This window comes from Trematomus bernacchii, unplaced genomic scaffold, assembly GCF_902827165.1.
Source record: "Trematomus bernacchii unplaced genomic scaffold, fTreBer1.1, whole genome shotgun sequence".
NCBI classification, from domain to species: domain Eukaryota; kingdom Metazoa; phylum Chordata; class Actinopteri; order Perciformes; family Nototheniidae; genus Trematomus; species Trematomus bernacchii.
In genome coordinates this window covers 12310458-12454636 of record NW_022987648.1, presented here as the reverse complement: position 1 = coordinate 12454636, position 144179 = coordinate 12310458, and the positions used below count along the sequence as shown (strand labels likewise).

Here is a 144179-nt window from a genome sequence, read left to right as displayed (position 1 = left end):
CAGAAGACTCTGTGATTCCTTCAAGCTGCCGGCCCCAGAGGCACACAGCTAGCTGATCAGTATGCAAGGTAGGAATAAGCATCTTCCAAAGCCAGGTTATTATCCTTAGCTAGCCAGTCATTACTAAAAAACCATAAGAAGAACAGAGCACATTCATTATTCGTGTCATTGCACAGTTCCGTCTCGGAGTGACATATCACATGCAGGATATACCCTCCAGCTTGCATTGAACTCTCTGGCAGACCGGGCAGACATTCAGTGTGTGAAGTCGTCTATCATTCTGAATCAGACAGTTCAGGTTATTGATTTTACGAGGGAGGCTTGGTGGGAGATATCTACGGGTGTCATCGGAGACCAGAGAAGCTCCCACTGCTTAGCATTTAAAGGTTCACTAACTCCCCGAAACTTCCTGTGTTTTTTTTGGTCTATAGTGTACTGTATGAAAAAAATCAATGAAAGACTTCGGGGAGGATTATAAATCCTCCATCGTCACTCTACAGTTTTGAACTTGTGAACTTAATGAGCAGCTTTATAATTATTTCAGTTCTACTCAAGGTGCTCGTTACATAATAGGGACTGTTTTCAAAGTAAAAAATCCTATATTGTTCTACATCCATCAGCAGCAATGGACAGAGGATGTCATTCCAAGGCAATCATTCCAAGGTTCTGACATATTTCTGACATATTTCAAATAAATTATTCATACCACTGTTCAAGCTTGACTTTCTATTATTTAGTTCATTTTCTGAAAAAGATTGGCGTCATTATCATTGTCATTGATTGCACAGTTAACCTGACATTCATTGTAAATGCGGTGTGTGAGAATCTTACCTCAGGCTGCTTCAGTCCATCTAAATTAAGACCATAAATAAATGTAGGACTATGGCTATGCTTTTATGCTCCATAACGCTAAAGTTATTTTCATTCCAACTTCAAGGATGAATTTGCAGGTGAGATCCTCATTCATGCCTTAGAGCTGTATCTGCACGCATACCGTACACAACTCTTTTTTATATTTTTCATTCTCATATTTTTAAATCTTGTTCTCTACACAGTGCTTTACACTTGAACATTACTTGACTTTTTTAAAGCCCTCCTGTGAAAGAGTAACCTGGTATTTTTAAATCCTGGTCTCTACTTCCCATGTTTTTGTGTCTGAGTGACTAATGAGGACAACGTTTTATGAAATTGGCCCAGTATTGAACGAGAGTGCAGCAGATGGCAGCAACGAAATGGACCGCATTCTAAATCGCATTGAGTAATTCCTTACCATCAATGTACGTGTACTAAAATTGCTTGTTTTTGAGTTAAATTGTTGAAAGGCCCTACAAAGAAAAGAAAAACATTTCTTACTTTTTGTCCCAGTCTGTTTTTCAATGTTCTAGGAACGACGGTGGAAATTTGAGTGAGAGTGAAATAGAATGTCATCTATAAAGATTTTCAACGTAATGGCAATTTAAAATGTTATAGCTTATTTATCTGATTTTGACTACGTCAACACTATTTCAACATATGTCTTTCTTCCAGACATATTTTTTTGTCATGATCCAATTTGGTACCTGTTTTATTTTTAAAGGTCATCTATCATGCTATTTTTAGGCAATAGCATAGGTCTCAGATATTTAAAAATATATATAAATATGTCTATGAAGTGTTTTGCTCAAAATACCAAACAGATCACCCATTCTAGCCATGCCTCATATCACTCCATTTCAACCCTGTTATTAAAGTGCTGATTCGGGGTATGAAGCTTTAAAAAACAAAAAATTGAAACAAATTGAAAAAAATAGGGGGCGGAGCTTATGCCTGCTCATGAGGGACACATTTATGTATAAAATACATTAAAAAGTGCATTGTGCATGATAGGTCCCCTTTACATTTTCTTAATCTCTTTCATGTCTGTTTTCACTTTGTGGGTTTGTGTGCTTTCCCGCCTATTTTAATTGTCTGTCCTGGCCTAATTAGTTTCACCTGTAACCCATCCTGGGCAAAAAGTGTTCAAAAATGCTGAAGCAACCTCCCATAAATAATATTTTTTTCTTAGGAACCATTTTGAAAAAATACTTTGCTTATTTAGTTTCAGAGTCTAAGAAAAAAAGGTCAAACCTAAATAATATGTGCGCCTTAAGTATGGAGCTGGTTAACTGTTGATTAGCTTAGCTTAGCATTACGAATAGTAGCAGCTAGCCAGGCTTTGTCCTTTGAAAAAAACTCCTACACCTCTAAACCTGATTTATTCACTCATTCTCACAGGGAGTTAGGGGTTTATTTATTTTGTGACAGTATATTAGCTAGACACAGCTTCTCAGAATCTTGTAGTCACAATGACATGTTCAAGTGCTGCCTGTAAACATTGTGACATGCACCAAGAGACATAACCATCAAAAAGATCCTAATTTTACAGGAAATAACTGTACATTTTTATACTAATTATCATGTTTTTTTAAATAACTTGCAAAATCCTGTAAAATTACAGATATTAACTATAAATGAACAACTCAAATTATTATTATTATTATTAAATAACAGTGTGTGTGTTTTAAACCTTGGTCCTCCACCAAGGTTTAAAACACACACACTGTTATTTATTAATAATAATAATAATAATAATAATACATTTATTTTGTTAGCGCTTTTACAGGTGCTCAAAGACGCTTTACAGATATAGTGAAAAGAAATATTTACTCAACAATAAGTCACAGTTATCCTTGTTTTATTTATGTTTTATGTTATCTTGAATAACTTTACTATTATACAGTATATTTCTACCAAACACACTACACACATCAATAGTCTTCTGTTGGTCATACTACAACAAGGAGTTTTGAAGAATATGCTTTTGAATAATATTGGGGAATATTTATAATGTAAAATCTTCAATAAATATGGCATCATCTTCAATAACTTTACTATTATACAGTATATTTCTACCAAACTCACTATTTGCATTGTTGTTGTTAGCATCTGGTTAGCTTGCTGCGCTAATGGATATCAGAAGCTGTTTCTAAAACAAGGAGAGGGAGAGCTCTGTCCTGTCAGACTGAGAGAGATAACTACAGCTCAGTGAGGTAAGGGACTCTGAGTGTTTAGATAGTTAACTTTAGTCTAGTTATCTCAGTGGGTCTCAAACGTTTTGGTCACCATTTATGAGAATAAAGGAAAAACAGTTATGAAATACTATATGACAGTAAAACAAGAATACAGTTTAAAAGGGGAGTGATTTGTAAAATATCCATAAAGAAAAAGAAAATCTGTGTACAGTTCTGTGTCATATGGGTGTTGAGAGATGTATCCATAGATCTCTTAATTTTGCTCTCAATGTGCACCAGATTGATGAATTTAACTTCAATATTTTAATAAAAATCTTCCCGGGGGAACATGCCCCCGGACCCCCCTAGAGGAGGTGAGGTCCCCCCCCCCCCCATAAAATATAACTTTACCTCTGCTTGCACCTATATGCCATTTTATATGCTGTGAGCTGATTATCGAGCCTTCATTGTAAGAGTCGCGGGTACACTGTCTGTGTATGTGCGTATTCCACTGTAGCGCCCGGTACATTAATGGGAAACCCTAATTTGTACATGTTCAATACATTTGTAACACTGTACTCATGAACGTTTCTTTTTTCGGTTCACGAAAAAAAATCTCACTCCAAGCTGAACTCAAAGGTTGGCAGCCCTGCCCCACCCTCTCGTCTCCAACACACATGCAGCGGGGTGTCACAATGTTGTCGCCAAGTTTATTGTAAAGTTTCACAGCTTTCTTACAGCGGAATCCAGTTTGTTAATGTTCAGTAGCCAACAGCTAGCATAGCATAAACGGCTAACCGCTAACGTTTGGCTAACTTGCTAATTAGCTCAGCTCTATATATTACAAGCTAACATGACTAGCTAATGTCCCAGTGTATGAACTAAAATAGTTTTTGTATTACTACATCATACATGCTTGGTCCAAATCACTGCTAAAATAATTATTTTTAACAAAATTATTATTATAGTATGTTTTTTTTTTGCATTTTTATCACACTTGGCATAAACTATTTTAGTTAATCAATTAAGAACGGGAGAATGAAAATAATGATTTGTGGTAATCAAAAACAAGGTATTTAATCAATACTTTGAATATTAATGACTTAAAGGAGAGGTGTCATGCTTTTCCGGTTATTACCCGTCCCCTTGTGTGTTATGAAGGTTTTTATGCATGTAAACGGTGTGCAGAGTCAAAACCCTCAAAGTACACCCTGTAGCGAGTAAAACTCTAACACATAAAATACCTCCCCAAAACGCCTCGTTGGAGATACGCCACTGTCCATTTGATTCTTCCGGGTACGGCATGATGTCATGCAGTACCCGGAACAAAATGGACCAATCCGGAAGAGCTATGGCCACACCCTCTGCCAGCCTAACATTTACTGTTGGAAGCTCTGGTTCAGTTCACAATCGATCCAGTCATGCCAATGCCAAGGACCTGTTTCCTGAAATTTGAGGAGAAATCTGAGCTGTTTGTCCTACCGACGGAAGAACCACGACGAAGTCAGTGGTTGAAATGTCTGTTTAACACTGTTCCTTCAGAGGTTCGAAGAACGTTACTGTGTGCGTGGCATTTCACAGACGAAAGCTTCCAAAACATTGCCCAGTTTGAGGCCGGATATGCACAGCATTTGAAACTGAAGGACGATGCTATTCCTAGTTTGTTTGGACCGTTTGGAGCAGGGGAAGATTCGGGTACACAACCTGTAAGTTTGCATTGTTATTTGTGTATTTATCAAACAAGGTATCTACCACGACTGTTTAAATGTGTAAACGTGTGTCGGACTGCTAAGCCATTGACACAATGCTAACTGTGCTAACTAAGTTGCTAGCGTTTCCATATATCAACTCTAATATCAGCAGATGGCCTTACATACATGTATCACATAGCAGGAGAATGTCTGCATTCACACACGAAATACTCATACACAGTATACTCCGGGTGATTTACCGTACGGTCAGTCGGGAAACGTAATTACATTATAGCTGGCGTTCCTAGCGTGTATGCTCCCGAGCTAAACAATGGAGCTAGACATGAGTTTGCTCGGGAAAACATTGTTGTTATGCCAGCTACAATGAATGTAGCAGACTACCCGTATAAGATTGCAATTGTAAACATGTTCTTGATAGCCTAATATGAACCACTATCTGTTGTTCATAGTATAGTATAGTATAGTAGCCTATAGCATAGCATATAGCATAATCCAGCTGGCAAGCTGACGAACATAAAACGACTAAGTTTCAATAATATTTTGTGATTGGCACTTCATTTCGTTAGGAATGTCTCCCAAACAAGGTATCTACCACGACTGTTTAAATGTGTAAACGTGTGTCGGACTGCTAAGCCATTGACACAGTGCTAACTGTGCTAACTAAGTTGCTAGCGTTTCCATATATCAACTCTAATATCAGCAGATGGCCTTACATACATGTATCTCATAGCAGGAGAATGTCTGCATTCACACACGAAATACTCATAGACAGTATACTCCGGGTGATTTACTCTACGGCCAGTCGCGAAACGTAATTACATTATAGCTGGCGTTCCTAGCGTGTATGCTACCGAGCTAAAAAACGGAGCTAGACATTAGTTTGCTCGGGAAAACATTGCCAACTACAATGAATGTAGCAGACTACCCGTATAAGATTGCAATTGTAAACATGTTCTTGATAGCCTAATATGAACCACTATCTGTTGTTCATAGTATAGTAGCCTATAGCATATTACACTGAACAACTAGCAAACTAGGTTAGCATATTAGCTGGCAAGCTAACTGTGTTGATTAGATAGATAGATTAGATAGATACACACTCCTACCACAACTACTACTAACGAATCTAAAACAACTAAGTTTCTCTAATATTTTGTGATTTGCATTTGATTTCGTCCAGCCAGATCAGGAAACTCCTGGCGTATCTGGCGGACAACACACACACGGGATGACCCACTCTGATGCCTCGTCCTAAAAAGCCCCGGCAGCCGCTTACAAAGCTGAGATAGGCAAGATGCCGAAAACGCCTATAAGGGGAGGAATGGATGATATACAGTGTATATATGTATATTTACGCATGTTCATTTTGTACATTTCTAAAAATAAAGTTTGATGGAAATACTTAGTAGGCCTATCCTTTCTTCCCTGAATGATTTGCTCCTATAACATATCATTCATATATAGCAAACCATGATTTGATTTCTCATCAAACAGTAGTAGTTTATTACAGGTAAAAATAACTTACTCTTCTATAACAACAGTTGTAGGTACAGTTCGGTTAGTTAGCGTATAAAATATACGGCTGCACCGAGGCCATTATAAGACTGTTGTTCCGCTGAGAGCGAGCCGAAAAAAGCACTGTTAGACATGGACGGAGCCTCTCTGGTGGTTGACTAATCAGAACAGAGTGGCCGAGCTGACCAATCGGAGCACACTAGGCTCACAGGGAGGGGGGGGGCAAGAGCTCCAACGAGCCGTTTAGTGGAGAGAGTGAATACTGCTGAATACACATACTTTACAGAGATGCTGTATACGAAACCAATGTGAGTTTGGAAAATTGCACAGTATAAATCTATTTTAGTATACCTCAACAATGCAATTATGATCAGTGGAAATGGCCATGACACCTGTCCTTTAAGAAATAGATTTGAAAATGTATAGTAAAAATACCATGCATGAAATAACATAGGAAAGGAATACGGGTAATTTTTGACCCATGTTGTGCCTTAGAAGTGTAGTGATACAAACATGATTTTTATTCAAAAAGTAAGAAAGGAAAAATAAAAATTAGAATTGGTGTTGATCAAAAACAGGTTAATTGAGGAATACCTGGAATCCTGAATGATTAAAGTAATTTATTGCAAATATATTTACAATTAAAACTAATTCGGGTCACTTTTGACGCATGTTGGTTGTATGTTGTGTAACAAAGGGTTAACATGACAGCTGTGATGTTCACTCTTTTGACAGAGCACCGGTGGACAGTGAAGACTATGGAAGAGAAGATGTGATGGCTTTGTGTGGAAAGCTGCTGAAGCCAGACAGTGACTCCTCTCATCAGTCTCTCCAGGCAGCACCCAGCTATTCTTCTTCCATCTTGCAGATGAAAATACTTTGATATGTGAGTAATAACTAACTTGTGTCTAACATAATATTGAATGTGGTTTAGTAAAGTATTTAAAAATACTCCACATTGTACAAGTACAGGACAATCAGACCTTGTTCAACAAAGATCATCAGACAATTGTTTTGTCTTTTAAGGTACAGCCGCAGTAGAGAGTCTGAGTTTGAAGAAAACACTAACATTTTATTTAGTGTTGTTTAATCAATCAATATTTACTGGTCTTGAATTTCATCACTGGATTACAAAATGCTCGAATCTTATTGTAGTAACATTTGATTGTCAAATACATTTACAATTGACAGGGACATAATGCAGATTTCATCAAATGAAGATGAAAATATAGATTCAGCAATATGTACCATTTTAAGGAAATAGACTATTAGCGGTATTGGCCAAAGCTCCGCAGCTGTAACTTGCTGCTAATGAAAACTCAAGTGGTCAATTTGTTACTTTTGCTTTTTTATTAAGAATTTACCAAGCATATCTTCCTCTTCGAAATCCCAGTTGTACTTCGCTAACACGCAGTGCCTGGGAGGGTGCGTTTGATTGTTCCCACCCTTACCACATTTACGGCTAGGTCATGTTAGACAAGCAAAGTTTTAAGGTAAGCTCCATTGTTTTTTTTTTATGTATTCACTTTAAGAGAAAGGGATTTCAGAAACAAGTCTCACAAGTTTGACTCGAGGTAACATTAACAAAAGCTAACTGTTGTTAGACTATGTTCCCCCCAATATCAATTCTCCTACAAACTTGGGATAGGAGGGTGAGTGAACCATTGGTTGGAACCTACATCCCCATTGTTAGACGTACTAAATCCTGCACACTGCTCCTTCAAATTGACAATGTGAATATGTTGCCATTTTGTAATTTCTGTTATTTTTAGTTGAGAATGTTTCAAAGTAATCTTAAAAAATTAAACTTATTTTTAGTTTCTACTGTTTATAAGTAGATGTTTAAATATTAAATGCTGTATTCATTAATGGTTGTATAATTCTACAAATATTTGTATATTTTAAGTTTTCAGAGTAATTGTTTCCACATTACAGTGTTTTCCTGTAAAATCTTTAAGGACAATTCCTGTATATTAATTGCTTTTGCACTTTATTTCAGTTAAAGTATTTTACTTTAATTTTATGGTTTTTGTTTGGCAGTCGCTGCTGCCAGTCTTTTGACGTTTTTTTTAACGTTGTTTTTGCCCATAGAAGTATTAGTGCTGTACTTTTATTAAAGGTTATTGATTTTTTAAAAGAGAGGATAAATCTGTAAAATTACAGTATTTGCCCGTAGAAGTTTTACTGCTGTAATTTTATTAAAGGTTATTGATTTTAAAAAGAGAGGAAAAATCTGTAAAATTACAGTGTTTGCACGTTAAAGTATTAGTGCTGTACTTTTATTAAAGGTTATTGACTGTAAAAAGAGCAGATAGATCTGTAAAATTACAGTGTTTTCCTGTAAATTCTTTAAGGACAATTCCCGTAAATGAATTGCTTTTGCATTTTATTTCAGTTAATGGTTTTTGTTTGGCAGCCCCGCTGCTGCCAGTACTTTGACTGTTTTTTTACGATTTTCTTTTTTTACAGTGGGGTTCAGTGAACGCTCTTTTGCTTTGCTTTAATATTGGGCAAAAACTGTTCACTTTCACAAAATAACATGGGAAAATAAGGTCCAAACATCAGTCCCTAACAACAAACTAACCCTTTAAATAATTGACTTTTAAGATATAAATCTACACTATGCTGTTTCTCCTTTGGTAAACCAGTACAGGCTTCAGCAATTCAGTCAGTTATTCAGAAATGTTTTTAATTCTGAAGGGAACTAGCCTTAAAACTGAGAGCACTGGACTGCAGACCAAAATGCAGTCAGACATATCAATAATTCATGCATTTCAGAGTGCTATTAAAATGATGACAAGTGAAACCTGACAAACCAAAGGGCTACCTCGAAATGTCTAATGAGCCTGATCCAGAGCTGTTGTTGACATGGATATGCATAAATACACACACACAGAGCAATGCTGTTATAGGTAATTATTTGACAAGGCAGGCATTTCTCATCTGTTGTCTTATAAACAATGAGCTGTAGCATTGTGGGTCTCACACGCTGCTGCTATCAATCAAAACAGAGGGATTACAGTGGATTAAGGTTGAGCTTTGATTTACATACAGCAGTGGAGGATGTACTCTGTGGTTCTATTTCCCTATTTCTTTAGTGCATATTAAAAAGGGATGGACTCCCAGTGGTTGGGTATATAAAGTAGTGGCTTGCATTAGCTAGCTTTGAATTATCCTTTTATTAGTTGTAGTGTTTTTGCCGTTTTACCATCTTGACCCATACCAAATACTTAGAATGAGATGCTAATAAAGTCCCCCAGACTTTTAAAATTAAACCGGTCACAGCACTCGTTAAAGTGTAAAGGTGCCGAGTGCAGATTTAACACTGGACTTATAAAAGTGTGGTCAGCTATTAAAATTCCAAATGCATTTCCTTGCGTTTCATCTACAATGCAGTGGCATTTTCATCACATCTGTTTTTATATTTTCTTTTTGCCATTTTACTGCCACCGTCGTAGAAAAACATTGGCTAACATGATGGCGGTCAGCTTGTTGGGTTTGATGTCAATGGCTGCTGTTATAAACAATCAAATGTTTGGCTGCACACCATGCCTTCTTGGCTGGAGTGCCAGAATGTTTTCTGAAAATAGTGGCATTGGGAAAATATAAACAGGGCATGTGACAGTTCGCTGAATTTATAAGCCAGAGCGTTAAGCAGCATGGTGCCTGGAGATGCCACGCTGCTCACAGCATTTTGCACTAAGAGGTTTAAAAAATCTAATAAAATTAAACCGTAATGCTGTCAGCTGCAGGGGTGTGGACAAATAATATAAATACTTAATGAAAAAATTAATATTGTTAGTGTCCAGGACACTTTGTAACTGAAATTATTTGTCTTATACGCATGCATATTTTCTACATTAATAATACAGTTAAGTCCAATAATAACCCTCGTTTTGTAAACGGACAGATGCTAAAAAAAGTGCTCTAACTCACCTTACTAGCATCACCTCTTTACACTAATCATCTGCTCTGATTGGTTAGCTAGCCTACTCTGTTGTGATTAGTTGTTAAGTCCCAGCTAAAAAACGCTTAGAGATGTCTTTCCCTTAGCCTATCACATGCTGTTGTGTTAGAGCGATAGCCAATAGAAGCGCATGTGTTACATAGTGATGTCACTATGTTATGGAAGTAAACAAAGTAGTCCAATCAAGGCGTTTCAGGTAGGGGGGGAATGTGTAGGGAAACTCACTCTGGAGGGAACTTGGAGATTTTAGCCTTTGAGGAACCTGGACATCCACAAAAAAACCTATATAACACACTACAGGAAAGGGAACCCCCAAAAGCATAGTAGGGCCCCTTTAACAAACTCCCATTGTTCCCATAATGTTCTTATGGTGACATTTAACATCGTAGAAAACTAGCTTGCTTACTTAGTTTCAGAGAGTAAGAAAAGATGGTCAATCTTATTTAATGTCTCTGCCATTAGTATAGAGTTGGTTCAGTATGTGATTAGAGTAGCTTAGCATAAAAACAACACAAAGCTAGCTTGGCTCTTTCCAAACAGAAAATGGCCACTTACACCTTCAAAGACGATTCACATGTTTTTATGTGGAGTTAGAGGGTTTATTTATTTTTCTGGCAGGAAATCAGCTAGACACAGCTTCCCAGAGTCTTGTAGTCACTATGAGTTTGCAATATGTTGTTGAATACTGCATAACCATTTTGACCGGCATCAAGGGACATATCCCGGGCTCAATGAACGCATCTGGCAGAAAAATAGTATGCTAGAGACAGAGTGCATTAAGTACAGCAGGGTGGAAGAAAAAAGTGTTATTTCTTCTAAAACCAGAAAGACTTGTTTTCACATTTCTGTATTTTGATTTACAGATTTAATAAAACATGCTTTCAGTCTTCATACTTAGCTAAGGTTACCTCATCCTGACCCGTCTTAACCAGCCAAGATAATATTGAGATGAATCTTTTCGTCTCACTTTCTGAAAGAGAGTCTCAGTAAGCTACTATAAGAAAAATAATGTATTGAGGATTCTTTATTTTGATTTATAAGTATTACTATACGTCCCTGACATGAGACCTGTCTGTATTGTAATAATTACTCAATTTAAAATCAAGTATTTATTCCATAAGTCTCCCCAAACAACCTGAAGCAATGATACAAACAGAAGCTAAAGGTCAAGTGCTGAATATTTTCATTTGAACTGAGGATTCCTCCCTCTGCATAAATGAATGTTTACCAAGATCTGCACAACAAAGTCAGCTATTCACTCATATGTGCACCTTCTCTCCTTTCGATTTAGTAATTGAATCACAGAAAATGCATTTTTCTCTCTCACGTCTGATGGAGATCACAATCCCACCGTGGAGTGCAGGATGTATACATTTTAAAGACTTTCAGACAACCCTGATACATTCACTGAATGTGGTCCAAGCACACACTTTGAAAGGGGGAATATTTTATTCAAAGAGAAGAGAGTCTCACCTTTATAGTCACGGACTGGCTGATGAGGCCATGCACTACATCTTTTATATCTCCATCTCATTCTCTATCTTAGGTGTGATATTTTCTCTCCTATTCATATCCTCCATCAGCCAGGCTCTCAAGAAAGAGACTACCTTTCTTTGGATCCGGCGATGACATCATTACCGAGACATCCATATTGTGTGCTTTTATAACGGTCTCACAGTTTACTTGCTCCGATAGCCCTGAACACTACCTTGGACCGAAAGCATAGTTCACTTTTATATTGTATGACACCTTCAAACTTGCCAATGTCAACGGAGGGACACATACAATAGTCTGACAAAGTATTTTCATTTTAGCAGCCAACAATACTCTCCAAAAAAAACACCTTGGATGCCTAGTGTTCATAATTGTAAAGCAAAGATCTTAGACTTCGAAAAAGTTGGAGTGGAATGTCTAAATTCTTTAGCGGTATAGATTTCACAGAGCACAGCTCAACTGAACACAGTCACTCACAAAACTCCTTTGTCATTTATTTTCAAAGAGCATAAATCTGACAAGTGTTTGCACTTGGCACACATTTCATGATAAAATCCCTTCTGTTGTGATGTAAATTAATAACTCTGCTGTTGAGTGTGTTCAGCAGAAATTAATTCCTGTGTGTTTGTGTTCCACTGATGCTTTCTGTGTGTTTAACGGAGTTGCAATGCAGCTGTTTTAAATACACACCGTTTGCAAGAGTGATTCCCACTGTCTCCAATCAGCCAGCAGAAATAAATCAGGGCTTGTTGGGTGCTTGCTGAGGCACTCACTGTGCCAGTTATTCTGATTCTCAATACACCCGGCTTACAAGCTGCAACAGATATTCTAATTGAAATGCATTATCCTATGGATAAAGAGACTTTAGATTGTTCTGACATCTTTGTTTGGCTGGACAGGCCCTCTGTGTTGAGATTTTGAGAAATCCTCACACTCTCATGGTTTATGAATAGAGAAAAATAAAATTCACAGCAGTCAGACTTAAAATTAATAGCTATACAGTTTTTTTTTAAAAGGGGGCCAAATGTGCCTTTTTGGCTAAAATCCCAAAATTCCCTCCAGAGGGAGTTTCTCTCCCACATACTTCCCCCCCTGCCTGAAAAGCTTCCATTGTACTTCTTTGTTTACTTTCGTAACATAGTGACATCACTATGAAACACATCCCTAAGCAGTTGACCAATCGACCAGCTAACCAGTCAGAGCAGACTGGGCTCTGGTTTCAGACAGAGGGTGAAAAGAGGTGCTGCAGCACAGGCAGTATGAGGAAAATAAAGAGCTTTTTGAACATTAAAGCATGGAGACATAGTTGAGGCGCAAAATAAAATTATTAAAGGAAAATTAGCATAATAGGGCCCCTTTAAATGTTCATATTGTACGTCCTCCTTTCAATATCAGTCTTTTCACACTATCAAAGCACCTTGTGTGCTTTTAGATACGAGATACGATCAGTCACTAGTTATTGCTTTATTTCACACAAAGGCAATAACACATCAGCATGGTGTTTCAGGTGTTATTAGCCATGCCAGTCTCCGTTCCCTCATAGGATATTTTCTTTATCCTTTGTTTGTCCTTAAGCCAAAGCCCAAAATATGTCAGTTTGTAAAGTGAAGCCGATGCAGAAAATGCCTTAAACATGCTTTTTTCAAATATCCAGAGTGTTTGCGTCAACACTGGTCACAAAAAGAAGGGTGGTTGGTTGTATAGAAGTCAAGAAGAACATGTTCTTACCTTATTAAAGTCTAATTGACAATAAGAAAGAGATCTGACATAAATGTGTATTCAATATAAATATATAATAAATGATGGTCCTGTTTAATAATAAATAAACAATTGAGCTTTAGTTGTGCCAGGGTGTGCATCATTGTGTTTCACAGGTTACTTACATGGTGGTGTCCAGTCTACAGTACGTGTTGTCCGTGTTTTCTTCTTACAACGTTAACCCTTTAACATTGGTTTCAGTTCAAGAAAGTTCATTTTGGTCAGGGATACTTCTTAATATTATTTTACAGCAGACTGGCCAGAGTTTGGACAGTCTCCAGGAGTCCACAGTGTTCACAATTGCCATATTTGTGTTTTCTCAAAATCATGAGCCCGATTGCTAGCCCACAATGTCGCAGCTTTGTCAATTTGACGTCATCCTTTCAAGGCAGGTTCACTCTGCTGCCTGGTTTAACTGACAGTTTCGGTGAGGGAGGTCCAGTGGTTCCTAAGCTAAAGGAGGTTATAAAGGAAGTTTGAAACCTCCTTTCCTATCACCTAGACTAGAGAATTCGAACGGCACTTATCATGGCTGCCACTGAGGGACTTCCAGGTAATTTCACTCCGTTAGGAAGGTTCCTAAGCTAAATGGACTATTCGACTTCAGCCGCTGTTTGAGGGCTTGATAACCCACTCCCAGCGCCGTATAGATAGAAGAGTTGCGACAGCGGAAATCCAAAATGCTTGATCGTCACGTGGTTCAGAGAGACTCAGAAAGTTCCCGGAAGTTCGTGGCGGGCCATTTGAATGCATTAATAACAGGAGATAGAACTGCGATTTTTGGTAATTAGTGGTCAATAAAGGTTTTGATTTGCAATATTTATACAACATATCGATATGTGTATGTAGTTAAATCAATGTTTAAAAAAGAAAAGTAAAATTCGCTAATATTTGAGGATTAAGATAAGATAAGAAGTACTTTATTGATACCAATTGGGGAAATGTTTGCATTTCAGCAGCAAAAGACAAGGCATTGTACATTAGACAGTTAAAAGACTAGAATTAAACAATCGAAAATGTAAACATCGTTTATAGTGTGAACAGCTATCTTACCTGCCTTGTTAATATATGTTAGGCTAACGTCGCCTTGGTTAAAGAGCCTGTTGCTGTTGTTTATTGCTTTGAATTCTTTAAAACAAATATTATCTTCTTAAACTTGTATGGTAGTCAGAAGCATCACATCCTAATGTTTATTGATATATTTAGAGGGAGGGGATGGGAAGGAAGGTTTCAAAATTCTAATTAGATTAATTTCTACCATTTCTTTAATTCATGGTGGTTTCAGTAATCCCATGGTAATGGAGGACATATATAATCTAAATGACTAATGTAATCTTTATGACTTTCAGAAAGGACAGGAGACCGACAGGTGCCTATCAAAGTGTCAGGTTTGGGGAAATAGGACCCAAGTGCAGTTCAAAAATACAAAAAGGTTGTTAACAAAAAGTGGCTTTATTAACAAAAGCTGAAGGCATAAAAAACAAGAAACTAATAAACAGAAACAAAACGGGGAACACGACAGACAGGAACAAACTTACAGACGGGAACAGGCAGGAGACATGGACAAGCATAGACGACAGGTAGCAGGGACATGAAATGACGACGAACAGACCTGGAGCACAGGGGAAGACAAGACTAAATACACAGAAGGGTAATCACAGGACAAGACACAGCTGGACAGGGTAGGCAGAAACACAAGGGCAACAGGTGAACACAATGAGGCACAATCAGACACACCAGGGAAACTAACGACGGGAACAAAACACACGGAGTAGGATCAGACAAGACACAAAGAGGAAAACATTTCAAAACAAAACAGGAAACCAGAGACAGAAAAAGACAAGACAAAACACAACACAGACAGATCGTGACACAAAGGACTAGCAGCAGCAGCATGATGATGTTAAATGTGTTGTTTTAGGAACATCCAGTGGCGTTTTTATATGTACAAAAGTGGTGGGGCACAAAAAACTTAGATGTCTATATATAAGCTTCTGCAGTGACGTGCAGTGAGGTTCATGGCTGGTGAGGCACTGGCACTGACTCTTCAGGTTTACAAATATTATATTTTGACCTAAACCAAAATATAATATTATTTTCAAAAGCTTTTTTTTTTCTGATGCTTCGATTAATTTTAAACAGACAGTTCAACAAAAGGATACCCAAAAAATGTAATTTTATCATTTAAATATTGAATTGTTCTCTCTTAGTAAGATCCCATTTTCAATAAAATTGCAGTCTTACCTTGACTTGAAGATGAAGTCCATTTGCCTATCCTTCTGGACAAAAATTTCTATAACTTTTTTGTAAAAGTCCTCCTTATCTTCTAGTAGTTTCAAAAGTCTATCAGAAATCTAATCGATAGATTTATGATAAAAAAATTATAAAAGTAGGGTAGACATGTGGATATTATCCGGCTGAACAAAACGTGCATTTATCTAACAGGTACGTTTCCCACAGATCTTATTTCGAGCTATTTTCTAAAATCCTATGGAGAAACCTCATTGCTTTTTTGTCGAGGGAAGCCACGTGCAGCTTACTTCCTGGTTTTAGGACGCGTCACTGCAGCTCTCTCGTCTCCTCTTCACACACCACACTTTTCGCGGCACACGTACTTACAGCCAATCAGCTCTGAATGATGTGAGATGACGTATGGTGGGGATGGCAGCTCCGTGCCCCTCTGGTCATTATTTTGTTGCCACACACATTAAATAGGAAAATACTCTGAGCATGCGCAGTGTAGTTTTTACAGTCACCGTTCACTTCACAGCGAGAGGGAGGGGCATGATCAGGTTTTGTCCCACATGGCTCTAAACAGCTCAATAGGCACACACTGTGACTGTAGACACACTAATTAGAAGAACACAGACTAAAACAGCAATGTACAGACGAATCAGATGATTAAACATGATCTTAAAATATATTTTATATATTTTTTTTTTTTTTTTTTGCATTTTTTGTAATCATTATTTGTAATACTTTCTGCTGACACTAGGTGGGGCTGTGCCCCACCTGCCCCTAATGACCAGTCGCCACTGGGAACATCCATTGTAAATAAATGGAATTCAATAAACATTGAATAGCATGTCATGCAGTTTATCTGTGCCTTTTCCTCCGTGATGTCCTGGCATATAGTCTCCCCCATGGTTTGCTGTGCTGCCGGGGAATGCTCCAATCGCTCAGAGAAAGGAGTACAAATGTAAAGTTTCCCCACTGACACAGAGAGGAGGAAAGAATGGCTGGCTCAAGTCAGCAGGAGCAATTTAACTATCACAAAAGACAACAACAGCAACAAAATATGTGAGGTAATCATATTTTTCACAAAACGAAGACCACACCATTGGGAAGCTTAATAATAAGGAACAGGGAGAGGCTTGCAAAACTCTGGGTGTTGAGACTCAGGCTCAGGGTGAGGGTCTCATTCCAGGTATTCAGGCTCCATTGAATCCCCCTGGGGTTCTTGTGCTGAAAGAGGGAGACAAAGACAGGAGAAAGGGTTAGATATCTATATAGCAACCTATAGGATGGGAAATTGCTGACCTATTTTAAACTTACCTTGTGTTTTCACTCTCACTTAAGTCCCTGTCCCTTTGCCATCAATCCAAAATCAGCTGAGCTGCAACATAATACAGACAGGTAATAATCAACATAATCACAAGGACATTATATGGCTCTGCTAAAAACACTCACTCATAAATTACGTTTTTGTTTACTGTTTAGAAGTCTCAAATATGCACTCTAAATCCATATCAATGGCGATGTATCACAAAAATAGCTCTCTTCCTTATTATTATGTAACGTTAACTATAATATACTAGCTTGAACTCCAAAATGGATATCCTCATTTCACCACCTCCACCCACTACAATCACACGCCCCAATGTTAACTCATATTTAACTCCCTCCACCCCGCATAAAATCACGTTTAGAAGCCCCTTTTCTCTAATTCCACAACGTTGGACGAAATGACATTAAGAGAACGGAATTTACAATTAAAAGGCTGATCATGGTTAACCAGGGTTGCCAACTTTGGGTACCTGGCTGGAGTGAGATTTTGATATCATGGGTTTAATTCGGTTTAATTACACATATGCGCACGAAATGACTGCTATCGTGTCAGCAGCGGGACCTTAGCATATAGGATATATATACAATATATACAAATACACAATAATGGACACAGACTATAAAGGGCACACAGTTTCATTCACTAATGAAAGTCAAACATGTTTGTTTCCACTGTTTTATTGTGTGCCTGTCGCGATAAGAAATTATTTGACTTATCGTACGATAAATAAAAATGAACTCGATAACTTTTCTGACCTTGATAAATTGCCATTTACATGAGGATGTGACTAGCAGTTTGAAAGGATGTACTTGAATTATTATTATATATTATCATTATGTCAGTGGTCTAAAATGGTCATACAACGGTGCCGACAATATTATCGTTTATCGCAATAATTTCCGGGAAAATGTATCCAACAAAATTCATTATCGTGAGAGGCCTATACATGAAACACACACACACAAACAAATCTACAGACTTACTCCAAACTGCCAAATATATTAATTAACACACTCTCACTCTCATATACTCTTTGACTCTATTTTGGCCTAGTAGAACAATAAGCAGCAGACTTTTACTTTTTTATCATTTCTACTGGATCTTAGATCTGCGCATGCGCAATACGGGTCGGCAGTGGCGGCTCCAGAGTATTTTTGTTGGGTAATCTATGGTAGGGCTAACCCATACAGTGGTGGGGCTCAAGTCAGTATTTGCAATGTAATTACATACACGCTCCCCCCAACAGTGAAACGCCACGCGTGAGGTTTAGATTATTTCCCTGTCTCAATCCAAATTGAACTGTATGAAATAAAAAGGCACATTTGTCTTGTAGTAAATAAAAAGGGCGACCTGGAGCCAATCCTGCAATTTCCCCACAGGTGAAAGAGTTGACATGCTGAAAACCCAACCCCTGCAGGGGGGTCTGGGGGGATTCTCCCCCAGGAGATTTTTTTAAATACTAACATAAAATACACATTCTGGTACTCTCTTGAGAAGAAAAATAAATAAATCTATTACTACACGACATATTTAAAAAAATGAATGCCATTTTAGTTTTGTGTGACTTTGTTCTGAAAGCTGAACCTGCTGCTCCTCACAGAGAGAAGAGGGAAGAGGCTGTGTGAATTACTTTACATTGTGGATAAGGGTGGATAGCCCCCATTGTTCTGTGTGTCAAAATGAAAGACAGCCCACACACCTATCAATCATCAAACCGTGGGGTCTTATTTCATTACGTGTTGATTTCTATCAACACGTAATGTTGTATCGATGTATATAGAGATGTACTACCGCAAAAGTATTCTCCGTCGGGACTTCCTGCAACAACACCACGCCGTTATCGTGATTCTGATTGGCCAGAAGACATTATCAAAGATGTTCTATTGAGAAGACGATCACTACGTGACAAAAGTTTTCAAAACCGTTTCTAGTCTTCGTATTCTTGTTTTTGGCGGGAGAATAGTTTTGGCAGCGTGAGAGCGTGAGATTGAGAGTGAAAGCGTGTGTCACACGCCAGATGCGTGAGAGTTGGCAACCCTGTAGTTAACGTGTGTTGCTAACTTTATCCGGTATCCTAGCCTAATCTGTTATCTGTAAACGGATAATCCACTAACATCCTTTAATACACATTTTAATTTGATTCAGATGTGCTGATAATATCCGCAATATAAATCTTTAAACGTCCTTCTTACCTTTAAAAGTCCATCACGAACGGTCTATTATGCTGCAACTCTACTGTGCTGCTAGCCTTGCCGCTAACTTCCGGGAACTATTGAGAGGCTCCACGATCCGCCATTGCTGTAAAAAAAATGGTCCATTGGAGTGAACGGAGATAACTCTTCTATTATAGGGCTCTGCCCATTCCCCCTCCACACTCGTTGGTTTGGAACAGCACTTAATGTGGCGGACCCTCCGTGCGAACGTGCAAACGGAGGGGTAGTGTGTAGTGGTAGGGTGTAGGGGTAGGGTGTAGGGGTAGGGTGTAGGGGTAGGGGTGTAGGGGGTGGTTTGGAATTGGGCCTCAGGCCCCCAGGAAGTGCGCCGGACTCAGAGGAAAACATTTGTTGTGTCCAAACCATAGACTGTATATATAAATGGACGTAGTGTCCGTGACGTCACCCATAGGATTCTGCAGAGTTGCCGAGAAGCCCTTAGTAGGCGGAGTCGGCCACTAACGTCACAACAGTGACGTCAGAATAAGGGCAAAGAGGCGGAGCCGAGGCGGGACCTGCTGCCACCGAGCTGGAAGTTCCAGAGCTAGCTCAGGCTAAGAAGCTAAACTAAAGGAAACCTTTATACAAAAATACATGAAAAGTTATATGTTAGGTGTGTAGGGTTACAAACTTAACAAGCAAAACATAGAACTTCAATTAGTGATGCAATGCTGACATGTAAAAAGCATAGGTGTTTTAATGCCATATTCACTTAATAACGCATGAACAACTTTTACAAATATTTCTATATAGTCTGTGTTGGTAAATGTCATCTACGTTGCACATTTCCTGCTGAAATACATACCAAGTTACTGCGTGGCACTTTGGTTTTGATAAAACAGTGTAGTTCCACTTCCACTATATACACGTTACATTCATAATCAAACGAGACAATCTGCAGGAGAATTAGCTATTTTTTGTTATTCTTAATGCTTGTCATTCACACGTTAATAAAATAAAATAAGTAGGCTACCGATACATGGCAGAACAATTGTGGCGATGTTCAGCTTAATAAGCCTTGTTCAACATAATTTCTTTAGCTAATAATACAGCGGGCTGCAGGCGAACCAAGTCTGCGTTTCGCTGCATTCCTAGATCTCCAGTTATAACGCAGCTGGGACGCCGCCGCCGGGACGCCGCCGCCGGGACGCCGGCCGGAGCTAACGGAGCCGCAGGGGGCTAGCTCCGGTCGGTGTCCCGGTGGCCGGAGCTCGCCCCTTGCGGCTCCGTTAGCTCCGGCGGCGGACTCCGGCGGCCACCACTGGGATAATTGGGTCCCCTTTTAACATTTGCTCCCGTTTAGCATTATGGGCGTCATAGCCATAGACTATAAAAGTCTTACCCAAGGCTGAATCATAAACTAAACGGTATATATATATATATGTCAAGTACAGTAACTACAACTAGCTAACGTTGTAGCCAAGCAGAGTGGACAAGTTGCTGTTAGCTGACAGTGAAAACATCAAAGTGACCACGCCCCAATTAATGCAAAAACGTTAAGACCTAATATAAATAAAAGGGCCACGTTATAAAACAATTCACTCACCAATTCATAATCATGAAGGTGGAATCTAACTATATCCCGAATAATTTGTATTGCATCCAGGGGCAGAAACATGTTTATTTCTGCTGTAAAGTTGGGCATTTTAACATGGGGGTCTATGGAAATGTATCTGTTCTGCAGTCATCTATGCAGTCATTATATATATAATAGATGAACTGCAGTTTGTGGCAATTCCTTATTGGCCTCCCGGCTCTGCCCCAGAGTTTGCCGCTTGGTCCAAACCAAGCCCCCAGGAAGTGCGCCAGACTCTGAAGAAAATATTCGTTGTGGCCAAACGACGGTACTACACTTCCGTATCAGTCGCTGGGCCCGGAAATACTTTTTCCCATTGACTAACATTGGGAAAGAGACGTCTGTAAATCGTTTGATAATTTTTTTTAAACTAAATAAACTACCCAGTATGAACATTTGTATAGCCCTTATTAAAAACATTCGGTCCTCAAGTTGTAAAATGTGCTAATAACGTTATTCTGAGAGTTATTTTCCTCGGCATTATGAATGCGGATCCAACCCACGGGACCGCGCCGCCCGGCACGTTCATGTGACGTGTTCAGTACATGAGTTTTACCTTTACCCATGGATGCACAATAAGAACGGATTATATGATTATATGAATACTTTCGTGACGTTTCGCTCTCTCAAAAGTTGGGCCATTTTGTCTTCATGCGCCAATGAGCAACTCTCATAGGAATGAACGAGGCCCCGCCTCCCACGCTGTATCCAGTTCTTATTATACATCCATGGTCCAAACGGCGGTACTACAATTTCCGTATCAGTCCGCGACGTCACCCGGCCAAGAAATACTTTTTCCCATTGACTAACATGGGGAAAGAGACGTCTCTAAATCAGCGGATAATTGTTTTTTAACTAAATAAACTACCCAGTATTAACTATTTTATAGCCCTTATTAGAATCATTAGTTTTGTTTGTTGGTCTATTAATGAACTGACTCGTGCTACGTGCTAAACTCTCAGCCATCTTTATTAATAATCTTGTTCAGGTATTTTACCTTACGTCTGGATTTAACCATAGATCACAACTCTGTAGTGACACCTTGTGGTAGGAGTGTGTATCTATCTAATCATCACATCCCCCTTTCTTTGAGGTAATATAAACAAATAATGCAACATACATTTTAACCAAACATTTAGATTTCATTACCATGCCCTAACAAACAAACAAACATCTGGTCTAAATTTACTCATGATGCAAACTAGCAGAAACTTGGAATTTGTCTAAACATTTAAACCATTTTAGCATCCTGATAGACTGAATCACAGATTCACAGATTCAGTCTATCAGGTTGTCTGTCTGTGGTGAAGCTGTGGACTCAGACTCAATGATGGATTCACTGAGCTGTTGACCAGCCTCTTGTGTTTTCATAAGACTGCGACGATTGCGTCTGAAGATTTGTCCTTCCTCTGTCCTCACAGTGAAGGATCGCGGTGCTACTTCCTGAAGAACAGTTGTTTTTATTCTCCATCCATCAGGACCCTCAATCCTGACTGTGTCATTACTTGATAGTAATGGAAGCTGCTTAGCCGTTTTGTCATAGTATGTTTTCTGCTTCGGCTTTTGTTTTTGTAGCTGGTGTTGCAGCTTTGGGTGTCTCTTTTGCTTTGAATAGCTTGGCAGTGTGGTGCGTAACTTACGATTCATCAGAAGTTCAGCAGGTGACAGTCCACACTCCAGAGGTGAGGCTCTGTAGCTGAGTAAAGCGAGGTATGGATCTGAGCCACTCTCATCAGCTTTTTTGAGAAGTTGCTTGAGAATGTGAACTCCCTTTTCAGCTTTCCCATTTGACTGTGGATAATGAGGACTTGAGGTCACATGCTTGAAGTCGTACTGTTCTGCAAATTCTTGCCACTCTCTGCTGTTGAAACATGGTCCATGCAACAAGGGTAGGAAAGCTGGGAACACTCACCTTAAACTGTGGCAGGAAAACATATTTATGGTAAAAAAGCTTGGCAATAAAGATTTCTTCTATCTTATGCAACACTATGTCACACAAGCGAGAGAAAACACTGTTGTCAGCACAGCATAAGTAACCACATGTAAACTGCATATGTTTACTGATTATAATTATCTAAATTGGGGCTGAGAAAAAAAATTAAAAATAGCATTCACTTTGTAGAGCGTCTACAGAGACATGGCCTGTCTTCAGTCAGTGATCCGGCAGATATTTGATGTTACTGAAGAGCTCTACACTAAGAATAACAAAACATAACTCCAGCTGTTGAGGCAGCTGGCAAATCCGGTCTTTATTGTAGAAAAAAAACATTTTAGTTATGAGCCAATGGGCTGGTTGGTTATAGTGGAGCTTGGAGCAGTTTTTCTATGAACATGGAAAATATTGTGTCATTGCTACCTTTGTTGTCCAAGGTCCTTTTGATTTTCATACTGGTTAATATTTTACATGTAACAATTGTAATCTGGTAACCACTCTTTTCTACTGTTGACGGTTTAATATTTTGCTGGTAACTGATGCTTTCATGTTTAAATGTATACCTTATTTTAATCATAAACTCTAAACATCCAACTGTACATTAGCAATCATTTACCACATTTGTTTAAATGAATAAAAAAAAGAAAATAGGGGACGTTTAATCATTACATTGCATTTAACTGATGCTTTTATGCAAAGCGGTGTTCAAAAACTGCCATAAACCATAAAGATTCAAACTAAGGACAACAAGATCAGTGCTGACAAAGTCACTTGAAATTAGCAAGTTCATTGTCACTGTACGGTACTGCCTTCTCAGTGACCTCTGCAAGATTAAAAAAATACAGTATAGGGGTCAGAAGAAACATTTTACAGTTACATGAGTGCTGGCTGTGACTACGAGTGCTTTGCATTATTGGTGCAAATCTACTTTGAATAACCTTGGGATAAACAAATTGTAAAACTGGAATGTGTTAGGTCAAGATCTAACGTTTCAAACATGCTTCTTCTTCTTTGGTAGAATGAAAAGCTACAAAAAAAGCATGCTGACTGTTCCATGTTACAGTATATTTTACTGCATGATTAATTACTTCTCGGTCATAAAAACTTGTCTCAGACAGAAGATGTCAGCGTGAAGCTGCTTTAATTGGGATGCTTTTGAACTGCTTGCCCAGTGCTGTGCAATGATGCATGGTAAGGGCATACACTGTATATTTCATATGTACTGCAGAGAGAAGCCTATGCAAACATGTTTTTTTTTTATTGAGTAATGAAGCAAACACCTCACACAATTCAGTTTGATTCCATAGGCTGTTATACAGGTTATGCGGCCATGACTTTGAAAATAAAATTAGGAAAAGTGTGTAATGTTATCTAATAAAACTATAGAAGGTCTCATTGGATCCAGCTGAGGAAGCACACACTGAATTTAATGTGCTGCACAAAACCGCCTGTGATAAAATACGCCGTATGTACAATTATGGCCGTGCTCCCGCTGTAGAGCTGCAGCCGCACAATCTCGCTCCATCTCTTAAAAGTCTTACTCCGCTTTATTCCTCTTCATCTCCTTCTTTGAAAGGCTAAATCAATAAGGCATGATGGCTTTCACATCTCTTTCATCTCATCAGTAACAAAGACAACATTTCCTCATTGTGTACATGCTGTAAAAATATCACAATTCTAAAGCATCACATGAAAGCAGATAATGGCAGAGGGATGGAAATGGACTTTTATTCACACATTATGTGTGAAACATATAGTTCATCAATCAATTTCATACACGACCCCACCTCTTGACTATTTATTTTTCACCAGGTCTTTTATTAAGGAGAAAAATTTAAAATAGATTTTAGAATAACCCAGGACAGGAAGACATGATAAAGTAAACGGGAAAAGGCAATATCAGTAATAAACATGAGAATCAACTCCGCCTGCATGTGTTATAATGCAAGCTTAACTCAAAAGGAGAAATGCAGAGTACAGTGGCAACTATGCTTCCATCGTGTCGGACAATCCTCAATTACTTTCCTCCAAAACATCTGCAGTCGACTGGTTACAGGATCTTAGATTTCAAAACTCAGATGATCCTTTTGGATTTCAGATGTTGCGACCCGAATGGACACAATTACGTTTGTCACTACAATGTACAGTAATTGGGGAAATAATTTAGCACTTTTTATTTTATTTTATATACCCCTTAATATTCCCACAGAGGGGGAACATAATGAACATAATTAAGATAAAACTGCAATCACGTGATACGCAATTTGCTTTTTTTTTAATAAAATGCAATAACGTGCTTTAACCAGTAGGTGTCCCTTTCTATCAGCTGTGCACCGTTATGGCGTAAATACAGCCTATCTACCAATTGGATCAAATATAAAAGTCAGCCGAATTAGTGTTGATACTGCAAGGAGACGTATTGTGTGAAAAGAAATGTAAGATGTTGTTTAATTGCTTATATTTTTAAGATCCACGTCAAGTTTTCAGTTTTGGCGGCAGTTCCTGTTTGTCTAGAAGTGTTCTCATCAGGGCTCTATAAATAGAGTTAACTACGGCAGATATGTAATATTTAATGCAGCCGAAACGTGTATTACAATGCCGTTATGTGATGACTTTCAAAGAGAAAAGCAAGCACACTCGGAATAATGTATTATTTAATTTATTTATACAGTCTATGGTTGCTACAGAGGATTGTGGGTAATGTAATGTCTTCGGCCATCCAAAACTCATAGAAAACTACTTGTTTCTCAGAATTGAAGGGGAAAACATGACAAAAGCATTGTACACACACTAAAACCTATCAATGTCGTTTAATTAACAAGGATAATCTGGTGTTTTTGAGTTGATGAGTAGTGGAGATATCACTGTCAAATCAATCGACAGTAAGGGGAATACTTACTTCCGGGTGTACAATTCTCCGTTATCCAATGGGAATGGACGGTCACATTGCCTTTAACAGCCTCCGACACAAACGAATGCCGTGCTTCCATGAGCGTCAAATCCCGCCGCAGATGGGAATACATTGCAATCAGTTGAAAGCTATTTGCGTCTGTTTATGAAGCTGAAGGAGCCTAGGAGCGTCCCAACTGCACGCCTCGGGACCCTGACCAAGCGTCGCTCCTGGACGTTTATGGAGTGAGAGTGTGTTGACCAATCACATGAATCTCCTGCCCCTGACACACAAGCAGCGGTTTGATTGGCTAGAGCTTGTACTGGCATATGATTTGATTGGCTGACGCTTCCACCGAAAGCTTCAGAAGCTTCAAAATTTGAACATTGCTCAACTTTTGCAGCCTGAAACGCCAGGAAAGCTCCGCTCTGCTTCCCACAATGCAGTTCGGCGAAAAGTGACGTCACCCCATTCAAAGTGAATGGGCAGAAGCGTTGGAAGAATCTTCCAAAGCCGCTGTGTGGACGGGCCGTTAGGGGCGTTATCCACTCTGGGCCAACCTCTCCAGGCTTGGCTCCAGAGAGGGACTGGCTGAGAAGGGGTGGACTGTCTGACAAAGTTATCGAGACTATCCAGGCAGCAAGGGCGGGATCCACCACAGCCTGTTACAGGACGAAGTGGTTGGGATTCCTACAGTCACTGGAACTTTTTTTAATTAGTTTTATTTAACTTTTATTTAACCAGATAAAAAAGCATTGAGATAAAATCTCATTTACAATGCTGACCTGGCCAAGAAGGCAGCAACGTTACACATAACACATAACACAAACATATAAAATACAGAGAACATAACTAAGAAAACAAAAGACGAAAAAGCAGTCACTACATTGTGCACATTAGGACAGTAAGAAAGGTACACTACTTATTACTGCAAGAGCAGCTGGTGGTAAGGACTTCAGACAACTTCAATTTAAAACATGCTATTGAGACAAGTGCCCTTAGTTTTAGGCTTAATTGAAGGTCATTCCAAGACCAAGGACCATAATAAACTCCTTTTTCCAGCCTCAGTCCGCACAGCAGGTACCTGGAACCGTATCCAGGAACTGGATCTGAGGTTGTAAGAGTCACAAACTGGAGCAAATCTGGCATATATGTACAGTGGAAGTTTACCTAAAATGGCTTTATACATTAATAAAAACCAATGCTGCATCCTACGCATCGTAAGTGAGGACCATCCAGTTAGGCTATACAGTTTGCAATGATGAGTCCTATAGGGTACATTTGATATATAACGCAGTGCAGCATGGTAGAGTGGGTCAAGTTTGGCCAAAACAGTGGGACAGGCAAATCTATAAATGGTATCACCATAGTCCAGCTGGGAAAGGAATAAGCCAGAGACCAACCTTTTACGGGATGAAGTTGAAATACAACATTTAAGTCTGAAAAGGTGAATTTCAATTTCTTTGTTAGAAGTTCAATATGGTGTTTGAAGATCAGATTACTGTCCAACCAAAAGCCCAAATATTTGTAGGTATCGACAAACTCAACAGAGACACCATCAAAGGTGTAAATGGAGAGGCAAGAGGACGCTGACTTGGGATCAAAAAGCATTGCTTTGGTTTTCTTACTGTTCAATAGCAGTTTGGAATCAAGAAGTGCATGCTGCAGCGTGATAAAATCAGATTTTAAATTGGAAACGGCCATATCCAGAGAAGGAGCACATGAATATACAATAGCGTCATCAGCATACATATGATAGGTAGAAAATTGCATCTGATTACAAATATTGTTTACATATAATAAAAAGAGCATGGGCCCCAAAATAGAGCCCTGTGGAACTCCCTTCTCCAAGGTGACAGGGTCAGAGACAGTACTACCCAACCTGACGCATTGAGTACGGTCGGTTAGATAACTCTGAAACCAGCAAATGGCATTATGACCGAAACGAGACACCAACATAACATTAGACATAATGTGGTGATCTACAGTGTCAAATGCTTTGGCTAGGTCAATAAACAATGCAACTGGTACAGCCGGGCGATTGGTTCACAAACCATCAACCTGAGGGACGCTTTCTTTCATGTTGAAATTGCTAGAAAGCCAAAACACAGGAAGTATTTGCGCTTTGCCTTCCAGGGGATAGCCTACGAGTACAACAGACTACCCATAGATTCCGGTAGAGGGCAGAGCCTATGTGAGATAGAACGGGGGGTTACGTCTTGTAACCCTAGTTCTATAAGCACAGTCAGAGCCCTCTACCTAGGGGCCCTGTCTTTCCTATGCCGCTCGCTGAAGAGGGTGTAGGATGACAGTCAGGAGGTGTAGCTGCCTTATATGCACGCGCATTCAGGTAGGCTCGCCCTGATTGGCCGGCTACGTTTATACAACTTCAGTGTGTGAACGCTTGTGTATCATTGATGAGAGTAGTACCCATAGAGTCCAGTAGAGGGCTCCGCCTGTCCTTATAGAACTAGGGTTACAATACGTAACCCCCCGTTTGTTTCTACGGTTACCTCCTCTGCTAGCTTGTGTCGACATACAGCTCTTATCTGATTGGTTGCGCTTCGAATAGTCAGTGCTAAGCGAAGTCCATGTTGAGATAAATCATTATTTATCTTATTGTATTTTATTTGTATTATCATACCTTTTACCTCCTTGTGTCTCTTAACCTGTTAAAATGTTATATATTGCTGCATGTATCTGTAAAGGTCATAACATCTGATCTGAGGGGAATTTCTTGTTGTTTATTTTTAACTTGTGATGTGTGTCATTTTGTAAAGCACTTTGAGCTGCACGTGTTGCATGAAAAGTGCTATATAAATAAAGCTTTATTATTATTATTATTATTATTATTATTATTATTATTATTATTATTATTCACAAGGAGGTCAGGGGTAAAGGCCCTGACACACCAAACTGACACCAAAGAACACGTCCCGACGGACACGATTGTTGTGTCGCCTCACGTCTCCTGCGTCTTGGCCAAAAAGTCGCACTGGAACACACCGCAAAGACTTCAGCCGACGGCCAAGTAGCACGTACGCACTGCACATGCGTGAGTGGCAATAACTCTCCTTACCAGCAAGTGGCTGTAGTGTGTATTCTTAGTTCAAAAGAGGCAACCGGAAGACAGACTGCGTGATATATACAAACAACAAATAGCGTGTGCGTTCCATTTTCACTCTTGTTCATCACAGACTGTTTCACATAACGACTTATAATTGAAAACATGTTTAGTGCGGTACTGGAAAATGAAAAATAATAGCCGTCTGTGTGTGCCTTCTTCACTTCCGTTTCGCTTCTCATGTACTGATTCGCTAAGCTGAACAGCCAATCAGAGTGATTTATTTTGCCGACAGCCTTTTGCCGACGGCCTCCCGATTCAACATGTTGAATCGGGAGCGGAAGGTGTCGGCACGGCCGAAAAGACACGACGGTGCTGGACACACCAATCTGAGTAGGGTGACAGGACGCTCATTGACGGCCAGACTTCTATCGACGGCCGAAATCGGCCCGGTGTGTCCGGAACTTAAGAGGTCAGAGGTCAGCATCAGGTAAAAGCAGAGAATCTGTATTTTACCAGTGATCATTTTACAAATTTAAATTCATCATGTCCATGTGGGTTTTCATTAAATAGGAAGAAAGACATTTTGTGAAAAGGCCTTAATTGCTTTCTTGGTGAGAGTTAGATGAAAGAAAGTCTTTTCATCTCAAATAAGCCTATTTCCTACACCTCTTTAAAGGTTAAAGGAAAATAAAGTGTACCTGGTATCTTTCCATGAATGGTTATCCAGATTTAAAGATTAAAAAAAAAAAAAAAAAAATTCTTTAGCAGCGAGAGGTAATTAAAATGATGTTCAAACTACAACAAAGAACACAGTGTTGTTTTTAAGGCTTTTATGGAAGTCTGCTGTTTATTCGAATCAGGTATTCCAAAGCAGGGAAAGATACCCTGGTGAAGTATAATAATAAAATGTAGATTTTTTTAGTTTAGTTTCACAAGTAGAGTAGTGCTCTTTAAAAACAGGACGATGCGTGTAGCTTTTCAGTGAAATGTCCTGAGTCCTGCATAATACACCCTCCATGACAAAATTGCACTTCCTAGAAAAGAGTATTCATGTTATTTGTTTTCAAAACGTATCCAAATATCAACAGAGAGGGAGCTGTAATCTGCATGCCGTTTGACGGGTTCCTTCTTAATACACTGTTTTTACAGAATGCAATACGAAAAAAAAAACATCCCGTAAATTTCAAAAACTTTCATTTGACCCTAAACTTTCTCGAGACCTCAGCAAAACACCTGCCAAATTGAAGACAGAGGGCAGAAAGACAGACTCCTTTCATTTTAGTTAGATGCATAAAAATTACATTAAACATTAATAGAGATGTAACATTTTAATTTCCAGTAAGCTGACTCAGCTTTGAACAGACTCTGTTTTGCAGGGTAAAGACTTTAATGGCCTTTGCAGCTAACAGAAAAGCAGGTAGGTCCTTTTGTGATTAGGCTTGGTAAAGGTAATCATTGCCTTTACGATATAATCAGAAATAAGCCAGCCTGGAACTTCTCCAGCAATACCATTCCTATATTTTATTTACATTTATTCTGTCTTTGATCTAGAAAAAAAGGCTATCTTGCAATGCTATTTTCTCTCTTTCCTATGTGACGTCTGGTGTAGGAAATGCATTTACATGATGGGTATCAAAAGAAGAAAAAAAGGTATCAAATGGGTTATACCAATTTTGCTTATTTCCTTATTTAATTTTATGGAAAAATACTTTCCCATCCTTGTTTAAAGAATTGCCTTTTTCTACCAGCCGAGTAGAATAAGAAAAGTGTCGTTTTTTTCCTAGCAGAATATAAAGAGAATGTTTGCCCTATAATTTAACAGCAATTCATACACTTACTCAAAGCTGAACACAGAGGTTGAAATGCACAATAATCCCTCCTTTCAGTGGAACTGATCAAGGTTCTCAAATTAAATCAGAGTTTTTACAAGCACACCTTTGGAGACATAACTCTATGTGCTTTTAGTTAACAGTTTTCTGGAAAGTCTAAGCAGACTAGAATACCAATGAGAAGTCTGATCGAGCTGTGTCCTAAGCCCCCTTTACCTTGTTGATGTTGACAAGCTAAATGAATACACACAATTTACTCTCTGTTGTGGCCTACTAATATTATATAGCAGTGCATACTAGAGTGAAACAAATACATACTTAATTCTTATTAACTCTGGGCAGTTAAATACCAAAATAATAAAGAAAGCCAATATACCACATTTGTAGATTTAAGCATTTTTAGACTAGATTAAGCAAAGTATATCCACTATTGGGTATTATTCAAGTTTAATAGCAAGGTTTTTCCTGTTTTGTTGAATTAACAGCCTCAAAATGCATAAAGCAGAGGTATTATAACCTTTTTATTACATGGCTTAGTTGAATAGGGGAGAGTGGGGTAAGTTGAGCCATTTTTTAGTTATGCTGTCCTCTAAGCAAGGAGAAATGACACATAGTAAAAATGAAAGCACACACCTATAATTCAGGATGTCTCCTATCAATGGCAATGATAATAATTAATATTTGATCAAGGGCAGTGAAAATATTACTTCTAAAAAAAAAGTGGTCTTGTGGCTCAACTTGCCCCGGGTTAGGGGTAAGTTGATCCAGGTCAGGGGGTAAATTTAACCACTGTTCAAACTTGAGCATACCTGTTCAAACCTGGGCATACCTACAACAAATCTTAAAGGTAACTTTAAACAATAAATAACAAACCAAATACAAGTTTAGTTTTTCAAATATTTTTTATATAAATTTCGATTGAATTGATTGATTTATCATACAAATGGTGATACAATTTCATACATCTTACCAATCAAACACAGGGTAAATTAAACTTTAAATGTAGCCTACAATGAGCTCTTATTATCAACTTGGCCTACTTTCATTAATTTCTCCATTGAAAAACTGGTTCAACTTACCCCAAGGCCCATGGTTCACTTTACCCCGTAGCCACCATTTTAGAAAAAATAGCCTAGCATTAAAATTCAGAGTCATCTTTAGCTTAATGACTCACATGGTTTAATACGCTGCCAACACATCAACATATCCAATATATTTGTTTAAACCTGGATAATTCTTTTTTGACATGACAGCCGATATAGCTGACATCTAGAAAATGTACTTTGACAAGCAAAAAACGTTTTTTTGTAAAAATGTTTACTTACCAGACCACAATGAACATCTCTCTTTCACAGGCAATGAGAAATGGGAGGAGCTTGCATAATTTCTGGTCACGTGATTACAACTATAAGGCGTTGCCTGGTTACAGGGGGTGGTTCAATTTACCCACTGGCTCAATTTACCCCCTTCTCCCCTACTCGATTCTGATTGGTCAATTCAGAACATGTGACGCGTAATCCAGTAGTACAGACCGCTGTCATGGATTTATTGACTGTTGTTAAGGACGCTTACATCTGCAGAAAGAAGTTCGGTCGATTTAACTGTATACAGTTTGGCTGAAACTGCATGCAGTTTGCTTTTCCAACTGACAAGACAAGACAAGAGCGACAAGAAAACAGCGGAGAAGTAACGGGCAGAAACCCTCCTTTTTACGCAGCGGTCCAGACATAGACATCAGACAGCAACACATATTCAGTTGCCAGTTACTTTGGCATTAGGGCAGGGATATCTAGATACTTTCCAAGGTTTGACATAATGAATTGTGCTACTTTTAAAGCAAGCAACGATGTTTTCAAATCTGTAATCAAAAAGCTCCGCCTTCCTGCCGTTGCTACGTATTTCAAACGGTAACAACGGACTATTTTTCTTAGCGGATGCATGTCAATTTAATTCAATACATGATAGGCCTACAGCTATTTTTTAAATCAATAAAAACATTTTCTAAATCGATAAAAGCATTTCAATTAATATTGGGAGTCATGTCGTTACTTTGTTGAGAATGTGGCCTTGTAATAATGCTGATCAAGATCCCTCCGCTACGCGTCGGGCTCCTGATCTAACTGAGGCCTGTACTACGAAGCCGGATTTTCCTAACCTGGATATGTTTGAGTTAGCCGGTTGGCCCAATCCAAAACATACGCGCTCTGGCTAAGCTGTACTACGACGCTGGTTATCAAGTGGATCGCTTAAGCCAGCCGTGTCCTATCTAGTTAGGTGCGCGTTCACATGAAAGGGGTGGTATTTGGAGCATTCGACCAATCTCAAACATGGACAAGCGTACTGACAGCGCAGCGTCATACTTCCTGAATGAAAAGTGAACTTTAATATTAGTCAAATATGAAGAAGTTAAACTTTAAACATCCATGACTTAAACACTTTATCCAGGATAAAAGCCACATAGCTGCACCTGCAAGGTGAATACAGCTGGTAAAAGAAAAAGTGTTTGAATGCGTACATTAACAGGTTTATGAAATCACTGCCCCGTCCAAGACACGAGTGGATCTGACTTTAATTACATTTGACTCGAGTGTTTCGTCAACTTAATGTGTTGCTTAAAATAATACTTCTGCATACAGTATGTGACACTGTGAGTGTTGCACGGCTAGATACGGCTCAAGAAGCTGACTCAAATTAGGAAATATATGATACATTATGATGTGATATGATATGAATGATAATGGGACACATCGACGTCTGCACTCACAGTGCCGCGGACTGAACTTAATGTTACTTTGATCCTGTTACTTATGTTGTGGCAGATATTTAAGTAAGCTTTCTTAACGCTAATATTATAATAGTCAGATTGCTCTGAAGATGGGAGGGGATATTCTATTAATTTTCACGTTCACACAGTCAGTTGATTTTTGCCGGCCGTCTTTCCTGCAATGGCAGTTTTTCTGTATTTCCTTTATCCTGTAATATGACTTGATAGCTTTAAACTCCGCACACGGAGCTCTGATTGGTCAGCAGGCGGTGCTTTCACTGAGTTGATCTCTTAGCCTGCAACCTAACCTCCTCCCGAGGAGGTTAGCCGCTCAGCATAAGTTACCATGGAGATCTAGCCCGCTAAAAAGAGAACCAGCGTCGTAGGACCGGAAAGCCCAAGTTTTCCCTGAAGTCAGCCGGCTAAGCGAAAATCCGGCTTCGTAGTACAGGCCTCAGGCCTCTGATCTAGCTAGCCAACTCTGTGTGTGTGTGTGTGTGTGTGTGTGTGTGTGTGTGTGTGTGTGTGTGTGTGTGTGTGTGTGTGTGTGTGTGTGTGTGTGTGTGTGTGTGTGTGTGTGTGTGTGTGTGTGTGTGTGTGTGTGTGCGTGCATGTGTGTGTGTGTGTGTGTGTGTGTGTGTGTTGCATTTAAGCAGAGCTTTTAGTAAACGCTGTCATGTGTCATCAAGTTGGTGAATGTTTAGAACATATTAAATATTATGACCATTATCAGATTATCAAGCAAATTAAAGCTACATGATCCAAAAAAACAAGTTGGTTGTGTTTTAAAGAAATACGTAAGGGATAATGTGCAGCGAGGCGGTCATTATGGGGGAAAGAACACCCGACAGGCAGATCAGAGCAGATCTGCAATAATATCGGAAGGGATCGTGTGATCACATTGTTAAAATTAGCAAATCAAACTTAGGTTTTAGGATAGTTTCCAGTGACAGATGGTCATAATGACAAAAACATGAAGTCCGCTGCTCTTCCAGACCACGTTTTAAATGTATGATTTGTAATATATCCTTAAAAACTCAAATGATATCCATACTAAAATTAAGCAGGATCAAACAAACCACATCTTAATCTGTTTTATTTTAATTTTTCTTTTGAACAATCATTGATTTTTCCCTGCCTTAATGGGTGATAAAGAATAAAGAAGTACCTTTAGCGTAGTAAAATGAAAAAAGAGAAATTACCTTGTGATGACATGTGAGCGATTCTCCTTTGGAGAGTCATTGCCATCAAATTTGTATTGAGAAGAAATATTTTTTCATAAATATGAAATGCCAAAGAAATTAAAATATTTGTAATGTACAGTGAACAAAACTCGGAACCTTCAAAGGAAAGTAAGTGGAGAGCTTTCCCTGATACCTTATCTCTCCCTCGAGGGGCTTTGCTAATTACAGTTTCGAAAAAGTCAATATTCTTCATGTTTGGATTGGTTTTCTTGAATATTTTCTACATTTCTGATAAACAAAAAAGTAGTTTCTGTATTTAATATTAAGTGGATTCCCCCTCCCATGCCTACTCTGCCATTCCTTGCAAAAACAAACAGTTTTGTAGAGGCTTTTTCATGTCTTTCCACAGCCTGCCTGCCTGCCTGCCTGTCCACACACACACACACACACACACACACACACACACACACACACACACACACACACACACACACACCACACACACACACACACACACACACACACACACACACACACACACACACACACACACACACACACACACACACACACACACACACACACACACACACACACACACACACACACACACACACACACACACACACACACACTTTCTCTCTCCGTTGCAGAGTTCCACAGTCATTATGCCATACTCCAGGGAGACTCGTTAAAAACATTCTGGAGATGCAAACTTTCATTCCATTTGCAAGTTATCAGAGCAGTTTGTCACAGCCAAAGTGTTGTGATGTAACTATGGTGTTCCCATGAGGGTTCCGTCAAAGTGCCCACTCCTTCCCATTCCCTCCATGCGCATCTCAATCTGCACTTACTGTACCTCCAACAGTGGCCTTGTAGCCTTGATGACAATGATGAGATGTATGAATCATCAGTAAGCTCTTGAGTAATCGATGACAGATGCCGAAGGTGAGACAGAAATGCTCCTCAAGATGCCCTTAAGAGCTTTTTCCAGTGGATACGGATTCCGGAGACGAGCACGTTCACAGTAAACAGCAGCCCTCAACTCAATCATTCTTTATCAAAGCAGGCCATCCATTCCTTTTGCTCCCAATCTTTTGTACACAGCTCTCAAACCTGTGCCACCGAAGAGGGAAGATGACAAGCCAGGAGAAAGTAATGATGTTTGTGATGAGCCTCAGTGTTGACTCAAGTCTAGCTGCTAAATCCCTTGGCTCCCACCAGCAGGCCATTACACACACTCGGTGTGGTCCACATAAGCCGGGAGAGCGGCTTTAAGGGGGCCAAGATGCTCTTATTTGAGGCTGTGGGGGTGGCCACCAGATCAATGAACCCTGTCTGCACAACTTGCACGTTTTCACCCTTTCAATTATATCTTCTTTCAACCAATTTTGCCGTGCTCACCTTTTATTATTCCACTGTTGGTTAAGCTGTCTTGTTTGATTTTTTTAAAGAATAGAAAAGCAATTTTCCTGCTTCATCTCTATCAGTTTGAATAGCATTGGGACAACCTATTAGAGGAGCACAAAAGCCAAAGTTGGGTCATGAAATTATCTTTCACTGACTGTTCGGATTCCTGTTGATTTCCTTTTAAGAGAAATATAGATTTGGCATTACCAGGACCAGAGAGGTTTTTTTGGACAGAAAATTGACAGGCAAAAAGCATAGCAGTGATACAATCATTTTGGGTGGTTTTGCATTTATGAAAAAGGTCAATATTCTTCATGTTTGGTAGGATTTTATTGAATGTTTTCTATATTTCTGATAAAATCAAATCTATCTCAGGTGAGGTATTTGAAATAAATAGTAGCTTTTGCAATGTATTACAACACACAGCTGCATGCACCTATATGTCTCCTATATCTCCTTTAAGCTCAATATATGTGTTGTTTTCACATTGCTTTTTTGCCTGGTTGCATCCAGATTGGAACACAGCAGGTTATTCCAAACATTTGATTAGAATCTATCATGCCAGCATTACCTGAAAATTCAACAGATGAAAAAACATACATGGGTATATCAACTAAAAAACACAAACCTGGGCCCTATCTACTACACTAGATTACATTAGATAGTTACATTAGATAGTTAGCTAAGCATGTTTTACTATAACCTCAACCTTTAAAGGTATACAGAGATGAAACACAAACACTGGGGCCGTTTCTCAATGTCGAGGAGGCTTGCTTGGTAGCACATGTATGCTGGGCATTTAAACAGTGATTCTGCGCCACTCGATGACGTAGTATGCTTGAAATAGTGACTCTGGAGCAGCTTTACTCGACATTGAGAAACGGCCAGTATAGTGCTTCGAGTCATGGAGCAGCCATTGTTTGTGGAGTGTTGAAGAAATTATTCCCAAAACCCGGAAATAAGTTAGCATGTAAGCACTTCCTGTTCCCTAGTCTCATAGTTAAAGGTTTTTTTAATAGATTTTTGGTTAGATTAAATACATTCTGTGGTTAATAGACGCTTAAGAGATTCTCACATTTTGTTCTACGACATAAAAACATCAGCTGGTGAATGTCTGAAGCTTTTACGCGTTTAAAAAAAAGGCAGTTGCTAGCAATAGTCCGCCTTTAGCATAGTGGGGGTCATGTGACCTGGATGCAGTCGTTCATTACATGAGCTTTTTTGTTCTGGTGATTGTTTTCAGGCTTTAAAAGTGTTAAGATGTTGAGATTACCTAAAAAAAGATTCATTTCTAGAAGTGATTCAGTTCACTTTGGTAACCCAAAAGATCATTATTTTCAAAGAAACGTTCACTAATACACAAAACTAATGTTCTAAAAGGTTCATAATCTTAGTTTTGGAACTGCCTCTGATGAATGATAACCATGAGAATAACGTTTCAAGGCCACAACAACACAAAAGGCAGCTACCTGCCTCCAGGAGACAAGCTGGTGAGGGTGGCAGTTTTACCTTCAGGGACTGCCAACAGACAGAGGCCGTCAGCCTAGAGCCCAAAAAAAACTCATCAGGCCTCTTGGTTTTAAGAGCTTAGCGGTTATTTCCTGTCAGAGAGGTGCTCAGTTGACCGTAATATGACTACATTGAGGTTGACTGAGGCTGTGCTGCGCTCAGATGTTTGGCAGGAGTTGATCCGGGGACATATTTGCAGCATTTAGTGAGTCAACATGTTGATCCTCATTTCCATATTTCACCTGGATGCTAAGCCAAGCATTAGAGTGGTCTCCCATGAACACAAAAGAAAAACAAAAAAAACTGGCCTGCGACAAAATGCTGCTTGAAATGCAAAGCAAACGGATATCTCTTTCAATTAGCTATAAACGAAAAACAGTGCATCTTTTGTGCTCAGCCGCTCGGTTTGCATTTTTTTGTCATGAAGCGAGTAATCATCGCAAGTCTCTCTTTGTCCAAAGCACTGTTGCCCCGTCTCCCTCTGTTTTCTGACAGCATTATTCAGATGAGTTGTGCATTGCAGTCTGAGTCATGTTTACTGACCAAAGCCGCAGTGTGAAATCCAGAATAATTGCTCCCCAAAACTCCCCTGGCACAGTGTTCTGGTCTACTAAAGTCAAGCAGGAAGTCAAAGTGAGGCAGACATTTCCAAAAATAAAAATGTTCTTTTTATTTTTCCTCTGACAATTTTGATGTCATTGGAAATAAATGAATACGAAAATACTCTGGAGGAACGTCTGTGAAAAAGCTAAGCCTAGGGACACCTGCTTTATATCCAGCTGCTTTCTTAGAAACGGGGGCAAAACAAACAAATATGTCAGGGGCACAGTGTCTATTTTCAACACGGTGCCTGTACAAAAAATGAAGAGCAAAGGGTGGAGATCACTGTGTGGAGGCACTGGTGACAGGCAGATAATCCCACCAAGATGGCATTGCCAGCGCTTTTCACAGCAACGGGATGGGGAGCATCATTGCCATTCAGAGCTACACACACACGACTACACACAGCGTAATCTTAAAAGCAGCCATGTTCCCTCCCTTCCCGCATGTCACTCTCAAATTGTTTCATGTTCTTTAGAGTGACTAAATAAAAACCAAAAGGCAAACAAATCCTCCAGAGACAGAGAAAACACTGGTGTCGGATACTTTGTAGTTGTGCCTGCGTGTAATACTTTCTAGTCTGGTTTCTTCAAAATGGCTTTCTATTTGAGCTTGACTCTTTTAAACTGTGGGAGGCTAAATGGAAGGAGGACGCAGCTCTAAAGGGTTTACTGCCATCTGTTGGTACTGAGGGAAACTGGTAATCAGTCAATATTGTTTATGTACTGTACGGTTTATTCATTGGTGATATGCATGCTGACTTGAACTGTATTACGCATTCTATGGAGCAAGGCCATTGTAGAGACACTTGTGGCAATGTAACAAAGGTCTTTCAGCTTCCCCTTTACCTACCCATTATACTTCTTACCACAACCACTCTTTTCACACATTCAAGGCCCGAGTAAATGCATGCATGACTGCTGCGGAACTGAATATTTTTTCTTAAGAAAATGCACACAAATGCTCATGAATTATATAATGGCTCCATTAGGGGAAAAAAGTTAAATGTGGATTTTTTTCTGTCATTGGTTGGAGAAATAAAAGTTTCCCAACAACTTGACCTGCCCGTCACGCACAATATACATTTCACTCAGAATTAGTTTAGCAGCAAGTCGGTAAAAAAGGCGGGCTGTTTCTAGGACTATGTAAAATGACTCGTCATAATGAATGTGCACGGACCTGCGTTTTCATAACATCTTGAATCACCATCTCACTCCGGTTTTTGCATGCTTGACTGCACCATAATTACCATTTAAAGTGGGATAGAAGTGGGGTGAATGAGATGGTTGTTTGCACCTCAGGTCACGCATGCTAGGTTGCCTTTCTTGATTACTTGATTAGGTGAGGCTAGAGGAGATCGGAAAATCAAACGGATGGATTTTTCTAAATTTCTACAATAACCTTTTCGTACCATTAGCCGTGTGTATACGACTTAATATTATTCAAATTTCTTCTAATTGCTGATAATATTTCTGTCATGCTCTAATTTGGTGTGAATGTGAGAATAAATCCAGCAGTAATGAAAACCATTAATTCCCCTTTATTTAAAAAGTCAAACTGTATGGTAAAGGTAAACAAAAAAATACAATGCTTGCATGGTTGTTACACAAGATGTATAAAACAAAATTGAAGTTCATATTATGGGGCATTGCAACCGTGACCATTGCTTTTAAAACATGGCACACCTCCATTTACGGGGAGACAGAATCTAAAAACTGCCAGGGAAAAGTCACATAATTGGCAGTATAATGTAGAGTGAGGTTACAAAAACGGTTTGCCTCAGAGGACTCAAATATCAGGGCTACACAGATGGACCTCTGGCTAGCAAGAGTTCCATGACCAAAGACAATAGCTGTGAAATATGCCTCCAAACTGGCTCATTTTACAGGGAACCGTCTGTGTCCAAAAAAACAAGTCCCCTTTTGTCACAGGAAAGGGGTTTTGATTAATTTAGCGAAATGCGGCACGGCTCCTGAAGGAATTCAAAGAGTATTGATTGAGACAGGAAACATTAAAAAAAAAAATGAAAACAATAATAAAGCCCTTACATTACAGTTGAACTAGATATTAGGAGGTAGGGATTTAATAAAGAAGGAAAAAACTAAATACAGACAAGACTCCTGCAATAAGTCCCTCTACTGCATCTGGTGCTATGATAATGTAAAAATACAAATCAAGATGGTAGTTTTAGCCAGAGGTCATCAGTCGGTCTCCTCTTCCTCAGACTCGGACTCTGAAGAATAAAGAAAAAAAATCAGTTAGCACGAGATTAAAACAATGACGCACAATAACCATCAACACTGATTAAAACAATGACGCACAATAACCATCAACACTGATTAAAACAATGACGCACAATAACCATCAACACTGATGTTAACCCTTAGATATGGATCAGAAAGAAGGTGCAAATAGAGTGGTGCAGGAATGAGTCCTAAATTGGAAATGGGTTGCCCGTCTTAAACCCAGAAATGAGTTAGCATTTTAGCACTACCAGCCTCCATTGTCTCAAAGACAATGTTTTTTTAAATAGGTTTTATGTTACATTCCAGAAATAAGGTCCATCTTTAATACAAGCTTACGAGATTTTCATGTTATTGGACGACAAAATTCGCCAGTAAACGCCCCACTCGTAGCTGAAGCTGGCATACAAATGGCTAAATGAGACTACTTCACGCCCTCACGCCGACCATTAGCCGCCTTTAGCTTAGTTATGTGACCGTGATGTAGTTTGTTTATAGCCAAACGCTAGTTTTTTTTCTTCTTCGAGTGATGGCATTTACGCTTCAACTTTTGTAAAGTGTTGTTACTATGTGGAGATCATGCCGTATGTCTGATCAAAATGTATGTTTGTTTGCCAAACATTTTATTATCATTTTCCAAAATCCAATGAAAATCCCATTGCTACTAGTAGATGGAACCATTGTTATGCCAACTTCCAGGTTGGATACCAGTAAAAACATTCATCGCTGCACCACTCTAACAGGGGATCGATCAGTTACATCAACCAATCTATGCAGCCCATACCCATGAATAAGGTAGCTCTAAAATTACCAATAGACAAAAAAGGTAGGAAAAATAAGACTTTGAGGTGCTTACCTTCCTCTGCGTTCTTGAGCCATTCGACAAACTTTTTCATCTGCTCAAGGAAAACGCTTTTTCCTTTAGCAGTGTGGGCATCGTTGTACCACTTCAGAATTGCCTCCTCACTCAAGACATCCGCTGTTTGAAGAAACCAAGAAGAAAAATTATAATCCATGATGCCAACAGCACAAATATTTGCCCAGGTGGTCTCCAGGCAGGATGACAACATCCATCAAGACAAACTTTTGGATCTAATCCGTAGCCATCTGGCTTCACACTATCAAACTTAACTTTTCCTACAAAAGGCGAAGATGGAAAAAAGGAGCTTACCTTTGTAGAGCAGAACCACAATTTTCTGGAAAGAGTTCATGAAGTGGATGTTGTCGTAGCAGTACTCCTGGATCTTCAGCAGGAGGGTGAGCTCGGAGAGGCCCTGGGAGGTAAACGCCTTCAACAGTGGGCTGTATTGCTGAGTAAGTAAAATGGGGAGAATACAAATTAGAAAACAAAATCTGATTTGACGAGTTCTTTCTCTTTGAGCGGGGGAAAAATGTGGTTAAGTTAGACAATTATCTTCTCTGCTAAATTGAAATCTTACAGCAGCCTAGATTGTATTAATCATTTATTTTTTGTATCAAAGTTGTCACCTTTAAGAGTTTGATGGCTTGTTCCGTGACCAGCTCCTCCTTCTTGTTCCACTCCACAGAGCTCATTACACTTGCCCAAATCAGCCCAATCATCGTCTGCTCGGAGATGTTGTTCTTCTTGATTTCCTCTCGGACGTAGAGGATGATCTGCAAGAAACGAGTCCAGAGATGGAACGCATGTTATTGGAGAAAATGTGGAAACTGCGGACAGCTTATGCTGCAAAAGACTGAAGAACGCTTGGAGGACACTTTTCATTGATCAACTGCACCCTCAGGGGTCGGTAAACAAAGTGGGACTGTTAGTGGAAAATGTAATGAGGCTTACATCTTTGAGGGGGTCGCCGCGTGACATCTGCTCCTCAAGCTCCTTCTGAAGCTCCTTGCGAGCACCAATGGACTGCTGGTTTCTGGCATGGTCCGCAAGCTCCTTCAGGCCGACGTCGGAGAAGTACTTTGAGAAGTACTCGCAACTGCGCTTGTTGGCAGGGAAAAGCTCCTGAAAAAGAAAAAGGCACATTGTCAAACATTAAGGCAAAACCTGTTTGCGGTGCAATCCTCTTTTTTGCTTAGGAAGGTTCCTACTGAAGTGGAAGGATCTAGAAGTATTTGTGCTAGCCATGATAAGTGCAGTTTGAGTTCTCTAGATGATATGAAAGGAGCATCAAGGTTCCTTTAACTTAGGATACACTGGACCATCGTTTTAAATAAGTAGTTACACAAGTTCTTGAGGCTGCAACAGACATTCACGGAAACCACTTTTTTATTCAATTCAAACCGTGGTAAAGAATTATATATTTCCAATTGTTGTCCACATTTTTAAAGCCCGGATGAAACACTTTAAGAATGCACCAGGTAATGTTTTGAGAATTTTTTTTGTTTCCTCACAGCAGACCGATCAAATATATACAATATATTTTTACAATTCGACCAATTCTGCTACTCTAATTAAAGATGCTTTGTTTATTAGAGGGCTGGATGCTACAATAGCTTGGGACATTGTCAGTCATGTGGGTTACTAATCTTATTTTCATAAAACAACTTAAGAGTGCACAGGCAGGCTGCTGATGCTAAATGCTTCTGGGAAGCTCCACCTGAGCCGTGTTAAAGAATTTGTACTAGACGTAATTCTCACCATGAGCCTGCTGTCCATGCCAACCTTTCGGAGACTGGCAGAAACGGAGTTGATGTCCTTCTCAGTAAGCCAGGATCTGAAGAGTTTCACAGCGAAGCACGCAGAAACACCTGAACAAATGCATAAAAATGGTTGTCAGCTGTTGCCGACAGACCTGCCAGGATAAAGTTAGGCCTGGGTAATGCGTCGGTAAACAACGCCGCAGGAGGCGATTAGACAGGTTTTAAGCTATACAATAATAAAAACAAGGATGCTGCCAACAAAATTAGTTTGGACCACAGGTGTAATACATTTTTTTTTTTTTTAAAGTGAAATGTTTTTAGCAATCAATCATTTCAAGTACAGGTTGCAAATATGAAGACAAATCCTTTTCATCTATCTTGAGGGTGTCGATTCATTTAGCAAAATGGCGATAATTGGGCTCCATTTTGATTTATTTAAAGCCATCCATCAGCTTTTTTTCCTTTGACTTAAAAAAAAGACAGCAGCCCCATTCTCATAATTGTTCAGATATTTATCAATCCATACTCCAAGCCTTTAACAAGTCCATATAATATTATTCATACTAATGACAAGGGATGCTCCGATCGATCGGCCACCGATCGTTATCGGTGCTCTCTATAAAGGCCGATCAGGAGAGCCGATCAGATGACGTAAAATACATGACACTTTTCTCTGTGCTCGGCAAAACAAGCTCGCCAAAATGGCTTCACCGGTCTGGCAGTATTTTTAAGGTGTCCGAAAAAGACAATAAAATAGCGTTATGCAACGTGTGTGAAGCAGAAATCCTGCAGCTCCGCACGCTGTGACGGACTGGTGAGCGGAGTAACACACACACTAAGAGTTAAACCTAACACACTTAGCTATTTTATCTACCTCTGAACAAGCTAAACTAGTTGTTTGTGGAAGTGCACAAAAAAAATGAGCCCCATTAACTGAGTTTTAAACATCACTTTAAATGGAAGATCCCCATAGCCCCCACCCACCCTATGATCGGATCGGCGATCGGTATCGGCCGATGCAATAAAAAGCTTTTTCAAGTGTAAAATGTCCAACTCAATACATATCCTTTTCCCAATTCTCAGTTTTTAAGGGGTTCCTTATCAATAATGTGTGTGTGGTCCTGTATTGAAGACAATAAAAACAATTCTAAACTCAAATATCAACAAAAGGATTGGCCTCAAATCTGCACTATAGTTTGATCAGCTGCCCTTTGTTGACACATGTTCTTTGAGGCTAGCTTGGCGTGTCAGCCTGTAAGCCAGTTTTGCATGTCTGTCTATTGAATCAAAGTGTGCATTCGTCACTGCCAACTGATTAAATCCAAATAGTATATTTATGTAGTTATGCGGTCATCATTGGAAAAGCAAAGGATAATGATAATTGTACTTGTGTTTAAGAGAAATACAGTAAGGGGAGCAGAGTTTCCGTTAGCCCGTAATTTGACCGGTAAAATATGCTGAAGACCGGCAAATCTAAATCTCTCCGGTCAAAAATAATTTCCCCTTAGCACAATACCGCATCAGTTGCGCCACTTATGTGACAGACAAGAATAGTATGTGACAGACAAGAATAGTCAATTCTAATGTCTAACATTTAATGTGGAGAAAGAGATGTCCTGTATGGGTTGATCTCTTGGTAATGCCTCTGGGTTCCGGTGGGCATGTAAACTAATGCATAATGCTGCGCTAAACTTTGCGGCCTCACCCAGTTGCATAGCGACGCTTATTGTTTAGGTGTCTTGATAAGCAGGTAGTCATATCATTAGCTAGAAGAACTAGCTAGATCTGATCGATATGGACATAAACGCGAGTGAAGTCTAATCTGACGGGAGAGAGATCAGCTGCTGCTGAGTCGACACGCAGCTATGCATAATCACATGCAGCGGATATATATATAGCACCAAATTGCAACTGAAGTAATCTATCTACGGTCACTTTTCACATTGAACATGTGCTTTTATTAAATAAACTAAACGCCTATGTTATTTATCCAATGTATGTGCTTGTTTCAGTGTCCACTGCTTTGCGTATTCACATTCTCCCTCCGCTCTGTTTCACACACACACACGGAGGCAAGGAGGAGAACAACAAATCTGCATTATTGCCCCGAACTCTGCTGTCTGCCCGTTTGTGTCCCCCTTAGTTTCAAATTTGTTTATTATTATTTTTTAACCTCAAGCCGTTATCGTCACGGAGGAGAAGGACACACACAGCCTGCCCAGGTGGACGCGCGCGAACGCGACAACGAAAGTAGCGTGCGCATTCTAAAAATAGCTCACAGATGGTGAGCAGGTACCGCGGTTTTGAACTACAGTATTGAATTTGATACTTTTTAATGTACAAATACTTTGTTACTGTACGATAATAACAATAATCCACAGCTGCTTCTCTCTGCTCCAGAGGATAACAAAAAGATATTCAAATTTTTATTTCGGGGCACCGTTGGGGGGGGTACCCGAGCAGCACCCTGCCAAGGCAGTAAACCTAGGCGAAACACTTATAGATATGTTTATTTTTACTGTCGGGTCACTCATTACTGGATCCGCGAGCTGCATGATACTGGCGGGCTGTCAGGAGGAGAGAGCGCTCCGTTTATTATTCCCGTGTTGTTATAAGTCACTGTACACTTTTGAATAATGTAGTTACTATCTACTATAATTAGTTTGTTTAATATCGAATCATATACATTTGCTTTAAAGCTCAATACATAACAAAGACTTTTGACCGGCACTTTTCTCATTTTGTCCGGAAGTTTAACTTTAACGGACATGTTGACCGGCAAAAAAATAAAATTCTAACGGAAACTTTGAAGGGGAGCACAAGAAAAAGCCCTAAAACATCTAGCCATCATAATGTACAACTTACATTTTAAGGAGAATATATTATGCTAAATTTCAGGTTCATATTTGTATGTTGTGGCTCTACTGTGACATGTTAACATACTTTAAAGGGCCCATGTCATGCTTTTCCGGTTATTACCCGTCCCCTTGTGTGTTATGAAGGTTTTTATGCATGTAAACGGTGTGCAGAGTCACAAACCCTCAAAGTACACCCTGTAGCGAGTAAAACTCTAACACAGAAAATACCTCCCCAAAAACGCCTCGTTGGAGATACGTCATTGTCCATTTGATTCTTCCATTTCTTTCCGGGTACGGCATGATGTCAAGCCGTACCCGGAACGAAATGGACCAATCCGTGGAGCCGTTACGTTAAGCCCCCGCTGATTGGTCCAAATTGACCAATCCACGGACTTCCTCACACACACACACACACATCTGTGTGCAGGGAGCAGGCAGCTCAGCTGATTTCTCCTCCCTGGCTGCAGGCTGATAACAGACAGTTGGGATCGCGGCGAAATTCTCTCTGCAGACCCATTCTCACAGAGTTTATCAACCTTTTTCTTACTCAATATCAAGCCACACTTATTGTTTTTACTTTGGCTGTGACTTTGTGTGTGCTCAGGATGAGTTTGGCTGTGTATCGCTAACAAGGAAACAACACCTCCACGGAGCTCAGCGCGATTCACAACGTCCCGACCAATCAGAGCCTTGAGCACCCTCCCTGTGCTCACAGGGAGGGTGGGGTCTGGAGCTATTGGAGCTACAACGAGCCGTTAAAGGCAGAGAGTGAAATTCAGTGAATACACGTAGTTTACAGAGATGCTGTATGAGAAACCAATGTGAGTTTGGAAAATTGCACAATATAAATCTATTCTAGTATACCTCAACAATGGAATTATGATCAGTGGAAATGGCCATGACATGGGCCCTTTAATGTTCAAAAATGTCTTTATTTCTCATACTGCCTGTGCTGGAGCACCTCTTTTCACCCCGTCTGAAACCAGAGCCCAGTCTGCTCCGATTGGTTACCTGGCCAGCTCTGTTATGATTGTTCAACTGCTTAGAGATGTGTCCGAACTCTTAATATATCACGTACAATGTGTTGGAGCGCTAGCCAAACAAGGCAGAGTGTTAAAGCGTGGATTCCAATGATATCTATCAATTGAGGTAATGTTTAGCGTTAACTAAAAATAAATGAAACATGTCTTGGCATTTACTTCTTTCCCATTATATTCAAACTTGAATTGAATGTTGGTTGTTTCATTGCTGGATTATGTTTGAACTAGATTTAGGATGAGACATACGTGTAACTTGACATAGATTTTCACTTTTAACCTCAAAATCTTTTATAACTGAATAAATCATGAAGATGTTGGTAAGAAAAGGTAAAGTAAAGGCAAAAGAGCAACCCAGAATGATATGAATCGACCCTCTACTCATCGTATTATTTAATCTCAGTCCATAAAAAAAATAAAAAAAACAATAAACAAAGCTATGCATGCCTGCAGAAAGAAGAGTATGTACCTTCTTTGACCAGGTTCTCATTGAAGAGGCTGCTGAGAATAGCTGCAGACAGATTGCTTTTGGCCAGCAGAATTCCTGTTAGCATGGCTAGCTTGTTGCGCTCAGACTCGGTGAAGCCCTTGAGAAACAGCAGCAGCTGACAAAGAGAAAAAAAAATATTTAAGAAATCCTCAAGGCTGAATTGAATCAGAAATATTATCAAACTTTTTACATTCGAGTTGGAATAACATGGTTTTAAATGGACCTAGACAGGTTGTGTTCCTGTAAAGATGCACTACCATAGACAAACCTTTTTAATCTCCTCCTCGAAACCTTTCTCCAAGTATTTGTAACGCCTGATGAGCTTGTTAAAGACCTACAGGAAGCATAAGACATATTAAAAATAAAAAAAACAATGATGAAAGAAGCAATGATAAAAGTGAAAAATTAGCAGGTAATTGATGGTATTCACCTGGGCATATGCCTGCATGGTCTCCATGTCCTCTTGTGCTTTGAAGAGGCAAAACTCTGTCCGGGTCAGGTCGTCCGCCAAGGTTCCGCCTGGGGCTAAAGAAAGAAAATAAAAGGACACTTGCTATATTCTGCCAGTATGATGCTTCATATTAATGGTCGTATGTTCACTATTTAGTATTAAAGATTTCCTGGGTACTACAAATCTCGTGCCACAAACAATTTTCATCTTTACGATTTATTACATTTAAAAAAAGAGTCCCGTTTCTTACCCAGCATTCCACCAGCCACCAGGATGTCAAACAGAGTCTCAGCATAGCGTCGGTAGTCGAGCTTGGCACCAGAGGCATCGAGGAACTTCGCGACGGCTTCCAAATCAGTGCCAGATTGGTTCAGACCTTGTACTATGCTCTCCTGAAAGTGGGTAGGGTCAAATCTCTCCTTTTCATCTGTGGAAAAAGAGACATTGAATAAAGCTGATCAAATCATTTCTACAAGACGTGTCGAAAGCCATATCTAAAGTCACATTGTATCTCCCTTGCATAAGGCATTTAAGTTAGATCTTCAAGTATATAGGGAGATTTTATACAAAAATGGCTACATAACAGTTTTTGGTACAGACACTTTGGTATAGAATACAAAGTGCCAATTTAAATATACTTTATATCTAGTCAGTGAACAGATGACTGACTTTCAGTAAATAAATTTCACATTTATGTGCATGTGATTTTAAGTAGTTAAAGTACCTATGTGTTCGATAAAATTACCACCAAAAAAAAATCCAGAACAAAGTCAAGCTGGCTATAATCATAGTGTGCATAAAAGTGTGATCCCTTAAACTTTCTCACCTCTTTTGCGGGTCTTGAAACGCTGGCCTGTTAGCGTAGGCTTCTGCTGCCTTTGATTACTCATAAAAGACACTCTAGGAGACACATAGGGAAAATAAACAAGATCAGGACATAAAATACCATTTATTTCAAATTCGATTGATCTACGGTGCATTGAAAAGAGATGCATGGCGATGCACGTGGCTGAAATTAACTAGTCCAGTTATCCCCAATGGGTGTTAACATAGTGCGACACAACATTTAAAACGTGAGGGTCGTTTTAAATGGCCGTTGATCCAAAGAGAATTGTAATGGGAACAAACAATGGGACAACATTGTCGTTTTTAAAGTGGATGTAACGATCACACATATATGCAATGAAAAACAAGCTAGCCGTTAGCCATCGTTTTTACTTCCTGGTCTGACATATTTTAAGGGCCATGTAGTGATGTTAAGTTGCTTGTCTTAAATAAAAACACCATAGTAACTCTGCATCGACAATACAGCAACACGATTCGCCGTGTGTCTACCATTGTTTAAGGTTGTGATGCGAATCGGTCAAACCACGTGGTATTTGGCGTTAACATTACACATTCCGTAAATATTGGTTTAGCATGGTCTGGAAATAAAGCGAAAACTGTGGTAATACCGAATTTAATACGTTAAAGCCACAGATGCCTGGCTTCAGACAACACCGGATACCGCTAAGCTAGGTTAGCTAACTAGAGTCGGCATGACGCAGTGCCTTAATAAGCTTAAATGTACGACCGTCAACACATTAACATCTTGTTAAGCAAAATACATACATAAACTCACCGAAATCCTCTTAATGAGCAAAAACAGACCGTGAAATAAAAGAATAATATAACTGGACTCCAATAACGTTACTATCAGTTCCAAGGAAGAGGAAATTGTGGACGTAACAGCACATGCGCATTAAAACGGAGTCTACGTGGGTCATTCCACTGGTGTGGGGGTGTGTAAAGTTCACAAACTGTAACAGAATAGATCAAATGCAGTCGTAATGAAATAACTATGACCAATTAGGTGGGAAATGAAGTAGTTAATGCGATGTGGTTGCTTTTACTCTTTTTGTATAGTCTAAAATGGAGTGTGGTAACACGTATCAGCGTAATACACCCCTCTACATTTAGAAGGGATATTATTTAAGGGTCAATGAATGGGAGACAGTTTCATCTCCCCCCAAAACTGAAAAGGGGTTTTTATGGCTGCATTTCTTCATCGACCCTCTGTTGACCCACCAAACTGACCTAAAGTTAATATTAATAAATAATGGGCCAACAAGTCGTTGCTATCTAGCATTAAGACACATGAGGGAGGTGTTGGGCTGTCGGGTGGATGGAGTAGCTGTCTACGGGATGAACGGAAACTTTAATGTTGCGTTAATATTCACCTCGTAAATCTTGGTTGTAATTCCAATAACTACATTAACATGTTTGGTAAATTCACTTATTCCTTTTCCTTACAAACATTTAAATGTTAGCCCTATAATTGATATTATGCCAAAAACTAGTGAACATACTTAAATGCCTTCGTCAGGCAATACAATGCATGACTGTATATTTTAAAAAGAACTATTCATAATAACTACACCACAAGGTATCAGTTCACTCATCCAAAGAAAAACCCATCATCTCAGTGCTTCTGTCTAAAAGTAATTTTAAAGTGTAACCTTTTATTAGAAAACGTGTTTTGATATAGCAGTTAAACAGATACACAGCAGTTGTGCAATGTAATACAGAAGCCTACAAGTCTTACATGTATGTAGGCCTACTTTAATCAAGTTGTTCATGACATTCTACTTTATACCTCTCCTCTACTACATTTTGCAAGCCAATATTTAACTTTTTACTCATTTACATTTAGACAGCCTCAGTTCCTTTACAGATTTAGATTATTAACTAATACAAAAATGTACATCGATTTACAAAGAAATATGTAGGCTACATATAAGTGTAGGTTATCATATCCAGCAGCAGTGTGTCATTCAAATTAGCTCCACTTTTACCAGCTGTGATAGACACATCAATAATCATAATCCCGTAAACCATCATCCTTTACGAGTACTTTTGTACTTTTTCTTAGGTCAGATTTTGAATTCATGACTGCTATTTATAAGAGAGAATGTTTCCAATTAATTACTGCTACTTTTACTTACAGTAAGTAGTTTACTTCTACCACTGAAGATAAATAGTGGACAAAATAAATAAATAAAATAAACACCGATATTTCCGACAGTATTTGAACGCGTCACCGCCCCACCTCCCCCCGCGCTGGAGGTGATTAGGGACGCTGGACTAGCCCAGAGACGCCGCTTCAGCCACTCCCTACGCCCGGCAGACTGCACGCTCAAGTCCATCCAGAGCTTCATTCATAGTGCTGAGATCCGGATGAGAGCCACGTTCAGCCTCATCCACCACAGCGGACCCGAGTTCCACTAAAGGCACGCCGGGAAGGGTTTCAGGAGCCACTCCACACTGGGCGAATCACTTCTGGGATCCTACTTTTGCCCGCAGAGTGGATTTAGCACGAGAGGGAGCTACTCTTGCAGAGATAAAGAGGCAAGTTTGACATCTTCTCTTACTTATCGTTTAAGTGTTGTAAAATGTAACACTACTTACTTATCGTTTGGGTCATATTCTTGACATTGTTGCAACTTTGTATTCTCCAAAGTTAACTTTGCATTGTCTTCAGACCGTCTGCTCCCCAAGACCCCAACTCATTCATTCCTCCTCACTTCGTGCAGGAGGGGGTTGGGATTTTTTGTTTATCTTTCTTTTTGTTTGTGGACGGTTTGTAATAGTTGGAGGATAACGCTAGTAAGATTAAGTGTGTCAGAGTTTAGTTTCGCAGTTTAAAACAAATCTTTTGATCTAAACCAAGGCTCATTTAAGCAATGCAAATGTAAAGTGTGGTCGCTAATTGCATACATCTGCGGGTTTAAGCACCATTTTTGTCACTCAAGAGTCAAACCCATGGAGACCCCTGACACAAGGACAGTAGCAGATGTGTCAACCATTCGAACAAAAGTTTAGTCTTATCAGATGGCAATATGATAAAGTAAGGCTGCATAACTGGAAATAATCGTATCATCACAAAAGTGAACAGAAAGCACTTTTCTAATTTTAAAGACATGTAAACTTAGACATCCATGTTGGGATCTTTACAAGTAAAACCATGTAGACCTACCCTATATGATCTGTGGATACACTTGCAGGATAAAAAAGGTCTTTAAACTGACTGAAGGTGGTTTCAACATCTTCTACGCCCCCATGGTTTTCAGAAATCTTAATGCAGCTGAATGGAATAAATTACTGCTCAGCATGAATAAAGCTATTCACCTCTGAGAAATATCCCAAAAGTTCCTAGGAGTCGACCTGCATGCTTGCTTTCTTTCTGCCGGGATCCCCTGTGGGAACTTGTAAAATCAAAGGAGGAGAGGAATGTCTTGATGGGAAGAGAGACTGTTCTAGATGTAGGAAAAAGCTACATCCCAGATCGCACTACATTATTAAACTCTGGTATTGGATGAGAATAGATGGTTGTACCAAAGGAGAAATGCTGCTGTAAAATCCCAATGGAAGGGTTTTGAATGTGTCTGCATTTTGTAATTGGAAACAGCAACTATGTTCACATGTGAGTCAAGGTCTTCAGAAACTGCTGATTGTACTCAGACTAAACACAAGTTTACTTTGACTATAGACTGAAACAGTATAGTCCAAACTTTTCCATCATTTCCACTCTAAAAATAGCAGTTAAGTATTGAGCCATAACCGATTTGAAAACATGGATTCAGTGGAAAATGTTCAAGCTTGTCATTTGATGGAAGATTGCTTCCATGCTTGGCACTGTTGTTTTTCAACTCCTAATTCCAATCGTGAACTTCAAATCCCAAGAGGATCAGACCCCCCCCCCTTTTTTTTTAAAGCACTCTTTCGTGTTCCTCAAACATGTCCCGCCTCTGTTGGCCACAGAGTCTCAGTTGGGAAGCCAGATGGGAACTTTATTGCCCGGCCGCGCTGATCAAACAAACAGTGATGTAAGATGACTATGAAAGGTACAGCGCTGTGGTAAGCCTTCTGAATTGCACAGACTCTCCTGGAAAAAAGTAACAACCGTTTAGCTCAGACTTGGAAGACGTCAGAGCGTTGGCTTCTACAGTAGCTCTCCTCAGGGTGAGCTTGTTGGCTGGTGTGCTTTAAAAAGTTACACCAAGTTTCGATTAAATGTGCCAAATGCTTATTTTTGTTGGATGCAGAGGAATAATGTGGTGTTTGTACAAGACCAAAGTCCCTCTGCCAGTGCCATGGTGATGAATAGTGTTTGCACTTGTCTGCCCGTGCAGCTTAGCGTAGTGAGGCGTGTGTCTTGTGTTGGCCCTGCATCAACAGAGGTGCCCCCCCCCCCCCCCATTTTCTGGACCATGAAAATCCTTCAGCAGCCTCTGTTAACGCAGGAAGCATCCATAGTCCTGTGAATGATTAGTAGTTGGTAGTTGCATCTCCAATTTAGTGCCTTATCACTAGGGCTGCACACATAATCAAAATGTTGTCGAAATCACAATATGGACAAGTGCAGTATCCAAATATGTACATTACAAATATTTCATGTGTGTTAATGGAGTATTGTGATGCTGCAGAGAATTTCCTGCCTACAGATGGTATTCTACAGTCTAAATTAAAACGTTTTTTTGTGGTACAGATCCTCAAAACTATGATAATTTAAAGGTTTTTTCAATGGAAATGTAATACAAAAGATAATTCCTCCATCGCAAGTAATATTGCAATTGCAATATCAGTCAAAATAATGTATTTTTGTCCCGATCGTGCAGCCCCTGCTCATCACCTTAGCTTTTTTCTTCTAGTAAATGCTACTTTTGGAGTTCAAAGGGTTCTAACTCGCATATTGTCGTTAATGTCTTCCGCATTAAACTTCCCCCTGTGCCGTATGACTCCACATTTTCCACACATTAAACTCTACGTCTTTATTCTCCCAGTGCAGCTAGAGTAATAACCCTTTACATTATAATTCAGCTCACTGTTGCTATGTTATGTCCACTACAGCTGGTTTCTCCATTCACAAACCGAGCCAGACCAAGTGTTGGACTGCCTGTTGTGCCGGAGTCGCCAAAGCTGCTAATGCACAGCAGTCTGGGGAACGTTTCAGTGTAGTCATGTACTGTAATGGAGTGAACATTTTTAATCTTGCAGGGTTCTCCTGTGTGCGTTTATGTGATAGCTGATAGGCCACTTCAGAGCTATTGTTACTCCAACAGCTTGCACCCTGAGGATCTGAAAGAGGACTGTGCACCGTACTAATTGTTTTTAGATAAAACACCATGTATCTCTCTTTTTAGAGCCTTACGAGTGGACTGTGTGCATAGATAATAGCATGCATGTTTCATATGTAATGGCATTTTACAAGATATGGTCGCACGACATTGCCATCTGCAAGTGTGAAAAAGTACAAAGGTAACTACCACCTGTTTCATGATGCAGTTGAAATCAGTGCTGAAGACCTATAACTTTCACCTGGTCTATGTATTATGTATGAATCACTCTTGTTTTTTGCAATGTGTTTATACAACAAAGGCTAATGCATATTATGGACAATTTAGCACACTCATGACTCATGACCCATTGCATATAAAGAGAAGGGGGTAAATGACAAATAATAATCTGCTCCATTTGGATGAATTCAATAAATGGTAAAGTAAAGATTAAAACTCAAGTCTTATCACATTTTCCCATCAATATTTATATATTTCTGAGAATGCAGAGCCAAAAAGTCCAAAATGGAGGAAGCTAGCTTAGTAGCTATGTTGCGTGCAATCCAGTTTAATGTATTTAACCTCCACTGTGGGAGTGTAAACTCCCCAAAAGAGCAATTGTTTGTAGACAGTTATAGACAGGATGTGATCAGGCCTTTTTCAAGAATATATTGAACGCCCACCTCATCAAAGAAAAAAAACAGACAATTAAAAACCCATATCATGCAGCATTAGCAGTAGAAAATATACAAATATTAAGATTAACATTAGAACTCAAGTCTTGCATCGATTTTCAACTTTGGCGAATAGAAGCCAAAGAGCTCAAAAAAGAGGAATCTATCGTAGTTGCTGTGTTGCGCAATCTAGTATCCACGTTTATTTTTACCTCGTGTTTACTGGAAGTTATTATTCAAAGTCCAACTGAGCCCATATGCAGAAACCCCTAACATTACTGGAACTGTTCTGACTTTTGCTCATAGAAAGAAGCTGACAAAGAAAATGTTCGGGGCTTGAAGGCCAACCCATCACAGAGTTGTTCAATCAATAATTTGTTTGCTAACTGGATTAATTATGGTATGGTTGTTTGAACCCTTTGTCATTTTGTTTGCCGGCTGTAGGCTCATGTTTTGCAAATGTTCCGGCCTCCCTGCTGTTTGAGCTGTATTGTAAATAAAGAGCACTGTTTGTTTGGGCTACAGGTTTATGTTTAACCAGACTGAAAGGTGGCGTGGCATTGAAAGACCATTCGACACGCAAACTGTGTGACACAAGATAGAAATCAGCAGTCATTAAGTGCAAGTTGTAAGGGGTTTTCGGTCAGTTGAGTCTTTTAGTTGGCCTGCAAGTGGAGTTGTCATTGTGCCAGCCTTTGCTCACACCTGGAGCAGTGTAGAAACTCTAGATTGCAGGTCACTTTGTCAGGCAGCTTGCTCTCACTCTCTGCCCCTCTAAACCTCTGTCCCTGCTCTTTGGCACAGCCCCATGCCCCGCTGTTGCTCCATTATGGAGGACTTTAATCTCCATCAGTGCCAGCAGCCTGTGATGTTGTGACTCCTGCCCCCATTCGACAAGGCCAAACTGGATCCGCAGGGAATTTTGCAGAGAAGTCCACTGCATAATGCATTTTATTGTCATTTGTTTGCACTATAGACACACTCTGTGTTCTCAAACAACCACTCCCAAGGCAGAATGACGCCAATCATCATTTCGTGTAGCTCACACAATGCTCCTTTACTTTCTCATGACGTTTTATATAATGCAAGCTTGCTTTATTGATGATGACAATATTGACCATTACATAATTGACTCTGAGCTGACTTCTATTGTTTACCCCACAATATTTTTGTATTTTACTACATATAATAGAGCATTACACATATATCGCACCACACAGTTGCCTTATTCACCTACAAATGTGTTTAAAAAAAGGGCAAACCTTTTGAAATAAAATCAAGTGGAAATGTATGTAGTACGCAGCAGAGTATACTATTTGTTAAAGATTACAAATAAAACATGTTTATCAGAAAGGTATACAAGCTTTGAAAAGGAATTGTCAGTGTAATTATTTGTGATCGGCAGTCAAATCCTAATCTTTAATAAATGAATAAATGGCCTCCATATTATTCTCAAATATATGCTGTCCAGCCTTTATTTTGTAGGAAATCCTCTCTTATGGAAGGCTTGATAACCTTTGATGTAACCAATGTTTGGACTGTGAACCTTTTTTGCAAAAAATTCAGTACATGTTTGGTCAGAATTCAAGCTGAGGTCTATAAATGTTTGCTAATGTTTGCTATATATTTTTTTTTTACGGGTATAAACTCAACAGAAAAAGCTTAGGGTCCAGTAGAATCTCTTTTGAAGTAATAGCTGACTTCTTCTTAATCAAGCAAATGCACCCTGTCAAGTACAACAGCTGGTTTATTGGCTTAATTTATTTGTATTTTCTCTACTAAATATGAGTTTAAAACGCCTGCTCGGTCGTTGACCTTTGGTTCAGTGACTTTTCCTCCTTGCTAAAGGACAGATAGATACACGTGGGCTCAGTCGAGGGTCTGTAAATAATGTATGTACATTTTAATGGTATTTTTTTCATGTTGACCTTCGAGCTCGATCTGACTGGGAAATCTAGGTCAATGTCAGCGGCAGGAAGCAAAGTGTGTCCCATAATATTGCATTGAAATCCAGGTCCCCATTGCATTAAATCTCTCCCTCTGGGTTTTATTTTCCCTGTTGAGCAACTTGGCTCTTCTTAATACAGCACTTTAATCTGTGGGAATTATAAATCCAACTCCAATTTCCAATCCAATTCGGTGACTTGTACTGTATGTATGTATGATCAAAACATCGAGTCAGTAGCGTCCTTCTCTTGACATTCAAGGTTTGCTTTAGTTGACGCCAGCATGCGTGAAATTGAGGAGAGGGGGGTTGTTTAGTGCAAGCAGCAGATCATTTGTTGACTATATATTTTGGCGGCAGATGGTGTCTAAGTTACCCAGGAAGTTGTAGCTAGAGTAACTATTAAGGGAATCCTATTGAAAGACGTCTAGATCCAGACATTTAGAAATATATGTTTCTTTTTAAGATTCAAAATGTGGTCAAATAATGTCCGAACATCAGGTTTTGGAAAGCAGACTCAAAACAAGTGACATGCATCCAGACGATGGTATTGGACCATACGTTTTTCTACATCACTGATAAATGCGATTTTTTGATTTGAGATTAATAGCATAACTTTGTGGGCAAACGCTTTCCCTCCTAAACATGCATCAACAAGATTTAATCAATCTCTTTGATGCAAAATGCATCAGAGAGATTGATAAAGCGGGACACTTCTAATCCATTTTCTAAGACTCATTCATCAACGGGGTCAAATTGATTTAGAAAATGACTGTATTTGGGAGAAAATAATAACTGGGAGTTATTTTTAGCATACATGTGTACATTGAAGCAAATCTGTTCTTTTACTGACATAGACTGGTAATCTATGGTATCTCCCAGCGGTGAGGATAATCCCCTGAGTTTAATCAAGGCTGTCAGGTTTCCCCCCCCTCTTTGGATCCAGTACACCAGTTAACAGCAGGCACCAACTCTTATTAATGGGATTGTGTCAGTGGCTGCCTAGAAGCCAGTTTTAAATCTGGGGTAGTGGGTTCTCAGCAGAGGAGCCGAGGGCACGCAGGCCGCAGACGCATGCAATATGTTTTTTGGACAGTGTGGCACAGACACTCAGAGTTCACACTGTTCTCCTCCCCCCCGGGTCATTAGAGTCTACAGCATCTGTTTTCACTGAGGAGGAGGCTTTGTCCTTTTAACTCCTGTTTGTTCATACCAGACCTGACTCAGCATTTCCACTGTAGCATGCATACTTACTGTCAGGCAAGTTTGCTGTATCTGGGTAGTTAACTTTGTAGTAATTGGTTTGATTATTATTGGTTTGATTATTATTGATTGTGGCGGGCATTCATTATCATGCAATGGATGGCCAATACTCAATGAGGGGCATGAAACGTTTGTCCATTAGAGTATATTCACATGTAATTTATACAAATTATGTTTGAGTTAAATTCTAGAATTAAAATAAGTAGATTTAAGATTTTATTTTAGAGATCGGATAAATTCTACACATGTTGATCGTGGTGATTTCCCACTATCAGAATACAATAACAACAAATTACTTGAATATACTTCAAAAGCTGTTGGAGAAGAAAACGATGGAGCCTGATTTTGAATAAAACATGGATTTCCATTAAAAAAAGTAACATACTTCACAATGTTGCCTTTTTCTAAACATATTTATTCATGCTTGGATTATGATTGATGATTGAGGGATCACGATTTAAGGAGATCTCGGACGCAAAAGAAAATATTTGTTTGCAGGCGGAAGTCAGATTATGTTTTGTATTATGTTTTTGGGACATTTTTGATGGTTATCTGAATAATTTCATTTTCTTATCGTTATTTTTGACCAGGTTAATATTGACATTTCCATATCGTCCTAGGCCCACTCTAGTAATCTCTTGAACTAATGTAAAAACCTAGGATGCTACAGCACTACAATGAAGCCCTATATTTAACGTATGATAACAGAGCATGTGATGGCTGTTTCATCCCCCCAGAGAATCTGCAACTATGTAAAAAGGAAACAAGTCGATTCTAAACTGCGCTGCAGACAACTAAAGCAGCTGGTAGACATAAGCCGTCCCCGGGAATGCTTTGGCACGACGCCATCAGACCGGCATATTGCACTAGTCGGCGGGCACTTAGTACCAGACCTCACTGAAACTGTGGGCTGACAAGTAAGCAAATATTTTTCCCCTTGCTTTGTACTTGCATCAGAGTTTCCGTTAGAATTTTTTTTTTGCCGGTCAACATGTCCGTTAAAGTTGAAATCTTCCGGACAAAATGAGAAAAGTGCCGGTCAAAGGTCTTCTTTGTTATTTATTGAGCTTTAAAACAAATTGATATGATTTGATATTAAACAAACTTATTATAGTAGATTAACTACATTATTCAAAAGTGTACAGTAACTTAGGCCTATAATAAACGGAGTGCTCTCTCCTCCTGACAGCCCGCCAGTATCATGCAGCTCGCGGATCCAGTAATGAGTGACCCGACAGTAAAACTAAACATATCTATAACTAGTTTAGGTAGTTTGAGAGGTAATTAAAATAGCTACGTGTGATTTTCTAACCTGAAGTGTGTGTTTTGCTCCGCTCACCGCTGCATGTGATTATGCAGAGCTGCGTGTCGACTCGTCAGCAGCAGCTGATCTCTCTCTCCCGTCAGATTAGACTTCACTCACGTTTATGTCCATATCGATCAAATCTAGCTAGTTCTTCTAGCTAATGATATGACTACCTGCTTATCAAGACACCTAAACAATAATGGCGCGTTTCGACTACACGGCCTCGCTCGGTATGGCTAGGCCTCGTTAGGCCTTGTTAGGACCGGCTCACTTTATGCTGCGTTCCCATTACAGTTTAGGAACTGGGGTAGTAACTATAGTAACGCAGTGTAGGTGGAGCCGTGACGTCATCTTCAATGAGAACCCCAGAAAAACAACACAGCCGTTAGCTGTTGGAGCTCACAGCTCCTCATATCTGTTCAGAAACTAGACAAAAGTTAAACAAGTACAAACCACAGACTGTCTGTGTCATGACGAGTACAGTCGCTGGTTTATTTATGTCTGTATAGGCCGTTGTTGTGAGTGTGGACGGTCGGAGCATACACTGCGTTAGCTTAGCCGATCTCCATTAGACAACACGCATTTTAAAAGGTTTTTCGCCTTCCGTCTGTCTGCAGACTTGTCAAAGCATTAATTCATGGTTTTTACTAACCGGTATCAGTATGTTGTTACTTCGGCATCATTTTGAAACGTGTATTACAATTAAATCACGGTCAAATACGTTCATCTTGTTGTAGTTGTAGCCCCCTTTCCAGCGATTCTCTCTCTAGTTTAGCATACTCAGCCCGACTCAGCCTGGTTGTTCCTGGCCCTAGAACCACGATTTTATGGGGCGAGAAAAACTGTGAATTAGGACCCGCTAGCCGGTACTAGGCCAAGTGGAAACGCAACCAAAAACGGGCCGCTGACGTCACCGCTCTCTTAAACGGGGCTCCGCGCTGCAGTGGAAACGCGCCATAAGCGTCGCTATGCAACCGGGTGAGGCCGCAAAGTATAGCGCAGCATGATGCATTTGTTTACATGCCCACCGGAACCCCGAGGCATTACCAAAAGATCAACGCACAATCAACCCATACAGTACATCTCTTTCTCCACATTAAATGTTAGACATTAGAATTGACTCTTCTTGTCTGTCACATAAGTGGCGCAACTGATGCGGTATTGTGCTAAGGGGAAATTATTTTGACCGGACATTTTGACCGGAGAGATTTAGATGTGCCGGTCTTCAGCAAGTCCGGTAATTACCGGCTAACGGAAACTCTGACTTGCATCTGAGTCGAGATCGAGCTGTAACAGCCCTTTTTGTAAACGTCTTAATTGCCAAAAGGACATCAATCATTCTTCAACATTCTCCCCCCTCTGTGATGGCCCACCTTTTCAAAGATTTGTTTTCATGTGGAGTGTGAGAGTGGAACTTGAGTCTTGCCTCCCACTAAGAGCTGGGCAACTTCTTTATAGTCCAATAACATTGTGCCCTGCAGGGGAACAGAAACCAGGGGGAAGTGAAGTGGAGTGGAAGTCTGCTAAGGGAATCCTCTTTTTTTTTTTCTCCCAGGAATGTCAAGCTGCTCTGAAGTTGCTGCTAAAAGTCAATTTTGACAACTGATAGAGGGCTATGTCTTGGCTAAGTAAGGGGTTTGTGCTGAAACGTTGGAGCTTCGAATCGTGTTTTGGCTGCCGGCCAATTGTTTCAGATCACATACTGTATTATCCTCTGATCCAGTTGTTTAATCCCCCAGACACAAACTTCACACGCCACATCTGTGGCTGCATTATCAGATATCGTGAGTTGTCTGTGATGTAAATATATGCGGAACGTTTTATTTTCCCCTGCAGAGTGTCGTGTTTGGAGGTTTCTATAAGTTCCATTCGCATCACTGCTTTATTTACTTTAAAGCATATCTTAAACATCATATTGCCTTTGAGACGTGTAGATTTGCCTTTATTATATTCTGTAGCAGTCAGTGTCTGTTTCTAGGTTTGCAAATAAAAGGAATGGCTGCTTGGAGAGCAGTGAACAATAGATGGCCTCATCTATTAGCCTGTTGTGGCGACAGCAGACATTGGGGTTTTCAGCGTGGCAAAGCCCTGTATTAAGGCCCTGAATGTATCCTAGGCCCCTCTTTTATCTCCTGCCCTATACCGTTGGGATTACTGTCCCAAAGGGAGATGGGAGGCAACGCTGGAATGAAAACTGCCATCCCCAGCAGTGTCTTTGTCACGGCGACCCCAGCCCAGATCCAGCAATATTACATTTTAGGGGTTGCAGAAAAGCAATAAAGGGATCTACTTGTTTTGGGGGTCTATTTCTTTGAGTTTTTAAGAAATCCCAAAAACAGGAGCAGATTCCAGCGGAGCAGACACCATGGGGTCAAGAGCAAAGTTCTTTAGTTATGTAATAACTTATGGGACGTTCTCACATGCCACAGGGCTGAATAGCCAATCAAAAGGCCCCGATTCCTCCGCTGGAGTCAAACCACTGCTGAACAACATGTCCCCCCCGGAGTTTATTTGCATTGGCTAAGTTTAGGACTGTTTATTTTGTGATCAGAGAATGCCTCCTAAGAGATCTTGCCAGAGAACTCAGAAATAATGTACAACAAACGTAAAGTAATGGCCCAATGGGTAAAGAGGTGATGCGTGTCTTGAACCAGTGTTTTAGTACCAAAACATATACTCAAGTGTGGGTTTTTGGGGTCTGAATTATATGCGATTATTCTTTAAGCTGATTTTAAAATGATATTTGATAATTGTTACAACCATGTTTGTTTGTTGGCGGTTTTCTTCTGCACTTGCTTCTCTGGTCCATTCATGCGTTTTTTAGCATGATGGTACAAAATCTTGCCACAGAAGTGCTTGTGATGGTGCATTTGATTTATTTGTCTGTGCCATGCAAACAAATCTGGGGCCCACTCATACCCAAGTTGCCCTGATGCACTAGGGGTGGTAAAAAAAAACTAAAAATCTAAAAGTTTAATGTATCTCTTTCTTTCTTTGTGTTTCTGTGCAGGGGGCCACACCTACAGCCAAAATGGAGGTGAAGACGTCACTTCTAGACAACATGATTGGGGTTGGAGACATGGTCCTCCTAGAACCCCTGTCTGAAGACTCGTTCATCGCGAACCTGAGGAACCGCTTTGACCACAATGAGATCTACGTAAGTCTACCATCGATTTGATCCAATTTGCCTGAACTCAGTGTAACAATCTTGTGTTGTGTTAGACTCTTCTGCACTTCTCGGCTGTCATTACAAATGGCTTCCCTAAGGACTCGCACGGATACTTTTCATAACTCTATTGTGATCCATCCCCCCACTAATTGAAGTATTGGCTACAGACGTGTTACAGATACAGAGACCGCAGTAACCAGCCAATCAATAAATTACACCACAGAGGAATGTAGATGATTCCCTTTTTTTTTTTTTTTTAATGAGGCATGTAATGCAGAGGTCATGGAAAAGAATGGACTGGCAGGCTATAGCTGGCTATCTCTAGAAGAATAAACGGGGTTGGTGAACCATCCTCCCTGCATCAGTTCTGGGCTTTGTTCTGTGGATTCTTCTTCTCCGCAGGTTGGCTGAGCTCGACGTCAGCCAACATGATTATAGCTCTGCTCTGGTTGCTGTTGGCTCACATGGCTCAGGGCTAAAGGGATGATGTCACCTCATATAGCGATGATTTCCTTAGCGGCGCGCTGGGTATTTTGCCGAGATGGAGCCCACATCCTGCTGAGGAAAGGGAATAATGTTTTCACATTTCAGATGCCCTTTATTTCCTGTATGGTGCTGACTTTAACGTTGTGGAACTAGATAAATAATCAATTTCTTTTATTATTTAGGTAATAAAAGCTCCTCCAAGAGGTGCAAAACCTTACTTCTGATTGCACCTTTTTTAGTTTAGTACTGTCTATGAAGTAAAAGTAGATATGGCATCTTAATGGAAAGGTAAATCAAATGGTTAAAGTCTATAATGGAAGCTTTTTGGTGGCGTAAGCCGCACCTCGAAAGCGATGACCAGGAGAAGCACTCAAGCCTATACTTATCCAATAAATCTGTGGTGTACAGCCCTCGCATGTGAATGTATTTTTCCCTCATGTGGCATCATTCCTTACGGCCCTCAACCCCCACCCCCAAAACTATCATATGACAGCTCGCAGCAGAAGAAGCATGGCTTTGTTTTCCAGCGGGACAGCACGTCATGTATCCAATAACGCTGTGGAATATCAAAGGGAATGAAACTCGCTCTGTTAACCGATGCCCCACTTCTTATGTCTGACTCTTCATCTTCTGTGAGCAAGAGGAATCAATCAGTGTTTCTTGCATGTTTTATTAAATTCCCAAAGCCCTCTATTTAATTATCTGCATTGTTGGTCGCATTGCACTAATGCCATTCCTCATTCACACCAGATATGTAGCTGATCAGACCCAATCTTTATCCGACTAATGTTTCACATCAGAACCTGCTATTTGTAAAGTAACAGAAGCCATTTATATGCTGCCTTGTGCACTGTTTCCTCCACTGTCATGCTTTAGTGATGGATTTGAAATGTTGCGATAAAAAAAAAAAACTGAGTGATAAAGAAATACAAATATGTATTTATCAAGCTGTTTGGCAAGTAATATATCATCCAAGCAGCTTTAATGTTAGTGTCTGGAAAGATGGCAAGCAGAACAGCAGGTGTAGAAATGCAAAATAAAGAAAAGACTGCAGAACATTTTTCAACTACCATGGTTAATGCGGAAAGTACCTGCATATATTAACAATCTCTGCTGATAGACACAGTACCGTTTATTAAAAATCCTGTCAGAAGTTTGACGAAACACCTTTTCTTTTTTGTTTTCTTTTTAATAAACCCTCTTTCTATAGTGATTTCCTGATTTCAATAATGACTTCTGATAAAAATGTTCCCTAGTCCCTAAGTCCCTAATGATCTGCAGAACTAAAAAATATATTCTTTGTGGTTTTGGTCAAGAGACCACACATTAATACATGATACTTTGTTTACACTGCACATTCTTCCCCTTTACACCCATCCCTTGCCCTTGAAAAGGCCTCATTTTGCCTCTGGTGGGCTATTGAACGAGAGGCTGTGGGAGGTTGCGTGGTTGCCACGGGGAAGGCCATGCTCCACTCTTGTCAGAGTGGGTTATGCAACAGCCATTACCATGGAAAGCACAGAAAATGTTTCAGGTTGATGTTTTGAAAGTGCTCTCTGGGCTTTGTTTTGAGCGTAGGAGGACAATGAAGAATAATGGCTGGTTACCTTTGCTTGACAAGTGTTATGTGTCGAAAAGGACCTGTGCGAATGTTACATAAAGGATTTTATTTGTGAAACAGAGAAACGAAACTAGAAAAACAAGCACTTTTTATGTTTGCCAATGTTTGATTAAAAACCCACTGCTGACATGTTAGGTATCTTGCATTTCACTGAATATTTACCAAGTTATAAGTGAGTTGTATATATTTCCTTGATATGTTTTATGTAGTTGGCAATTTTTTCTAGGCATGTCAGGCATTAGTTTTGTACCATTAATACCTGCACACATACACTCACTAAACCCCCCCACAGCACCTTGACCTCTTTGCAGTCCGTGTTTACTGCCCAGCCCACAGATTCCATAAACTTGTCCATGTTTTTATGTATGTCTTTGGTTTCACTTCAGGCATTGCATGCCTCGACACTGCATTTATAATACCCAGCTGTGAAAAGCTGAAAGAGGCAGAATTCCTCCGACCTCAACTTAAGAATTAACAACCCAAATGGACGTAGGGGAGGACAGGTGGTTAGGACAAGTCTGTAAAACACAGAAAATGTGGATTAACACTGACTGCTTCATTTTTTTCCTCTTTCTCCAGACCTACATTGGCAGTGTGGTGATCTCCATGAACCCCTACAGGTCCCTGCCCATCTTCACACCAGAAAAAGTGGAGGAGTATCGCAACAGGAACTTCTACGAACTCAGTCCACACATGTGAGTCATCCAACCCCTATTATCTATGCACATTGTAATTAAAACTGCTTAAGGCTCAAGCACTTAGTTTGACAGCAAGGTTTTCAATTAAGTTTCCTTCATGGGACATTTATTTTGTGTGTGCAACAAAGAACTGGTGAGGATGGCACTTCACAAGAGCTTTTTCAAGGCTTTGTTAGTGTGAAGTTTTTTTTTAGGAACTGGCATCTGGCTGTTTAAAGGTCACCAAAATCCACTTTGTCATGTCTTTTATACATCAACATGTGTCCCCTCTGTGTTAAGAGATTCTGAAAGTTTCAGGAAAAAAAGTTCGCTCTCTTTTTGTCCTGATCCATTTATATAAAACCTGTCTGAAAATGAGCTGATCAGATTTTGTCCACTTTATGATGTCATAACGATTGTTTGGCTTGTGTAACTATTAGCCAATAACCATTATTATGGTTATCAATGTTGGATCCAGAGGGGCATGGAGGGGGTGTTGAGATCAGAAGGGGACTCTAGCTCTTGCATGGAGAATCAGGGTGTTTCTCAATCGCGAGTACGCTTGCTTGGTAGCACATGTCTGCCGAGCATCTTGCTTCAGAAGCGAGTCAAGAATACTTCCTGACATTTGGAAAACAAAGAGTGGAACACGCTAGCAAGTGTGCAGGTGTGCGTCATATGAGAGGCCCCGCCTTACATCTTCCGCCACAGATTTGGGGAAATTGGTCCGTGCGCAAAGCATTGTGGGGATTTTAAGACCGCGGAGTCTACTCATGTGCAGCCTCGAAATTTCTCCAAACGGAGTACGCCGGGCTCGGTAGATTTCCAAGTATGTTGGAGATTGGAACAGTACTTCGGGGGCACTCGATGACGTAGTATGCTTGAAATAGTGGCTCTGCAGCAGCTTCACTCGCGATTGAGAAACGGCCTCAGTCTGAAACTCTTGCCGGCCATTCAGCACCATGGCATGCCATCTGTCCATTGGCAACATTAAATCGGCATTGCTGCAAGGCTGCCAAGATAAAACAAAGCCCGACACTCGTCAATTAGCCTGCTGTGTCTCTAGGCTGCAGCAAAACCCCTCAGAGACAAAGACTGAAACGGTGAGAGTGCCCTTGTCCCTGAACAGGCATACTCCCTGCAGACAAAAGCAAGATCCTTGGCTTAACTTTGCAGCCAGCTATACACAACTGACACGACACAGTTTCAGGCTGTTTTATCCCCCTTTTCTACCCTGCTTTAGGGTTACAGTGCCTGGCTTTCCCCCATTTCCTTTGTGTTATGGTAGCAATTGCTGTTGTGTTCAAGATTTGCTTATAGTCAGCTACTTGGTGCAGGGTTTTAAAGAAACGCATCAGGTTTTTTCGAGGATGGCCTGATTTACTTTACGAGAAATTCAAATGAAGAACAGTTTGCTTTGTGCTTTTGTTGGCTAAATCTAAGATGTGCTAGCTTTGATCTGGTGGAGACAGCTCATCGGACTGACCAGCTTGCTGATAAATACCTTAAACAGTCATTTTGCTGTAAATGCCATAATCGCTCATATATTCCCAACCGAATACTCACATCAGTGAACTTTGACTATAGCCAAACATGTACGTTGCTAGAAGGATAAGCCACGGAATGTTAATGTCGAGCATTAAAACAACTTTGCAGCAAGCATTCTCAAAAAAAAAATCATCTCTTCCCATAACTGCAATACCACAAGATAATTAGTTACAGAAGGCTAAATGGCCAACAATTTGTCAAAGTATTTGCAAGATCATTTTCATAACATACTGAACTGAAAGCAGTGGCTGGCTTAGAAAGGCTGTGATGAAGGATTTGTTAGAGTTTAACATGCAAAAACACTAGTATGATCGTTAAAGCTGCTAATTTAAAGCTCTTGGCTAAGAAATGGCAGATGTTATGCTTGTTGTCCGTTTCATGAGATGTTTTTTTTGTTAGATGCGTGAGACTCAATCCCTTCTCTGGTGTCTGTCTGAGATGTTTCAACTAATCTGGCTCAAACTTGAACAACCACGACTACTTTTTAGCCATCTTATCCACAGAACCAGTTTGATGAAGTCATGCTAGCCCAGAGTGGCTAAGATTGAATGAACTGTGTCCCCATCCATCGCAGCTAAAAAAAGCCCAAACTAGAAGCGTTCTCAAAAAGAAAGAAGCCTGCAATGTGCCCCTTCTGTTCTTAAGCTCTGTATCTCTAGTTGTGGATGAGTTAGTTATATTTGCTCCAAGAAATTATTTCCATTGACTGAAATGGACATCCTCTGAACATGCTGAAAAGCATCTTACCATTAGTCTGCAAGTAAAGAAGATTAGGCCCCGTTTAATAGGACAGGCTCTTGTCAAAGGCAGACTGTTTCAACATCCTTCATAAATTGATCTTAATCCTCAGGACAGGCCATCTGGACCAAGCTTTGTGGCTTTGCATTGAGCGTCCTCAAGTAATGTTAAACCCCTCATTCCTGTCAAAATATATAAGCACAGTTTTCCCTAACTCCATGTCATTTTTAGCATAGAAAATGGATCCACTGTTACATGCAACCTCTCCTGTGTCACTAAGGCGTAGCCAATGTTGAATAATTCCACCTCTCATTTACTTAATAACAAAAACATAAATTCCTAATTCCTGGAGATTTAAGCTGTCTAATTAAATTGTGAAAATGGCATTTGAATGTCTGCTTTTGAAAGCAGCCCTGTGACATGTTTACTGTTAATAAATATAGGTTATTCTCTGTTGCTGTCGGTTGATTTTGGTGCTAACGGCTAGTATGCACAAAATCAGTTTTGTTTACGTCTCGTTTGCTAGCAAATTAGTAACAAAAACATCAAACTTAGATTTTTCTAGCAACATTGCTAACAACATTATGCTAGCAACTTAACTATGGGGACATGAGACCCATGATGGACTACTGTCTGTGTAAGCTAACTGCTCATTTTTTAAACTACAATACATATTTAATTGTACTTACTATTTTACTTTACTTAAAGGTCAGATGTATACAAATATATAAAAAACATGTCTATGAAGTGTTTTGCTCAAAATACCAAACAGATCACCCATTCTAGCCATGCCTCATATCCATCCATTTCACTTCCTGTTTCAAAAGGGCTGATTTTGGGTATAAAGCTTAAAAAAAAAAAAAAAAAAAATTGATAAAAAAAGAGGGGCGGAGCTTATGCCTGCTAATGCGGGAGATTCTACCGGCAGATACTGCCGGGATGAAACGACATATCATGGATTATCATGGATTATCAAGGATTATTTCTGAAACAGTATGGAGCTCAAAGGCTTTCTCTCTTGCCGGTTATACCACAAGTGAGTTCCTTTTTTTATTTCCTGCTTCTTCACACGCATGCGCTCTCCAGTACAGGTTAGCTCTGAGTGTTAGCGATGCTAATGTGAACACTGACCATATTACGTCCAAAACAGTCGGGCATTGTTTCTGATAGCTACGTTTCTGATAGTGCTGTGGGTCTGCATTGTCGATATGACGTCATATCGGAGGCAAATCTGGATCAGCTCCGTTGTACCCCCATTTTTTGAGATTTGGGTACGGAGGAAAAGAGAAAGGGTTTTATTTTCTGACGCTGCATGAGTTCCCTGACACACAGGGGACACATAATTATGTATAAAAGACATCAAAAAGTGCATTTTGCACGATAGGTCCCCTTTAAATTGACACATAGCAAAAATAATTTGTCAAAAACACCAAACAAAGCTAGGCTACTGGTTTACACTTGCTTTTACAGGTTGTGACAAGCTAACATTGAGCTAATCTAGCTCTGATTACACCTTGAGGAAATTGAGCAGCCCTTGAACAATATATTTTTCACCCTTTTATGCCATTTAGCAATGTGTCACCGATTGATAACATGTTTGAAATATGCCTTTTATATTTTCTTTAATACATTCATATATCAAATCCTGGAGTCAGCTGGGTAGTTGTGGTTTTGAAACACATTTGGGTGTTGTACTTTGAATACATTTGACTTGACTGGTATTCAAAGCAGAGCAGCAAGTAAGCATCACTACTGGTGATTTAAATGCATTCTTTGACAACTTCAACACTAGGCAAATCTATTCTTATTTTATTTTTTGCCTATCAGAGTATGCACTTGACTTCACATCAATTGTGTTAAGTTATTCACGGCTGGAGAAAATGCCAAGGTAGAACAATAAGTATACTTTGACACGATAAATTAAATCAGATCTAAAAAAATAGCTAAACAAAAAAAATAAACCTTGTCTACAGTGCCTGTTTCAAATGTATTATTTGTAACCTGATTTCATTTGAGCTAAATATTTAGTTTGAGAAGAAGAGCATCATTTATGCTTGAAAACGCGGAGAGATCTACTGTCCATTCATTATTTTGATTTATAAAAAATGACTTCCAATATCTGGTGAAAACTGAAAAAGTTTTTTCATGACCCTGTTGTTTTTCATGGCCTTGTTCAACTGGCTGAAGGGCATTATATCTGCAGTGACTTAAGGGGATCAGTGTTGAGCTTTAATTAAGGTAACAAAGGGAGGTCCTGGGAATCTTCCTCTTCCTGTCTTTGATCCTCATCAGACACTTGAACTCAGAACAGGTTGCATCAGTCAAAACCAAAGTAGTTCACTGGGGTGTCTGGATTTGCTAAAGCCCCCAATGATGTTAGGCTACAAAAAAAGATGCCGCATTGACTCTATAGAGTGGTGGGAAAGTCAAGCTCACACTATTTGAGTGAAGGTTTCCCCCAGAAGTTCTCTCTGCTGTATGGCTAAGCAATAGGTCTAAAAATCAACATCATGATAACTTCATATTTTTTACAAATGAATACATGATAAAAATGACCATATTCTAACTTAACATGCCTTATTGGACTGTATACTATTATCAGTCAACCTTTATGACTAACATAATCAGTGTTTTATTACAACAAAAAGTGATTTGTAGAGAGGAAAATCTCCTATGCTTATAAAAACGTTGGGCCATTATATTACTTGGCATATTTACGAGGAAAAAAGTTACTATAATTACTTATGTCAGTTTTGGTACATTTTTGCCCTTTTTATAGCATGGAACTACCGGCTTCATTCATTTTCTCACCTTATTGTCATTGCAGATATTTTACAGAATAACAAAAAACTGCTAACTGCTGAAGCATTAACACCTTCCCCAGAACCAACACACATACATACAATGTAAATAACACCCAAAGTCTAAGGTTTAAGGGTTTTTATAAATGCATGTCAGAATAATATTTTCTTTGACTTGAACAAAGTGCAGTCAGCTGATATGTCAAACACTTACTGTCCCTCAAACAATCACTGGTCCTTTCTGTCCTCACTACACATGGCACACTATGTTTCAAGGTTTAGTCATTGTCCAAATTGTTGTTGTGGGAATCGTTACTTAACATTATTGATTTAAAGCCAGGAGAAGGATTAGTGTTGTCAAACGTGTTGCTCTTAATTAATGCTGTTGCGTCGTCATTGGCTCATCCTGTGTATATGCATCTCCAAGGATGTGCGAAATACCTTGTGTGAGTTGGATTGTTTTTGTGGCTTGCAAGGAATGGTGAGTGTGTGCAGGTGCTTTTTTCTGTTTCACACCTGCTCGCTTAATCCCCAGACAAATAGAGGTATGTCTTTGTGTGTGCTCATCAGCTGGAAGGAGAACTGCAGCTGGTGCTCCATCTCTAAAGTTGTTAGTAGACTAATTGCCTGTTAAGTTCCAGCTTAATTAGAGTTTGTGCAGATAAACATTTGCTCTTGTCAAGGCCAGAGACCAGTACACTACATATTGATAAATTAAGAAAGACAAAGATGTTGAAACGCAGGTGTCTAACGAAGTTTAAAAGACTGTCACAATATGCAGATTGTGATTTAGGTACATTTTATTCTGAATTGAAGCAAATGACTTGTCTTAAAAGGGGGGGAAACAACAAAGACTCTCATCAATGAGAATGCAAATACAATCTACGAAAAGTCTGTTATAAATGTAGGCATAATGTTATTTTGGAAACCTGACAAATGTTCTTTTCACTCAAAATGTTTACAGAATCCATACATGTATAGTCTCGGTCAGCTAGCTGTACCACTCAATCCAATATTTCTTTAATATTGAAAACGTATAAGAAATGTGAATGGTTTCCGTTTGAAATCTCAGAATCATCAAAACAAAGCCTAAAAGAAAGAAAAGAAAGGAAAGAAAAGAAAATCCATGTGGCTGCTCATGGATGTGTAAATGACCTCTCCAGCTGGCTTTATCGAGGACCACCATGTGTCCATCATTTCCTCCGCCGGCCAATTTAGCAAAAAAAGCCCTCTGCCCAGATGAGGCATCCCATAATTAACTGGCAGGTGTTTCATCCCCTCTACACAAAGTCGACGCATTAGCAATGAACTAATCAGTGGCCTTTCTCCATGCACAGCAGCATTACAGATGGCCTGGAGTCATCTTTTGTACGTCCCCTGCTGCCCAAGCCAGGCACAGATTCAGAGGCGTGTGTGTGTGGCCAGCCCCACGTCTCTAGGGTAGGATCGTATTTCCCCAATGCTTAATGAGCTATTGAGACCCCCGATGCTCTCTGCTCTCAATACCTAGTGCCACTAGAGCATTGGCTACAGGGGGCATCACTGCTAATGGAGCAAAGAGGCCCCGTGCAAGGCGAAAGTCAGGGTTTTCAGCTGTTATGCACATGCTGTAAAATGTGATTTGTGGTAGAGGTTTGACATTTAGGAATATTTTCTCCCGAAGAGTAATAAAGTAGAAATATTGTAACTGTTTGTGTCTATCCTTGCAATGCATCATTGCCTTTGGTCAAGTGGGATGGTAGCAGTAAGTCTTTTATGCAGTTTTATACTTTTTGCTATTGACCATCTACAATATTTCTACACAGTAAATAAGTCATATCAATATAAAGAGTCTGACTATAAAATCCTTGATTGTCTAAACAGTAATACAACCCAAAATGAAGAAACCGCAATGTACAAGCATCCATTGCTAAGAACACGAAGCACTGATTCAGTAAATACATGGTTGTTCACTGTAACTGCACTTTCCAGTGAAAGGCCTGTGTCCATGTCAAAAGTACTGAAGAACACGTAAGCTACTTGTACTTGAGTGCCTGCCTGACCAGAAAAAACACTAGACTACACTCCCTCCATGCAATCACCTCCTACGTAATGTGTATGTTCATAGCGACCGACGCGCTTCTTATCAGATTTTTCTCGACCCTTTGCATAGAACTTTGCACATGGCTTTTAAAGGAGTCCTGAATTGAACTACATTGGATCCATTATCAGTGTGAATCCCCTGGCATCAGTACAGGCTTCTTTCTATTGAACCACTGCCAATGTTGTAATATCAAACTGAAGCTGTTGTTTAAAACAAAACTACCAGCTACCCATTTGTTTGCTGCCAGGATTAGGGTTAGGGTTAGAAAAAACACCTGGCCAATTTGTATGAAACTTGGTACTGTAGAAAGGTGCAGCACAGGCCAATGAAGAACACATTATATTTTAGAGCAGTTCCAAATTACAGAGCCATGTATCACGCATTATTTTCAATCATTGAAACAGCCTTAGCGGAGGTCAGCGCTCTCCGAGTGCCCTTCATGTTTCGAATGTGATCAGTAGGCATACGACTGGGTATTATGATGAAGACCCATGGAAACTTCCATTCCATCTGTTGGTAGAATGGACTTTGGAGCCGTTTACTGCATCATGGCATCATACCTGTGTTTACCTTTCCAATGTTGCCAGTAATCAAAAGGCAATAAGTGAGCGTTGAAAATGTCCAATATAATACACAACATGTTTGCTTTTAGCTAACCTAATAACTTTTTATCTTACATTGTGTTAATATTACCTCCATAATTCTTCATTAAAATTCAGTTAATACACTACTACAATTGATTTTGATGAATACGTTTCCTAAGTTGAAAGATGATAGGAAAATGGACTGCAAAGGAACTGTGGAAGTTCTCATTTATGGCAAATATTACATGTAATTTTGTTGTTTGCTTTCTTCCTGTTATTATATTCATTATAGCTGCAGTTATTCGGTAACACACTCATGCCATGTGTTCACGGTTTTGGTATTATATAAGAGAAACTGTTGTTCAAGGAGCCCCTGAATAATTTGCAGCCCAGAACCTGTACGTAGGTAGATTTATGTGGGCACTCGTTGAAGTAGCATTTTGACTCATGTGGGCAGAGTAAGTCCTCTCCAGGATGTGTGTTGGCGTGACGGTGAGCTCGGTGAACACAGAGACACATGACTGGGATAATGTGTGCGTGTTCATTTTTCCACCCACTTCTTCAAGCCTAGAACAAAATGCAAATGCATTAATTTGTATAATGCCACCATTTATAATCAATTTATACATTTGTGCGTTCAAGAAGCAGGTCTGTTGGGTACATACAACACTTGTATACACTTAGAGTCCTGTTGTTCAGAAGGTGTAGGGTGTTCACTCAGAATATGTTCTTTATATTGACATTTAAGTCATTGCCCTACCCAATTATGTTTTTTTTTGTGTATTGGTAAAAGCGTTTCCTTGACATTTAGGTTAGCTATCTTTTGATAAGCCCAATGTTGCCTCTCACAACACTTTATGAAGGCAAAATGCCAGAGAAATGCATAAATTCTAATCCTGCATACACTTTTAATACAGCTTGTAGTTGCCATTGGCCCCGATGCTAGTTAAAAGGTTGTATTTAATAACCATTTTTCTTTATGGTCATTTTATTTCTATATTAGAGGATGTTCAATGCTGCACATTGAACTTTTCATAGTTTGTGAACCGGGTTCTGTTTCATAGCACATTATATCTGAGATAACTAAGCCTAGTGGCAATCATTAATAGCAAAAGGTTATGAATTCCTCTGTTTCCAAAGATAATGCACCTACCCACTGATAGGTTACACAATACTGAATAAACATTGCCTGCGCCGTCATTTATTGCTTCTGTGAAAACACGATTTTGTTTTATAGATTTTCTATTAATCTGTGACCGTTCAAAAACCATTGTAAACTCTCTATTCATCTATCCAGAACAATGGGAACTGGGCTTTTATCTGTGTACACAGCTTGCATAACAATATGTGAGAGGCATACTGAAGTGGAGGTAAATAGATACAACTCATCAGCTGTGTAGATTATTGGTCTTCTTGGAACCTTATGTCTTTGACAATAATTACAGGTATATTAGTGTTATCTTTTTTTAAAGGGAAATCCTACATATTTCCAATACTTTGTTGTAGGTGTTATGCAATTTTTTTCAGCACAGCACAGCAAAATGTTTTATCTTTATGTGAGGACACAGTTTTCAGGTCTGTATCCTTTTTAGGCTTTAATATCCTTTTATTTGACTACTGTACTGCATTCAATGTAGAAATGTATTTATGGAGTACTGTAGCTCCTGGTGTTGAAAGGCTGCTTTCACTGAGCAGATGATGCATGATGTGTCAGGATGGGCCAACATGTGATTGGTCACATTGGTTGGGGACATTTGGCCATGAATTCCCAAAGGGCCTAACTAAGGGTCAGACTGGCTTCACAGAGCAACTGTAAATGCTTATGGAAATGTAATCGCCAAAACATCATTACATAGTTAAGCTCGTGTCAGCTAATCCAGTCCCAAGATAGTATTTTGCATGGGATTTTGTGCTTTGACAGTTTATATTTATAAAAAGTAATCGGGGCACATAATCAATAATTATGAATGTGTCATTTTAAAATGAAATCAAGCTTATGTTCTCTATACTAAATGGAAAGTCATGTGATGCAGATATGATGGAGAAGAGCTGTTTGCGTCCAGTTGAAAGATATTTAGAGGGATTTATGTTCATTTTAATGCAAAGTCAACATAGCATCTGATGATCAGTCCACACTATATGTTACTAAAAGTTGTTGTTTCACAATGATGTGTTCATTTTTTGTTAGAAAAAGTATTAATTTCAGCCAAGGTAGACCGCTGATGCTATACAACGCTACAAGGATTCCTGTGATGCTTCGGTGGTTTGATTCCCTTTTGCTGTGATACAGAAACCTGTTACATAAAAGTTTAGAGACTCACTCAAGAGTTGCCGGAATTATTCAAGGTAACTGCATCAAGCAAGACGTATTTTTTATTCAACCAGCTTAGCATTAAATCAACCAATTCTGTTGAGAAGCAGGGCCTTTCCTGTTTTATCCTTCAACCCTAGTCATTGTTTAATTCACAACATTTATTTTGGCTTTGAAAAAATAAGCACCCGACAACTTAGATCCCTTACACGTCTGTGGCCTTCCTATTCCCTAGCGTGGAGAAGAAGTTGTCACCCACCACTGTGGTGCTGATGCAGGACCAACATCACACTGTTTGTCAGAGCCACAATGACTCTGCTGTTGTCTGGACTCTGTGGGTCACACGCTCACCCGGAGGCCTTCTGCTTTTTGAAGACTTGCAAAGTGATCTTGTACTAAATTAGGCATAACAGTTTATTTATATGCAGCCTTTGTGTGCGTGTAAGTGGGTGCAGAGGGTCTTGCGATGCCTGTAGGGCTTTACATTACACATTCTTATAATTTTGAACAACAAGTTAAGCATATATTAGGTCATAGGTCATCCATTTCCAGGGCCAAGATTTGTTTTGTATTTGTCACAAGGCCTCTGAGCGCCTGAAATGCTCAGACAATCGGCTACATTGGAGGCTAAGACATATTGTGTCTCAATTTGCATACTCTCGCTACTACCCTGCCATGTTATGCACTGAAAACTTGAAAAGTGTGTACATTTTGACTGTCGTCTCAAATTGGACACAGTTAATGTGCTCTCAATGGAAGTGATGTCTGCTAAATGCTAGCTAGTTAGCTAGCTAGCAGCATTATCGTTTGCGGTGGCAAATCATTACATAATGCTCTACATTAATCGAGTTTGGCTTCTTTTTACACAAATGGTTTATTTATATATTAAATATAGAAAAGCCACATGTTTAACTTTGGCTAAGATAACATGGTGGTGATCTTGGCGTGTTAAAGTGTCCAGTGTTCCCTACTCAACTTTTTGACTGTTATAAGTCAAGAAGTAAGGAAATTGAGACACAACATTGGAGAGCAGGATGAAGAGAGGAAGTCCCCTGAACTGACGCATCTTGCGTTTTCTGGGTTATATAAATACATCTTTCTTCTCCGTTTCCATCATCCTGCCTGTGACTGTGCGCATGTGGCTGTGTTTATTTTTTTATCAAGTGTGTTTCTCTATATCTTCTAGCCAGAGGCACAAGGCCTTTATTTATTATAGTATGAAACCTCATGACTTAGTAAAACTGGCTAACTCTTTTAGCCCTTTTAACACACATTAATTGGGAGTCATTTGAATATCTTTTTCTCTTTTTTATATGCTGCGTGCTGATTCCTATTTCCTCTGAAAGTGGCTCAGAAGCGTCTTTGTTTGAGTTTTTGTTTGAGGATGTTTTGCTAACTTACTCGGCGTGCTTATTTCCTGCGTTCTCCACAGTTCAGAAAACAACTTGAATGTGTGTTTTCCCCTGCTGTGGAACACTAAATTGATGTGCAGTAAAGTAAATTAAAGCCCTGGACCCCCCTCAAAGTTTGATGTAAGGGTGGGGGAGTATCAATGAGCAAATTAAGTTGAGGTCTCAGGCAACCCAGAGCAGGCGTTGTATAAATTAGAGATCTGTGGCAGCAGCACTTCACTCTGAGCTTTTAATTTGGACAGTTGGAGGTATTCGTTATTGCACCTTGTAAGTGGCACATAGAGTGCTCTTTTGACTGTGATCTTGTGTCATGTTTGCTAGTTTCTTGCCCCGCATTCTGATCTTTTTCCTTACCACACGTTTCTAAGTTGCACATGGTTGTAACCAGATGGGCCACATCTGTCCAAAACCAAGTTCTTCTGTCAGCATGTGTGTGTGTGTCCGCTCCCGGCGCACCCTCAGTAGCAGATTCTCCAACACATCTCTGAATACACGCCACTGTACTGAAACTCTTGCACCTGGTCGTGAAGCATCAGGAAAGCGTCGCTTCCTTGGCTGCTCCGTCAGCGCCAGGCGGATTTCCTGGGGCCTCTGGAGTAGCCTGATCACACTGAGATCACAGGCCCCCCCACCATGCACACAAACACATTAAAGAAACATTAGCTGGATTTAGCTTCAAAGTACCGAGCACAGCTTATCTTCTTAGGGTTGGAAAATGATCAAAGTTGTACTTTTTTTTTAACGTGAATTATGCCAACTCAGATCCCTGGGGGTGTACTTTTGTAAGATTTAAAAAGAGCTTTGTTTTGTCAATCCAATTTTTCTAACTGTGCCAGTCAATTTGATCCTTAAGATCAGTCCATGCACTCAAAATTACCCAATATGGCCTATGTTGATTACATAGATAGATATTATGTTACGTGGGTCAATTTTGTTATTGATTTTGAAGATCCTGACTCATAATTTGATTTGATTTTGTTCTTTGCTATTCATTTTACACTAAGCATATTACAAAACAATTCAAAAATAGTAATAATACAAATATTAATTTCATAATCAGCAACGTTTTGTGGAGAAATAAGTTCACATTTTTGTTTTAATAATTTACTCTTACAACAATCTATTCTTAGGTTCCCCAGGGATCCCATAGTCCTCCTATAGTACTACAAAAGTGTCAGTTGAGTTTTAGAAAATGTGTATAATAATGTTTAGTGTCAGGCGATGTTAATAACATCTTCTTTTTTTTTAAAGAATAAATAGGTTTTAACATTTTGCTTTGATTGTTGATTCTTACAGCAGTCTATCTTTGGTGTCCCCAGGGATTTCAAAGTCCTGCTTTAGGGAAAAAAAAGATTATGCAAATCTGCTGTATGCCACTGTAACGCATGGAAGAAGTCCTGTCATATCCCACTTGCTGGGTGGGCTGTGCTCTGGCCCATATATTACAGCTTCATTAGCATCTCCAAATCACAACTTTAAAGTGTGCCGACCGTGCCCTTGCAGTACTCCACCCTTTTTAAGATTTGCGCCACACACCGCATGCCCATCATCTCCTCCTGTGTCCCAGTTACCAGAGGCCAGCAGTAAAAAAATAACTGACTAGACTATTTTCTACTGCTTACCTCATGCCAGTGTGGCTTTGTGTTCACCGCTGCCACGTGCACGGCCAAATTACAGCCTGCAGGCAGATGTGCAGGGGAGGTGCCAAGCTGCACTTACGGTCCAAGACCTAACCCTCCACACACTGATCAGGGAGGCCTCTGAGGGATTTCAGTGCCCCACTCAAGCTTCCTCTGCCTTTGATGGCGACCTTGGTGCTTCATCATCATTTTGACTTCCATGTTTGTGAAGTGGCATGGCCAGTTGCTGTTCGTACTGCTTTCATGAGCTTAATGATAGCCACAGGGACGGTCATTAATTCTAATTCTGCCTCGTTTTTCATGCTCATGTACGAGTGAATGAAAATACAGAATAGTTTTTTGCAAAAGATCAGATGTGGCTGGGATTTCTTCTTCTTCATCTACACAGTTTTGGGTGTGGCCCCTTGCTAGTGCCCACTTCTATTCATATTGTGATTACAGCCATTCATATTCATTTGACTGGCTCTGTATATGTGTCTGGTAAAGGACCTCCCACTCCTATTTTACACCCATTACCTTCTTCTGGTACACTCCCCTCCCACTGGCCTCCTCTGGGGGTGAGGTAATTGTGTGATGGTTTGCTCATTGTCAGGATCAGGTCAGGCACTAGGAGTGTTTTCACAAAGCAGACATCTGCTGCGCTGTGCTGCACTTTTCAACAGTGACGTAATGTACTGTGGCGAGACTCATCCATATGAACGTAGTGTACAGGACAGGGTAGGGGCTGGGCTGTGATCAGAAATTGTGGGGGTGGGGAATTCTGAGGGAGAGGCTTGTGCTAGACGGAAACAAAACAAATATTTGATGCAACTGAGAGCAACCCAAGTTTACGTTTAATATTCCTTGTAACTGTTGAAAAAAGGTTATTTTTTCAACCGTTTTTTTCAAAAGAAATTCAACTGTTCAATATTACTTTTATTATTTTTCACCAGAACACATTGGGTGTTTCATTGAGCCCCAATAAGCATGGTAATTGAAGTTTAATATATTTAATAAATATTTGCAACCAAGACAAAGACTTAATCATAACTCTTCCTCCCATGACCTTACTTGTCATGCAATGATGGTTTTAAAACCATTTTTTAAAGCATGTATTAAAAAGTAGGATAGCGGCTGATGTTTGGGATATCGGGTTTCCTTTTAGGATGGGAGTCAATCTTACTCTTGATCAGGTGACTGGCACAGACAAAAGAGGTCTACAGGTCAGGACAGGTATTATAATATCAAAACACCAGTTTTCTTCTGACTAAAGGTGAATTACTTATGATTTTGCATACCCTCATATTTTTGAGGGTCTATTGGTGCCGTGCCCAATGGGGGCTGACGAGGTAGGGAAACTGTTACATGGGCTCTGCTCCAGAACAATGTGTGATGGTGCAGATCCCTAAGCCCATTAGCCAGCCTCAGCTTTAACTTTGTATTGTGGCCTGGAATGCATTCATCTGGCTGTCCATCTCTGGCCCCTCTCTGCCATGACTTCTTACTTACAATCAGCTACTTTTCAAATTGGAGGTCAGTGTTAGTTCAGTGTGTGATTATATGCTCCAAAGCTCTGACCCCAACCACACTCGCTGCACTAATACGTACCCCAAATTAGATTTTTCTTTAGACATTAGCTTATTGTTCCATGCCCTAGTGTATTTGTGGAAGCTTGACTAGATAATGAGCACATTGTAGAGTTATGCTGCAGAATTCAAATGCAGTCTGAACAACTCCCTTAGAAATCACTTTAAACCCTGTTTAACCAGTTAGCCTGCTGGTTGGTCCCATGCTACATTTGTATATGCTGTGTGCTTAAATCAGACAAAAGCCTTGCATACAAATCAATCTCAGCAAACCATGCTCCGATTTCCCTTACATTTTCACACCCAGGTATTTAGTGCTGTACAAAAACCCATGCTAGCATCTGTCAATGTCAGACACTCCTTCCTGCCTTCGTGTTTAGCACTTTTTAGAGCATATGAATATGTGATTAATGCCATTACTCAGACCTGGGACTCTTGGAGTGCCCCTTCCCTCCAGGCGAGGAATTAGACCAAATTAGACACTGGGGAGAGACTATTTCGAAGCATTCCTCCAAAATTACCGCAAGCTATATTTACCCTCTACTCAATGTGAAACGTAAGACTTAAGATGTTAATCTTAGCTTGATAGTTAAAAAGGTGGAAGATTATGCCCTTTACGGTTATAAAGCCAGGAGCATTGACTTTTACTAAGACGTAACACTCCTGTATAGATGGTAGGGATTTATCATCTGGCTCAAGGCCTCTTTAGCAGGGCAGATGATGGCTTTATCAGCTTGTAACCATAGAACATTATAAGAAGTGGACATGGTCAACGAGACTTCACCCATTGGTTGGTAGACTAATATTTCAGAGACTTTGATTTGGGGATTTTAAACTTTCATTTAGTCTTTTCTACTCTAAAAGTGAACTCGATTAACTAAAAAAAACCTCTTGCTGTGTTGAAGAGGAGTGTAAACTAGCGGTTGAGACTATTCTATTCAATGAAAGGCACATTTACAATAGTATTTCACTGTTTTTGTAGCGGCTTAACCTGTGCAAATGAGACAAATGGATACTGGTTATTCTCAAAGCAATGGCTAACTGCGCTGTCAAGCATCTGAAGCGCATTTCTCTTTGCTATAAGGATAATTGCACAATTCATGGAGCTATTAGATACCGCACTCCATTCTTTTAGAATTTGCCCCTCAGACTTCTTTTTGGAACGTCAAAGTGACCAAAAAACACCCCTCTGATGTTCTGTCCAGTTGCATTCCCCTTGTCCACTGATGGGCCACCAGTGCAGACAGACTCAAAGCAGTTCTCCTTTACACTGTCAGTAATCATCATGGAGGTCTTAAATGATACATTCTTCAAACTCAACTTCACCTTGTCTCAAACTAACAATTTCTCAAAAAGCACAAGGCACAATCCCACTTATTACCAGACGTGGCTTTGGAAAAAGTTCCAAAGCAATGAATGCCAAAGTACAGGGGGGAACAGGGGGACGAAGAAAGCTAATTTGCAGTTTCGTGTCTTGCTGGAGGAGAAATTTGGAACTCACTACTCGCAGCACTGTACATGACTGTTCGCCTGCCAAGTGGGAGCCGTAAAAAAGCAATTGCCTCGGCCTCACCCTTTAGTGTTCCTTCTTTGTGGGTGTATCACATTGAAATTAAACACTATTGTGCCACACTAGATACATAATGTTGTCATTGTGATATGGCCCTCACACCATCCACACCCTTCTCTCAAACCATCATCAGGGATAGTCCACATAGAGAGAACAAATAGTATATTGTTCGGCAATTCAGTGGGGGCGGGGCAACTACAATAATCATGCCCACTTTCCCATTGTGTCACTGTCCTGGAATGTTTGACAATAGGTTTCACTTTATAAAAGGCGCTCTACTTTTATCATTCAGTAATCCAACAAGGGTTTGTTTCACTCTGTGACTAATTGCATCATTCAAACACCTGCCAGAGTTTGTTTTTCAGATTTGTTTTTTATAGTATTGGGAACAGTTCCAGAAGTTATTATGTGAAAGTTAAAACAATTTATATAAGACAGTTTATATAAGGGGGGGGGGGGGGGGGGGGAAGCATGCAACTGTTTTGGTTCAGGAGCTTTAGCCGCATTAGTTGAGAAGATAGGTTTAGTAAAAAAAAGAACAGGAAATGGTCAATATTCCAACTTTTAAATGCCAAAATCCCAAATGGGAACCAGCCGGGGGAGCTAACTAAAGCCATGTCCTCACAGTCTTGTGGCTGTTCTACAGATGCGACCTAATTTCCAATAAATCCACATGCTATTGATTAGGATAGACGCCATGCAGCCTGGAACAGGAGTGGATCATTCCCTCTGAACTTCCTTTACCCCATTGTGTCTACACCTCCCCCTAAAAATATCCAGGAAAATACTTGGAAAATAAGATTGTAATCTAAAAGCTTATGATGTTGTACCTTTTTGTCTTCCAGCTATGCTTTGGCAGATGAGGCCTATCGCTCACTGAGGGACCAGGACAAGGACCAGTGCATCCTCATTACAGGGGAGAGTGGGGCTGGGAAAACTGGTATGTGGCTAAATAATAACTCCTTTTATCATAACGTCTGAAAATTCAAAGTCATATGTAATGTTTTTGTCTAAAATCACTATACCTTTGTTGAGTTTACTTGCATGTCCAAAATGTTTCCTAACAATTTTCTAACCTAGAAATATCCATAATTTTAATCAAGGTTATTTTGTAGAGTAAGTGTAATCAATGAACCTAGTCGACCTCATAGAGAAGCATCCTCTTTGATCTTGTTTTCAGCCAAAACAGCCTTTAACATCATTTGATCTTACGTTATCAGAGAAAACTGAGATCATTGTAGAAAGACAGATTTTAAATGGCATCATTTTTGTGTTTTTACTGGTTCTAAACATCGGGATGTTTGCTTTGGAAAAGAGAGACGGAGGTAAATATTTTAGATACCGGGTCAAAACGTCTTGAATGTCTGGTTCTTAAGTCATCAGACAAACAAACTGAGCAAAACATCAGTGGCTCGCAGACCCTCCGATACGTCCGAAGTCGGTCGAGCAGCGACGGAGAATACTGATTTTATTTTTACGTTTTAAGTGTTTGTGCCTGCTTATAATTTGGCACTGCTGAACAATGGACAATGAAGGACTCCTAAACAGGAGACGCAGACTGAAATAATCAAACGCTAAATCCCTGATGATATCAAACCTTCATCTGCTTTAAGTATTTAAAAAGTGCGTATTATGTGTATAATACTCAATATCAGACAAGGCACACTGCCGGCGAGCACCACTGTTCTTCTATACAACGTTATAGCCATTCCTACCTGGGATCTTTCCCTACCTGAAGGCTGGCTTTTGATATAGGTAATGCATCTGCTGCCAGAATTTACATGAAAGCTCTTCTTTTATGAAAATGTAAGGGAAAAAAATGTACTTTTATCCTTGCTGATAAATCACAGTAGAGTTTAAATGTACCATTAGGCTTTCTTGTATTTTCAGCTCTTCTTGTGTGCAGTGCTTTGTTTTAAGTGTAGTCAACAATTATTTGTAAAGGCCGCTGTAAGATAAGGGTTGTTATGTATAAAGCCACACTGCTCGTTTTGATAAGATCTACCTTTTTGATTCCCATGTTTTTGAGAACCTCATGTTGAGACGTGACTGTAACTCTGTGATGACCTGCATTATAGAGCGGGTGGAAAATGATAGAGGTAGACAAATCAAAGTAGAACAGGAGCATACAGTTAAAATACATAAAAGCTCATGTTGGAAAGTGTGTAGGACTACAGGTACTAAATGAAGCCTGCTGATGCTAGAGGCAGCTGCTTTCACGTCACATTTTATAATAATGTGGCCATGTTCTGAGGCAGTTTCACATACCTTACAGAAACCCAAGAGGAATGGAATTTCCTGGCCTCTGTTAACAGTGCAGTGTCACAGGTAAAAAGCCATTTTCAGTTGGCAGGCACAAACCGAAGGAAAGCGGCAGTAATCCACTCATAAAATACCTTCCTGTACAGTTAAATCACAGACACGCATTCATACTTAATATTCTGACCCTTGCCCTCAGGTTGCTTGACTGATTCCAGAGTATATGCTAATTATTTTCGTAGCCTTCCTAACCATTCGATGAAAGTGTGTTTTGTCCTCTCCAAAACCATTTACAGTAGTGTAAGAAGGCCTCAACTTTATGATGCTGGAAAAATCACTGTCAGCATGAAACTCACACACTGGATATGCATGTGTGCGACAGATTTAAGTGTGGGAGTGATTTGTAATAATGTCCTTTTGGTTGCAATTAAAACTGGCCATGTGGCTTTAATTAGAGGGTGAGCAAAATTGCCATAAATATTATATGAACATTAACTACCACCGTGGGAATATGTGGGAATATGTGGGAATATTGACTAAAGTCCTTATGGAGGTAGATTTGTTTCAATATTTAGAAAAAAATAAATAAATAAGAAAATCTTAAAATACATAAACAAATTTAAAATCTGTGAAAACGTACATTTACAACGCTCGTTCAGGCATTTGTTAATCCAGTTTGTATTTTTGGATCGAAAATGCGTTTGTAGATCACAAACTTGTTTGTTTTCACAGATTTTCTTGTTATTTGTGGAATGTGTTTGCGTATTTGCAGATTTACTTTTATATTTGCAAAAACTTTTTTGTGAAGTTACAAATAATTATTTTGCATTTTTGGTGTTTTACATTTACATATTACACATTACGCTCCCGAAATATCTATCTGTTGACACAAATAATATTAAGACAGATCTACCTCCATAAGTCCTGATCATCATACTGCAAAATGTTCAAACTTGTGATTGTCACAGTTTCCTCTCAATTAGACATAAAGGAACCCAAACCAAGAAGGTCCCCAGTGTTGATTCATAAATAAACCATTCCATTAAAGTTATGTCTCTTTGTTTATGCATGGGTGTCACCACCCTACTTTAATTTGAATCCATCACATACTGCACTGATGTCATATCCATTTCCCGTATTGATAATATGACGCACTGTTTTCATGCTGCTGATGCCCGTGAACTATTTGCACATTGATCTCTGGCTGTGGCTCAGATTTTACCGACCCTAATTTTCCCCGTGGCACTTTGGCAGCAAACATCTCAAAGCCACACGACCGTTTTAACAAGAAAACACTGTCAACAGTGTATGACACAGTCCCACAGCCACAAAAAACATTTCAGTAGGGAAATACAGGGACGGAACAATACAAATGAGACAGGAAATGCAACGGTACAGTTTGACGGATCATGTTTTTGCACCAAGCTTTCATTTGGGGTCTCTCGGCCTCGAATGGATATATAAAAAAAAAAAAAACTCAAAGAAGCCGTTCAGCCAAGTCGAGGAGATACATTTGGATTTCAGTAATCTCATCGGCCTCCGAGCTTTGTTGCGGAATAAGGCCATCAAAAATGTGCCGACACCATCGATATGGGTCATTGGCTTTCATGTATTGTGCTCCATCTTGCCGTGACTCGTACAGGAGCAAGGAGCTGTGACGAACATTATTATCAGATGCAGGCAATAGCGGACAGGAGACATAACATGGTGCTATTGTCTAGTTTATTGTGCTACCCGAGACATGAAAACGTCAGTGGAACACTCTTGATCCCTCTAAAAAAAGAGAACTATTCTCTTCTTTTGCGAAATGTGTGTGAGGGCGTGTCTGGAGCTGTTTCTTTCTATGCCAGGCTCATCAACAGTCTGTACCAGCGTCTACTGTCAGAATCTTTTTTTATCCCTGCTTGGCAACATCATCAGTTGTGGGTCACTGTCATCTCGCCGGGCAGGAGCGATGATCCCGATGCCAACAACCGTCATCCTACAAGGCATGGCACTTGTTTCAGACAGGCAGCACAAGATGCCTTTTGAGCCCATGTCGCGTTATATCATCCAGAAAATTATTATTTTTTGGAACACTCTGAACTCAAAACCCACTCTCTCTGAGTCTTTCAGATCCCCTTTCAGTTGGAACACAAAAAGTAGATGAGCAGGGATCATCCGTCGATCCAAATAAATGTTCAGTCCTCTTGTTCCCATTAAAATCATTTGAATGATGATAACCTGATGCAATATTGGTAACATAAAAAGTGGGTCTCCATCATTGGGCCTCTTCCTCATCTCTGCACCTCAGAAAAAACGAATGAGCCACACCCTGTCTTGATGGGTGTCAAGGGGGAGGAGGTCAGGGGGATTTTTTACGGGGATGTTTAGACGGGTGGGCGCGTCAGTCGCTGTCATGTCTAGCGAAGGATTTGACCTAATATTTATCCATGTGTGTCTGGTGTGTGTGTGTTCCAGAGGCCAGTAAGCTGGTGATGTCATACGTGGCAGCGGTGTGTGGGAAGGGCCAGGAGGTGAACAAGGTCAAGGAACAGCTGCTGCAGTCCAATCCCGTGCTGGAGGGTGAGCGAACGCCAATCACACTCATCAAGCTAATCCAGCGGCTAAGTCTGTGCTAACAGCTCAAACGCTGTCCGATTCCAAAGAGTCCTCAAATTGAATAAGTGAATATTGTTGGGTTAAAACTACCAAAACATGACATTTTAAGGAATCTGTATTACAGTTTATTGACAAACGGTTAATCATTAATGACATTATTCATTCGTTCGAGCCCTGTTTTATTGGTAGATTTGCACCATTCAGTTATCCGTCTCCCACACATGGATGAATTAGTAGTATGTTAATGTCTTTGTTTATTAATGTATTTTTGCTTAGTTTTAGAATCTCCAGAAAAATACATTTCATAAGCACAACAATTGTTAATAGTTAACCACCCCCAAAAGTCGCATAGTAACTGCAAAACATAACTTTTAGATTTTAAACACTGACAAACGCATAAGCATGTAAAATATTACTGTCAGAGGGAAGTAAGCTGATCAGCAAAATAACTTTTGGAGTCCAATAAAGCACTTATTTTCATTTCCTTTACACACACACACACTCACACTCACACTCACACTCACACACACATACTGTCTCAATCCCACAGCTCAGTGCTGGCACAGGAACAGCTGTATTATAATTGGGGGCAGTGGACAGGAAATGCCCATGAATGATGAAGCTGTATGCCTGGGCTGATTCGCTGCAGAAAAGCTGCACATCTGCAAGAGTTTAACCCCCCCCCCCCTTACCCCCTCAATCTAATTTGCTGAAAAAGAAGGAGGGGGGAGGCACAGTTATCTCGCGTTATGTTCACTCTCTGTGACTCTGTTTTCTTTCAGAACCTTTATTGGTTTCATTCTTAAGACTTAAACACACATCAATCAGGCGTTATCAGCAGTTTTGCTAATAGTGCCGTGCAGTATGACACAGTAATGGTATTTCAATGTAGAAATGTGGGAAGCAAATTGAAAGGACTATGGATTAGATAATACTTTTCTAAAAGGTTATCGAAAGCACATAACATGACACATATACACACATGCATTTGAACCCTTTACATCCCTGTGTTTGAACGTCACCTTTTGTTATTGTTTGTTTATAAGCAATGGCACATATTGAAGCACTTGAACTTGAACGTGGTGTGGTTCAGCTCTCCTAAGCCTGGAAAGCCCTGGTGCTTTGCTTAATCCATACAGAATTATGGGGGCTTCATCAGTACAAATAGCTTCGACATCCAGCCCTTGCATGATTGACAGCACTTGCAGTGAGGCACAATGCGAAATTCTGAATGTGTTTGGGTGTGCATGTAAACAAGCTTTGATTTGTTGGGGTTTTATTTGCTATCACTGGAGGGTTTAGAATAAATAATTGAAATGTTTCCAAAATTGTTCTCATTTTTTAGCCTTCGGAAATGCCAAAACAGTGAGGAACGACAACTCTTCCAGATTTGTAAGTATCTTCTAATAAATGACTAGTGTTGTGTAATGAGATGTTGCTTCCCTAATAAAGCCATATGTGCTAAACATTATGCACAGCTTCCATTCAGATTGTGCATAATCCGCCACTTTCATCTATGTGTTGCTTCTTCTCTTCAAATCTTGCGCCACAGTGTTTCTAAATTCCTCTCCCTTTTGTGTTTGTCTCTATATTCTGATTCAGTCTGGCTCTCTTAATTGAACTCAGAATAGGATCTACAATGTTGTTGGAGCTAATTCTTCTCACTTCTACAGCTGGTTGAGCTGGATCAGTCCTCATGTCATGACAGTAATTCTGTCTAGACACCGACTTTATTCACGCTTACCCTGTTGCTGCTTTGTACAACTGAATTTCCCCACGGGGATTAATAAAGGTCCATCTTATCTTATCTTTATAAGGGCTATATGGTTTGAGTCGGCCTGCAGGGGTTTGCACATATGAGCTGGTTTGAAGATGTCAAGGCCGATGTGTCCTGCAGACACACATCCTTGTTAAATGATGCATGTTAGTAAGAGATTCACAGCTACATTAAACATGCTTTCGAGGGGCTTTCATCGCGTGTGTGTTCCAATGTGTCTTTACCATATAATGTGAAGGTTGGATCTGTACATAACACCCGCCCACGCACTGCTTCCAGTACAGCAGGCTTGATAAATTGCGGTCACACATGTTTAAATAGCGTTTGTACATTCAGCATACACTGGTTTTAACAACTGTGTGCTAGAAAGCCACTGCAGACTAACATTGGGGAAGCCGTTTTTCCAAACTATATATTTCATTTAAATGTTATATTTTTCTGGATATCATCTCCTTTCTATAGAGATGTATTTTATTTTTATTTATTCTATATTTGTATTGCACATTCTCCCTTTATCTTATGTTTATATAAATAATACATATATATGTTCTTTTTATTTCTTTTTTTTTGTTGCAAATTCTAACTTTAACATGTGTTTTTATATAAATGATAAATATATATATTTTTCTTTTATTAAAAAAAATATTTCCTTTTTTAAAAGGGAGTAACTTTCACAAAACCCAATTGCCCCCTGGATTAATAAAGTATTCTTCTTGTATTTAACTAGATTGGCACTTGTTAACAGGTTTCCAGTTTCCTCCAATGACCGGTTGTGGTTTTAAAAAAAGGAGAAGCTGAGGGAATCTGATGCTAATCTCTTGTGCAGAGATAGCATCATAAGAATGATTCGGTGTATAGACACATCCAGAAAACGAGTAATTCCCAGGCTGTAGCTGTATGAAAGGAGACGGGCGTGTTTTGCTTATTGTTCTTCCCGAGAGGGCATTCTCACACATTTCTGGCTCTCTATTACCAACACAGCTTCGGTTTCCTCCCTTTTGTCATGACATTGAATCAGTACTCCTCCATCACACCAATCATTTGTGTTAATTAATCTTACGTGGATGTTTTAGCTTCAAAAAGAGAGTCAATTTTAGGAAGAAATGCCATGGTGCTGGTAGACTGAAGGGATGTTTTACCTCCATGTTTGTTTTGATGGGAACTGGTTATACCAGCCAGTAGCAGCTAGCTACTGCCAATGCTTTTCCAATCCTCATTTTAGATTCCCTTTCACACTATATCAATCATCACCCTTTATTGGCACACAGACACACACATGGCGGTACTTGGACTTGGGAGTATTATAAAGGATTATGCCCCTGATCTGTTTATATTTAGGTAACCTTGGTAAATATACCTCCTTCACAAGGACCCTCCTACTAGACACCAGCTCATCGGAGCTCCATCAGTTTATCATAAGGCTATGAATCAAACTGTCATTCTGCTGAGTGCAACAGGCTTATTGAGTTTGGCTCACCAGTATAGCCTGTCTGCTATTAATACACCGTAGGGGGGGGGGGGGAAACAAACAATCACACACATACAGGACTCTGTGTTCTAACTTCCAAGAGTCAGACAGAAAAGGAGAAGAGGGGATGAAATGCTTTGTTTTGCTCCAGTAGGAAGAACTTGAGAGGGATTTCCCCGCCACAGAGGCTAGTTATTTCATAGCAGTTTATGATTGGCTGGTGATTTATTCTAACCTGAATGTGGCATGGGATGCAGTCAAATCACTGTGACCTGAACTGCACTGAGTTTTGGACTTCCACTACACCAAATATCATAGAATTTAAAAGTAATACAAGTTCAGTTCTAACAAGAAAAAGCTGTTCATGAGGAAAAGTGTTAAATGACGGGTGATGAAAGGCTGGCGCTTAGCCGGATCGCTGGCTTTAACTTGGAGGAAGTGCACCTGAAGGAGTGTGAATGAGTTGTAAAAAAGTGGGAAATGGTTGGATTTAATTTGGTAATCTAAAGCAGCCATATCCAGCTTTTATGAATTGCGTTCTAACTGTTGCACTCTTATCCACAGGGAAAGTACATGGACATTGAGTTTGACTTCAAAGGAGATCCTCTGGGTGGAGTCATTAGCAACTGTGAGTATTATTGACTTGAAAATGTCCTATAAAGTCAAACATTTTACTAATCCTAATCATATTTGTCTCACATTGTGTCCTTTTCTTGTTGTGTTCTTAACCGACACCAATTTGTGCCCCAACGACAGTTAAACAATCAAATAAGTATCTGCTATTTAAAAGCAGTCAAAAAAGGCAATTTAAAGTAGATTGACCAACTTTCCAAAAGCCTCAGAATTGATTAAAGCTTGATTGATCTCACTCCCAGACCCCCGCCCCCTCTGCCCTTTCCTCTGTTATCTCCACTCTCTTCACATTGTTGTGTCTGCGCTGACTTTCCCCGCCAGAGGTCACGGCAACAAAGCGAGGAGCTGATAGCCCGAGACAAAATGAACCCTCTGTCTCTCGGTTTTGGTCCAACACAAGGGACCGTCTGTGATGAGAAGCCACTGACATGTGACTGCTTCTGGGTTGGCTAGACTGCTGGATGAGGATACTTTTGCTGTATGAATATTTTACGCCAGATATACTTATTTTGAGGCGTCAGTGCTTCCTATAAAATAAATTGGATAATTTCTTTTTTGAGAAGTAGCTTTAATGATATAGTAGCTGTCTTGTTGCCATAAGCTTCGTGCCCAAACCCAAAACATAACCGGATATTGTTTCCACGTTGCTACTTGAATGTGTGTTTGCTTATCTTGGGGAGACAGGGCATGTTGTGGACAGAGCACGCAATACATTCTCTTTTAAGGATGTTTCCCCGAAATAGGGAAGCCCTGTGGCCTTTAACAAAAAAAAGCAATAACAATATGACTGATTATTCAGTTTGTCCAGCCAAACCCTTCAGACACAACACGAATGGGAACAAATGTTTAAAGAACATCCACTGTGACGCTGTAATGGAAAAAGTGGCTCTCCAGGGGTATTGTGCTTACTCTCTGTGCTTTTTAACATATTCTGTATTGCTACTGTCTGCCACTCTGTCAGGGATGTTAAATTATTGATGGGTTGGCTCTTATATAGTCACTTATGTGATTTATGGCCAGTGGGTGCCACAGATTCTGACCCCCCCGCTGCCTCTGACAGCCCTGAGGTCGCTGTGTAGGGCTCTTTAAGTTCAGTGTATCTACACAAGCAATCAAAGTGGCACTTCTCGCCTCTCAGCGCCCACAGACTGGTGAGTCAGTTTTTCTAAAGATTGACAAAGCCAGAAGCATTTTTTCTTATGGTTGGACATTTGAAAGAGGCACTTAATGTGGATCTTTTTTTTTCCTGTGAGTTCAGTATAATGTAAACTCTTACTGTACTTTACCCTCTCAATGATCATTTGTATATAAATTACTTTTGTTTTTCTTCGAAAGCCTCCCCAGTGAATGAAGAATCTTAAAGAGGCCCTATTATGCTCATTTCTCAGGTTCATGTTTGTATGTTGTGTCTCTACTGTGACATGTTTACATGCTTTCATATTCAAAAAGCTCTTTATTTTTCTCATACTGCAGCACCTCTTTTCACCCTCTGTCTGAAACCAGAGCCCAGTCTGCTCTGATTGGCTCTTTTCTCAATTGGTCAATCGCTTAGAGATGTCCAACCCCTTAGCCTATCATGTACAATGTGTTGGAGCGCTAGCCAATACAAGCGTGAGGTGTGAGATAATCCCAATGAGATTTAATCTTCTTAAATAAAGGTTAAATTAAACTACATTTTAAATTGATTCACATCTTACTATTTGAATCAAAACTGTTTAAACAGTAGGTTACTCAAGTCGAGGTGGAACTGGTTATGCATTGATACAGTTTTGCTTTTTTGGCCCCCTTTTACTTCAATTATCAAGACTTTTTTCTCAGTTTTTGGATTCCCCGTGAAGACATGCGAGAAAAGCTATGTTTTCTTCACAAATGTATTTAGGAAACACGGGGTGAATTACTGATATATAAATACTCCTTTTGGGTTGAAGTGTTCCTTTAGGTCTCCTTAAATAAGACTCTTTCTAACCAGAGAAATGAAAAGCCATTATTCAGCCAGAGTGGCAGTGAAGAGGATCCCATGCCGCCTCGGATGCTGAGCTCCGCTGTTGGTCTTTTAATTAGATCATACTCAGCCTAATGCGGTGAGCAGACCATGGCTCCCCTTCTAATCAGGTACTGTTGCACTTGGTCGCTAGCCCAGGAGAAAAAGGGCTGACGTTTGATATCCTTGAGCGGCTCCTTCCTTGTTCCTGTAGCATGTATACACACAGAAATAATTACCAACCCGGGTCACCTTGGTAACTCAAATACATACAGTTGTTTGGACCAGGAAGCCCTCTAAGCTCAGATGTTGGGCATCTTTCATTCTTAAAGTTGCAGCTCAGCCTCTTATTTACTACTCAAGGACACCTCAGAGAATCACCATCGAAACATTTCCCTGTTGTGAGGAAATGGCTCTTTGCTATGATGTGTCATTGTTTCCTTTTGTTGTCCTTTTAATAGATCTGCTGGAGAAGTCACGTGTGGTGAAACAGCCGAGGGGAGAGAGGAACTTCCACATCTTTTATCAGCTCTTGTCCGGCGCCTCCGATGACACACTCAGTAAGTTGTCAAACGCATTGGAAAACATATTTAGGAAAAAGTGTGGAAGCGCTCCTCAATCTGAGAAAAATGGCAGTTTGAAATACTGAAAAAAGGAAATCGACCCTTCTTATCGGCCAAAACCACACACTGGAGTTGTCATAAGGTTCGCCTGGAGTATCGTCTCTGTTCGAATATCCTCGTATCTGCTTACAGGAAGTAATAAATCAAACGTCACAGAAGCCAACAGAGGAAACTACACTCGCCATTGTTGGGTCTCCTCACACATTGTTTTGATTCTGGAGCCACTTGTACTTGAATTTCCTATGTTTCCTCTTCTAAACTCTCAGCTGGAAACACCAGCATGCAATTCCTTATGTTTAAATCTTACATAAATATTTCCCAGCAGCTGCACGGAACACATGGCCCATGCATTAACGAGCCAATCTTCCTGCCTAACAAACAGTTTCGGAGAACAAAGGGCTAGCAGGGAAACCTGTTCCCTCTATTTGCTTTTCTGCGGACGGAGGGCATTGTTTTTATGTCCGGGACACGGGAGAACAAAATAAGGGTCATTGACTCCCAAGCGTACACACACACACACACACACACACACACACACACACACACACACACACACACACACACACACACACAGGCCTGATTCAGCTGTAGTTAATGCAGCCACTAATGAAACCTGACACATGCACCCACCAGAGGAATAGATTTCTTCGCAACGAGATAGGGGGGCTTTTAAAAATGCCATTTGATCTTCCGAAACAGTTTTCACAGCAGTAACTCAAGGACCATACACTGTAGAAAATGTGTTTGGAGGAAGGGAAAATTGCACCTATTCTAGTGAATTTCTTTGTTTCCCCTCTAGAAGCTCCTTGAATATCTTTTCCACCATCATTACAAGATTGTGTTATGATTTTTTTTGATCAGCTCCTGTCAGCTGTGAATGTGTAGTTGTGTAATTTACATTCAATGTAAATGAGGCTTAAATTGCCCTCAGCCAACCAGCATCAAACAAATGTGAGTTTTAAATGGCAACCACATGTTTTGTGTGTCACAGAGAAGCTGAAGCTGGATCGGGATTTCAGCAAGTACAACTACCTGAGTCTGGACTCTGCCGCCGTCAACGGGCTGGATGATGCGGCCAACTTCAGGACAGTCAGAGTGAGTAGGACATTATATGGAAGAGTAATGTATTCAGTTGAGAAAATAAATAATGTGCCCAGTTTTTCCTGAAGTACGGAGATATTTATCTAAGATTCCTGAGAAATCTCATCAATCAATATCGTCAATATTGTCTGAAGATGCAAAAAAAATTTTTTTTTTTTTAACCCTCCTGTTATCCTTGGGTCAATTTGACCCCATTCGATGTTTAAGGTATCTAAAAAAATGGTTCACATTATTTCTTTTGCTTAGTATTTCATGACTTTTCCTAATTTAGTGAGGTCTAATGGGTAAACATAAAATGAACATGAAGATATTTTTAAAATGTCCTGTACACACTTTGTACGCATCGGTGTTCCTTGGGGTAATGTTTTATTTAAATGGTTATTTAGGTAGTCAACTAAGATACCTAAAGCACCAGAGACATACATTTTGGTTAAAATGTGGAATATGATCATTGTCTTGAGTTTTAAACTACTGGAGTCCAATTGACCCCAGAGGATAAAGGGTGTAAAGTCAATCTGAGGATAACAGGAGGGTTAAGCCATTTTCCTCAAGAAACCGAATGCTTTACACTTTCTGTATAAAAACACACATTTGTCTATTACTAACTACCCTCAATTAGACACAATCCTAACTGATATTTGAAGAATACCACTAAGTAACTGTTGGGTACAGGTGGAAATGATCTCATTCATCTAAATCTAAAATACTAAACAATCCTAAATACACCCAGATATACAAACGCAACACAAACAATGGCCTAAACTTGACACAAGCGGCGTCACGCTCCGGCTGCATTAAGCACCAACTTTCCCTTGCTACATGCTGAGATAATCTAAATCCTGTACAGAGGGTAGAGGCGGCCTGATTTGGCTTTATCTCCTGGTCCCTCCCCTGGATTGGGAAAACACTCCACACAACTCTCCCTCCCACATGTTGCAAAACCAGGTGAACTTTGAACTGAGCTTCTAGTTTCACATTGATCAAACATGGGGAAATTCCACGTGCATCATCTAACAAAATTCCAACAATGTTTCAACTTGCAAAAGCACATTGGCAGCAGTAGTTATTTAGGGGGAAACCACAGGAGACATGGCAGCTGCTTCCTTTTATTGAAATATGTTTGTGCAAGATCTTGTCCGCATGCACAACGCCACCGTTTCTTATCTCTGAGAGTGACACATGGGATGTTGTGTCTATAAGAGACTGCTACTGCTCCCTATTGTTATCAGTCCTGCTCCAGCATGCTCCACTCAGCTGCTGTTTAAGCTTCCTGTTATCCTCAGATTGACTTTACACCCTTTATCCTCTGGGGTCAATTTGACCCCAGTAGTTTAAAACTCAAGACAATGATCATATTCCACATTTTAACCAAAATGTATGTCTCTGGTGCTTTTGGTATCTTAGTTGACTACCTAAATAACCATTTAAATAAAACCCCAACCTTCCCCCCCACAGACCCCTTTATACATCCAGAATTCCTATTATGTGACTACAGAAAAATATATAAATCACCATAAAATCTCACGTACTGAGATAAAATGTTAAAGTAAGATCTTTTTGATGTTGTTAAAGGACCAATAACTAAAGCAGAGGGTAGTTTTTTTTTTACAATGATACATTTGCATGTAATAGTCACCTCAATAACATCCTACACAATCAAGACAAATATGTATAAAATATTGACATTTGTATAGGTTTTATACTACTAAAACAGCCTGGGGTCAAATTGACCCCAAGGAACACCGATGTATACAAAGTGCGTGCAGGACATTTAAAAAAGATCTTTATGTTCATTTTATGTTTACCCATTAGGCCGCACTAAATTAGGAAAAGTCATGAAATACTAAGCAAAGAAAATAATGTGAACCATTTTTGTAGGTACGTTAAACATTGAATTGGGTCAAATTGACCCCAAGGATAACAGGAGGGTTAAGCCTCATCAGTGTGTTATGTCACAGTATACTTGCATTTCACATCCTGCTTCTCATCACCTCTCACACACAGTTTTCACAGTATTCCCCATACAGCTGCGTTCCACCACCGGAAACACAAGAGGACATTCCCACTAAACAATGAGTCCATCCACATGGCCCCCACTGTTAAAAGCCAAACATGGCCACTCTTTATTTTTTTCAGTTAAATATTTATTTTAATGTTTAGAAATTTGACCTAACTATGTTACTGAGATAAACTTCAACAAACGTGAAAAACTATACGGAAGCCCTGTCAATAACAAGTGGCAAATACAATTAACTCGTTCAGGTATGCTTTACATTTTTTTTTCCTACTGTGTTTTTGACCTATTAACACAAAGGGAAAAAAGTGTATCCGGTTAAAGAAAAAAGTTTGGATAGGATTTTATCTTGAAATAAACCGTTGTTGTTGTAATACACATTTTGGCCACAACAGACTGAAGTAAAGATCCTCCCCTATGTTCCTAATGGGAAAGCATTCATGTTCATTTCTCAAATACTCCATGTGTAGTAAACAAAACTATCTAACGACAAAAAAATCCCCCACCAGTATTGTTGTTTTCCACGTTTTCAAAGATGTACAATACATTCAGAAAAAGAATCCTGGCACCTTTTTTCAAACCCACCTTTTTCGCATGGGAACTTAGAACATATTATCTTGTTACCCGTTTCATCCATGAATAGCAGAGAGAACTACTTTGCCTCTCAGGGCTTCCGTAGGCTTCACTATCACAGCAAACGGGACACATAAAGCTGTGGGTTTATGATACACAATAATCTCAAGCTCTTCGTTGAATGTCTGTTTTGTTAGCTTGGTAAAGGAAGTTGTTTCATATTTGTATGGAAAACTGTAATTAAGATCAGTACATTTAAATGCTCAATTGGGTAATTGGCTGTTTTTAAATGGGAAGATTGAGCTGATATGTTTTATGGGTTTAGACATGCCTCCTCTTTTCCCGTCACCCATGAATTATGTAAATCAAACGCACCCGTAGTTTAGCCTGGAGTCCCTGGAAATGGAGACCTCAGTCTGAAAGCACTGCTCTCTTGAATTAGAGGCTAACAAGATATGGTGATCCTGTTGGCACGGCTTATTGGCTGCTTGTTCAATCTTTTTCTTTTTTCTTATTTGCCTATTCCAAGTCATTAACATAACAATGCTAGCTGCAGGCGACAGTAATAATGTGCCAGCCATGTGGAATTGTTTACACTGTCACAATACAATGCTTAGTTCCCCTTTGCCACCCTGTGTGCATGTTTCTTAATAATTTAACAACATAAACTAATCTGTAGCTCATTCCAATGTTTTCGCCCTCTCTTCCCAGAATGCCATGCAGATCGTGGGCTTCATGGAGGACGAGGTGCAGTCGGTGCTGGAGCTGGTGGCCGCCGTGCTGAAGCTCGGGAACATCGAGTTCAAGCCGGAGTCGCGCTGCAATGGCAACGACGAGAGCCGCATCAGAGACAAAAACGGTGAGTTTGACAGACGGAAAATGTGAAGGAAAAAGTCTCACCTTTTAACATGACTTTATAACTAATTTCAACCTTACGATAGGATAATATAAACCTCTAATGATCCACCAAGGTAAAATTAGATATGATTGAAGCACAAGATAGGTCAAGAGGATAAATAAGGATACAACAAATAATGTAAGAAGAAAAGAATAATAGCAATAGACTTGTATACAAATATGAACAATTATGAATATTTAATTATATAAATCTCTGTGTGCAAGTGCATCAGTCAAAAATAAAATTGTGAATACATTTGACTGAGCCATCTGGGTGTATTCATGTTCCAATCAATATCAGACATGCCAAATCATTTTATCAATCTGTTCATTTAAATCTACCCCAATGAATTATTGCGAATTTGTTTACATCTTTGGTCCCACAATCCCTACTGGCCTGATGTTGAGCCACTGCCCCCTATTGGCCACTTTGTCGTCGTCCTCACTTAATACATATTTGTATTTTATGATTTCCTTGTCAAGAGCTGTTTGGGTCAACATATCCACAGCTGTTCTCTTTAGGCAAATACATTTACATATTTTCCTCCCACATTGGCATGATTCATCTCGGTGCCCCTTTCTGCTTAGAAAAAGCACGTCTTTGTTTTCATATGAACATCCAGCTTATTGCATGCACCTGTGTTCCCATTTTATTTTCAAAGGTATAATGTATCAATCCACCAGTGTTTTTGACAGAATCATCAAGCCATATTTATTAAGTCAAACAATATTCAAATAGTTTAACTTTAACTTTCAAAAAAAGGGTTGGTTTGAAAAATATGCAGCATATAATACCAAGAGGTTTTCAACTGCCAAAAAAGTAGCTGTGAATTCTCACAACTATCAACCTTAACTCTTTTCATGGTGATTAGTTTTACGTGAGGAGCACATCTTAGTGAGAAAAATATGTTGATCTTAATCTTCAGAAGCAAAACAAGTTGACATCCAATTCAATATTCAAAGGTTGTATTGTCACATGCACAGTACCTACAGTGTAGTTATGGCAAAAATAAAATCTTAAGTCCCAGGCTCCTACAACAATGCAACATAAATATATATAAAACAATAACAAATAGTGCAAGATGGGCCGAATACAAATGAAATTGTGCAAAACTTGGAAATCCCCCCAAAAAGATTTTACCCTCATACCTAGCCCTCATACTCCTTGGCTACCATCTTCACATTTCACTGGAATATAATATTGCTCACGAAGTTAACCATGTTTTTTTTCCTTCTGCAGATTTGAAGGAGATGTGTGAGCTGCTGGGGACCGAACAGACGGTGCTGGAGCGAGCGTTCAGCTACCGCACAGTGGAGGCTAAGCAGGAGAAAGTCTGCACCACACTGAACGTGGCGCAGGTCAGAGAAATAGTTACCAGTCTGCCTTGCACCAGTTATGCCAATGCGTATCTGCCCTACTTGTATTGACATAAACACACACTCACACACACACTTGCACACTCACAGGGCATGAAAAGATAAAGGGACATTTCTTCCCCCTGACCTGCTCCTCTGGCTGCCGACTCTCATCCATGTCAATGTAACAGGAAGACCTCTCCATTATAGATAAGCCTTATTCCTCCTGGAGATTAAAATGTAGGTCACATTTTAGAGGTTAGTGAGTTCACGCAGACTGTTTTTTAATAAGAAGTGGATGGGTCCTGTGTGATATAAAGCAGAAGAGGAAAGGATTCAGAGAATTAACCTGACCTTGTTCCTGCTCAGGGATACATTTTATTTCCTTAATGTTTGACCTGTAGCAAAGTCAAGTATTAGCTGTTCAGATTCTTGAAATGTTGGGTTTTCAGAGATGTACTAAAGGGCAACACATCTTCAAAGACCAATTCAATAAATCTTAAGAAATATATTTGTATTTTTTCATTTATAATTTATTATATTTTATTCCATTTAGCCACCTTCTTCCATATCGCAACACTAGTTGTTCTGGTCTTCCATGTCCCCCATTTCTTATATTATAATCCTCCTTTTTTCGAATTTTCCTCATATTGTTAGTGTATTTAGGTTGACTTGTGAAGTACCCAGCATAAACATTTAGCCAGAAAGGTGCTAAAAAAAATAAAGTTGTAGTAATGAAAATGATTTCTTGTATTTTTACCAGTAATGTGTCTTTTTACAGGCCTACTATGCCAGAGACGCCCTTGCCAAAAATCTCTACAGTCGCCTGTTTAGCTGGCTAGTTACCAGGATCAACGAAAGCATTAAAGTAAGTAATGTCCAGAATATCTTTCCTTTTAATCCATCTCATTTTTTATCAATTCAGGCTGTTCACACTAATTTAAACTGGCAGCACCCTTTCATCGTGTGTGTCTAATATCAACAATATTGTCTCCCCGCAGGCAGCACCGAAATCCCGCCACAAGGTCATGGGTGTGCTCGACATCTATGGCTTTGAGATATTCGAGGTAAGATAAGAGGCCGATCAAACCCACTCTTTGTTCTGCTCTTAGCCACAAGGACGGGATCTGACCACCCAAACATTTTATCACATTTAAAAGGATTTAGCCCCAGGCTGTTTGGGTACCTGTTGGGAGCTTATCAACCAGAACTAAGGCTGATAAAAACACATTCACATCAGATTAGCTCAGCTTTATTTTGCTCCCAGGGGTGGTTTTTTCTTCTTTTCTTTTTTTTTCGTGGCATGATGATTCCAACACTTAAATCAGCATTACAGAGTAAGATAATGTTAAAATACTGATGAAAAGCACAATGCATTCAAATGTAACAGTGTCCAAGATGTCACTTAGGGTTAGGGTTGGGATAATAAGTGTGTGCATGCAAACACATGCCATATAGAGTTTGATACATTTCATAATACATGTATATTCATTAAATGTCCTTTCCCTGTTGCCTGATGCCCTCACTCCCCCTACCCTCCATATGTTCATGTCTATTTTTGTTTCATATCACTGCCTGTTCACCCCACTCACTCTCAAGTCCCTCCCTCTCCTCTCATTGTTGTTTTGTGTCTGGGTCACCAGGATGGAGTAAGTAGCACCTGCACCGGCCTGTTTGCTGTGCCAATGTGCATGCTGTGATCTAAACGAGTTAATTCAGCTCCTCATTGAAACGATGATTCGTTGGCCCCCCCCGTGTGCAGCGATAGCCACACGGCTGAAGCGATGCTAAAGAAGCCTTTGCATCGCTTGAATCATGACATAACACTCAGTTGCCAGTTCATTAGGTACGCCTAGCTAGTGCTAATGCAGTGTAGTACAGCGGCCCTGCAATAAACTCTACATTCATTACGTTTATAATGTAATGCTTTTAGAGGGATCCAAGTTGATGGAAATTGTAGAGGCTTTCGCTGGTAGACCTAATACTGTTTTAGAATGATTGAGTTATTGCTCGTCTCTTGTATTAAACTGCATTTATTTGAGCTAGGTGCACCTCATACACTGGCTACCCAACAATGTGTTTTGGTTATAAACATTAGTTGACCATTTTGGAACATGCGCTTATTTTCTTCTTTTGGAGAGTTATATAAGAAGATCGATACCACTCATGTGTTTGTGTGGTAAATATGAAGCTAAAGCTAGTTAGCCAAGCGTAAAGACTAGAAACTCTGGGAAATGGCTAACCTAGCTTCATCTGAAGCTAACACAAGTTGACTAAAGCTCCTGAAGCTCACTTAACTAGTTACAAAATGTCTTATTTCCTGGTTTGGAACATTAACTTTCCATGATGTTGCTGCACCCAGCCAAATAATGTTCTGCTAGGTTTCAGATTTAGATTTTCATACAGATTAAACCATTAAGAAATTAATAAGTGAACCAAAGAGGTGCTAGTCGCCAGTTTTGCAACCTTTTGACAGAGCTAGGCTTGCTATTTTTTCCTTGCGTCCAGTTTTTTACGTTAAGTAAAGATACACATTTTGAAACTGTAGCTTCATATGTTCTCTAGAGACATCTATAATGATCCGACTCTTGGAAACAAAGTGAATAAGTGTATTACGCAAGATGGGGAACTTTTCAGATACATATTAGACTGATGCTTTGTGATGTTGTTGTAGTCTTATGCTCATTTAACAAACTAACTATATTGAGAACAGTACAAGAATAAGCAAAAACGTGTAGTTAGGAACAGCTCTCCCTCTATGGTTGGCAAGCCACTGTATTTTTTCTCTTCTTGAAATGGTGTTGATTTAAAACTTTTGACGCAAGGACTTTCCCCTACCTTTGTGCAAGTGAATCAACACTCATAGCCCATTAACTTCAAACAAAGTTTTACGACGGTGGTTTGCTCAAACTGCCATGAAGTGCATGTAATAGAATAGCAGCTGAAATATTGTAGGGTTAAAGTTTGTCATATTTCAGTCCAGTGTCTGCTGCTTCCACTTGGGTACAGACATGCTATTGAGTGTGTGTGTGTGTGTGTGTGTGTGTGTGCGTGTGTGTCGTAGGGGTGAAGACCTTTAGGTTTCTCAGTAAAAGGAAATTAAGTTTTAACATTAATAACCAAAGTCCTGGAGGCTATGTGTTCCGTTTCCTGGCCACTGAGAAACCTTGCCGTGTCTTTCACTCTGAGCTCTTAGACTAAACATGCCGCTTTAACCACTGTTGTGTCCTTAGAAAATGAATGTTGACCTAACCTGGCCTACAATAGGGCCGACCGCCAATAAGCATGACTCACCTCCAAATGCTCATAATTGACAACGATGATAATTCTGTAACGCCGGGAGTTAAAACGGCCCGAGCCTTTTAAACTCTGTCAATGTTTAATAAAGTCAGTGACAATTTTAAGGAAGTTTTCTCGCAAAATGTTACTGGCATAAGTTGTTCATTGTCTAGATTGAATACATGTTTGTTCAGTGATGGTTGTCACAGTTAGAAGGTAGAATGCGTCTGCTAAAGGTTATAGTCTGTTCAAGACTTCCTGATTTCACATCTCAGAAAATATGTTCTTGGGATTGAAGGTCAGAGATTTAATTTATTTTAAAATGTATTTCTTAGCTTGATTTATCTTCAGACACTTTTGTGAGAACACTTCAGAATTGAGTTAGCAGGTTTTTGAAAAAGTTTCATTGACTGGTAGGATCATGGTGGATGTAGATATCATTATATTCCTGTTGCAGACTTATACTACAGTATCTGCAGCAAAATGAATAGAAAAATAAACTGATTATGGTTGATGAAGCATTTTCTTACCATAGTGAGAGTCTTATCAGAAACTCCCAAGAACAATGTTTAGAAATTAGTTCTTGAATTGAACAGAACTGGAACATGTCTGCTTTCCCCAATGCAGTTTAAGAAAAAAAGGCCATATCACAATATAGAATGAGATTGAGTTAACAAGCACCTTCTTAATTTCACATGTTACCAATGTCTGGAACTAATGGTGTTTTTCTCCGGTTGCTACTCCAACAGGAAAACAGCTTTGAACAGTTCATCATCAACTACTGTAACGAAAAGCTGCAGCAGATCTTCATCGAGTTGACCCTCCGCGAGGAGCAGGAGGAGTACGTCAGAGAGGTAAGTTACTATACTCACATTCACAAATATACAACACCCACATAATTAATGTACCATAGAAGGGTGCAATTCAATCACCAATTGGTTTGAGGACTACATTTTGGAAGGATGCCATCTTGTTTTTTTCGGAAATTAATTTAAGCTAAGTATGAATGAATGCTGAACAAGACATTTTCTGGGTCAAGCATATTGTTAAAATGTACTTTCTTGAACTGAAAACACACTGAGAGAGGGTTAAAGTTTCAAGGTGCAAAGAACGGCAAGACCAAAATTGGAAACAAGATGGTAGCAACCAGTCAAACACAAGGTAGCCTATCCTTAAAGCATAGCCTTCTTTATTGTTGTCATAATATAAGAAAGGAACATCATGCTATATTGAAGATCACTTGAAACTAGCCATTGAGTTTTTGGATTCATCAGGACAATGTTTACTGAATCAAGTGAGAAATAGGGTAATTTTCTCATAGACTTTTATACAATCTTATGTTTTGACTTATTTCTAGATTCGCCCCTGGCTGTATAATAAAGAGAATGCAGGTTAAGGGGTCTACTGCATTGACCTCACTTTTCAGACACAGAGGTTGACTCTTACTCCTGTATAGTCTGGTGGTGGACACTTGGATAAATTACCCATCAACCCCAGCTTTCAGCCCTGGGATCCCTCTCTCATCTGCAACTGTACATTTACATCCCTCAACATGTTAGCACTCCATTTGTCGGGTTGGCCGTTCATCATTGCATACCCCTGAAGCGTAATCGCAACATGGTCATGTCACTCATCTTTTAAACCTCTTGCCATAACCTGCATGCTTGCCCTCGAAACCTAACACATTTTCTACTCCATTTACGTCTTCCATCCCGTCCCTGTCGTGCATCACAGTCCGAGTTTATTCTCCCCCTCTGTGCAGTCCCGAGGACGGAAGTGATCCCTCACTCCGGCGAGAGTAAACACTACCCCGTTGTGGGCCTTTAAGCTCTGTTTGTTTTCAGTGCTCAGTGTATGTGAGTGCTGCAGTGGTGACCCCCACACCCCCATCCCCACTAACACCACCACCAACGATATTCCACTGCTGGCCATTATCCAGTACACTGCATGGGAAAATACCACAGCGCTCGAGAAAGGAGGGAGCACCGCCAATGAGGAATTTGCCCGTTAGTTTAAGCCACGCCTTCTTTGGGCGCTCTCCCTCTAAATAACTGTCACGTTGCTTACATGAACTGTTCCCAACCCATTAGCAGCTGTGAATGAGATGTCGGCAAAGTTGGGTTTTCAGGGTCCTTTTTTTTAAGAGGGTAAGATGGATAATGTTTCCCCTTTCCTTTCTAAAAAGGCTCTGTCCTTACTCAGATGATGGGAAAAGACAGAGTAGTAGAGAAAGCCCTTTGAATATACCATCAAGCAACAAGGACAAATGTGGCTATTAAGATCAATGTACCAACATTAAGACTGATTTAATCATTCCTTAAAAACTGCACTAAAGTTTATGATCAAAGGGATGTTTAAATAAGAAATAACTGTAACTTTAAGGAGGCCTCGCCAATTTAGTGTTTCCGAGACATATGTTCCCATAAGGCTCAAATTCCCCATGTTAATGGTAAGTGCCGGTGGTATAGACTGAGAACAACCTCAGTCTATATTATAGAGTCTATAACAATGTAAAACATAGGGGGTTTAAGGTTATAGTTAAAGACACATTAAATGTAATGCAATTATTTGTGGGTACTCATTTTTAGCATCTGCTTTTGCAAAAGGTTGAGTTTTAAAGAGGCCCTTTTTGGGTTTTTCCTTTCCAGTAGTGTGTTTATATTGTTTTTTTGTGCATGTAAATGCTCTGCTAAAATCTCAAGTTCACGCCATAGGGAGTTGCTTCTAGTACTGTCAGTTCTGTCTGATGAAACTCAACCATCAAACACTCAATTCTGAGTGTCTTACCGCTGTAGAAAAGACATCTTGTTTGCGCAAGACTGAAAGAAAGCCATTGTTCCTTTGACCTTAATTTCTTTTGTTACAGGGCATCGAGTGGACCAATATTGAATATTTCAACAACGCCATTATCTGCGACCTGATAGAGAATGTAAGTTCACCACAGGCACCCGTAGCACTTTTCAACTAGTCATCAAAGCACTGACTAAAGGCCAATAGCAACAAGGCAATAGCTCTGGGTATTAAACACTTCATTATTGGTCATTTATACCAACTTTAAACGTCCACCTACCTTTCAATCTACAGCACCAAAATGGCATCTTGGCCATGTTGGACGAGGAGTGCCTGAGGCCGGGGACGGTCACCGATGAGACCTTCCTGGACAAACTGAACACCATCTGCGCTGAACACCTGCACTTTGAGAGTCGCCTCAGCAAGAGTTCAAAGTTCCTCACTGACCACAGCCTGCCTCACAACTGCTTCCGCATCCAGCACTACGCCGGCAAGGTACCATACATCATTCTGTGTACTTGATGATAATAATGAAATTGAAGATGATTTTTGTTGGAGGCCATTTTTATTTTAAATGCCTTGATACAAAGTTCTGGGTCAGTATGCTTTACATACAACAAAATTGTTTGTTCACATTTAATTTAACATTTATATTTTATTGGAATGTTTAATCCTGAAATCTAAATATGTTCATGGCTGTTGGTTAAGTTTAACTCTGTTCGCATGTAGGGAATGAAAAACTGAAATAAATAAAAGACAATTTGTTCAGTTGTCTTCCTTCACTTATGTTCTTCCCTATTTGTATTAAGGTGCTTTACCGCGCCGAGGGCTTCGTAGACAAGAACAACGACCTGTTATACCGGGACCTGTCGCAGGCCATGTACAAGGCCAACCACAGCCTCATGAAACAGCTGTTCCCTGAGGGCAACCCCGCCAAAGTCAACCTGAAGAGACCGCCCACTGCTGGATTCCAGTTCAGACATTCAGTCGGGACGCTCATGAGGAACCTGCAGACCAAGAACCCTAACTACATCCGGTAAAATCCTGTTATTCATCTAGGGAAAATATCAGTTATTACTCAAAATCTAGCATTTAATTTAATTATCTAGTTCAGAAAATAGCTTTTTTAAATGAGAAATTCAGGAATACTTGCCAATAAACAACATCTCTCTCTGCCTCCCCAGGTGCATCAAGCCCAACGACAAGAAGGCCTCCCACATCTTCACCGACTCCCTGGTCTGCCACCAGGTGCGCTACCTGGGCCTGATGGAGAACGTGCGTGTGCGGAGAGCCGGCTACGCCTTCCGCCAGGCCTACGAGCCGTGCCTGGAGCGCTACAAAATGCTCTGCAAGCGGACCTGGCCCCATTGGAGAGGGCCTGCCAGGTAATGCTGCTGTTTATCCTGAAGCAGCGACTTAATTGCACGGTAGAGGCAGAGTAGAGGAAAAAAAGGGTCTTGTCACTGGATCGTTGCCAAAACAAATCCCTCCCAGGTTTTTGTGAGAAACTGCGAGTGCGAAAACTAACAACACTTATACTCCGGGTATCTTTAACTAAGGACTGAACCTCAGAGTACTCCCAGTGGAGACACTGTGCCCGGCACTAATAGGCTGCACTTCCAGTGGTCAGCTCCCAGGTGGGATTGTGGGGGGCTGTGTGAATGTGAAGCAGGTTATTTCTGGAGAAGGGCTCCTATAGCTTTCCGCACATTAATAAAGGTCAATTATAGGACATATTTAGCTCAACTTGAGAAAAGTTGACCCAACATATTGACATATTGACCTTTTTTCTTTTAGGATTCTGGATCAATTCACAACTTTTAAAAATTGATTTTCAATATTCTTTCGAAAAATAAGCTAGAGATCGCTGCTGATGGACAGTTATCCTTAACAACAAATAATATTAGTGTAAAGCTTGTTTGAAATTACAAATACCAATTTAATATTATTTGGTATAATGTATTTAACCATAACGGCCAGCATCTTAGATTTTTCGTTTAACTTGAACTTGTTACTTGAAGTCACTTAGGATTTAAGCATACTACCATTTAGTAAAACATTTAATATTTGTTTCAAGTTGCCGTTGTGTCCAGTTTGCCTTTGGGTGTTTTATATTATTGCAATCAGTTTATATCACTTTTCAAATGTAAAAAAAATCCAAATATTACACACACTTCTCTTTAAAGGTGGGGTATGTAATTTATTTCGGAAACACTTTTTGTTATATTCCATGGAATGCTCTTAACATCCCGATAGCAATGAATATATTAAATGCTCTGACAATAACTACATTAAAAAAATGTCATCTGTGGAAGCCGTGGTACTGTAAAAAGCACGACCAATCATTTTAGCCGGCCCGGCTAAAGTAACTGGATGGCCTACCTGCCTGTCAGCCTTCCATCTGTGCACAAACTTATCTCGTGCCCTCATTGGTCATGTGCGCGTTCGTGTGTGTTGGAGGAGGGGCTCTGTAAGGAAGTGGCAGATTTGTTCCGGCTGCGTATTTTCAAATTCTAGCGCACTCGAGCTGGTTTCTCCAAAATTACCTACCCCACCTTTAAGACATAATTTGCGCACAAGACTGGAGAAGATCCCGAAATCAGCACTTCCATACACTAAATCAAAAATGTATTTTAAATAGGGAATTGTTTTTGAATTAAATATTATTTTTGTATCAAATCCCAACCCCGGTAATCGTAATCGAATCGTTAGTTATCAAAAGATTTACAACCTTGTAGTTTACATAGTACTTTTATGGAAATGCTCTTTTCTTATCTTCCATGATATAAAATATTTTCCTTTCTTGTGATGGTTATCTAACTTTAATATTACTTTCAGTACACATGTAGACAGTTTCAGGTATTTGCCTAGTCCCTCTCTGAGCCACAACATGTTGAGACGTTTCATCTTATCTGTCTCCCCTGTTCCATATCAGCCAGACGTGCGTGTCTCGTCCCTCTGTGCTGCTAAATGCACTGATTCCTATCTGCTGCACCACACATCGGCCTCTTGTTGTTCAGACATCCCTCTGTGCTTTGTGTGGTTTCCTTATTTCCTCCCTACACATGTTCCTCTGGATTTCCTTCTCCCCTTAATCATTCTTTGTTTCTCAAAACCCCTACAACCCCAAAGCTGTCCTCCCTCACACCCTGAATCTTCTCACTACTCCTATAAATGTTGTTTATGGCCACTTTAAATGTCAAGTTTGAATGACCCGTCTGACCCCTATGGTTCTCCACAGGGAAGGAGTGGAGGTACTGATGGCTGACCTCACGGTCCCAGCTGAGGAGTTCTCCTTCGGTCGCTCCAAGGTCTTCATCAGGAACCCAAGAACGGTAAAAAAACAAATAAATATATTATTTTCTCGCCAGTTTTGACATCTGCTGTGTATTCCTGTAGATCAAACTGTGTTTAAAATAAATTGCATCCAGTGTGCGCTGATTTTCTCACAGTAAGATGTTTGCAAAGCATGGTGGGCTGTACCCAGAGCCCCTCATCTCAGCAATTAGCATGCAACCCCCAGGAAACAAAAAACACATGGTTTTACTTATCCATCCCATCGAAAACATGGGAAATTAGCGTCTTTACTCGTAGGGTACTGCTCGAGCCTGCAGCATCTTAGTGGACGTTCTCCCCACCCTGTGAAAAGACCAACAAAGCTTACAATAACATGATCTCATTGTGGGGGAATTTTATTTTTTCTTCCATAATTGCCTTTTCTATCTGATCTGCCTTATATATCTGCAGCTGCAAAACGTAGCGTCTACATTAGTGGATAGTAATCCTTGTTCCCAGACAATATTTACTTTGGCTGTTTATCTAATATAGCCACTTTTTAATTCTCATAAAGGTTAGGGGGAATTCCCTTCATTAAACATGGAACACGATTTTGCATCTGCTTAATTTGAAAAATACTTGGTTTTATAGGGCTAATCATGAAGCCCTTGGGGTGTATTATTTATTCTATATGTACACAGTATGTGCTATAAATAAGTGACCGTATCTAACCTAAGCTTACATTACCACAACAGGTGGTTATTGAGGAATTCTGTTTCTATAGTATGTGTATGCAAAGATATATTAACAAGAGGACAAATTACATTGGATAACAGCATGAATGATGATGAAGAAAACTTGATTTACACGGGTCATCGCTGTGAGACAGGCAGGAAAGGGTTAACTTTTAGATTGGACTTCGTATTAGATAAATCAGTATATGATCAGATCCAAAAAATAATATATCTCATAGTTGGACGTTTCATTTATAAACTTGTTCCCTTTTTACAACTTCCCTGTAACCTTGTTGCAGAGATTAAAAAGACACCATACTCTGATGAAATTGATTTTGAAACCTTCCAAACTTTAACAGCAGTCATCACACAGGTGTTTTCTCATCCAATACATCCCCTATTTTTCCCCACAGCTCTTCTTCCTGGAGGAGAGGAGGAGGCAATGCCTACAGGACCTGGCCACGCTCATTCAGAAGATCTACCGCGGCTGGAAGTGTCGCAGCCACTTCCTGCTGCTGAAGAAGAGTCAGATCGTGGTGGCGGCATGGTACCGCCGATACGCGGTGAGGCTCAGAATCACACACACAAAGCTAAACAAACAGATTGACAGATGGAATGGAAGGATGCTCGGAGTGTTCATAATTCCTATGTTTTACCTTTTCTCTTCTCACAGCAACAAAATAAATACAAACGGATCAAGAGCGCCACCACTGTGGTGCAGTCCTACACTCGGGGATGGCAGGTGAGCAACTTCCTCTGAATTTAGAAGATACATACACATACTGTAACATTAATTTGCTTTGGTATATAATGTTGGATAGATAACCATAGTAAGAAGAATTAAGTTGTAAAAAAGGAACATATATCAAACAAACAATTCAAAACAAAATTATAAAATAAAATAAAATCTTTACAAGAAATATAAATATGCAAAACACTGCAATCCAGCATTTGTAGCTTTTTTAATACACCACTGTTTTAATTGTTATCTACCCATTTTATAGTTATATAATGTACAATGTGCTCATTTTAACTTTCACTTCTTGTGTTTATATAAATATAAATATACATTTTATTTATTTTTTCATCACACATTTTTACTATCATTTACCGGCATGTTTATTTAAATATCTTTATTTTTTTTCAATTGTATTTATTTGTTTTTGCACATTTTAACATTAAATTATGTTTTCATACATTTTAGCAAATGTTTACTTCACCCTTTTATGTTTATATACATATATTCTATTACATTTATTTTAGATTTGATTTGATCCTAAATTGGAGCAGTTGTCACAATTGAATTCCCCCTGTAAAAAAGAAAGCATTCTGATTATAAAAATGGAAAAACAATAAAAAATATATCTCTTTAAAAAAATAAAGATATGCAGTATATCAGAATTTTAAAAAATGAAGAGCTGTGTAGTTTAAAAATAATTAGCATTGTGCAGAAATGTGCAAAATATATATGTGCAGAGAAATGGTGGTGCAAGGTTTACCGTGCACCACATAAGGTGAATAAAAACAAAATAATAATAATAATACATTTAGACACACGTGTAGCCATGCCAAAATCCTTACAGGACATTCAAATGTTTGCATGTCATATTTCCACCAGGCACGCAAACTCCTGAGAGAGCTGAAATATCAGAAGAGATGTGAGGAGGCGGTGACCACCATCTCTGCCTACTGGCACGGCACACAGGTACTGAGTCATCACAGAGCAAGGTTTTGACCTGTTTCAATCATGTTGGAGAAAAAAAAAAAAATCTGCTCTTGTAGTCTTTACAGTATAGCCTTAAACATTTGATTTTTCATCTCATGCAGTGTTCCAGCCCGATTACCCGACAGTATTACAAACAATCTTTAACACCCTTGATGTAAATGCTGCTGTCTCCTTTTGATTCTGCTTCTTTTTGCTGATCACACAACCGCCACCTCTCTTTTTTTCTCACCCCCCCACTCCTCTATCACTTTTTCTTTTTTTTCTTGGTCCTTTTTCCTTTTACCAAACGCCCACCACGTCCCACCAGGCTCGGATGGAGCTGAGGCGTCTAAAACAGGAAGCGCGGAATATACACGCTGTGACAGTAATATGGGCATACTGGCAGGGAACCAAGGTATTTCCACCCAGCCGCAGTGTGTCTCACTCTGTCCCAGATGTCCTGTCATCCGTGTTCCCCATGTCCGCGTTACCATCCCATCCCCACTTTGAAATAGCCTAATAGAGTGGTGCAGTGAAGACATATTCGTAGCCCAACTCAGAAGTTGGCATCGCAAGGGCTCCCTCAACAAAAAGCAATGACATTTTCCCATTGGATTTTGGATTGTTACAGAATAAATCCCTCTGTCAAACCCACATTTAAGATGCCTAGACATGTTTATAAGCAGAATATTATCCACATATTGACACTACTTTTAAGATTAAGACTTAAAATCGTAAATCGCCAGAAGGCTAAAGCTAGGCTATAAACGAACCACATAACTTGACATGACTTCACATCAACACTGCTAAGCTAAATGTGACGTGATGTTGTTTAGTAGTCTCCTTTTGCAACTTGTTAGCACCCGCCTCTTTTATGACATGCTTCAGACATTCACCAGTGGGTAATTACTGACATTTTTGATGTAGTAGAACAAAGCGTGAATATCTCGTAAGCTTGCGTTTACCATAGATCTTATTTTGGGAAGCTAACCAAAAACTCAAAGACTAGCCGAAATGCTAAATAATTTCCGTGTTTAGGACTCATTCTGCACCACTCTATGGAGTAGCAGCCCCTCTGTTTGAACATGGATCCCGGCCATTCCGTCACCTAATGGCCGGATCGTTGTTCATCCTTGTTTCTGTTTTGTAGCTTCTAACACGTATATTGTCTTCATGTTTCTCGTTGTTGCTAATAATGCTAAAAATTGATTTCTACAAACATTAAACCCAACAGATCTTTTGACACTCGGAGACCAACATTAAGACCTTTAGTTTTTGCATACTTGGGTGATTTATCATTTGTTTTAAATATATTTCTTTGCAATCATTTAGGGAGAGAGTATCTAAATCTTGGCTCACATGGACAGAAAGGGGCTTGTTTTCTAACATTGTTTCTCTAGTTTAAAAAGGAAAAGACAAGTCTCTAGCTCAAACCATTGCATAAGTTATAGCAGTTTAAAAAGACATTGTGTTTTTTTTAATCGTAAACGACCCAATCGGAGGGTTAACACGCCTCGCATGTTTTCCATTTGTGTCTTTTTGATTTGGTTTCTAACCAATGTGGTGTTTTAAATGTGTCTTCTCTAATCTAATTAGTTTAACCGCACTGTGCCCACCACACAGATGACTTCCAATGCTGAGGCGCCTCTTTTTATGTACTGCTGACAGCAAAATAAATAAGGGTGGAAATATGTCAATACGATTGCACAAGTGTTGCTATAAAACCCCAGTGGCTGCTTATAATCAAAGCCACTGTGCAGACTTTGTTGTCGGCATGTTTAACATCTTATCAGCGTTCACTTATCATTTGACACATCCTTTGTTGTAAATAATCAATATTTCATGTCAAGGTCTCACCGCCTGCTGATGATTATCAGTTCTGACTCATAACCGATGCTGTTAAAGATTATTCTGTGTTGAATTTTAACGTTGTGTTTAGCATTTAAAAAGATAACTAAGTGGCAACTTTTTTATGGCGCTCTAGAAAAATGAAATCACAATCCAGACTGCCAACCAACAATTATTTTCATTGATTCATCTGGATATTGTTTTCTTGATTAATCTTTGGTCTTTAACATGTCCAAAAAAAGTACAAAATATGTCAACACCGGTATCTTAAAATCCAAGGTGATGTCATAGCTTATTTTCTCAAAGCAAAACCCAAATATATTTGCTTTATTATGATATAAAACGAGGAGAAGCAATATTCTTTTACTTTTTATTCTGTGACTCATTTTGTCATGTACCTTGTTCAACACATTTTTTTTTGCATATAAACAAAACAAAATAAACGGGCCGTAGCATTTTTTTTTGCCTCAGAAAGTAAAAAAAAAAAAAAAGATTATTATTATTAACTAATTCATTGAATTCATTTTGTATTTGATATGAATAATAATCATATTAAGGGAAGATGAATACCATAGTAATAGAAAACAAATACAGATTTAGAGTCATATTGAAAACTCATCGCAAGACAATTATATAAATGGGACTGGAATATTTCCTCATATATTCATATTACCCACCCTTGCTCCAGATCATAGTAAAACATAAGCCAAATAACAGAGATCAAATAAATACAACTAATAAATAAAAACAACAAAATACAACCAATATAAAGCCAATAAATGAAAATATGATCATAACATTGGCCATACTTGAGAAAGCACAGTAAAATAAACTATTTTTGACACGTGCAGTGTCCTTCTAAACCATTACATTTACTGAGTCACAAATTGTTAGCTGCGCATAAAGTTGCTCTCATGTCAATGTGACTCACCCCGTGTTCCCATCTCTCGACATCCTTTGTTGTCTCTCGTCTTCGTAACACTTTGTCACACCTACTCAACACATCAATATTTTAAATTGTCACTGAAATTAACATCCCCCCTCCCGCAACTGCCACCGCTTCCCATCAGGCCCGGAGAGAGCTGCGTCAGCTGAAGGAGGAGGCGAGGAATAAACACGCCGTGTCGGTCATTTGGGCCGGCTGGCAAGGCACCAAGGTATTTGGGAAGCCTGTCGACCGTGACTTGCCGTGACTTGCCGTGACTTGCCGCCTCCATCGAAACACCCCTACCATCCCATCCCCAACAAAAACAAACCCCAACATACCCATCATTCTGCACAAACAATTCTACCATACACCCTCTCACACACACTTTGGATGCAGAAGTGGAAGGAAGAGTCTTTTAGTCCTCTTGAGGCTCATTTTCACAGCTCAGTATGACAGGGTATTGTAATTATTCTCATGTAAGTAATAGTTAGCGACCCAAGGTTACAGGTGCCCCCATTCCATGGAAGATAACACTCACACAACACACAAGGAATGATAGTCAAGTTTGAAGTGTTTTCAGCTTCTTCTTCCTCCAAGGTCCACGCCTCACCAGTGCATGCTGCCTGCCTCTTGCATGACCTTCTCCTGTAGTTAATGCATGTTTTCTCTTTGCATTGCAGTACTTTTTGACAATTTTCTTTTTTCAGGTGGACCCTTTTAGGTAATCACTGATGCCTGTTACTTTTGCTCTTTTTCTGAACCTCTCAAAGTTCCACTAAAAGTCTGTTTCCGTTCCAGAAGTCCCCCCCCTGATAAATGTGTGCAATATTGTGTTACTGGAGCAGTACTATTGTGACACAGGGCTGGTGTGCAACTGTGTGTGTTTGATGTTTGCCCACCTCAGGCAAAAGCAAACTGTCCCTTTTTTCTTCCTCATCTTTTCTCTTGCTTCATTTTGTTCCCACTCTCCGTCTCTTTTTCCCGCCCACCCTACCAAACAGGCTCGCAGGGAGCTGAGAAGACTGAAGGAGGAGGCCAGGCGTAAGCACGCTGTCGCTGTCATTTGGGCCTACTGGAAGGGACTCAAGGTACCTACCAGCCCCCCAGTGCAGCCCATCCCCATATCTGACACCTACCCATCACCCCTGACACTCTTTATCCTCCTCAACAATCTGCTTAATACATGCTTCTACAGGAAGCCAGTCTCTGCCTGGTGCTGTGGTGACACTTTATCAATAAAGGAAATTGCTGTCTCAGTAGGCTACAGATACTTCCTTTAGTACCCCGCCATGTCATACACTGTGAAAACATATGAAGTGTCTGAATCTAGACAGGGTAGTGTTGTCCCAAAATGGCTAACTGCTGCTGTGCCTTCACCAGAAGTGACAATCCAGCTAGCTTGCTAGTAAGCTAGCTATCTACCTAGCTTGCAATGTTAACGTTTGTGATGGCAAATCATTACAGACTGCTCAATTAACCCAATCAAATTATGTCTGGCTTTTGTTTAAAACACATATAGTGGTGCTTATATTAAATTCAGGAAAAACCTACACGTATAACTTTTATTTGCATAGTGCTCCCTGCAGCAATGGTAACAAAGATGGCTGCCGTTGTGTGTGAGAAGTGTCCAGTGGTCATCACTCATCCGTGTGACCGCAATGAGATCATCATCTGGGTTCCTCTGTCCTACTTTGCATTGGGGCATACTTATGCACTCTAAATAGCCCATCTAACTACAGAAGTAAGCAAATTGATGCTGAAAATTGAAACCAACAGAGCTTGGCACACATGGCAGAGTCTGTCCTTCTGTTTCCCTTTCATATCTGTTCTTATCTAAACCCCTCCCTCTGTGTTATCTTCTGAAACTGTGCAACTAACCTCAAATAAAGTGGCACCGCTCTGTGTACCCGTCAGTATTACCTTCCTTTGTTACATCTTTGTCTTTAGGTGTGTTAAATGTGTGCGTGTCCCAGTTTGAGGCGCTAATCCGTTACGTCTCCCCCATGTTTTACCAAATAACTGTCGTAACACTGGTCATCTGTTGCAGTGTTAATCTTTCCATTGTGGTAATTGCCCACCATGCACCTGTTCACAACTCAATTTGTACGATTAAGGTCGTTTGTCATAACCATCATCGACTTTTCTGTAATTAATCTAGTAATTGTCATTTAAAATAATTCCACCAGCTTTGGAGTTGTCTGTTCCTGCCTGGTCTTCATTGTTTGTGACTAACCAAATGTCTGTTGTTCTAGTGTGCTGACTGTGTTTAGTGTCATCCCCCTGTCAGTCTATTCCCTCTATTTCCTGCTTCAAATCAACTAATGGCTATCATAAGGGGATTGACAGTTTTTTGTAATCCTTCTCTGCTGTAAAAGGTTCGCAGAGAGTACAGAAAATTCTTCAGGGCAAACGCAGGCAAGAAGATCTATAACTTCACCATCCAGAGGATTGTAAGTGGAACAAAATCAAAATGTCCTTTTTTGTTGCTTTTTACCAACGATTTTTGCTAGAACATCGTTCACCTGCTTTTTTGTCCATTTATTCAGATGCAGAAATATTTCCTGGGCCTGAAGAGCACCATGCCCTCCATGTCCCCCATAGACAAGAGCTGGCCTGTTAAGCCTTACCTCTTCCTGGATGGAGTTCACTCAGAGCTGCGGAGAATCTTCCATCTCTGGAGGGTTGGTCACAAATAACCAGCTATAACCCCTCTCCTCTGTCTGTGCCCTTCACCCATATTTATGCATGTGGTTTATACTGTCAGAGTGAATATTGTGTTATACACTCCTGGAGGGCAAGCACAAAGTGAGCATTATGGTTTAGTCGAGCATTAAACTTGCAGTATAACAACAACCAATCTAAGCCACAGACTGTAACCAATCACAAACGATCCAATCAGTGAGGAGACAACAAGTTCCATAGAACACACTAAATCCTGATTTCTTAATTTGAAAGAAGATACAAAATCAGTGGTTCTATGTAATTTTTACTACTCTTTTACTTACTTTACCTCTATGTTACATGTTTTAAGGTTAATATTTAACTTTTTGCCAAACTTCATTTATATAATACCTTTAATTATTATGAATATTTGTTTTACTTAAGAAAAAGATAAAATACTTCTTCCACCACCTACTGTACAAAATATGTCCTGCTTAATACAACAACTCTTATTTGAACTGCTTTTGTTATGTGTGTATTCAGTGCAAGAAATACAGGAGCGAGTTCACAGAGGAGAAGAAGGCGGTGTTCGAGGAGAAGCTGGAGGCCAGTGAGATCTTCAAAGATAAAAAGGCTCTCTACGCCAGCAGGTACATTACTAACAAGGACACTGCTCTTTATTTCATAGGTACAAATAAGATCTCTTCATTTCACAAAAACTTCACACTTCTCACGTTGCTCCAATGTATTTTATCTCAGTGTGAGCCAGCCCTTCATGGGAGACTACCTGGAGATCAGCAAGAACCCCAAATATCAGAAACTGAACAGCGCCATGGACGAGAAGGTCCTGCTGGCTGACGTGGTCAACAAGATCAACAGGGCCAACGGCAAGGTAACAGAGATCACTCAATATCTTTAGCTTCTACACAAGCCAAATGGATCCAAAATTTGAGCTGTGGGTACGTCGTCACCCTGCTGTTTAGAATTCAGCTCCACTTTCCCCACAGGCCTGGTAAAGCACAACCCTATTAAGTTGTTTCGATGGGTATTTCACCCCAGCTGTGAGGCAATCTGATGTTTTCTGACACCTTAACAGCTGGCATTAGTTTCTGTTCTGCAGATAGGAGACATGTGGGGATTTATGTTTCACTCTAAAGTCCTGTCCCAGGTTCAAGATGAGATAAAACGATGCTGCTAAAAGAAGTTGTAAAATAATTTAATTCAAAATACTACTTTTGTTTTTTGAAAGCCCATTATGAACCATCCATGTAGGGCAAGGCCCCTGACAAAAGGCCTACAGTCTGTTGTTTTTTTATGCTCCATTTATCTGGAGCAAACTACCAGAAAACTGCAGTTCCGTTGCAACTCTTATTATTTTTAAATCGAAGCTGAATAATTTTTCTTTTGCCACTGCATTTTATTAAATGAAATAACAATATATATGAGACACAGCACAGTGATTTGATTTAAATTGTATAACTTCTTTCATTTATATTATCTTGGCTTTTAATGACCGTTTTTAAATGTATAAAAATGTAATCGTATAATGTTTTTTTTTTTTAAACAACATGGTATAGTATATTGTATTATAGTATAAAATATCAGGAAAACTAAAGTAGTATAGTTTGACATAAATATTACTAATAAATACATAGTATAGGGTTGAAAAACGACAAAGTAAACTGTGGAAAATATTTAAAAAATAACAGTATACTATAGTATATCCAAAATACCTGATAAAACGACATAGATAAATCCTATGTTTTGTAAAGAGGTTTGAATTACCATGTTATTCAAATCTGCTATTTAAATGATCTTGCCTTGCCTTGTCATGCCTAAAAAGACATGTTTAGTCGTTGAATATTGGTTTATATGATTGATTTGAAATAATATTTCGGACTTTATTTGCTCCGGTTGCAGGGCACGGCTCGGATCTTCCTGCTGACTAAGAACAGCGTGGTGCTGGCCGACCAGAAGACGGGTCAGGTGAAGGCCAGTGTCCCTCTGCCGGACCTCACCAGCGTGTCGGTCAGCACGCAGAGCGACGGCTTCTTCGCTCTCAAACTCAAAGAGGTAAGGGGCAGGTACGATGTGAAGTGGGATTTTAGTGCAGGTATGATACAGTACCGATCATCATCTAACTCAGCAGGAGAAGAAGTGTGAGGATTTTCTCAAAAAGTTGTCTGTTGTGACTCTAAAGAGAAGTGTTAAACAGCATTTGTGTTGTCTGGTATATCGAAATATCTTGAACGACACTGAAAACAAGGTTGCACAATACAGCATTTTCTGCACACAGTGTAAGTGTGTCTAATATCCAATACTATGTATTCTGATCCTGCTAGAATCACTTCATTGGAAAATAAAGTATGATCCGATACAATCTATTAGCTTTTAGCTGTTTAGTTGAACAACTGACATTGAGGTATAGGCTACATTGGGTGTGGATTTATGTCCAGTATTTTGCACTGGAATTATACAATAATCACTCAGATTAAAACCTTTGCACAAAGTTGTTCTTTACATTTAGTTTTGACATTTTGAATGGTGCTAAAAAATGTAAATGGCTGCTTTAAGTTGTGTGTGTGGGAAAGTTTTGGCAGTATTGCATTACTAAGTCATGTTGTGGGTTATGTATTTCTGCCTTTGGGGAAGTAGACTTCTTGTTTCCTAGTCTCAGCATGATGTTTTTTTGGATTTGTAGCTTAAGCAGAGTGCATCCATACAAAGTTATATTGACATCTTATTTTTTGGTGGAAAACAAGATGGTATCATATCTTTATTTAACAACAGAGGGCTGTGCTTGAGGTTTTAAAGAATATTTTATTGGCCAGTTTAGCGTTTTTTAGAGGGATCGATTTGAAAGGGGGAGATGGATAGGAAGACATGGGTAAAGGGACCTAAGGCTGGATTCAAACCTGCATCTGTACCAACTGAGCTACGGTATGCGGTGGCCTTGAATTTCAGTGTTTTTTATTCAAATGCCATTGTGTTATTTGTCTCCAGGGATCAGCCTCAGCCATCAAAGGAGACTTCCTACTCAGCAGCGAACATCTGATCGAAATCATCACCAAACTTCACCGCACCGGGGCCACGGCTGCAGACAGCGAGCAGCTCAACATCGACATCTCAGACGAGTAAGAGAGCCAAGTCAAAATCCAGTAATTCTCCTCAAATGATCCAAGTTTGAATATGTTTAATGACGTGGCTAAATGTTTCTGTTTGGCAGGTTTCTGGTGCAGTTCAAACACGACAAAGTCTGCGTGAAATTCATCCAGGGAGCTCCCAAGAACGGCAACAGCGTGTCCTGCAAGCGCAAGAACAACCGCCTGCTGGAGGTGTCGGTGCCTTCAACGGTATAGTGCAGCTTCTCTTCGCCAGATTTGTTTAGGGGGATGATTCAAAACCACCGCCTACTCCTGAACTCAAGAACCATCACCCCCAGTGCCCACCCTAAGGACTGACAGTGCAGTTATTCGCCTTTTGTTGTGTTGTTGTTTTTTCCCTTCACTCTCTTTCTTATCAGATTTACTATGGCACCACTATAGCTGCCGCCACTTTTGGCAAAGAAATCCCTTATCTGGGTTGCATGCCACAAGAGTTTGGTCAAATGTTCACTGGTGTTTTGTAAAACTGGGTTAAAGAGTTGAAAAATGGATGAAACAAAGAGAAAAATCTTGGTGGAGCACGAGAGGAATGTGTCCACCAGCAGCGATGTTGATTGTTCTGCCTGTATGTTGATTTAGTCTTCAGAGAAAATGTCATTATAAGAACTTTGTGACACTTTTCAAGCCTCAACTGGCCTTGACTCATCCATTTTTTTAAGAGCTTCTGGCTTTAAGCAGACAGCTTTTTTTAGAATTTGAGATGAACTGGGAACTTTTGGGGCTCCCTGAAGAACTTGAAATACTGCACTTGTTTTCACCTCGGTGTAACCAAAAGCGGATGAGCTGAAACTGATATTTGATTGTATGTTGTTTTATTTTCTATATATATTTTTTTTCTCTGAAACAAAGAAGAGTGGGCAGTTGATAAGTCAAATGTAATTTGCTACGTAATTGTCGAACCACTTTTTGTATCCTCCTTTATGTGCCATTGAACAGGTCACATGACTTGTCACCTGTCGGTGTACAGATATAAAACTTAGATAAAACTGTTCCCTGTTTACGGAAGAGAAGTAGGTCGTTTTTTTTGTTTGTTCTGAGATTATAGAATTCTTTATAGAAATTCTGACTTTATCTCAGAACTCTAAAGAAAATGTCACTTCTGGTCAGATCTAAAAAAAAAAAGAAGAAGAAAGAAATCACATGTGGCCCTAATCCTCTTCTGTAACTGTTCTTGACATCATTGCCAAAAATGTTTGAGATGGGGAATCTTTTAAACCTGCGGAGGGCAATTTAATGTACGTTTTTGAACATTTTTACAGCACTACAAGTGATCAACTTCCATTTATCTAATTTTTGGATGATTACCCAGCTTTATTTCAGCTATGAAGACTCATTGTAAACTGAATTGATATCCTTAACTCATATGATGTCATTTGGAAGACCCTCTGGCTATGAGGGACACGATTTAAGACCGAATAAAGTACATACACTTTCTGTAATATCAAGGCCAGATTCAAAGCCAAACCCCCGATATCAATCTTTTTTTGTGTGCAATAAATAAAATGCATTGTCTCGATTTAATCTCTTTCCAACAAAATAGTAGTGAGCCTCCATACTGCTCATTGTACCGTTAGCTGTACATATGCTCCGTGTGCTGTGGCCCTGGCATGGACGAGGGGTTTCTTTAGTCATTTTAAATTGCCGTGTTTGTAAAGAAAATAGCTGTTCTTGCCACTGCCGCATGAGTCGCTGTAGTGCTTGACCCACTCTGACCAAATGTGTATTTTTTCAAGGTGGAAAACCAAATTTAAGGCGCACACGATCATAATCAATCTGAAATAGTCGACCAGTTCTGCTACAACTTTGGTATATATTTACATGCAAGCCAAATGTGTCAAATAAGTGATATATTTTCAGGTATATAATCTTTATTTGTACTCTGGTGTCTGTGAGGGAATAACGCAGCCAAACTTGGTTTTGTTTTGTAATCCGGTTAACCTGGGTTTGTACGTTTTTGTATTTTTTTAATGTCACACACGACACAGGGACTCGAGAAATCCGTTGTGGATGTCCCACGCGCGGCGGGAACGATGGAGCTGAAATGCCAGTGTTGATGCTTTCTCTTCCTCGGCACAGTTTGAATGCAGTTCTGCTTTGGTGACCCCCCCCCCCCCCCCCCCCCCCCCCCCCCTTTCCCATCCCTTTCCCTTTCCCTTTCCCTTTTCTCTGTTTTGTATTTGAACAATGGCTTTAGCTGCAAAATGATGTCTGCATTCTTGTGTGCCTAAATGTAAACCTGTGCTGAGAGACACGACATGGACATGTTTCAATAGAACTCAGTGTTGCATTTGCAAGTAATCTTTTTCTTTTTTAAATTAAAATAAAAATCTGTATTAAATAAATGTTATTCTGGGATTCTGTCACATTTTTTATTTTCATCATCCACACCCATGCATGCGATGAGCAATACAGAATGTCGGGAAAAAAAGAAAGACATTTTATATATATATATATAACACAAATGTTTATAATCCATACACCTGGCTTCTATCACACAATTGTATACATGCTACACTATTTTTTTTTTTTTAAATACTGGACTGGATGTTTATTTTGTAAATTGTAATTTGGGTCATTTCTATTTTTATCTTTAATATTTTTGCATGCTTCCTTATTAATATTGACTCTTTACTTTTGCTGTAACAATGTTAATTTCCCCTTTTGTGGGACGAATAAAGGGATTCTGATTATATATAAAAATAAAAAAAGTTAATAGCGATATTTATGTGAAATAATGATAAATAAATAAATAGTTAAAATGTAAAATAAGGATAGGAAATAAAACCAATAAAATTAACATTTATATAAACATAAGAAATTAAATCAAATGTAAAATAACATAATGTAATACACATATTTATATAAACAAGAAGTTCAAGTAAGAATGTGCAACTAACAGCTCAAATAAAATACAAATATTTAAATTAATAAGAAATAAGTAAAATCTTTAGAATAAGCAATAAAAACTATAAAATAAAATCAAGATATTTTATAAATACAAGAAATGAAAGTAAAATAAAAGATAAAACAAATGATATAAACACTGTGTGATGGCAACAGGCAGAATAAAGTATGCATGATGTTGTAGACACTTTTTTCAAAATAAAATGACTGAATATTACCATCTTTCGAGGGCCTTGGTTGCCTTTTATCAGCAGTATCGCCACGGGGTTGGCCGGGCTGGCCCCAACTAAAAAAGGGGTGGGGGTTATAGCATAGAAGCTGGACGACCAGGCCTTGTAGTCAAGCAGCTGGCCAGATGTTTTCCATCACATCTGCGGAGAGCTGTCCTGGGGTTACATTCTGCGGCTTGGGGAGAGCTGCCGGCAACAGGTCTCCAGGGAGCAGCCCTCAGATTGACTGGTAAAAATAGCATACCATTTTGGGCTGCCCGGTACCCGGTTCCCACCACTCTGCAGGCTGGGAAAGGAGGGAGGAGCCCCGACCTCCCAGTGGATACCCAGCCCCTCGCTGGGAGCTGGAATTGTACAAAACACAATCCCATATCCTGTAAAAACCAGTTGTACTCGAACAGCATTAAAACAGCATTAAAGCACGGCAAGAGTTGTTACAGGTGAAAATCCTGCATGCAAAAACTAACCTAACTATAAGTAGGGCCTACAAAGGAATTGGCGCTAAAATATGCTTAAAGTAGGCTACCATAAGTAGGCGTATGTATCTCTTTATCCAATTTCAGAATATCATATTTACATTACTTGATTGTGATGCATTAGTGTGTTATTATATGTCAATGATTATCAAAAAATGTATTTATATTTTGTACTAACTAGTAATCAGAATCTATAAAGTATATCAAGCTCTTAGAGGAATGTAATGGAGTGAAAACTAAAATACTGGCATTTAAAATGTAGTGGAGTAGTAATATAAAGTAGAATACAATTTAAATACTCAGGTAAAGTAGGCTACATGAATATACAGTTTGAAACTTTTCAGCACTGGTAATTTACAAACTATTTTGAATATCTTGCACCAATATTTATCAAATATGCTTTATTCATCGGATACCATTGAAACTGTGACAGCCAATTGAGTTTCTTTGGAGTATGAACATGCAGTCCTTTCTCACAGAGTGGAGACACATGGGAGGTAGTACCATGCGGTTTTGAGATTGGGTAGTCTTTAGTGACATCCCGTGGATTTTAGATGACATAACAATAAAATACAAAAGGCACAAGAGGGCGCTAGAGGAGTATCATCAATCGAGAAGGTGTCCTTGGTGATGGCCTTTATGATACATAAAACAGCCATCAAGCTTAAGGGAAATATAAACTGCATTATATAACCCTTTTAAAAAGTACGTCTTTTTAAATGGCACTTTAGAATAATAAATGTTCCTTCTTTATAAACTGGATGTGATTCAAGTTTTCTTATTAGAATTCTCTGAGTTTTGATCAACTTTGGTACTGTACTTAAAACAGATAAAGTAATTATCGTAGGTGACTTTAATATTCATGTTGACGACGATAAAAATAGCCTTACTGTTGCATTTAACTCTGTATTAGATTCTATTGGTTTCCGTCAGAGTGTAAATAAACCAACCCACTGTTATAATCACACTCGACCTTGTTCTGACTTATGGTATTGAAATTGAGCAACTATTAGTCGAACCGCATAATCCTGCTTTATCCAACCATTTCTTGGTAACTTTAGTACTGTTACTAGACTACAAACCATTAGTCAAAAGCTCCTGCAGCAGAAACCTATCTGTTAGTGCTATAGCCACATTTAGGGAAGAGATTCCATCAATACTTAACTCGATAGCATGTCTGCATGTAAGGGAGGAAACTTATACAAAATGTACACCACCCCAAAATGATCATGTTGTTAATAAAATTAGACTCTGTTGCTCCTTTGAAAAAGAAGAAAATAAAACAACATAGATTAGCTCCATGGCATAATGCCGAAACCCGCAAAATAAAGCAAAAGTCGAGACAACTTGAAAGGATATGGCGTTCTACTAAACTTGAAGAATCTCGTTTAATTTTACTTTTGTGGAATCAGCTTCCAGTTTGTGTTCGGGCGGCAGACACCACAACCTATCCGTTTTTAAGAGTGTGCGACCTTCCTTTTTGATAAAGCTTATAGTTAGGGCTGATTAGATTCAGCCCCTAGTTTTGCTGCTATAGGCTTAGACTGTCGGGGGACACCTTACTTCTTCCTTCTCTCTGTCTGTACCTGTGTACTCTCATGTTCCAAATAACCCAGCTTCCCCCAAATTTCTTTTTGGTGTCTATCTATGCCGGGATCCTGAGTCGTGGCTGATCCTGTTGCTGTGGTCCTGAGTCCTGGATCGCAAGCCCTGGATCCTGAGTCGTGGCTGTGCCTGTTGCTCTGGTCCTGAGTCCTGGATCCTGAGTCCTGGATCCTGAGTCCTGCATCCTGAATCCTGGAGCCTGGATACTGAGTCCTGGATTTCGAGTCGTGGCTGAACCTATCTCTGCGGTCCTGCCTGACTCTCATCATACTACTTCCCTGATGGCTCCCACAGGATTGTTGATATCCTCGTGGATTCATCTTCTTATAGACACATGCATTTCCAAACATTTGGACTACTGTCGTTTTGTCATACTGATATTCTGTACAAACTGTGAAGTCCACTGAGACAAATGTAACATTTGTGATATTGGGCTATATAAATAAACATTGACTGATTGATTTTCCTGTCTGTATTTCCTTTGTAGCAACTACATGATTTCCCCTCTAAGAATGTGAGATATATGAATTGTTTTGTAAAGCAAACATGGTATTTTTTGTATTTTTCCTTTAGCATTGTTAACTTTATTAACATGTTACAGTACAAAATGTATAAATCAAGCATCTGTAGGATAAATAACGTTTGTATAGTGATACTTTCAAACATAACAACATAATTGTGCTATTTTATTGCTAGCCAAACTAAATACAGCACAAAATACATAAAGAAACACATATATAACTTTAAAAAAACAAAGCTTTTACATTACATTTATTTGAGATAAAAATAGCCTCTTGACTAACAACAGACATGTTTATTAATGTGATCTGTCCCTGTTAAATAAATAAATAAAATAAAAGGCCTCAGTTGCCATGCAGAACCCATCATACAGTAGCTTATTTCTGAAGCAAACAGGACATGTTTGGGAACTCTCCTTAGGGGATTTCATATCCTGTCTCAATTCACTGGACTACAATAAAAATAAAAATGCTGTTACCATGTAATAAAGTGCAGGTGAGGAATTCACTTGCTCTCGAACAACATTCATGTGCATTTGAACATTGTATGCAACTACAACAGAACTAACACGCTTTTTTGTACACAACCAAACAAATGTATCCTTGCATCACCTAACCCCTTGCTTTGACAAGAAAAAATTGGCTACTCATCCCCTACTTAAAAAAAAGAATTGCCTGTTGATAAAAGCTGTCTTTGAAAGTTGTTAGCTGATGCTAGCAGTCGAGATAAACGGTGGCCTGGAAAAGTGTTTCCCCTGATAACGTGCTGTCTTCCTACAACTTTGTAGTACGGTTCTCCTCAATGGCTGTTTGCTATCTGAAATGTTTGACGCATGCTTAACAATTTTGTAAAGTGGCCTCAGCTAAAGCACACACAGGCTACTCAACATCCACCAGAAACCAGTGTGCACTCAAAGCTGGTTATTGTGGTATACAGGGTACTCTCGTGCCAAAACTAATAAATAACCTGTTTGTCTAATTATATACTTTTGAACACTTTGTATCTTTTACTGAATGCAAACTTTCAGTGAAGCGCTGTCTGGTACTTTTTTTAAATTGTATTCTCAAAGTCCATATTTAATTAAATCATATTAAAGATATTTCTTTTTTGGCCTTGTCTATGGAGATTTTGGTTCCTGAATGACAACAGGCCTGACATTGCTTGCACCGCCATTGCAGTTCCCTGTATTTGTGCAGTTCTTTACCATTGTGCAGACACTAGGGGCCACTCAAATCCAGCTTGTGGAGCCAACAACAACTTCCCATTGGAAGCACTGATCTTTTGTTGGTCTGAACATAGGAAATTCCAGACCTAAAGGTCCTTTGACAGTTGTAAAATAAGCTAATAAAACTGCTAAGATCTTGCTTTTGTCAAGTTCATTCTGGGCTATTTTATGTTAATGAGAGAAATAAATTGTATGTGAATCGTATTAAAGCATTAGCGTTTGACATAAGCTTTGACCTCTCTTTCTTCCAAAAGTGCTTGGCTTTATGGTCACTTGCTGGATAATACTGCTTCCCCCACAATGCAACATTGCAGCTTCACAGCTAGAACTTTGTCAATTGTGACCGCAGTTTGCACCTCAGGGTCACCAAGGAGACTCACAAAACCAAATAACGTTAAACTGCTTTTTATTCCCCCTGGCTGATTACCGCGGGTTTTTCCAAGTCCTGAATTTACGGCCGTCTAGAGTCAATACAATCAAAGTTCAGTGCGAACATACTGAATCTCTAAATTCAACATCCAGCCCTCCCACATTTCTCCTTCTCCCAACCTTTTCTTTTTGCCATTAATTTAATGTTGCGTATTATTAAAGATAGAATCTTCATGAGTAGCTTAACCTCCTTTCTACATAAAATATTGGACCATGAGATAGTGGCATATTGGGACTTTACTGTAGTAATTTGGTAAGCATATTGTCTGCATCAGAGGCATACAAAGCATTTATCTAAGTGTGGTCTTGAATCTACTCTTATGCCATTGTAGTGATTGTTCAATATATTTTTTTAGCAATGACTGCAAACATATGAAACACCCAAATATACTTTAAGAATGTCTTATTCTTCTTTTTATTCTGTATCTTCTTCCGCACCAGCCACACAATAGCAAGTGCTATCGTTTCCAGATATTGAATAAAATATCAATTACTTTCTCACGAGCTCAAACTGTGAAAATTGGGTCACAGCACACATAAAAGGCGTATTTTATGTGTGCTGGAGGTTAGTTAACCGTATTGACTGTATTGAGCTGTCGCTGCGCCAAGGCTGATTTCATTATCGAGCGAGGGACTTTAGGATGTAGATGTCAACACGTTGGCCACCAGACTTCTGATTTACTTCGACAGAAATCTATGCTGTGATTTAAATGAAACCACCCATCAAGAGTGGAAACAGAATATCTGTCATTTTGAGGAAAATATATTTTTAGGTGGCGTCTGACCATGTCGGGTTGATGAAGTGAATGTCTAGTTTTGGAGGTCATTTTTTGTGTTCTTGTCAACTGCTTTTTGGCTTTAAATATGTAGTTTTTAAAACACAGTTGAGGTAGAAATCAGGGTGGGACAATATATAGAGATGACCTTGATATTGAAGTATGAGACTATTTATCGTCTTACATTTTGGATATTGTAATATTTACATAAGTGTCTTTTCCTGGTTTTAATGGCTGCATTATAGTGATGTATTTTCCTGAACTTTCCAGCATGCAATAGTTATATTACCCGTTTTTACCCACCAAGCCATTATATCCACATTACTGATAATTATTTGTCAAAAATCTGGTTGTGCAAATATTTCTTGAAAGCACCAATAGTCAACCCTATTGGTGCTGCATAATTAATCAAACTATTGTTGAAAAATCCGTATGGAATATTGCAATATTAATACCGCAGAAAGCTGAATATATGTTAAAGGCTAATAATATGTTACCATATTGTGTAAAGTGTTGTGGAGCGACAAAAATATCTCGGGCTAGACAATTGTTTTCTTCAGACTTATAAAACATATTTTCTTTGTTTTTTCTATTACGCCTCTTGTAGCACTTTGGGATTACTTTTAGCAATGAAAGGTGCTTTACAAATAAAATGTATTATTATTATTATTATTATCTTTGTTTGGCACTGATCCTCCTTAAAAGAGATCCCATTGTAATCAATTTAAGTTTTTTTTATACTAAAATTGTCAATTCCTTAGACATTGTGAATCATATCGCAATTGTGTATCAGTCAAAGAAAAATAGCAATTAGTTATCTTTTCAATATGGTGCATCAGGAATATTGTAATATTTAATCTTCTTTATATCGCCACTAGTGGAAGTTCAGCAAATGAACACAATATCATGAAGGTTATTTCTCCAAAAAGGGTTGATTAACATTTTGTTTAAAATGTCTAAGGTTAACAATCCAATTTAAGAGTTTTTTTTAATGCCTTTTCAGTTGTACTCTCATTACTATGAATATGCACTCTGGTGACTGAGACGTTTCAGAGAAGAAGAAAACAGGAGTGAGGCAGACAGGGAATTACATTAGTGCCTCCTGGTAGTGTGTCAGTAGTCTGGAGGGAGGGGCGGGGGGGACTGGAAGAGCTCTGATTAATGAGTGTTACTGGGTGGTGGAGAGTTTGTGTCCCCACTCACCCTCGTGTCACCAGCACACTCAATGGCTTCATCAATTTGTAGCCATTATCACGTCAATAGGCAAGAATGGAGGGAGGAGGGGAGTTAAGGAGTGAGGGGAGAAGGGGGCTTCTGCTACACCATCTGTGGATAGCTGACCATAGCATGATGCAGAGAGTAGAGGAGTCCATTTGGGTTAAATAGGCCTCGATCTGTTGGTGATGCCTCAGGGTTCCTGTAGGGGCGTTCAGGCTCCTCTCATGGATGCAGTAAAGAATATAGTTTAATAAAAGGCTACATCCATTGCTCCCCTCTCTGAATACAGCCAACAAAGAGACTTTCCCAAAACTGATGTTATCAGTTTTGTTTCCTATGAAACTGTTGTTTAGTATGAGAGAAATAAAGGCCTTAATGTTTTCAATACATATAAAGGACATCAAATTATAATATAATGACACAATACTACAAAAAAGTTTATAAAATCAAAACATTTAGGAAGGTCAAAAGACAAGCAGAGTATATTCTATGAAAGAATTGAAAAAACTGACTTTATATTTCATTATTGGATATATGCTAGATTTATGATTGTTTTGAATTATTTCTTATTATATATCAGTATAATATAGATTTTATGCTATAACTTTAACAAATATATATAATTATTTAGAAAAAGTTATAATAATATATATTTGTTCTAGCCACGTTAGGTCCTGAGAGTGTTTAAGGGCAGGGGTTAGGGTTTTGGTGCATGGGCTCTCGGGTCAATATTTTGTGTTTAAAAACCTGTTTAAAAACTCCTGTAGTAAAACCAATAAAAGTTTATAAAAGCCCTGTTTTGGTCTGTGTTAAAAATGTATAAGAAAATGCAATAAATGGGATAAAAGAGAGCAGCGGCTGCAGCACAGAGCGTATGCGGTGGGGTTAAAACCTGTACTCCTGCCCGCCCGATGGGGTCTCCCCCGATGGTTCTATGGTTCTAACCAAAGAAGAAACACATTTAAGTAAACAGTTATTTTATGGCTAAATGGGCACTTGCAGCATTAGCTTTGAATAAGTAAATTGTTAAATTGTCACTCTCTTTGTGCTTAATAATCATTGCACCAACAAATGTGATCGGCTGTGTGTGGTTGAGTGAGTCGGTGTAGGTCTGCATGCACGTGTGAACACAAGCAGCTGTGGAACTGATATGGATAAGCAAATAGCTGCACACACATCATTAGGCGCTCTTTTACAGACATTAGCAGGAGCACAGGCATGTGAACAAGCGAGTGTGTATCACCACCTGCTCACCACCGCAGACGTGTGAGTTTAGGAAACGTTCATCTCATGCGGGCAATCGTTTAGTCAACCAGAGTAAATAAAGGGATTTTTTTCTCGGAATTAGGTTTATCCATTATACTGATAAATACGATGGCTAACCTTTCCCCAAAACAATTAAAATGACTATAACTGAACTAAAAGCAAGGTGAAACATTGACTCAAGTACTGTACTTAATTACATATTTTAGGTACTTGCAACTTTATAATTGTACGCCACTAAATCTTAGAGGAGAGAAACATTTTACTCCTTCCTATTTGTGTGAAAATGACCTTTTAAGCAAAAAAAATACTTGGATCAGCTAGAAAATATTTCATCTCTAACAAGTAACATGTAATCTCAAAGCTGAAAACAGGGCTTTTTGTCCTTAGAAACTCACGAAAAGTTTGACTTTTAGGGATAGGCCTACATGGTTCTCCAAGCACCGCAATGTTACAAAAATATGATTTTCTTAAAGAATATGATGCATAAATGAAACTATCCATAGGTATCTAAAGGAGTTAAAATAGAAACAATAGATGTATACAGATTGATTTATAATGCAACATACACATAAATCCAGCAGTATTAATCCCAAAACAGGGTATTATTTGTACTTTTACCCAAGTGAAGGATCTGAATGTGTCTTTTTCAGTGACTAAAGGTCATAGCCCTTCAGTGTTTAGTCCCTCACATCCCATGAGGGCTGAATATCTGTTAATGTGTTGGATCAGAGAGCTGTAAAAATGATTTCCAGTTATTCCAGAGGCTGCTCACTGCGGGAATAATGATTATTCATCAGGCGCTTCATATGGCCTATAACAACGCTAATCAGTTCAACAACTGTTTTTTCATTGCATATCACTGTAACTAATTAAACTGTTCAGACTGCTGTTAGACAAGCAACATCTGGGGTGGGGGCTTTGAATTAAGGAGGGTATAAACAGATGGGGATACCAGCAGAAGGTAGAGCATTACAATAACGAGAGAAGGAGTAAAGTCAGGGCGAGGGGGGGAAGGGGGGGTCAATTAGGAAAATGAAATCTCATCTTCAGTGTGGGACGACATACATCAAGTAGTGACAGCCCCGCCTCTAAGCCTGTCAGTCCCGCCTCTGTCAAAACGACCAATTAAAGCCAAGCTAATCCCCCGTTAACCCCTGGATAGCCCCTCTGATGCCCCTTTCACACCAACGCGGTTCCATGGCCGGTTCAGAGCTAGAGCAGAAAAGCACCGTTTTTTCCTGTTCACACCGCAGTGGAGCCGCCTCTAAGCTCCGAAAACCGGTGCTTGAATTTTTTTCCGGTCTAGAAGCAAGAACCGCATACGTCACGCTTACGTTGGAGGCGGGGGCAGGGGCGGGATCAACCTGAGCAATAACAGTTTATGGCGAGTACGGCAAATGAAAGTTGTAACAAGCAGTAGCGCTGACCAAAGTGACTACAGAACGCAACCACACACTTATTAAAAAAAAAAACTTTATAAAGTCAGGCAACACTAACCAGGCTTAGTGTGATTCTGTTTATTTGTACCTTACTTTGACCATCCGTTCACTGTTATTGATCATTCTGGAGAGCAGGCAGACGTTTTGTTTTGTATTATAGCAGCTATCAGATGGAATCAATAGATGGGCTGCACAGGTTGTCATGACTCATGTCCGACTATCACAAGTAGAATCATAATGAAAAATACGCCGGTAAAATATGCCGGCTTATGCCACAATAGGATAGCAACAAGTAGTCAAGATAGTCAGTTTAGCTTCGGTTGCTATGCTAACATCACCCATTATATACCAGAGAAACTTTCATAACAACGTTGTGATGCCAAACAGCGGGCAGCACTGCAGCGGTCGGTAAATGCCGCTGAAACACATTAATAAACAATGAACCACGGCACTCTGGAGAAAAGTACAAGGGTTGAGAAGTAGTTATTTAATTTAAAGTGGACCTATCATGCTATAATATAATAATATAGTGTAGGACCATACCTATATAAGGCATATTTATACTTTTTTTTTTTCAAAATACCTAACAGATCATGCATTTTAGCCATGCCTCATTTCACTTTTTTACCCCTGTTTTTGCAAGGGCTGATTCTGTGAGAACAGCACCACATACAGGCCTGGCATATGTACTACAGCGTCTCCAGCGCTTTCGAACGGCAATGGCCGTGGCTGTCTCCTCCTGATTGGTGGAGTTGGCCCAATAGCCGTAGCGCCACTGTCCTGACGTCAGGACAGTGTTCAAATCTGGATCAGTTTTTATCAGATCCGTTGCAGCCCCTTTTTTAGAGATTTGGGTATGGAGGAAAATAGAGAGGGTTGTGTTTTCTGACACTTGGTGAGTTCCCTGGAACACCGGGGACACATATTCATGTATAAAAGACGTACAAAAGTGCATTTTGCATGATAGGTCCCCTTTAATCTGGCTTCGTATGATTCAAGGCCCTGACACACCAAGCAGTCACCAGAGAACTCGCCGACGCCGACGCCGACTGTTGCGTCGCTGTGTTCTCCTGCGTCTTGGCCATGTGTCGCACTGGAACACACCGCAAAGACTTCAGCCGAGCACGTACGAACTGCGCATGCGTGAGTGGCAATAACTCTCCTTACCAGCAGGCGGCGGTAGTGTGTATTCGTCATTCAAAAGAGGCAACAACCGGAAGACAGAGAAGAAGAACAGACTGCGTGATCTAAACAAACAACAAATAGCGTGTGCGTTCCATTTTCACTGTCGTCCATCGAAAACATGTTTCGTGCGGTACTGGAGCTATCAGCCATTGGAGTGTTGCTTGTGGAAGACATTCTCAAGCAACAGTTTCGCTTCTCATGCACTGATTCGCCAGCTAATCAGAGTGATTTCTTTGTCCGACTGCCTGTGGCAGACACACGGCCGATTCAACATGTTGAATCGGCCGTGCGTCGGCCATGAAAGGCCAAATAAGGCGTGTCATGGCCGACGGTGCGGGACACACCAAATTGAGTTTGGGGGGCACACTTCGTCGTCCGACTAACGAAAACGGCCGATTTCGGCCTGGTCTGTCAGGGCCTTAAAAGCAACACGATCATCGACCCGACGCCGTTGGGGAGAAGATCAGCGAGGTAAACGGTGACGTCATGACGCAGCAGCGGCAGCACCAGTCGGGCTCTGGGAGCTGAAAAGAAAAACCGGTTCCGAACCAGAAAAGCTCTAGAACGGGAACCGCGTTGGTGTGAAAGGGGCATAACACAACCTGCTGATACACAAGCACATGAACACATTTGTCGCAAAGTACATTTCATTGTAGCATTGGGTGAAAATGTTTTTTTTTACGGAGGCTTCACAAACAAAAACAGAATTTGATTCTAGGATTTTAGTATTTATCTTTTTTACCCTTTCAAATAAACAGAAGCAGCATGTATACATGTACTTTTTTTGTTAACCCTGGCTTAAGACAAAAGCACTATGTAAACCAAATATCTTTAAAATACAATCCACAGAAAAAATATGTCATTGTGTGTAGAGGACACATGTCACCAATGTTGCTTATTGCCTCTTTTATCCAAATTGGTTTCAGGCCATAAATCAACATGCAGGTCATTCCAATACTCTTTTACATTAAGGCTGTAACAACATCCCTGCAGACTCTAAAGAAATAATTCCAGTAACCTGCGACACTCATTCCCAGAGTCACAAGATTCTTTCTCCAGCCTTTATATATAATCATCACTTGAGCAATATAGGTTATTTTTTATTTCCAGCAATTTCCATGTGTTGAAGCAATGAGAGGGGAAAAGCAGGAGAGGAGAGGTGATAAGGCAGTTTCAGGTGAGGTGGCAATGAAGAATTATGTGTGTCCCCTTCATCACCTAACCCTAACCCTCACGCACACACATTCATGCAAACGCAAGCATGAACACCGCCTTGATTAAACCCCACAAACATGGATTGGTGGGCGTGTCCGTGGACCACGAGTCTAATTGAACTGTCTCTCCTTTACAGGATGGAGGGTTATGGAGAGAATGATGAGGACTAGATTAAACAAGCAGGAGGAATAGTAATAGAAAAAATGCATAGAAAAGAAGCAACTGATGGGAATTGACGGTATTATTCAGTCTGTCCTTTGTCAGGGGTGTATCGTCATGTCTGGAACATCACGAAAACAATGTTAAAGAAGAAAATTGTGTCCTGTCCTATGTTTCTACATCCTACTGATTGTGGAATTGCCATGAACATTCTTACATATATTCAAGGTCCCCATGATAACCCTTTAATGGTTTTGGGGTTAGGGTTGGGGTTGGGGTACCCTTCTGCCCCGTTATAAGTTTCACTTTTGTGTTTCAGAGTGAGGTTTCTTGACCACTGTTGGTTGGATTTCCATGTATTTGTACGGATGGCTTGTAATAACTTTCATGATCTCCTGACTGTTCCTCAAGCGCCAAAATCAAGTCAAATTGAATTGAAATTATAGCAGGAAGCTAACAAGGCTCTGCTAGTTTTGCCTTGATATATTGTTGTCTATTAAGTAATTTCTTTAATGGATTAATCTCACTTGGTTGACTTGCACCAACAGCCACACCTTCAACATCTGCGTGACATCCACATTCAGTCTGAATCCGGGCAGGAGTCTCGCTTGATTTTATCGTTATGTTCAATAATCATTTTTAATATGTAGACGTTTGCCCAAATTGATTTGGTATTTGTACATTGTAATTGTATTAGCCTTGACCCTTGTTTTCGGTTTGTCTGTTAGTCTGTTTGTCAGCAGGACTATGGAAAAACGACTGCTGATTTTCATCAAACTGTCTGGAAGGGTGTAGAATGGGCCAAGGAGGAACCCATTAGATTATGCAGCGGATCCGAATCACGCGCTGAAAACACAAGTTTTTCTCCTTTTTCGTTAACATTGCGAGATAAGACATGACCTTTGAGGGGGTTTGCGCTACCAAATGCCCTTCAATATATTTGTATAATTTGGAAGAGGGATTTGAAATGGACACAAATGAATCCCTAAACTATTGTTATCTTTTTTCCTCATGACTTTTGTATAAGAGATATGACCCTCTTTATATCCTAACCTCTAGCTAGGATCTATCGATCTTTATACTCACACTCATTGCATTTGATGACAAACAAAAGGTTTCTTTATAGGCCATTTTATAATTCCTACCTCTTCTGTACAATGCTCTTAATTTTTTCCAAATTCTTAATGTCTTATTGTACAAGTCTATATGTGCAAACTACTACAAACACATTTAATTTAGCTGACTTTTGTCCAATTTATAATTATTGCATTTAACCATGAAGATACAAACTCCAAAGGGAAGACTCCTCTCTTTATAGCTTTAATGCTGACGCTTACATGTCAATATGGATAAGGGTTGTTCATATGGTTCACAGTGTATACCCTGTAAAAGTAGAAAGCTCCTCAAAGATAATGGCATAGGAAGAACAATTGTATGAATCAAGTTGCCTATGTTACTTTTTGTACTCAATAAAAAGTATTGCAAACATAGATCGTAAGAAAAATGGTTCACATTCACTCAAAACTTCTTACAGAGAAGACCCATTTGGTAGAAGGGTTTAAACTAACCATCATGTATTTGCATTAAAGGAAGAACATATTTTGGGTAATGGGTATTTTGGGAACCTGACCCTACAGAGCAGACTGGGTGTCCCACAGAGCAACAGATGTTTAACTACTCTCCGCAGCCTCCACTCTGCCGCCCCTGTCTTTGTGTGTTAACCAGCTCTACGTGTGTCTGTCTCCTCCTCTTATTCACAGGCCTCTGTTTAGCACTAATTAGCTATGTGCCTCCTCTCCTCTCCCCCTCCACTTCTACCCTGAAGCCTCGTCTCATTGTACTGTCATCTCACTGTTTACCGTGCTAAGTAATAATCATCTAATCTGGGCTCTCCTCCTCCCGCCTCCCCTCCTGTCCCTCCTCTTCTCCTCCTCCGCTCCTCCCTCTTGTCCTCCTCATTATGGCCCGTTCTCAGTTGTGACAGCTGTCATTAATCAACTCATTTTGAACGATGTTGAACCTTGCAACCCTGAACACCCACCCCTGTTCAACCAGGAAATGTTCTATTCCCCTGCGGTCCATTAGGCAATCACAGCAAAACTGGGGCATGACAATAGATACAACAATAGCAACCAAAAGCAGATATTAGACTATAAACCACAATAGGACACAGACAGCAGGAGAACAACAGGCTTTTTTATACTCTATCCGTTGGGGATTTTCTTATAGCTTCAATGTCTCCTGGGATAGTTATATCTTAGTTCACTAACACACTGGTCCTATAAATTAGTGTCACTTGCGTCACTAAAGTCACTGTTAAGGTTAAGTAACTCAATTTGCAATACTTTGATATAAACACACAGGTCATTCTTGGTAAAGTATCGCTCTCGGAACTAGATTTGATTCCATGTATGTGTCTGGCAGCAGTTTATTATGAACTTTATCCAATGCAATAGTCAATGTCCAATAAAATTACGAGGCAGCTTTGTTTTTTGGGCAAATTGCCACTGCAATTCATGTGATTCATAAAAAACAAGCTCTTGTGATCAAATAAGTGAAATCAAATCAGTTTTGATTTAGCCTCTCCCATATTCCTGTGCACCACCATGCAAGAATGGTGTAACCTTTTTGCCTCTATGGAGGCCTGACAGAATCGCCCACTGGGTTAACCTCTCTTTCATTTGTGTATGAATAGAGGCGACATGAATGGTTCTTTTACAGCTAAGGGTGGAGAGGAGCTTTAGCCTAGTTATTTTGAGTCTCCCAGACGTTCTGTTGTATATTTTGACTCTGTGGTGTGTTGCTCTTGCATAGGTTTTTTTCCTGACTGTAGTTTTGCCTCTTTAGGAAAAAATACAATAATTAAATGTCAATTTGATTAATACTTCAAACTTTTGGATACTTTCAAGTAAAGTACATTTCTCTACCACAGATAAAAACCAGCAAGACAGCTAAAGAAACAAAGCAAAGTCAACGTAAAAGCTAGCTGATGAGCCACAGCTAGCTTTAGCACTAGCTATGTTTACTTGTTCATTTCTTTCCCTTATGTTTTATCTATTATATAAAAATTGAAATTAAGATGTAAGGACATCTCAGTGACTCACTTTATTCCAAATGACTAAATTAGTTGCTCATTTTAAACAAGATAGAGAATACCAACCTAGCTTAACCCAGCTAATGCTAATGTAACCATCTCAGCAAAGTAACAGCAACATGCCCTCTGTGTTTGACTTGATTTATATCACCTAAATGTATTAGATTGTATATCAATTGAAAATATTAAATAAATGTAAAATATTGACTTCAATATGAACATGAATAATATGGCAACACAGACACCTGGCAAAACAAATTGGGATTGCAAATAGCGACAATAAAAATGATTTATTTCAACAAATTAGTTAAAAGGGCCCTGACTTCTGACCCCTGGTTTAATAAATGCTGCTGCAGATGAAGGAATGCCATTTATGAACAATGTTTCCATATTAATCAGAGAAGACATACATAGGTTGACCTCATACACCTGATCGCTCCATCCTCAGACGGAGTATATGACTGTACAAAGTATCACGTTATGGCTGCATTATCTTTCTGTGAATTGATCAAAGCTATGTGAATACAAAGACTCTTTTGTTAAGGGCTATTAAAATGGGCACTCAATGACTATAAATCACAATTCCAATATATAGCCTACCAAAGAAAATATCTCTCAGTGGTGTGAAATGTCATGCGGCATCTTTATCTTTGCGGGACCTTATCTCAAATGGTGTGATATTTGAGCTAGGATATCAAGATATATAGTACAAACTTCATTAAATGGTGAGCTATATCCTCCCTTATCTTATAGAGATCAGATCACAGAGTATTAATTATTTTACAGCTGGCTTTTAAAACTGCAGTCCTTTCCTGTTCACACATTACTGTGACCTGTTTGATCATAAATGGCAGTGGAAAACAAATTACATAATTGCAACAAAAAAATCATTTATTTTGACCAAATTAACAATTGAGTAACCTTTAGTTTGCAATGTATATCATTCATTAAAAAGGTTTCATGTTAAATATTCTTATTTATAACAAAACATGTAAATTATTACATATAACCAAATGTTGTTTACAAATGTTTCCCAAACAAGTATGCAATATAAAAGCCACAAAAATAAAATCCTGCTTTTGCAACATCAGGAACATTTGATAAAAATGCATATTATAGACTCATTTATACTTTTTGATGGTGACAAGCAGGTATACGGACGTGCCTGCACACACATCCATAATCCTTTAAGTTTATATGTTGGGTAGTCCAGCAGGTGTTGGTGTGTTTGTCTTTGAGGTGAGTGCAGTTGGTTTTCCCAGGCCCCTGACTGTGTCTTATCAGTCCTGTATAAACCAGCAGGAAATCACCACTGGTTAAACTGTGGCAGATAGAAGCAGTTCGGACACTTACGTGGAACTGAATAGGTCAGGGGATTTTCTGGATCAGGTCAGCTTAGGTATATATCTTCTGCAAAGCTATACAGTAATATATAACATTTTTGCAATGTGCAGTTCACAACAGTTTACAATAAACAGTTTGATCAAGTTTCTAGCTACTATTTGCACATATATTACATCATTTTGTTTCATATTAAAATGTGTATATTGATGGAGTAAACACCAGACAACTGTTACAGGATGTTGTGTCACCTGTCCATACATTATTTGTCTGCAGGGAGAGAAAATGAGTTTGCTCTCTGTCAGTTTACTGCCCCTCTATCTGCTTCATGGTGTGGTGATGACCGATAATCATCGCAGCAACCACTGATAAGAACGGTTGGGTTTCTGTCAATCTTAGCAAGCAATAAACTATAATGAAGACTAAGTTGTAAAATTATGTTTTTGTCAGATCTCTAAAGTGAGATGAAATGAATTACCGGAGCATGACTGTAAGTGTTTTATGTGTGTGTCTCCATGTTTGTGAATGTAATACATATAACACATGTGTGTGCAAGATATTGGTTGAGGAAATTGAACCTCAAGCACACCTGAGACAGGGATATAATTGGAGGTCAAACTGCCAGAAAGATAACATAAAGAAAGTAAGAAAGAAAGAAAGTATAATATTATTATAGATATGGATTATTTCACAGGCAAATAATTAGAATTGTGAATGCTTGAGAAGGAAGGAAACAAAGACTTACAACTTTGCTGTATGGAAAAGCATTTATCTTGGATTCAACTCATATAGGTGATACAAGTATGCACCAATGCCTATAATTAACCCTTAAAATAAAAATAATATATACCCTTCCCCTGTCCTGTGCTGCATGGCTCTGGCCAATCACAACGCAGCAGACTTTATAACGCTCGTGGGTGCGAGTAATTTCCCAGCTCACTGCTGGAGTGAGTGAAGTGGTTTTTACGCACAAGCCATAAGTGGAGTAGGTCAGAGAGATTTTTTCAGGGGACGAGGAGTGACAATATAGCAGTGTTTGTAAACTTTAAGAAAATACATAGTGTTCTCAGAAAGAAGTGCTTCAAAGTTCATCGTGGGACAGAATGACTACCACCATGGAAAAATCTAAAAACTTTCGCATTGACGCGTTGCTGGCACACGACGTGGAGCAGAGGACGGACAGTGATGGTGCGTCCCCGGGGTTGTACTACAGCAGAAGCCCCGGTGGCAGTCCTGTGTCAACCCGTGGCTCGGAGACGCCCTCCCCACGTCCAAACCCAACAAACTACTCTCCAGCCCAGCCAGGAGTACTATCCAAGTCCCAGCTCTTCAGCCTGTCCCAGTCAGGATACACTGCTCTACACCATGGGGGTCTCCTCGGTATGCATCCCGCTTCCATGTATCCTCTGGCGGCCCTCGGAGGCCAGCACCCCGCCTTTATGTACCCCGGCTTCACGCAGCTGGTCCAACCGTACCATGAGCAGCTAAAGGGGGCACACATGGCCGCGACGCACCCGCTGGAGCCCTGGATCAGGGCCGGGATGATGATACCCAGACTCGGAGATTATGGAGGTGAGTGCATCTCGTGTAGTTTTAAACTGTATCTATTTTACTTCCTGTAATTTAAGACGGTCGAAAAACTATAATGCATGTTTAACCATTTCAGAATTTGTGGATAAGACTTTTAACAATCCCATTACAATGACATGGATATCCAAAAGTCATAGATTAGACAAAAATAATAATAATAAAAAAGAATAACAATTTAACACATAAAATGAATTATAATGTCATGTCATATGTTTTACAACAGAGTTCTATATTTATATAACTGTAAATATTAAGTAGTACTCTTTAAAACATCTTATTTTATTTGGATTATTGTTGATTACATATTCCTTATTGTTATTTTACCTAATTTATAGAAACAGGATAATTTTCAATCCAGGAAATAGCAGCATTTCTAGTTTAGACCTTAAAATCAAATGTTTCCTTTTGAATTATGTTATTAAACATATTACAATTATGTATTTGTTTGGTTCATTTTTTTGTAATGGGTATTGTCAACTAGTCAGCTAATATATTTATATGTTTCGAGCCTCCTCCTCACACCTGTGTGTTGGTTCTGGCTTTAAAAGGGCCGTGACATTGAGGTGTTGTCTTTTATGGACAATATCTCATCAAAATAACATGCAACATTTACCGTAAAGGTAGCACCTGAAATAGACCTACTACTTAATCAATTGATAACATTTGGTGTTTTCATTAAGGTAATGGTCTCCTATGTTATGGTTTATTACCCCTCCAAAGCAATATCCTCTCACCACGACCTCACATCAAGGCAATAAATGTTAACGGATAGAGAAAACATGATATACAGACAGGAAGACAGACAGGTAGGGAGGCCTTAAAAAGGCAAACAGGGAAGTGGAAACCAAACTGGAAGATTTAAAAATGCTTTTGAAAAAATATCTTTAAAATTATAGTTTTCTTTGGGTGTATTTGTTTCACTTGGGCCTACTGTATATGCATCTATCCTTTTTTATTGGCCCACTATCCATAATATTGTAAGAGAGGTATAGTGCTCTTACAGAAATTGATTAAAAATGTTCAAATGTAAACAAGGACATGCACAAAGAATAACCTGTCTTTTTCTCTTTCCCTCATAGCAGCAGCCCATGCTGGTTTGTTGGGGAAGTGTCGGAGGCCCAGGACGGCTTTCACCAGCCAGCAGCTGCTAGAATTAGAAAACCAGTTCAAGCTCAACAAGTATCTGTCCAGGCCTAAGCGCTTCGAGGTGTCCACTTCACTCATGCTGACTGAGACTCAGGTAAGAGAGCCTGTAGCATGTTTTGTATTGAACTGTTTTATCCCCTGCTATACATCATTTCAATGTGTGAGTATATTCCATAAGTCGCCAAAGATGGAATAACTTCCAGATAATAAAGATGCTTTTCCAGAGTTTGTGTAACAACATTTTAGTATTGCACCTTATGCAGCATTAACTGTGTTTATAATGCTGAATTTTAACTATCTTCTATCTGTTTAGTATATTTAATTAGTTTAATTGTTTCTTGTGTTATAATGCTTTTGCTAAGTACTTTGATTTGCCTTTCTGTCTGAAATGTGCTGTATAACTATACTCAACTATTTTGCTTCTTCCTTGTCTCTAAGTTTTATTTAATCATGACGTCCTGTTTTATAACATTCCTATGGAAGAGGATTATGGTCACATGAGAATTTTATATGATTTAACTCATAATTCTGAGTCTAAAGTCTTAACTCTGATTTTAATCCCAGCCCTCCAAAAAAAAAAAAAACACATGTGGGCCTAAACTCCATACATTCCGTAATGTATACATCTGTGAAAAAGGAACATCCTTTGTTGCAGCCTGAACCCCCACTACTAAACTTAATATTTGTACACAGTTTAACTGTCATGATTCTTCTCGTCCTTCGCCAGGTTAAGATCTGGTTCCAGAACAGGCGTATGAAGTGGAAGAGAAGCCGCAAAGCCAAGGAACAAAAGTCACCTCTGACTGACACAGAAAAAGCTGCCATGGATATACACAGTGCCAAGGCTCAGAGTGATTCACACAGCTCCAGCCTGGAGGATGAAGAGGAGATAGAAGGGGATGATGAGGATGAGAAAGAGGAGATAGAAGTGCTGAGGGCGGCTTCTTTAGGCTCCGTAGGCTTCTCGAGGCACGCTGGAGGAGGAACAGGGAACTATTACTCAGAGGAGGAGCCGGAGGAAGAAAGCCCAAGAACAAGAAGTGGGATTTTCCCATAGTTGTAAATGGCAGCATGCTTTTATTGTACGTCTTTTTATGTTTATTACTCTTAGGGACGATACACAATGCAATCAGGTGCACAAACATGGTGGCATGAAGAGGATCATTCATTTCTCAAAGCCCTGCCCATAGTACTATACATCCAAAAAAGCAAAAGGGTACCGTCATCTGCACAACAGGCCTCATATTAAACTAATCTCATTATACAAGAATAATGCCACATTTGTGTTCCTCGACATTTATTAACAAATAATTCTGATTTATAATTTGCGCATGATGAACGTAGCCTCTTTTCCTGTCCTATCATCTGAAATGAATTAATTTATCTTTATATGAACATGTACTTAAACTGTATGAATGGGGGGAGGGGGGGTAATAGCACTTTTATGGAAGGTAGTGGATGAAGAGACAGAAAAATTGACTTGGAAATCATGTTGTAAAGAGTGTCAGTGTTACATTGTTATCAGGACATGCCGGTCTGTTACACATGTTGGATACATGTTCCCATCAATTGTTATTTTGTTTTTCATATTTTAAACAAGAAATAACAAATAATAGATTCTTATTCACCCTGGTAAAGTTAAGGGCATAGGGTGTGGAAAGAAAATACCAAGATGTTTTTTTTTATGTGACTGTATAATATACAATTATCTTCTTATAACAGCATGTTATATTTAGTTATTTACACAAAGAAAGAGGCTGCACGTACTGTATTGTATTTTACATTTCATGTTAAGGCATCTACCCTGTATTTTGTAAAATCTTCTCATATTAAGCATGTTATGATGTCAATATAATTTAACATTATAGACTTTAATATATTTCACTTTTAAAGCAATTCTAGTGGTTTTTGTGGAGATAAATAGTTCAATAAAATTGAATTCATGTGTGATGAGTGATGAGTGCATTCAATTTCAGACTGAGACTAAATGCAATCTAAGACAGAATTTTTCTGATTATGCAGTTTTTAATGGGATGGTGTCACTTCTTTATTACTGTCAACAGTGGTGTAAAGTAACTAAGTAGATGTACTCAAACACTGTACTTAAAGGTGGGGTATGTAATTTATTTCAGAAACACTTTTCCATGGAATGCTCTTAACATCCCGATAGCAATGAATATCTTAAGTGCTTTGACAATAACTACATACAAAAATGTCATCTGTGGAAGCCGTGGCGCTGTAAAAAGCACGACCAATCATTTTAGCCGGCCCGGCTAAAATAACTGGATGGCCTACCTGCCTGTCAGCCTTCCATCTGTGCACAAACTTATCTCGTGCCCTCATTGGTCATGTGCGCGTTCGTGTGTGTTGGAGGAGGGGCTCTGTAAGGAAGTCTGAAGGAAGAGGCAGATTTTTTCCGGTTGTGTACTTTCAAATTCTAGCGCACTCGAGCTGGTTCCTCCAAAATTACATACCCCACCTTTAAGTACAATTTTGAGGTAATTGTACTTTACTTGAGTATTTCCCTTTTTATTTTCTACTTTGTAGAGTTAAATCGTGTACTTTTACTCCACTACATTTATTTAATATCTTTACAGTAGCTACTTTGCAGATTTGGATTAATGATTTAAAATATAATCAACACTTAAATCCAATATTGACTGTTTGGGAATATCGGAATCTTGGCTAAAACAGTCGTCACCATCCACTCTTGTATCTATGTCAGGATATAATGTGTTTAGGAAGGACAGACTGAATGGAAGAGGAGGGGGTGTGTTGCTTTATGTGAGGAATAACATTACTTGTAGGGACATTGCTCTTCCAGCTAATATTGAGTTTGATTGTGTTGGTGTGGAAATCACACTTTCTGAGGAAATGTCCCTCACCATGATTTGCCTATATCGACAACCCACCGCTAAGGTGGATTTCTATGATCAGGTAAAACTCCTGCTGAATTCCTGTGACTCCAACAAAGAGCTAATCATTTTAGGAGACTTTAACATAAACTGGAATGATAAACAAAATAGAAAGAACTTAAAACGGATCACGGATAAACACAACTTAATACAACTAATGGATCAACTGACTGGAATAACCAAAACCTCCAAGACAATGACAGATTTATTATTTACTAACAAAGCTGACAGAATAGTTAAAACCTACAACTTACTGACTGGTCTTTCTGACCATAATCTTATTCTTTTTACCAGGAAAGTCACAAAAAAAAGGTTCATGGCCACACCTAAAACCCCTGCCTTGGGTTCTTGCTTCATCCCCAAAAATCTGCAACAACGTTTTATGGATCAATCAATCAATCAATGTTTATTTATATAGCCCAATATCACACATGTTACATTTGTCTCAGCGGACTTCACAGTTTGTACAGAATATCAGTAGGACAATATAACACCCTCTGTCCTTAGACCCTCACATCGTACAAGGAAAAACTTCTAGAGAAAAACCCCACAGTTTAAAGGGGAACATGGGA

The 144179-nt window shown here is 39.5% G+C and overlaps 3 protein-coding genes and 1 long non-coding RNA gene across 7 annotated transcripts; 2 read left to right on the top strand and 2 right to left on the bottom strand.

Annotated features, from left to right (window-relative positions):
* Nucleotides 1-16906: 16906 nt before the first annotated feature.
* Nucleotides 16907-19275, bottom strand: LOC117485610. The gene is made up of 3 exons (XR_004556230.1): nt 19236-19275; nt 17031-17091; nt 16907-16940 (listed from the first exon to the last, which is right to left on the bottom strand). It is a non-coding gene; the product is annotated as an uncharacterized LOC117485610 (long non-coding RNA).
* A 20267-nt stretch (nt 19276-39542) lies between these two features.
* Nucleotides 39543-49452, bottom strand: LOC117485725 (basic leucine zipper and W2 domain-containing protein 1-A-like). 2 transcript variants are annotated; one of them, XM_034134391.1, is made up of 12 exons: nt 49341-49452; nt 48546-48619; nt 47970-48146; nt 47699-47793; nt 47537-47602; nt 47248-47383; nt 42882-42991; nt 42075-42245; nt 41750-41896; nt 41433-41571; nt 41118-41240; nt 39543-40251 (listed from the first exon to the last, which is right to left on the bottom strand). In XM_034134391.1, exons 2-12 carry the CDS (start codon nt 48607-48609, stop codon nt 40220-40222), a joined length of 1260 nt encoding a protein of 419 aa, XP_033990282.1. In that variant the 5' UTR covers nt 48610-48619; nt 49341-49452; the 3' UTR covers nt 39543-40219. The 2 variants fall into 2 exon arrangements, with proteins under 2 accessions (XP_033990282.1, XP_033990283.1); XM_034134392.1 differs by having other exon boundaries at nt 49331-49436.
* Nucleotides 49453-50851: 1399 nt separating this feature from the next.
* myo1b (myosin IB) lies at nt 50852-121230 on the top strand. 3 transcript variants are annotated; one of them, XM_034134207.1, is made up of 32 exons: nt 50852-51106; nt 62013-62159; nt 64858-64973; nt 82053-82147; nt 85927-86031; nt 87413-87459; nt 89877-89940; nt 92388-92486; nt 93541-93644; nt 96949-97096; nt 98375-98493; nt 99272-99358; nt 99492-99557; nt 102519-102623; nt 104636-104698; nt 104854-105054; nt 105369-105595; nt 105744-105944; nt 107801-107894; nt 108983-109132; nt 109243-109311; nt 110188-110274; nt 110603-110689; nt 113193-113279; nt 114052-114138; nt 115426-115500; nt 115597-115731; nt 116255-116361; nt 116471-116603; nt 117632-117784; nt 118715-118845; nt 118938-121230. In XM_034134207.1, the coding sequence occupies exons 2-32, from the start codon at nt 62034-62036 to the stop codon at nt 119068-119070; spliced, it is 3501 nt and encodes a 1166-aa protein (XP_033990098.1). In that variant the 5' UTR covers nt 50852-51106; nt 62013-62033; the 3' UTR covers nt 119071-121230. The 3 variants fall into 3 exon arrangements, with proteins under 3 accessions (XP_033990098.1, XP_033990099.1, XP_033990100.1); XM_034134208.1 differs by lacking the exons at nt 110603-110689; nt 113193-113279 and having other exon boundaries at nt 50853-51106; XM_034134209.1 differs by lacking the exons at nt 110603-110689; nt 113193-113279; nt 114052-114138 and having other exon boundaries at nt 50853-51106.
* A 17766-nt stretch (nt 121231-138996) lies between these two features.
* LOC117485608 (motor neuron and pancreas homeobox protein 1-like) lies at nt 138997-142475 on the top strand. Its single transcript, XM_034134206.1, has 3 exons — nt 138997-139528; nt 140626-140786; nt 141420-142475. Exons 1-3 carry the CDS (start codon nt 139060-139062, stop codon nt 141747-141749), a joined length of 960 nt encoding a protein of 319 aa, XP_033990097.1. The 5' UTR covers nt 138997-139059; the 3' UTR covers nt 141750-142475.
* The last annotated feature ends 1704 nt before the right edge of the window (nt 142476-144179 follow it).

Coding starts and splice junctions, on each gene's coding strand:
- LOC117485725 (XM_034134391.1), bottom strand. CDS start 48,609: ATGAGTAATCAAAGGCAGCAGAAGCCTACGCTAACAGGCCAGCGTTTC. Junction 47,794..47,969: donor GGTGGCTGGTGGAATGCTGG/GTAAGAAACGGG, acceptor TTCTTTCTTTAG/CCCCAGGCGGAACCTTGGCG. Junction 47,384..47,536: donor TCGAGGAGGAGATTAAAAAG/GTTTGTCTATGG, acceptor TCTCTTTGTCAG/CTGCTGCTGTTTCTCAAGGG.
- myo1b (XM_034134207.1), top strand. CDS start 62,034: ATGGAGGTGAAGACGTCACTTCTAGACAACATGATTGGGGTTGGAGAC. Junction 105,596..105,743: donor AAGAACCCTAACTACATCCG/GTAAAATCCTGT, acceptor CTGCCTCCCCAG/GTGCATCAAGCCCAACGACA. Junction 114,139..115,425: donor CCTACTGGAAGGGACTCAAG/GTACCTACCAGC, acceptor CTGCTGTAAAAG/GTTCGCAGAGAGTACAGAAA.
- LOC117485608 (XM_034134206.1), top strand. CDS start 139,060: ATGACTACCACCATGGAAAAATCTAAAAACTTTCGCATTGACGCGTTG. Junction 139,529..140,625: donor CAGACTCGGAGATTATGGAG/GTGAGTGCATCT, acceptor TTTCCCTCATAG/CAGCAGCCCATGCTGGTTTG. Junction 140,787..141,419: donor TCATGCTGACTGAGACTCAG/GTAAGAGAGCCT, acceptor GTCCTTCGCCAG/GTTAAGATCTGGTTCCAGAA.